The following is a 142,073-nucleotide window of genomic DNA, read 5'->3' as shown; positions in this document are numbered from 1 at the left end:
TTCTGTCTAGTTATCATCGCCATCGCAAGTATCGTTAAGGTATTGGCTGCCATCGTCCTCAGCAGCATCCTCTTCGTTGTGGTGCGTGCCCGTACCAATTATGTCCGCAAGAAAGGCCTCGTCTTCATTACAGCGAAAGGGTTCCATTTCATTTCCTATGTGAATCAACATATGTTTGATATGTAATTTTGTACTAATTAATAATGTATAAAAAAAATTACAAGTGCACCTTCGATAAAGCCGCACAATGCATACATGGACAAAATTTCTAAAATTTTCATCATATACATCTTATATACAATGTGCCCTGGAATTTTATAAAATGTGCCCTGAATTTTCTAAGATTTTCTACTAATTACACCTGTTTATAGTATAGCAAACTAAAATTTACAAAGAAAATTAGAAGTTCAATAGATAAAGTTGTACAAGACAAAATTTACATCATATACATTTCATAACATACACAATTCAAAAATGCCAAATAAAACAATAAATGTGAAGCTCGTAAAGACATGAAGTTTTCTACAATATATAATATTTTTGTACAATATCCATAATTACTACAAGATATAAAGACATACTTCTCTACAATATTCCTAAGCAATAATTTTATAAAATGTCCCGTAGAATTTTATAAAATGTGCCCTGAATTTTCTAAGATTTTCAACTATTTTTGTACTATTTTTTCTATTATTTTCACCAATTTCTAAGATTTTCTACTATTTTTTACTAATTTCACCTGTTTATAATATAGCAACCTAAAATTTACAAAGAAAATTACAAATTCAATTGATAAAGCTGTACAAGACAAAATTTACATCATATACATTTCATAAAATACACAATTCAACAATACCAAATAAAACAATAAATGTGAAGCCCGTAAAGACATGAAGTTTTCTACTAATATACAAGATTTTTATACAATATCCATAAATACTACAAGATATAAAGACATAGTTCTCTACAATATACCTAAGCAATAATTTTCTATTTTCTATAATTTTTCTACAACCATAATACTATTTTCAGCTATATTTATAATTCTCTACATTTTCCATAATTTTCATATACATTTTCAGCTATTTTCATAATTTCCATAATTTTGCCTGTAAAAAAAAGTGCCATGGAACCTTTTACATTTTGATAACCAATTTCTAAGATTTTCTACTATTTTTCTACTATTTTCATAATTTTTCGCATGAATTTTTCTCCCATTTATAGAATTACTAAAGGTTTCTAAGTTTTTCTAACATTTTCATCAAATTTTCTAACAAAACCAATTTTTCTACCATTTATAGAATTACTAAAGCTTTCCAAGATTTTCTACCATTTCTCTAAGTTTTTTATACTATTTTTTCTAAATTTTTCTACAATTTTATAGAAATACCTAAAAAATAAAAAAAGGTGACGTCAGCACCCGGATGTGCTGACGTCACCTGATTCCAGGGCTTACGGCCGGTGATATGTCCGGCGTGGCGGCGGCCGGCTGCGCGGATCTAGGCGGAGGTGGAGGAGGAGGGCGCAGCGGCCGGGCGGTGGTGCGGATGTCGAGGCGGAGGCGCGCGAAGGAGGAGGACGTGGTGGCCGGGCCGACGGCGACGAGGACGACGGCGGCAGGCCGGCCGGGGGCGAGGACGACAAGGCAGGCGCGCGCGAGCTCGGCGGGGAGAGGCGGCGGATCCGGGGCGCCGAGGCGCGCCTGCACGGGAGGAAGAGGGCGGCGTCGAGGAGGATCTGTGTGCGGGCGTCGGGAGGCCGGGGGGCGGCGGCTCCGGCGGGGCGGAACTACGCGCTGGGAGGAATGTGCGCCATGCTGGGGAGGAGTGGCGTCCTCCGCGGAGGTGGACCCACGGCACCGAGGAGGAGCGGCGCGGAGGAGGACGGACGGCGGTGGCGGCGATGGCGACAGGCGGCGGCGGTTCGGTCTCTCGCTTCCGGGGGGGAGGGGGGATGGCGACGAACGCCAAGTCCCCCTGGTTATATAGAAGAGGCAGTTTAGTACCGGGCCATGGCTGCGCCCGGTACTAAACTGTCTACTGCGATGTTTAGTACCGGCTAGTGGCACCAGCCGGTACTAAACTGCCCCGTTTAGTACCGGGCCGTGGCACCAGCCGGTACTAAACATCTCCAACAGGCGGGAAAATTTTGGGCGGCAGTTTAGTACCGGCTACAACCATGGCCCGGTACTAAACTCCCAAAATGATTCTGTCTTTTTCACTTTTGTAATTGTTTTGTAATTATTTTGTAATTCTTCATAATATGTTTTATGTGCAATAAAATTTAATAAATGATTAAAAATAGATATATGTACTATTTTCACCATGCAATATTATATTATTATTGTTAAACATACCGTAATCCTAATAGTATTAGTCTTTGTACTAAATTCAAAGTATTGACACTAAACATGTTGTTTATTCATAATAAATTAATTATAAATACAAATATATGTTGTTTTTACCATGCAAAATTATATTTCTGTATTATAGGTCACTTTGTTAGATATATTTAATGTGTATCCACTTAATTTATCATATTGAGTCCAAATTTTTTTATATCTGTTTCAATTGTGTTTTCTGTGCAAACTATTATATAAATGCATAAAAAATTTAAATCTCAGTTATTTCATACATGTTAATTAAATAGTTAATTAAATAGATTTTCTATTTTTTGGGTGTTTTATCATATATGTGCATGCACTTAATTAAATAGATTTTCATTTTTAATTATGTTTATCACATTGAGTATGCACTTAATTAATTTATCATATTGAGTCTAAATTTTTTTATATCTGTTTCAATTGTGTTTTCTGTGCAAACTATTATATAATTGCATAAAAAATAAAATATAAGTTATTTCATACACCATATATTACATCAATCACTTGGTTACATGAACACGAAAGTATAACATAATGATTACACATCATTGTTTAATGGAACGTTGACAACCTTTCTTTTTACGAATGCCCCTTGATCATGATCGAGGCGTAAGTAAGGAGCGTCCTCTTTGGACAACAGGATGCTAGGGTCAACATCGACAGAGAATGGAGGACGGTCGTAAAACTGATCAAAGTCTTCTGACTTGTCCGAAATGTCTTCAACTATGTGGTGTTTTGGCTCGTCGTCGGACTTGCCTTGATTTTTCTTAGGTTTGCTTGCCATGTCCTTCACATAGAAAACCTGCGTCACATCCTTGGCGAGGACGAATGGTTCGTCTTTATATCCAATCTTTTTGAAGTCCACTATTGTCATTCCATACTGGTCTATCGTTACACCGCCACCTGCTCGGTTCACCCATTGGCATCGAAACAAAGGAATATTCAAGGGGCCATAGTCAAGCTCCCATATTTCCTCTATGACACCAAAGTAGCTGTCCTTATTTCCATCATGGCCTATTGCATCAATATGCACACCACTATTTTGGTTCGTGCTCTTTTCATCTTTGGCTCTTGTGTAAAACGTATATCCATTGATCTCGTATCCTTGGTATTGCATGATTGTGGCCGATGGTCCCCTAGCAAGCCATTGTAGTTGTACATCAATCGTGCTGTCACCTATGAGTTTTCTTCTCAGCCAAACCGCAAAGCTATCTATGTGATGACGTGTAATCCATGCCTCAGACTTCCCTATGTTTTCATATCGGACAATATTGATGTGCTCATCCATATTTGGGGCCACGAGGGATGAATTCTGTAGAACGGTGAAATTTGCTTTGCGGATTTCTTTTTCAGGGATGTGCATATTAGATTTCTTACCTAGTGTGCCCTTTCCTTCCAATCGCCCATCATAGCGTGACATGGGGACCCCAATCGGACTAAGTTCATCAATGAAATCAACACAAAACTCAATGACCTCCTCTGTTCCATAGCCCTTGGCGATACATCCTTCTGTCCGAGAATGATTCCGAACGTACTTCTTTAAGACTGCCATGTATCTCTCGAAACGGAACATATTGTGTAGGAATACAGGGCCTAAAATGTTTATCTCTTTCACAATATGAACCAGGAGGTGGGTCATAATATTAAAGAACGAAGGTGGAAAGACCATATCAAAACTGACAAGACATTGGACCACATCATTATGTAGCCTTGTGAGCTTATTTAGATCGATTGCCTTCTGCGAAATTTCATTAAGAAAGGCACATAGCTTCACCATTGCTAATCTTACATTTTCTGGTAGAATACCCCTCAATGCGACTGGAAGCAATTGGGTCATCAAAACGTGGCAATCATGAGACTTTAGGTTTGTGAACTTTTTCTCTTTCATATTAATTCTTCCCTGCATATTCGAGGAGTAACCGGACGGTACCTTCATACTGTTCAAGCAATCAAACATGCTTTCCTTCTCCTCTTTGCTGAGAGTGTAGCTAGCAGGACGTAAGTAGTGCTATCCATTTTCTCTCTTCTCAGGACGTAGGTCTTCTCGTTGTTTTGTTTCTTTCAAATCACGTCTTGCTTCTAGTGTATCTTTTGACTGCCCATACGTACCAAGGAATTCTAGCAGGATCACGCAAAGATTCTTTGTCAAGTGCATCACATCGATTGCATTGCGGACCTCCAGGACATCCCAATATGGGAGCTCCCATAGTATGGACTTCTTCTTCCACATTGGGGCATGGCCGTTTTCATCATTCGGAACTTGTTTGCTTCCACGACCCTTTCCAAACACGACATGGACATCCTTCACCATCGAGAAAATATGCTTCCCATTTCGGAATATAGGCTTAGCAAGAGTTTCTGGTTCCCCTTTGAAATGTTTTCCATTTCTTCTTTAGGGGTGGTTGAGGGGAAGGAATCGACGATGACCCATGTACACGACCATCCTACAATTTTTAAGATACAAGCTGTCGGTTTCTTCTAGACAATGAGTGCATGCCTGGTATCCCTTATTGGACTGTCCGGACAGATTGCTAAGTGCAGGCCAATCGTTGATGGTAACAAAAAGCAATGCTCGCAGGTCAAAATTCTACTGTTTGTACTCATCCCAAACACGTACACCTTCCTCCTTCCACAGCAGCAAAAGTTCATCAACCAACGGTCTTAGGTACACGTCAATATCATTGCCTAGTTGTTTTGGGCCTTGGATAAGCACAGGCATCATCATGTACTTCCGCTTCATGCATAGCCAAGAAGGAAGATTGAACATACAGAGGGTCACATGCCATGTACTGTGACTGCTGCACCACTCACCGAATGGATTCATTCCGTCCATAATTAAACCAAACCTTATGTTCATTGGGTCGTTATCAAAATCTGGGAAATCTCTATCCATGTTTCTCCACTGGGACCCATCCGCAGGGTGTCTCAGCATCTAATTTTGCTTACGCTCTTCTTTGTGCCACCGCATCAATTTAGCATTGGATTTATTTCTGAAAAAGCGCTTCAAACGTGGTATTACTGGGAAATACCACATCACCTTAGCGGGAACTTTTTTCTTGACAGGCTCCCCATCGACCTCACCCGGATCATTTTGCCTGATCTTGTACCGTTTTACATCACAGACAGGACAAGCATCCAGTTTCTCATATTCTTCGCCTCGATAGAGAATACAATCGTTAGGACATGCGTGAATTTTCTGTACCTCCAATCCAAGAGGGCAAACAACCTTCTTTGCTTCGTATGTTGTAGAGGGTAGTTCATTTCCCTCTGGAATCATGTTCTTTACGATTCCAAGTAGCTCCTCAAATCCCTTATCGGTGACACCATTAGCTGCCTTCCACTGCAATATTTCAAATGTGGTACCCAACTTTTTAAGCCCCTGCTTGCAATCTGGATACAATAATTTTTTTGTGATCCTCTAACATCTTCTCAAACTTCTTTGACTCCTTTAAAGTTTCACAGTCTCTTTGTGAATCCACTAGAACCTGACCTAATTCATCAGGTGGTTGGTCTTCTGCTGCATTTTCTCCAGCCTCGTCCATTTCTTCAACATCGTCCATGGGTTCATCTTCAAAGGCTCCCGCTTCATATAGATGAGCCTAGTCTGCAATATTATGATCATCATCTTCTTCACCATCTTGCATCACAACTCCAAGTTCACCGTGCTTGGTCCAAAGAGTATAGTTATCCATGAAACCCTTTTCATAAATGTGGGCGTGTAGAGTGCTCCTCTTAGAGTATTCTTTTTTTATTTTGGCAAACGCGGCACGGACAACACATAAAACCTTTTCGATGACTTGTGGGCCTCCGCCGCATCGAGAAAAGACTTTAGACCATTAATCCACGCCATGGTGCACTGGTCGCCGTACATCCATTGTCGGTCCATCGATCTACATTTTTGAATTAAGTAACAACATTATTTTACTTGTATTCATATCATTTAAATTGGCACATAACATAATGAAATACAAAAGCCATTTATGCGAATTTAACATTGAAATACAAAATTAATAGAAGTCCAAATTAACAGATACATTACACTACATGAATTATAGAATATGATATATAGAAGTCCAAATTAATATATACATTACACTACATGCTAGCTACCTAATACAAACTACTCATCATTAGATCTTTGGACCAATGCCTCGTGAACTGCCTCGCGAAGTCTTGACACGGAACGGTCATATTCCGCCAGCCCCGACTCTTTACGTCTTGCATTATATAGAGCCATCAACTCACGATCATCATCAGTGCCATGCAACTCGACATTCGGGGCTAGTGTTGACATCCACGACACAGTGCGGTACAATAGGACCCAGTGAAGGATTTCATTATTGGGACCAAGACCGTACTCCTTCATCGCGTCCTTATATATACCGCACCGCATCGTGGATATCAATGCTAGCCAATAGCAGAGTTTTCACCGAAGGATCAAGGTTAAAGACATATTCATGATCCGAAACATACATTTTTTAAACTTCTCGATGGTTTCAATATGAGCCCCAATAAATACATCATTAGAGTGACAAAATAATGTAACTAAATGCATAACAAATACCAAACTAATTAACCATGCCACTTGAAAAAAATTGAAAAAAATCTGAACAAATTATTAGAATTAAAATGAAAACATAAATTATAAACTATAATTATTTTGACACTCGTCAGTTCAACGCGAACACGTCGTTCCACGCCATAAGGGATGCGCAATCAATGTTTGTGGCTTTGTTTCAGGCTCACTTTCTCTAAAACCATCGAGAAGAAAAAATATTTGTTTCGAAACATGTCTATGTCGTCAACCTTGACCCTGCAATGATAACACTGACATTCGGGGCTACTATTGACATCCACGACACAGTGCGGTACAATAGGACCAGATGAAAGAGTACGGCCTTGGTCCGGATAATTTCATTCTTAACTGGCTCAAAAGGTGTGGATTTCATAATTGAAACCAAGACCGTACTCCTTCATCGCGTCCTCATATATACCGCACCATATCGTGGATATCGATGCTAGCACCGAATAGCAGTGTTTTCACTGCAGGATCAAGGTTAACGACATATTCATGATCCGAAACATATATTTTTTAAACTTCTCAATGGTTTCCATATGAGCCCGAATAAATACATCATTAGAGTGCCAAAATAATGCAACTAAATACATAACAAATACCAAACTAATTAACCATGCCACTTGAATAATACAAAATCACATTAATTCTCAATCAAAAAAACCTGAATAAATTAATTGAGAGAAATCTCTAATTAATTGAAATAAATCTCTATAACTCATAATTATTTTGACACTCTTCAGTTCCTGGAGAACACTCTTTTCAATATCCAGAAACCATCTAGAAGAAAAAAACTTTATTTCGGAAAATGTATATGTCGGTAACCTCGACCCTGCGGTGATGACAATGACTTTCGGGGGGACACGGTGCGGTACAAGGATGTCACCAATCGGCCAGTCGCAGCACCAACATTTCCGGTTAATAGGAACACAGCACTAGGCACAGGCAGCGTGCTCGTTGATATGCTCTCAGTGCAACAACGACCACGCTGACTGCGTCAAATGCTGTCTTCGTATCAATCGGAAGTGCTGGTGATGCGACCAACCGATTCGCGACGTCCATATAGCTCATAGTGTTTCCCCGAAAGGTAGTGTCATCACTATTGGATGGAGATTAACGGCGTATACTTGTTTCGAAATAAAATTTTTTTTAGCTTATAGATAGTTTCAATGTGAGCCTGAATAAATGCATCACTAGAGTGTCAAAATAATCAATTCATAATAAAAAAATCTATTATAATTCTTTCATTAGTTCATTATAAAAAAATTAAATATGTACATTATGGTTATATCTACTACAATCACATGTTTTGTCTACACTCATTCTAAAAATTTCTACTATCCACATGCTCATCTGAATCTAAAAATAAAAAATGTGCTACGATCATTTGTAATATATAGAAAATTATTAAAAAATATGTCTATAAATTTTTACAGTGATCCAGGGCTCTCGTTCTTGATCTCCTCTACTGTGTCGATTAGTCCTTTGGAATCGAGTTCTTGAACCCTACTTTGATTTTCGCTTCATACACATCTGCAATTTCAGATTGTGTGTTTATCCTTTCTTGCTTATGTTCTTCGATTCGCTTGCAGGAAAAGCCTTCTTAGCGAGGTCAATCAAGTTGTGCTTGGTTGATAACCAAAGGAGCGGTGGTGTAACGGTTACAGGCTTTGAATTTGTGTCTGATTAGAAGTCGGATCGCCAACATCACGTACTCCACCAATCGAATCTACCCTACCTCTCGGAAGATCGGGCCTAGTCTACATCAGTGTCTCAGGTATATCTCGTCATCTTTGCTGCACTTGCATCTCAATTATTCTAAATTGATAGATGATGGCCCTCCACCATTTAGGGTTTTAGGAAGGAGGAGCTCAGGGTCGTGTAGATGGAGCCAGATAATGGGACAATGAGTTTGTAATTAGTGAATTGATTGATCCCTCCTCTTCGGATGATGTGGATGATTTTTTTATGGCACGCACATGATCATTGAGGATTGGATAAATCATTCGGGCCGAATAGGTTCTGTTGAGGGACATGACGTACTGCATCGTGATAGACTGCTCTAGCATGGTCTTCTTTAAAGGCTTTTTCTCGGATAATCCTACGTTCCCAGAAAAGATTTTAAGAAGCAGGTTGGCTTGTTTTCTATAAATTGTATATAACTGTTATGTGATGTATAGTAATGATAAATTGAATTCTCACATAGGTTTCGGATGAGGCAACCTGTATTTCTTCGCATCAAGGAAGCTGTTGAGGAACATGACGAGTATTTTGTGCAGAAGAGGAATGCAGCGGGTGAGCTCGGACTATCTTGTATGCAGAAGATCATTGCGGCTTTTCGTATGTTAGCTTATGGAGTACCGGCTGATGCATTGGATGAGTACATTCATATTGGTGAGAGTACTGCTCTAGAAGCTTTGAAAAACTTTGTAGTAGCTGTGGTTGAGGTATTTGGACCCGAGTACTTGAGGATGCCTAGTGAATAGGATACCACTAGAATACTTGCAATTGGAGCGAGCAGAGGCTTTCCTGGTATGCTTGGGTCCATTGATTATATGCATTGGAGTTGGAAAAATTGTCCTGCTGCATGGCATGGGATGTACAGGGGTTACTGGAAGCTATTGCATCTAAAGATCTATGGAAATGGCATGCTTTCTTTGGCATGCCTGGTTCACACAATGACATAAATGTGCTTCAAAGATCTCCTAGATTTGCAAGCCTTCCTAAGGGGGAAAGTCCACAAGTTAATTATAACATCAATGGGCATGATTATTCATTGGGTTATTATCTAACAGATGACATATATCCGTCATGGACAACCTTTGTTAAGACCATTCCACAACCACAAGGTAATAAGAACAAATATTTTGCAAAGGCACAAGAAGCGTGTCGAAAGGATGTTGAAAGTGTTAGATTTAATATGGGCTTGGCTCATATTTTATTTAATTAAATCAAACAAATTCTAAAATCCATATTAAATGTTGCGCTTTGAGAATGCTAATTACGGCCGGAAATAACGTGTGTGGTGCATGATGCATGGGATTGATTTTGACACACTAATTGCCGCTGGGAGGTAACGTGTGTGGTGCATGATGCATGGGATTGATTTTGACACACTAATTGCTGCTGGGAGTAAATATTTTGTGCGCTGAGCCGATGCAGTGTGTGCATGTCATGGCATGACTGAAACTCAATGCTATTAACATTGGTTGGAAGATGTTTCATCTTCTAATGAGCCAAGTTAAATGCTAGCTAATGGAGAGCTAATAGAGGAGGTTACAGGAGTCTCTTCCATGCATGCACAACTTACTCTCACGTGAGTTATATGAGAATCAAATGTGACTAATGGAGGGAGTTACAGAATTGATGAAAGGGTTTTGTGCTCTTCGTAAGGCTCAAGAGTTAACTCCTCCACCTTGAGCTTTTTACTCCTCACGCTAAGTGGCCTGGCTGTTGGTGTTTTTGCACCTATTCGTTTCCTGAGCTGCAAATAAATAGCAAGACCAGAACGCGCACTCATCTCCATACTTTTGCTGCATCAAAGTATCTCCGTTCTAGTAAGTCTGGGCGCACAGACTTGCTGGAAGAGCAGGCCTCTGAAACTCCGTCCTCTTCGAGACTCTGCACCGAGTTGAGGGCGATCAAGTTTTTGGGGAGTGCATCGGCGCGACTGCTCGCTACGAACGACTACCTCGTCTACTTCCTGGCGTCGCCTCTGCACGGCTACATCGAACAGGCTCGACTAGCGATGTCGGTAACGGCGCATCTGGTTCCTTCGGAACCGGCCCCACCTCTGGGTACTTTCTGAACTTCATGTTCATGTTTATTATTTTCGTTACAAGCACGTTGGATCATACTCTTATTCTTATCTATAGATATGTCATGATTTATACTCTTATTTTTGGAATTAAAATGAACCGTAATTGGCCTCTAATTCCAACAATCCAAAAACTTGATAGGCAATTTTCGGTTGCTGGTTTTGCTACGCAACTTAAACCAAATGAGTTTGATGGAACAAATTACAAGAGATGGGTAGGCAAGCTTGAGCTGTGGCTCACGGCTATGAGTGTTTGGCATATCACTGAGGGTCCTTCTCTTGGACCACGCACTCTCGATGAGGAGAAGGCGTTTAAGACTGCTGACAGTCTATTCAGAGGTGTCATGATCAGTGTTCTTGGAGAGAACATTGTTGATACGTACCTACGGCTTACCTCTGGAAAAGAAATATGGGATACACTTCAGGCAAACTATGGAGTTTCAGATGCGGGCAGCGAGTGGTATCTCATGGAGCAGTACTATGACTACAAGATGGTTGATGACCATTCTGTAGTTGAACAGGCTCATGAGATACATACGCTTGCTAAGGAACTTGATAATTTCAATTGCTCGTTGCCGGATAAGTTTGTGGCTGGAGGTATCATTGCCAAGTTACCTCCTTCATGGAGAAACTTTGCTACTTCTCTGAAGCATAAGAGGCAAGAGTTCATGGTGGTGAATCTCATTGGTTCTCTTGATGTCGAAGAAAAGGCGAGAGCAAAGGACACACGTGGTCATGGCAATGAGGGAGGTTCTAGCGCCCACGTGGTGCAGAAGAAGAACTTCAAATCCCACAAGAACAAGGGAAAAGGGAAGGCTGAGTTTAAGCCAAAGTCTGTCCAGACTACCAACTTCAAGAAGAAGAAGAACAACGGGAAATGCTATGTGTGCGGTAGTTCTGAGCATTATGCTCAGGACTGCAAGGACTGTAAGGATAAGCAGCAGCACAGGGCAGAAGAAGTCTGCAAATGTTGTTATTGGCGATGCTGAGAAGGGAACATCAGGGTATGGTAATCATGCTACGGTTCTTTCAGTTTGTCATTTACCAAATTGGTGGATAGACACAGGGGCTAATATACATGTATGTGCTGATATTTCTCTGTTTTCTTCTTACTAGGTCACAAGGACCGGATCCGTGTTGATGGGAAACGGCTCGAATGCGGCTGTTTGTGGTGTTGGTACGATCGATCTGATGTTTACTTCAGGAAAGACCGTGCGGCTGAAGAACGTGCAGCATGTCCCCCCAATAAATAAAAATCTCGATCGTGGATCCCTTCTTTGTAAGGATGGTTATAAGTTGGTGTTTGATTCGAACAAATGTGTGCTGTCTAAATATGGTTCCTTTGTTGGCAAAGGATATGAATGTGATGGTTTGTTTCGCCTATCGTTATCAGACTCTTGTAATAAAGTTGTGAATCATGTGTGTAACGATGATGCATCTAATATTTGGCATTCACGGCTTTTGTCATGTGAATTTTGGTTGTACGTTGCGGCTTGTCAGTTTGAGTTTAATTCCGAAATTAACTTTGGTCAAGAATTCTAAATATCAAGTATGTGTGCAATCTAAGCAACCACGCAAGCCTCACAAGGCTGCAGAGGCAAGAAACTTGGCACCTTTAGAACTCATTCCTTCTGATTTATGCGAGATGAATAGTGTGTTGACTACAGGAGGGAAGAAATATTTCATGACTTTGATTGATGATTCAACTAGATATTGCTATGTGTACTTGCTTAAATTCAAAGATGAGGCGTTTCATTTTTTCAAGATCTATAAAGCCGAAGTTGAAAATCAACTTGAGAGGAAAATAAAACGTGTTAGATCAGATTGAGGTGGAGAGTATTTTTCAAATGAATTCAATTTGTTTTGTGAGGAGCATGGCATTATTCATGAGAGAACACCACCATATTCTCCCGAGTCAAATGGAGTGGCCGAGAGGAAGAATCGCACTCTAACTGAGATGGTCAATGCCATGATAGAAACAACAGGACTTCCATGGGAATGGTGGGGTGAAGCCATGTTGACTGCTTGTCATACTGTTAACAGAGTTCCTATGAAAAACAAAGAGAAGACACCATTCGAGGAATGGGAAAATAAAAGACTAACACTCTCATACTTGCGTACTTGGGGCTGCTTAGCAAAGGCTAATGTACCAATTGCTAAGAAACGCAAGCTCGGGTCGATAACAGTTGATTGTGTTTTCCTAGGCTATGCTTTTCACAGTGTTGGATATAGATTCTTGATAATTAAATCTGGAGTACCGGGCATTCATGTTGGCACAATCATGGAGTCCAGAGATGTTGCGTTCTTTGAGAATATTTTTCCAATGAAAGAAACACCAAGCAGTTCTAGTCATGAATTTGGTGAAACCCCTGAAAACAATGATGAAATAATACACTTTGACCAATCACTTGAGGGAAATAATGAGAAGGATGACAATGAAGTAACTCGAAAGAGCAAGCGACAAAGGACTGCAAAGTCTTTTGGTGATGACTTCATTGTGTACCTTGTAGATGACACTCCAAGAACCATTGCTGAGGCTTATGGATCACCTAATGCTAACTATTGGAAGGAAGCAATCAAATGTGAGATAGATTCCATAATGTCTAATGGTACTTGGGAGGTAGTTGATCGTCCATATGGGTGCAAACCTGTAGGATGCAAGTGGGTGTTTAAGAAAAAGCTTAGGCTTGATGGTACTATTGAAAAGTACAAAGCAAGACTTGTGGCTAAGGGTTATACCCAGAAAGAAGGCAAAGATTTCTTTGACACTTATTCACCTATTGCTAGACTGACTACCATTCGAGTACTACTATCTCTGGCTACCTCGCATGGTCTTCTCGTTCATCAGATGGACGTTAAGACAACTTTTCTTAACGAAGAGTTGGATGAGGAAATTTATATGGATCAGCCTGATGGATACGTAGCAGAAGGTCAGGAAGGCAAAGTGTGTAAGCTATTAAAATCTTTGTATGGCCTGAAACAAGCACCTAAGCAATGGCATGAGAAATTTGATAAAACTCTAACGTCAGCAGGCTTTATTGTGAATGCGGCTGATAAGTGTGTGTACTATCGTTTTGGTGGGGGACAAGGAGTGATCATGTGCTTGTATGTCGATGACATATTGATCTTTGGGACTAACCGCCATGTGATTGAGGAGGTCAAGAACTTTTTGTCTCAAAGTTTTGAGATGAAAGATATGGGAGTGGCTGATGTGATTTTGAACATTAAGCTACTGAGAGAAGGCAATGGTGGGGTTACACTTGTGCAGTCTCACTATGTGGAGAAGATCTTAAATCGCTTTGGATATAGTGACTGCAAATCTGCTCCCACGCCTTACGACCCTAGTGTGATGTGCAGTCTCACAAGAGATCAATTTAGATATTCTCAAATCATTGGCTCGCTAATATATTTAGCTAGCGCCACGAGACCTGACATTTCGTTTGCTATGAGCAAACTCAGCAGGTTTGTCTCAAATCCTGGTGATGAACATTGGAAGGCTTTTGAGAGAGTGATGCGCTATCTAAAAGGCACCATGAGCTATGGAATTCACTATTCTGGGTATCCTAAGGTACTTGAGGGTTATAGTGATTCGAACTGGATATCTGATGCTGATGAGATAAAAGCCACAAGTGGATATGTGTTCACACTTGGAGTGAGCTTAGCCCGCCGCCGCCGTACCTCGCCACGCCGCCCCTTCCGCTGCCTCTCCCCGCCGATTGCCACCGGGGTGAGCTTAGCCCGCCCCTGGAACGTGCTGCGCGCGCTTCCGGCCCCGCCTGGCCGCGTTGCCGTCGCCGCCGCGACGTGCGCGCGTAGGCGCTGCACTCTGGGCGCTCCCTGGTCTGGTCAAGGCTGGCCGCTGGCCTTGACTTGGGCTGGAGTGCCGCTGACACCTTGGGCCCTCATGTCGGCGCTTGGGGTGGTCTCCTTCGTGTGGATCTAGCGTTTCAATGACTTTTTGTTGGTGTAGTAAATTTGTAAAATTAGTGTAAAATCGTATATATCTCCAAAAATTACGAAACTTCTTTCGTTGGGTTCCTCACATTCAGATCTACACAATAAAAATGTTGGATTGCATATTACTTTCATTTAGATTTACTTATGATTTATTATTTTTATAAGTGTATAAAATGCTTAGTAAATCTTGTACTGCTCTAAAAATGTCAACCTAATTTTTGTTAGAATCATTGTGAAATTCTCTTTCCATTAGTGCCACTTTTGTTCATTCACCTTCTTTGTTTAATTGGGTTTTAGTGCGTTTTCTTGTTCTCTGTCTGAAATATTGTTTATTTCATATCTATTTTCTGAAACGTGATAAAATGGTAAAACTGGTTCTGTTAGCTTCATTTTCATGTCTAGTATCTATGGTAATTTTCTGATATTTGTTCAATAAAGATTGCATGTGTTTTCTGATTTAACTTGTTTGGACTAGCTGAAACTTGTAATATTCATAAGTAATTCTAGAAAAAAAATTCACCGCAAATCCAACTCTATTGAGTTCCTTATGATGTCCTCTGTATACTTGAATTATTTCATGATTTATGCTTGCTATATAAATTTATGTTGATTAATTCTTGTATTACTTACTCGTGCATGATTACTATTGTTTGTGTTACATTGTGTGTCATCGCATGTGATGCTTTTCATTCTTCATGACATATCATTTTCATGAACCAACCATAGCATCACACTAATGAATATGTATTTTATTCATGCATTATAGTGACCCAACCGTCGGAGAACAAGCCCGTAAGTTGAGCCCATCGAGTCCGTTGAGCCCGAGCCAGGTGTCGCGTTTGTTGTTGAGCCCGAAGCTAACCAAGGCAAGCAGCTAAGTATGATTTCTTGCACCTAATTAACTTGATTTAATTTAGTTATTTCAATTGGGTATTTATGGGTTATGTATATTATGTTATTTATTGCATTCTTGTACCTATTTTTATGCATTACCCGTCCTTGAGATTATTTTATCCTTGTCCTTGTCACATGTTAGTTAATTGAATACTTAACTTGACTAGATGCTTAGCCATGCTTAGAATATTTTATATCACTTGGTGGAGAAGGAAAGAATGGTTTAGAGTCATCACACGTACTCGGTTATCCTTGATCGCACTTGTACAACCTTGGTTATGGTGGAATAGAAGTATCGAGGTTCGAGCGGAATGGAACCGCCAAATTAAAACTCTAATTAAGTGTAATGACCGTCATTTGAACACATCGGGCGCATTAGCTTAACAGCTTAATTTGGCGATCCTTTCTCAACCCACACCCGATCGAAACAACACCGGTAGTCCCACGCGAAGGTGGGCGCAGATGGTGCGACCTGACAATACTTGAAAATACACGCAAGTGACAACTAGACAACAAAGAGTTTTCCAAACCGAGTTCGAAATACATAATATTATACGAGTGTACCTGCCTTTTATACAAAGTTGATAAACATGAAATCTGCCCACTACCATACATAAGAACGAAAATGAAGTACACACTCAGCCCACGAGTGTGCAAATCCTACACTTCAAAGCTACGCTCCTAGGTCCTCGACGTTCCACCCATCCGCATCCAGTCGGACGAACTTGGCGCAACACGGACAGAAGTCTACGTGTGCGGGTCCTGAAATTATTTTTCCAACAAAAACCCTGAGTATACTAATACTCCGCAAGGCTTACCCGACCAGTGGGTATATCTTAGCCCACATATCTAGACATGCAAGGCTTTTGGGCTGGTGGTTATTTTGCAGAAAAAGCCTCTAAAGTAAATCCTTAATTTTAACTTTTAGCACCATATTCTATATGTTTAAATCATCAACTAGTATTTGCATCTTCTATGCAACCATAACAAACAAAGGATATTAATCCAGGATAAAAATTTCCAAACATCACTTATATTCCATAAAGCATTACTACGATGCGGTGTTGCGATCAAGGTGCTCATATCCGCGAGCTACTGACGGCGAATCGATCCGATATAACCTTTGCAAGGTGGACCTAACCAACACGGCATGCAAAGGCCCTGTCGGACCTCACACACCAACCTTTCCCCTCCCCGCCTCGAACTACAGGAACCAGCCCAACGACATATGGTCAGCTGAGCTCAACGTGAGACCACCAAAAGTAAACATATGCATCCCCAATTCTCCGTGACTACTCGACTCGCCCCAAGAGTTGGGTGCGGGTTCCTGTACTTTCAAAACAAAGCAGTACTCGGCTTACCGGTTTCGACTACCTCCTACTCCCAATATGCGGCTAGTACAATTCAAACATGATCACAGGGTCAAACAACGAACGGTCCTTAACTGACACAGACGGAGCTAACCCCTCCCCGCCCGGTCTTCCAAATTCTTTTCCTTTCCTACATATGCCAATATTCCATATATTCACAATAATGAGATAACCTATATCTCACGAGTGACCAGAAATCACTCGACTTCTACCGAGATCTAGTAAGCATAGCGTGTCTATCGTCCTAGAGAAAAAAATCACGTTAGCATAGTCCGCTTGGACCGATTAATTAAGGACCGTCCGTGGATGATGATGGTTTTGAGCAACTTTTCATGCTACCACATATCCTAAATAATGGTATGGATGAGCCAATTACCTTCTTTGACTTGGTCTTTGATGCACGGTCCTAGATAAGTGGTCAAGAGGCTTTGTAGAGAGGCTTAGGGGTGTCCCTGGTGGACCTATGTGACTCTCCGCGTAAGTTAGGCGTGAAGTTCATCGATTGAGGCTTGTTGGGAATGGTTGATGCGAGTACCCCGTTATCCAACTTGGCCGGTTGGGTGAGCCGCATTGTTCTTGTATTGTGTGGGTAAAGTTGTACGCCCTTGCAAGGTTTAAATCAATTCGAATTGCCGCGCTCTCGGACATGAGCACGCTCACTATCCCATAAACTCTTTGTAGAAAGTTTTGTTTATGTTGGAAATGGTTTATGGCACCTTTATGTTGAATTATTTTATTCTCGTTATAATCTATTAAAACTTGTGGTGGGTTGGGCAAGATTAATTAATTTTGCTAGAGAGCTCGATGTTGGTTAGAAAGCTCATGCTTATGCAATAACAATTTAACCTTAAAGTCTCATTTGAGCCCTCTTGCATACTCCTTGTTTATATAATTGTGTATGTCTTGCGAGTATCTTTTGTACTCATCTTGCTTTTATTTTAAAACTAAGTTGCAGGTGAGCCGGAAGTTTTTTTGGCCACTTCTACTATCCCGGTGCGGAGGAGTAGGTCCTTGTGGTTGCGATGGCGCCCTTGAGCAAGACGATATTGCTTGCGTTTTATTAATTTATCCGCTGCGTACTCGTCTTTTGGAGAGCATGATGAAACACTAAACTTTATTTTCATGTCTCATTTATATAATTCGTGAGCCCAAGACTTGTATGGAGTTGTTGAACCATTTATTTTCATATTTGAACCCTCCCGTGTTGAACTTGTAATATTAGTTGTTGAACCTGGAAAGTGTTTAAAATTGCTCTTTGTGGTTCATTGGTGATGTATTTTTTGTCAACGGTATGTGTGCATGATCTTGGGAATGCGGTGGAGCACATACCGGGACTACCGGATTTGATATTATTTTGGCGAATGACGTGTCGGTTGTTTGTGTCTTTAGATGTGGGATAACACGTGCCATGCTCTTGGGCGAGCGCGCGTTAGCTCTCATCTTTATGATAATGACCGGCAGTTTGCCTAAAATGGTGTCAAATTGAGCGGTTCTTATAGTTCCTTTTTAATTATAGAGTTAAATACGCCAGCGGCCCTCGAACTTGTCCTGAGGTGCCACTTAAGTCCACAAACTTACAAAATCGAAATCTAGCACCCTGAACTTGTTAAATTGTGCCACTTAGGTCCACAACCCTTAATATGGCGCCATGTGGCATGAATATATGCACAAAACCCCTCTAAAATTACTATCTTCTACCTTCAGCCCCCTCCCTCCAGTTCTCTCTCTTTCTCTCTCCCATGCCTCCCCTGCTTCGCCTCGGAGCTCGCTGCCGCCGCCCTGCCTCCTCGCCTTCCACTGGAGCTCGCGGACGCCGCTGCCCCCCGAAGCTCGCGGACGTCGCTGCCCCCTGGAGCTCGTGGACTTCGTGCTCACCGCCGCCCCTGGAGTTCGCGGCCGCCCCCCTGGCTCGCCGGTAGAACTCGCGAGCCATGTGCGGCGGCGACAGAGCTTGCGGGCCTCGCCCGCGCGGCAGCGGAGGAGGTCGTCAAACTCCCCCACTATCTCGCCACTACCTCCGCGCCAACGCAGCCCCTCCTCAGCACGCACGACGGCGGCGGCGTTGCTCGCGGCTCCCGCGCAGGAGGCGGCGGCGGAGCTCGCGACCCCCACGCACGCCGCGGCAGCATGGCTCGCGGCTCCCGCGCAGGCCGCGGCGGCGTGGCTCGCGGCTCTCGCCTCCAGGGAGGGCCGAGTTCGAGGATGGGGAGGGGGAGGGGGAGGCAGGAGGGGGTTGTGCCCCTGCTCGCCGTGAGATAGGGAGGAACGGCGTCGGCGGTGGGCATCGGCCCGCAATCCTCATCCTCGTTGCTGCTGCTGCTGGGCCCGCCATGGACACCGCCGCCATGGGAGAGCGGAGGCCTCCGCCAGCACCGCCGCCATGGGAGGGGGTGGAGGAGGGAGGACCAGGGGGCGACAGATCCACTCGGGTCTCCTACCCCAGCACCACAGTCCTCCCCCGCCGCGGAGCTTGGCCGCCGGCGCCATGGAGCCGCTATGGCCGCTGCCGCCATGGACACACGGAGGAAGGGGCCTGACCGGAGGAGCCAGCGTGGCCGGAGGAGGAGGAGCCCTCGCGTGCTCGCCCTCTCCCCGTGCACTGCAGCTCCTGGCCGGGGGAGGGAAGGAGGAGGGGCGCGCCGGGACGGAGAAGGACAGCCGCGCGCGAGAGGAGAGGCGCGCCGGTGGAGGGAGGAGCGGCGCGCAGGTCGGCGGCTCGCCAGAGGTGGGTGTGCGGCATGGAGGCCGGTGGCTCGCGGCCGCGGGAGGCGCGCTCGCGGCGTGAAGGCCGGTGGCTCGCAGAGGCAGGCGCGCGCTGTGTGCGGCAGCCCTGCCTTCTATCCCTCAAGGATGTGAAGGTAGAAGACGATAAAACTTAAGGGCATTTTTGCATATATTCATGCCCCTTGAAGGGGTATGGACCTAAGTGGCACAACTTAACAAGTTCAAGGAGCCAGATTTCGATTTTGCGAGTTCGTGGACCTAAGTGGCACCTAGGGACAAGTTCGAGGGGCGCTGGTGTATTTAACTCTTAATTATACCTTATTTTTTTTAAAAAATATACTCATCGCTTGAAGAAAAAAATTTGATAAAATCAAAATGTTGAGAGTCATATTAATGGTGTGTTTGGTTGAGCTGTGGCTTTTGAAAAAGTTGTTGTGAGCTGTGGCCTGTGGAAAAGTAGCTGCGAAAAAATAGTTGTGGGAAAAACAGAAGACCCTTAGGTTGAATTGGCTGTGGCATTGAAAATCTGCTTTGCGGACCCCATATGTCATACACAACACTTCTACTCAACTCTCTCCCCCTCTCTCACTGACCAGGGGACCCCACTGGTCAGCTGGTTCTTCCTCCACGAATCACGGCACTCGACCACTGTCGGTACCCCAGGACTGGGGTACCCCCTCTTGCTGTGTCTAGGCAAGGGTCTTTGTAGTTATCCTTGACTACATCCAAACAGCTGGACCCCTGCGGTCCGAAGTCCTGTTCCCCCGACAACAATCCGGAACTGTTCCACGACTGGGGAAGGTCCGGAGACGCCACGTGTCCTGGGAGAGGCAGGCACTCAAACGCAAGTAGCTGGGGCTCCGGACCTCCTGAGGAGTCCGGACCCCCGCGGAGTCCCGGACCCCTCATGGGGTCCTGGACCACCTGTATAGTGACCGGACCCCTCTCTGAGGGAAGAAGTCAACGCCCTGCCTCGGGGCGGTCCGGAGCCGACACGTGTCTACAGGCACAAGGCCGCTTACTAAGCCTCACCCACCGCTGCATTCATTGTGGTAGATGGACGTCCGCATTGTTGTAGCAGAAGGCGAGGCGTTTCATTGACCAGGGGACACTATTGATTGCGTATTACCAAGGTAGTGGAGCCGCTGGCGCCACCCACGCCACGCCTGCCAGTCTGCCATAGCAGATGGATACGACGGCTCGGTTTCGCCCATTATGATGCCTACATAATAGCCTCAGCAGGCCACGCCGCAAGCTACGCTACTCCAACGGGCACCTAGCTGACGGGACAAGGGAAGACCCCCCTGGGTCAGAAGAGCAGCAGTACGCATATCGGAGGAAAAGATTCGTAACCACTGTTGTCTTTTAAGTACTCTGCGCAGTATGCTGCACAGCACGTTGGGCCCACTTGTCGGGGCCCAACGTCCAATGTATCCGCTCCCCCTTGATCTATAAAAGGAGGGGGCGCCGCTAGAAGACCTCAGGCTGGGTGAGTGCCAAGGCCAGTAGAGGATAGGTTCATACACACCACCAAGAACAAAACATCTCCCAGTGGACGTAGGGTATTACGCTCCGGCGGCCCGAACCACTCTAAATCGTGTGTTCTTGAGTCCTTGTCTCAGCATAGATTCAGCCCCATCGCCTAGTACTTCCCCGAGTACTCCCTCACAGGGGAATAGGCGGGTGCGCTCCGCCACCCGGCTGTGGGTACCCCTAGAAACCCCACGACATTTTGGCGCCGTCCGTGGGGAGGAATAGGCGCTGGCTGGATCTTCAGGCTTCTGGGGCCGTGTTCATCCTCGGCAACGACAGACAAGAAGATGAAGAGGGGCATGGTGGCACCCACGCCGCATGCTGTGGCACTGGGGCACCAGCGCCCTCGATCCGACGGTGCACGGCAGCTGCGCCTGCTGTGCGTCGCCACTGCAACGCCTCAGAGCCGGCACGGTGGTGCGCGGGAACGACGCCTGTCGCGTGCTACCCCGCGCCATCCCAGTGTCGGCTCAAGGTTTTCTCTCAAGCAACGGCCATCCTTCCTCTCCGACGGCATAACGTCGGCTCAAGGCTTTCTCTCAACATGGAGCCCGGAGCCGACGGCCATCCCGGAGGAAGTTGGCCGTGTCGTCCGGCCGTCGCCAGCACCGGAGATCCGCCTCAGCGTAGCTCGGTGCTGCTGCAGACAAGGCCCCGTCGCCAGGCGCGGGGACCCCTGGCGCTAGCACCAAGGACAAGCCGGCGAACGACCGCACCTCTCCGCGCTCCACGTCCGGTCCATCTGCTGCGCAAGGGCGTCTGGTTTCCATCGGCAGACGACGACGACGGCTGGGGGCCTCTCCCACTCAAAGCCAAAGAATTTGTCTCATGCCATATAAGCATGTGACAGCTCTTAGGCAAGGAGGGATCCCCGAGCTCCCGAGGTGATGCTGGATGATGCGGTTCAGGCACATCCAGGGCGCCTTCGCCTCCGACGACTATGAAGAATTCGGGAGTGGTCGCACCACTTCCAACCGGAGAAGGACACGCTGTATAGCATGCAGCCGTAGGTTACTCCTAAGAAAAGACTAAGAGAGAGTTCCTCCTTTGTAAAAACGTGGCGCCTACGTGTGTGTCCAGAGCGGTCAAGGTCCGACCTTGTAAACCCGACCTCTGGCCCTATCACACAAACAGGCAAAAGCGGTCCGGAGCGGTGGAGGTCCGACCTCGTAATCCCGACCTCTGATGTATACCGTGACAACCACAATAATAAAGGAGATTTTCTTCCTCAGTTTTACCTAGGCTCCATCCTGATTACATTTATTCGCCTTGGTTTAACTATTCTTTCCTCTTGAACGGAGTTTCCCTTGTTGCTAACAATCCAAGTTAAGTTGCTGGCTTGTGGTCAGGTGAAGACACCCCTTCTAGCTGGAAGGCAGTCCGGACCCCTAAGGACCTGCTCTGGAGAAGTGGTATTTGTATCCTGGGGTAGAGAAGATCCGCGTAGCTTAGCCTGGTAATGTACCCTAAGTTTACGTACTTCGCTACCCTGATACAAGTGCTCTAGTATCCGAGTCTGCTGTCTTTAGGAGTCCCGTGCTCCCTTCTAGTATAAGGCTTGGTTTCTTTGCATCTTACCATGAGGTCCGGTAACTTGCTTCATCGGATCGTCAGCAACGCTCCAAGTCCACTCCGGTGGCCCGCTCCGGCGGAGACCGCTCGCCACGGTCGCTCCAAGTCCACTCCGGTGGCCCGCTCCGGCGGAGACCGCTCGCCACGGTCGCTCCAAGTCCACTCCGGTGGCCCGCTCCGGCAGGAGACCGCTCGCCACGGTCGCTCCAAGTCCACTCCGGTGGCCCGCTCCGGCGGAGACCGCTCGCCACGGTCGCTCCAAGTCCACTCCGGTGGCCCGCTCCGGCGGAGACCGCTCGCCACGGTCGCTCCAAGTCCACTCCGGTGGTCCGCTCCGGCGGAGACCGCTCGCCACGGTCGCTCCAAGTCCACTCCGGTGGCCCGCTCCGGCAGAGACCGCTCGCCATGGTCGCTCCAAGTGCCGGGTCCGGAAAGTGGTGCTTGCTCCCTGAGCGATCCGAGGGCTGTGTAGCCGCTTAGCTTGGTTCCGTACCCTAAGCCTACACCCTCGTCGCCCTGAGGAGAGCGCTCTAGTACCTGAACCTGGCAACAGGTGTACCAACCTCAGGGGTCCGGAGCACCCGCTCTCTGCATGAGCACACCAACGCAATCGAGCTTGCGTGGAAACACATCACGATAGTGGCCCACCCGCGGGTTCGTACCTCTCCCTAGGTGGGCCCGGGGGCCACTGTCGGTACCCCAGGACTGGGGTACCCCCTCTTCCTGTGTCTAGGCAAGGGCCTTTGTAGTTATCCTTGACTACATCCAAACAGCTGGACCCCTGCGGTCCGAAGTCCTGTTCCCCCGACAACAATCCGGAACTATTCCACGACTGGGGAAGGTCCGGAGACGCCACGTGTCCCGGGAGAGGCAGACACTCAAACGCAAGTAGCTGGGGCTCCGGACCTCCTGAGGAGTCCGGACCCCCGCGGAGTCCCGGACCCCTCATGGGGTCCTGGACCACCTGTATAGTGACCGGACCCCTCTCTGAGGGAAGAAGTCGACGCCCTGCCTCGGGGCGGTCCGGAGCCGACACGTGTCTACAGGCACAAGGCCGCTTACTAAGCCTCACCCACCGCTACATTCATTGTGGTAGATGGACGTCCGCATTGTTGTAGCAGAAGGCGAGGCGTTTCATTGACCAGGGGACACTATTGATCGCGTATTACCAAGGTAGTGGAGCCGCTGGCGCCGCCCACGCCACGCCTGCCAGTCTGCCATAGCAGATGGATACGACGGCTCGGTTTCGCCCATTATGATGCCTACATAATAGCCTCAGCAGGCCACGCCGCAAGCTACGCTACTCCAACGGGCACCTAGCTGACGGGACAAGGGAAGACCCCCCTGGGTCAGAAGAGCAGCAGTACGCATATCGGAGGAAAAGATTCGTAACCACTGTTGTCTTTTAAGTACTCTGCGCAGTATGCTGCACAGCACGTTGGGCCCACTTGTCGGGGCCCAACGTCCAATGTATCCGCTCCCCCTTGATCTATAAAAGGAGGGGGCGCCGCTAGAAGACCTCAGGCTGGGTGAGTGCCAAGGCCAGCAGAGGATAGGTTCATACACACCACCAAGAACAAAACATCTCCCAGTGGACGTAGGGTATTACGCTCCGGCGGCCCGAACCACTCTAAATCGTGTGTTCTTGAGTCCTTGTCTCAGCATAGATTCAGCCCCATCGCCTAGTACTTCCCCGAGTACTCCCTCACAGGGGAATAGGCGGGTGCGCTCCGCCACCCGGCTGTGGGTACCCCTAGAAACCCCACGACATTTTGGTGCCGTCCGTGGGGAGGAATAGGCGCTGGCTGGATCTTCAGGCTTCTGGGGCCGTGTTCATCCTCGGCAACGACGGACAAGAAGATGAAGAGGGGCATGGTGGCACCCACGCCGCATGCTGTGGCACTGGGGCACCAGCGCCCTCGGTCCGACGGTGCACGGCAGCTGCGCCTGCTGTGCGTCGCCACTGCGACGCCTCAGAGCCGGCACGGTGGTGCGCGGGAGCGACGCCTGTCGCGTGCTACCCCGCGCCATCCCAGTGTCGGCTCAAGGTTTTCTCTCAAGCAACGGCCATCCTTCCTCTCCGACGGCATAACATCGGCTCAAGGCTTTCTCTCAACATGGAGCCCGGAGCCGACGGCCATCCCGGAGGAAGTTGGCCGTGTCGTCCGGCCGTCGCCAGCACCGGAGATCCGCCTCAGTGTAGCTCGGTGCTGCTGCAGACAAGGCCCCTGTCGCCAGGCGCGGGGACCCCTGGCGCTAGCACCAAGGACAAGCCGGCGAACGACCGCACCTCTCCGCGCTCCACGTCCGGTCCATCTGCTGGGCAAGGGCGTCTGGTTTCCATCGGCAGACGACGACGACGGCTGGGGGCCTCTCCCACTCAAAGCCAAAGAATTTGTCTCATGCCATATAAGCATGTGACAGCTCTTAGGCAAGGAGGGATCCCCCGAGCTCCCGAGGTGATGCTGGATGATGCGGTTCAGGCACATCCAGGGCGTCTTCGCCTCCGACGACTATGAAGAATTCGGGAGTGGTCGCACCACTTCCAACCAGAGAAGGACACGCTGTATAGCATGCAGCCGTAGGTTACTCCTAAGAAAAGACTAAGAGAGAGTTCCTCCTTTGTAAAAACGTGGCGCCTACGTGTGTGTCCAGAGCGGTCAAGGTCCGACCTTGTAAACCCGACCTCTGGCCCTATCACACAAACAGGCAAAAGCGGTCCGGAGCGGTGGAGGTCCGACCTCGTAATCCCGACCTCTGATGTATACCGTGACAACCACAATAATAAAGGAGATTTTCTTCCTCAGTTTTACCTAGGCTCCATCCTGATTACATTTATTCGCCTTGGTTTAACTATTCTTTCCTCTTGAACGGAGTTTCCCTTGTTGCTAACAATCCAAGTTAAGTTGCTGGCTTGTGGTCAGGTGAAGACACCCCTTCTAGCTGGAAGGCAGTCCGGACCCCTAAGGACCTGCTCTGGAGAAGTGGTATTTGTATCCTGGGGTAGAGAAGATCCGCGTAGCTTAGCCTGGTAATGTACCCTAAGTTTACGTACTTCGCTACCCTGATACAAGTGCTCTAGTATCCGAGTCTGCTGTCTTTAGGAGTCCCGTGCTCCCTTCTAGTATAAGGCTTGGTTTCTTTGCATCTTACCATGAGGTCCGGTAACTTGCTTCATCGGATCGTCAGCAACGCTCCAAGTCCACTCCGGTGGCCCGCTCCGGCGGAGACCGCTCGCCACGGTCGCTCCAAGTCCACTCCGGTGGCCCGCTCCGGCGGAGACCGCTCGCCACGGTCGCTCCAAGTCCACTCCGGTGGCCCGCTCCGGCGGAGACCGCTCGCCACGGTCGCTCCAAGTCCACTCCGGTGGCCCGCTCCGGCGGAGACCGCTCGCCACGGTCGCTCCAAGTCCACTCCGGTGGCCCGCTCCGGCGGAGACCGCTCGCCACGGTCGCTCCAAGTCCACTCCGGTGGCCCGCTCCGGCGGAGACCGCTCGCCACGGTCGCTCCAAGTCCACTCCGGTGGCCCGCTCCGGCGGAGACCGCTCGCCACGGTCGCTCCAAGTCCACTCCGGTGGCCCGCTCCGGCGGAGACCGCTCGCCACGGTCGCTCCAAGTCCACTCCGGTGGCCCGCTCCGGCGGAGACCGCTCGCCACGGTCGCTCCAAGTCCACTCCGGTGGTCCGCTCCGGCGGAGACCGCTCGCCACGGTCGCTCCAAGTCCACTCCGGTGGCCCGCTCCGGCAGAGACCGCTCGCCACGGTCGCTCCAAGTGCCGGGTCCGGAAAGTGGTGCTTGCTCCCTGAGCGATCCGAGGGCTGTGTAGCCGCTTAGCTTGGTTCCGTACCCTAAGCCTACACCCTCGTCGCCCTGAGGAGAGCGCTCTAGTACCTGAACCTGGCAACAGGTGTACCAACCTCAGGGGTCCGGAGCACCCGCTCTCTGCATGAGCACACCAACGCAATCGAGCTTGCGTGGAAACACATCACGATAGTGGCCCACCCGCGGGTTCGTACCTCTCCCTAGGTGGGCCCGGGGGCCACTGTCGGTACCCCAGGACTGGGGTACCCCCTCTTGCTGTGTCTAGGCAAGGGCCTTTGTAGTTATCCTTGACTACATCCAAACAGCTGGACCCCTGCGGTCCGAAGTCCTGTTCCCCCGACAACAATCCGGAACTGTTCCACGACTGGGGAAGGTCCGGAGACGCCACGTGTCCCGGGAGAGGCAGACACTCAAACGCAAGTAGCTGGGGCTCCGGACCTCCTGACGGAGTCCGGACCCCCGCGGAGTCCCGGACCCCTCATGGGGTCCTGGACCACCTGTATAGTGACCGGACCCCTCTCTGAGGGAAGAAGTCGACAGCCCTGCCTCGGGGCGGTCCGGAGCCGACACGTGTCTACAGGCACAAGGCCGCTTACTAAGCCTCACCCACCGCTGCATTCATTGTGGTAGATGGACGTCCGCATTGTTGTAGCAGAAGGCGAGGCGTTTCATTGACCAGGGGACACTATTGATCGCGTATTACCAAGGTAGTGGAGCCGCTGGCGCCGCCCACGCCACGCCTGCCAGTCTGCCATAGCAGATGGATACGACGGCTCGGTTTCGCCCATTATGACGCCTACATAATAGCCTCAGCAGGCCACGCCGCAAGCTACGCTACTCCAACGGGCACCTAGCTGACGGGACAAGGGAAGACCCCCCTGGGTCAGAAGAGCAGCAGTACGCATATCGGAGGAAAAGATTCGTAACCACTGTTGTCTTTTAAGTACTCTGCGCAGTATGCTGCACAGCACGTTGGGCCCACTTGTCGGGGCCCAACGTCCAATGTATCCGCTCCCCCTTGATCTATAAAAGGAGGGGGCGCCGCTAGAAGACCTCAGGCTGGGTGAGTGCCAAGGCCAGCAGAGGATAGGTTCATACACACCACCAAGAACAAAACATCTCCCAGTGGACGTAGGGTATTACGCTCCGGCGGCCCGAACCACTCTAAATCGTGTGTTCTTGAGTCCTTGTCTCAGCATAGATTTAGCCCCATCGCCTAGTACTTCCCCGAGTACTCCCTCACAGGGGAATAGGCGGGTGCGCTCCGCCACCCGGCTGTGGGTACCCCTAGAAACCCCACGACAACCACGGAGGCTTGCATTGGCGCTGTCCCTCGCCCGTGGCGGCGCTCCCGCACCCGCGACTGGCGACAGCGGGGCAACCTCACGGCGAGGCAACGGCGACGGGACTACCTCACGGCGAGGCAATCGTGGCGGGCGACCTCACGGCGAGGCAACGGCGGCGGGGCGAGCTAGCGATTGGCAACGGCGGCGGGGCGAGCTAGCGATTGGCAACGGCGGCCGGGCCTCGCCGGCCTCGCATCAGAGGAGCCCGCGGCCTGGCCGCGGCGCGGCGGCCGACCTCGTCAACCTGGCATCGGAGCTCGCGGCGATGCCCGCGCAGGAGGCAGAGCTCGCCCCATGGCGGCGCTCGCCCCTCACGACGGAGCGCGCCCCAAAAAGCGGCGCCCGCCTACCACAGCGGATCTCGCGGCGGCGCTCGCGCACGAGGCGGAGGTCGCCCCCACGACGGCGCTCGCCCTCATGGCGAATCACGCCCCCACATCGGCGCCCACTTCCCATGGCGAAGCTCGCTGCGGCGCCCGCGCAGGAGGCGGAGGTCGCCCCCACGGCGGCGCTCACCCACACGGCGGAGCACGCCCCCACAGGGGCGCCTGCTCCTTACGGCGGAGCTCGCGACGGCGCTCGAGCACGAGGCGGAGCTCGCCCCCCATTGCCCCCCGCGCCGGAGGCCCGCGCCGGCGTGTTGGAGGATCTCGGACTCGACGCCATGGGGGAGGAGGTGGCCTCTGGCCAGGAGGGGGGTCGCCGGCATACAACCCCGGTGCCGCCACCCCTCTGTTTTTTTTGTGCCGAGCCAATACAAGGAGACGATGGGGGAGGAGGAAAGAAATCGAAGGTACATGTGTAACAGATGGCAGGTGGGTAATTTTTTTTTTACCCAAAAGCAAGAAAAAAATATGGGGTAAGGTGCTTCTGGATTTGTATCAGATAAAAGTTAGTTTTGAACAAAAGCAGCTGTGGCTTTTGTGCCGTTTGGTTGAGCTTTTGGCTTGAGCTTTTGGCTTTTAAAAGCAAAAGACACAGCCAAAAGCCCAACCAAACACACTCTAAGAGAATTATTAGTAAGAAAACATTATATCCAGTGGTATCAATGACTAAACAACTTCGATAAACCTACTCCTGCTCTAGCTTCACTGCAAAGAGAAAATTAGCCGCTGGACACCGTTAAAAAGTGTTTTTGCTCTAGGCCACTAAAAAATTATGATTTTGCTGAGACACATTGAAATTCTATGGTAGTTTGCTACCGGACACTATAGTGTATATAATAGTATTTTCTAACCAAATGAGTCACAAAACAATCATATAGGACAAGTATACCCTTGCCGCTGCCATGGCCGGCGCTCTCGCGCACCGCAGCCAGCCCTGACCGCAGCTCGAGCCCATCCGCAGGCGGGGGAGGGCTCGGCTACCACCGGCGCGAGTGAGGAGGACAGGGCCATCCAGAGGAGCTCGCAGCCGACGACGGTGCAGCCGGCCTCGGCGCCGCCGCCGGCGCGATGGACAAGGGACTGGAACAGCGGGTGACCCACGAGCTCCTCGGCGATGAGGTACCGGCGGCGCGACTTGCCGACGTAGACCGGGTGCAGGCCCTTGGGCACCTCGTCCGCGCCGTGGAACGACGCGTCGGGCCCGCGCTCGCCGCCGTCGGCGACCTCCTCCTAACCGAGCGACAACGGCGCGCGCGCGATGCGACTGGACGAGTGCCACCTCCGGATCATGCACCGCAGCTTGCTCAGCCCGCCCTTCGCCATCGATGAATCGATGGATCGGCCGGTAAGACTCCCCCGGCCGCCTCCTCCTCGGATGCACACGCACGCACGGGGCACGGCGCGGCGTCCAGCGACACACGCACGGGCAGTTCACGAATGAAGCGGAGAGGTTTTGGGGAGAGGGGATTGGCCGCTGGAGGTCTGCCCACGACCCTCCATGCGGCGCCCGCTCGAGCTTGCCGTGGCGCTCGATCCCAGCAGTGGGGTTTGCTCCCGGCGGCCGCGGTGCTCGATTCCGGCAGTGGAGCTTGCTCCCGGCGGCCGCGGCGCTCGATTCCTGCAGTGGAGCCTGAACCTGGCGGCTGCGGCCTTCGATTCCGGAGGGGGCTCCTTCAGGCTACCGTCGAATCGGCCGGTGAGAGATGGAATTGAGTCCAGCATTAAGCCCAGGAAGAAGATAGGGAAGGGTAGATGAGTCAGTTCCATTAGCCTTTTATTAAAATTGAATATTATAAGTGATCTAGTGTCCCGTAGCAAATTACCAAAAAAATTTAATGTGTCCCAGCAAAGTCATAATTTTTTAGTGATCTGGAGAAAAAACACCTTTTAGTGTCCAGCGGCCAATTTTCCCCACTGCAAAACGGGGGCAAAATGGAAGGAGCGCCAGCGCCGCACGAGCAGAGCGCGTGCGCGCTGGTGGCCGGTCACGTGCGTCTCCCCTGGCTTTAAAACGGGCAAACCGATATCTCTTCCAATTCAAGTCGCAATCTTCATCTTCGGCGACCCACAACCCCCCAACCCCCCCCCCCCCCCCCCCCCCCACTCCGCCGCGGAAATCCACAAACCCAAGCGCCGGTTGGCCCGGGACCGTTGCAGGTATCCCTCATTTTCTATCGGCTCATAGTGGGGATTATTACGCGTTCGAAATGGGAATTTATTTGTTTCTCTCTGGAATTCCCTTGCGAATCCTTGTGCTGTTTCCAATCTCTCAGGGGTGTTTGCAAATTCTTATGCCGTTCCCAATTTCACATAGGGGCTTTGCGCATTTATTTTCTCACGGTTGCGTGGTGAAATTCCTCGTGTATTTTTTTTTCTGAGACTTGTTCTGTTTCGGGGAATGCTTAGGCTGCTAGCAACTAAAATGTGTAGTCGGCAGCGCTCCGATTTCCCCTCTGGCGAACCAAAGAGAACAAAGGAGGGAAATGGCGCTGCAGGCTATAATCCTGGCTGCATACTGAAGTAGGCATCGGTGTGGTTTGAGTTGATTGACGGGCGCACTCTGGTGAAATTGCATTGGATTTTGGGCATGTTATGGTTGAAAAGTCGAGGCTCTAGGTCTTCTATAAGGGGAGAATATGCAAATATCGACAATTCCAGTCCAGCCAAAAGAAGAAAAAACCTGCAGCTTGGTTGAAATACAAATACTTACATGCAAAAATAACATGATGCTGCCTATATGTTTTTCTTCAAGGAGGATCACATATCTGCAGTTACCATTTTCTGTTAAATTAATTGAATTCGTGCACAGTGTGTACATCTCTTATTTTTCATGGAAAAAGGTTGCATTCATGATGTTTGATTCCGGATTTGTGTGCTGTTCTATACAGGCTAACTATGCTTTGATGAAGCATGGGTCGTTTCGAAGAAGTTACTCAGGAAGGCCCTGGAACCAATCAGCACAATGATGAGCGCTCCATATGCTTGCACGCCTTTTCTGATCTATCGCACGTTCCTCCAGCCACTTTCATTTGTCTCTTAAAAGACTGCTATGTATACGGTAGGCTTACAAATAAATTACATGTTTCTTAGACTTCCATATTTCACTACCTGTATTTCTTCATCTGTTGGAATGTTAGCTGCAGCTGGTTTTATTTCGCTGTAAAGTTTAATTATCACACCAGATCTTCTAAAAGGGCTTGTGAAGCATCCTGTTTTATATGTTGTTAACTACTGATTTGCCTGTATCACTTCCTGTGAAATCTGTAATTGATGAGGTAAATGTTAGGCATAGCAACATGTTTTTTAGGACTACCACAATATCGTATCGAAGGTCTCTGATGGTACACATTCTTGCAGTGTTATGGACTTATGGTTACGCTTATGATACGTCTGGGGTTATGAACTTTTGTTACTTTTTTTAATTCAGGTACCAACAAAGCAACCTCAAAGTTTAAGATCCTTCTGCAGCTGGTAAAAGTGGCATTGCATAATGCGCCACAGCCAGGGCCATTTACATATGCTGTCCAGTGTATGTATATTGTGCCACTGCTGGGGAAAACTTATTCTGAAGGGTTCAGCCATATGTTGACAGCTTCTTTAAAGCACTTGAAATCTGTTGAATCCGTACAGAAAGATTTTTTTGAGGCAAAGTACCTTGCTGCACAACTTGTTCTCGATATCCTTGATTCTGTTGTATCCCATGAGAACCGCATATTGGTTAAGCTTCTTGAGACATTTGAAATTGGGTTGAGAGATATGGCTCATGCTTTGTATGGTTCAGAGTTGGATGATGATCTAGTGAAAGCAAGGAAACATCTAAGACAGTATGTAAAATGTTTTACGGAATCAGAATCCAATGCAACCGCTGTGGCTCTGATAACACGGTTTTCTATCCAATGCTGTGATGAGTCCTTTCTCATAAAATTGATTGAAAGCAATCAATTAGATATTGCTGAGGAGTTTGCTACTTTCATGGGCAAGGAAATGATATCTTTGATCATTCAAAAATTTCTAGATATGAAAATGCTAAAGAGTGCGAACAAGTTGGTGAAAGAACATGACCTTACAGAAGAGTTCCCAGATGTTAGCTATTTGTACAAAGAGAGGTGACTCTCCTGTTGCTCGATGCAAAGTCCCTACAAATATGCTCTTTACCAAACTTTAAGAATTGTGAAAACTTTTTTTTGCAGTTTAGTAAAGAAGTTGGCTGAGAAAGGGTGCTGGGATATTGCTGAAGCGCGGGCCAAGAAGGAAACAAAACTCGTGGAATACCTGGTAACATGTATCCACATTCACAATCTGTGTGTTGGTTAGATATACCCAAAAAAAATGCATTATTTTACTAAAATGGCAGATTCATTTTTGTAAAGGTGTGGAATCTATATGACCTTGCATTTTGTTTTGTTGGATGACGTGACTTGGAGAATTACTCTCTCTCTCTCTCTCTCTCTCTCTCTCTCTCTTGCTTGTTATGCGTTGGCCATGCATAGTAGTTCTTAGAAATCTGATCCCTATCTATATTCTCTTGCTAATAATAATCAACGTCATGAAAAATATAATTTTGCAGATTTTCTTGTGTAGGTATATTTGGCCATGGAAGCTGGTTATATGGAGAAGGTTGATGAGCTTTGCCAGCGGTACTCCCTTGAAGGTTATGTCGATTCTTTGGGTAAGCTAACGCCTAGTAGTTTACGAAGTTATATATCCAGAGACATATTCTGTTAATTTAGTAGCCATTTCTCTTTGTAGTGGTTAACAATAGTTTATGTTGTAGGATCACCCATTTATTCTTGCATTAGCTGTGAAAAAACTTGCATTTCCTTGGGATTGTATAACATCCACAAGAAAAACCAAGTTACATGACTTTCTGGTTAAAACTTCAACTTTAAAACTGGGTTAGCTAATAAAAACAATTATTATGAAGATGTGTATTATAACCCACTCAACATTTAACAGTTCATAGAAGATTTCAGTATTTGCGATCCAATTTCCAAGCCTCTCAAAATGACATTTGACACTACTTCTGCATAGATGACTTAGCACCAGAAATCTGGCTTAAAGATTGACTATTCGAATCATGCTAACTAGTTTAAAAGGTTGTTTCTTGAACTGAAAACATTTAAAAACAAAAGTTTCACTGCTATGGGGAAATATCACCAGTACTGGAAGAGGAGAGAGAAAAAGCAATAGAGTGTGGATGTAAAATTAACATAAATGTTATCAAAAGGAGGTGGTGATGAAGTGTTTGAATTTTACTCATCTTAACTTATTAACATGCTGTTGAATCCCATCAGGATTATCTTGTTTATGAATGAACTGATTCAGTCGACCTAACATTCCAATTATGACTTGTATATTGCATTTTTGTTGGTATCCCCTAGTGTAGTTCACTTTATCTGACCCTAACAATGTTCGCACCCGTTATGAGTTACGAAAGTCGACATTCATATGAATACATGATTTGCTGAAACCTTTTGGTCTATTAATTACATTTGGATGCTTGATGTTATTTAATTATGTACGAGGCAGTTCCAGAGAAGGTATTTTGCGGATCTGATTACTTAGATCTGAAGAAATTGGATGTACAAGAAATTGTCTGGGTCGATGAGATCAATGGGCTGCTTAATGCAACAAGTTGTATTGAAGTTTGTAAAATTATTGGCATGGATTGCGAGTGGAGACCAAATTTTGAGAAAAATAGCAAACCTAGTAAGGTAAGGAACACCTTGGTTTCAATTGGTGTAGGTTTCCATGTTTGTTTAGTTTTTTTCAGGTATAACTCTGATTTGTGTTATACAAGTTATAGCCAAGTGGCATTGTCCTATGGGTGAGTCAAATCCTCGCTAATTAGTTGTTCCTCAAGAAGTATGGCTGAGTAAATTAGGTTAAATGATCGTTTAGGTATATCATGTGTCACTGTAGGTGGTCTAGTTGTTACTCACTTTTCCATTTCATTCTTTTGTTGCTGCTAATTATCTGTAAGCTTTATTCCTTTGGTACCACTGTATATTAGTTCTCTCTTTTGTACATATCTCCCTGCAAATTAGCTCTCCCACTTGCTGATTTTAGCTCTTTGTCAGGTCTCAATCATACAAATTGCATCAGATAAGGTAGCCTTCATATTTGATCTGATTAAGCTGTATGAAGATGACCCAAAAGTATTGGACAGCTGCTTCAGGCGAATTATGTGTTCATCTAATATACTAAAACTGGGTATGTTATATGTACTTTTGTCTTCCCATATGATCTTATTTAGAAAATAGCATTTTCATTTTCTTCTTGGGCACTTTATTGAACAATAACTTACCTTTTTGTACATTGCACACTAAAGGTTTCGACATTCAATGTGATCTCCATCAGTTAGCTCAATCCTATGGTGAATTGGAATGTTTCCAGTCCTATGAAATGCTGCTTGATATGCAGAAGTTGTTTAAAGGGGTTACTGGTGGTCTCTCTGGATTGTCAAAGGTAGATAAAAAATACAATCATCATACAATAAAGTGGTTGTGGTTAACTGTTGTACATCTACTTTTGACATTTTCTTCTTTGGTGGACATGTTTGCTACTACTCCATCTTTATGTATTCCGAACGCTGTCAGGAAATATTAGGAGCTGGTTTGAACAAGACACGGCGAAATAGCAACTGGGAGCAACGGCCACTGAGCCAAAAGCAGGTCTGCTGTCATCATTGTTGAACTCCTTTTCCTTGTTTCCTTAAACAGTCCTGTGATCCATATGAGTGTCACCCAGTTCTAGGTATGAATAACTGGTTCATAGTATTTGTACACTATAATATGTTAGCTTGATGATAAATTCTTCTCATGCTAAGCTTTCCTCATAAGCTTTGCTTGAGGAACCACATAAGCTATTTCTGGCTAAGAAGGAAAAATAATATTGGTAACTATTACCTTGACAAAAAAATCTGGCACTCGTGGATCGCACCCTTGTTCTCATGTGCTAACCGTATTTGCTTTTATTTGATTCTGGGCTATGCATATCTTCATGGGAACTGGGAAGCATTAGTTTAAATTAGGTCCAACCTGCTCTATTTTTTGTTAACACAAAACAGAGCACATATTTGGTAATTTATCCTGTTTTGAAGCTCCATTGCTAAAAATAGATGCCTGCATGCTTCTGTTTTGTAGAAAGAGTATGCTGCTCTTGATGCTGTGGTCCTTGTGCACATATTCCATGAACACATCCGGAGGCAACCACAGTTTGGTGTGTCTGAGGGATGCAAAGCCGAATGGAAGTCTCACGTTGTAAGTTCTCATCCTACACACCTGATGAAAATAATCCTGCTCTTTATTGTGATACTTCTGGGCATCTACTGATACAGCTGTCTCTTGCAGGTTTCCCGAGTGAACAATGCGCGTAGGCCATTGCGTTTCTAGGAGTAGGTTATTCAAGGTGGCTAAGATGCAGCACCTTGTTAGATCAGCTGTGATGTCAGATAACTGTCAGAGGTTAACAACAATTTGGTTCCGAAAGAAGTTTAAGGTACATGCAGCTGTTAGAAGTACTTCACTCTGTTGCCCTTGTATATAGTACCTGCTTGACTGCTTCAGAGTTTTTCCTTTCCTGTTGTGTCCCATTCAGGCTCAGTACAATCGGTACCATTTGAATTTTGATCCATTTTGGTTTTTCGAATTAGTGATACGGTACGGTGACACAATCATGTATGCCTTGTACTGAAGCCTGGGGCGACAAAGTCAGACAGTTCTTTTCACCCTCTGAAGAAATTTGTTTGGCAGGGGCACACATGGGCATTGCAATCACCCAATTCAAATTCTTGCCTGCAAAAGGGTTGGTGGTAACCCTGTCCGGCTAGTTTCCTCAAAAGGGCTGTTGCTTTGGATGAATGACACCTTAATTTGTCTAAAGAAGGAAAGTGATTTCAGCTTACAAAAAAAAGGCAGAATTGTTTAATCAGAGGAGATAGAGACATGTTATTATTGCTGAGTTATTTCATCCCTTGTCAGCTTTCATCCCTCGTGGCATATCTGAAACCAACCACATAAAAGATGCGAATAAGTGGAGCATCATGGAATCGTTAGAAAAAGAGTGATCATTGTTCTTTAACCCTCTTTACATCCAAGAATCCTTTAGTTTTCGCTTCCAACTTTCTTTACCCCTCCTTGCATCCAAGAATCAAAATTATTGTTGTTGCCTGTTGCAATCTTTGCTTATGAAGGTCAAATCCACTCCTTGGTTACACAAGTATCGCTGTGAGTGCTTGTCCGGGGGGGGGGGGGGGGGGGTACGGGTGCAGCAGCCACCAACCAAATAGGAGTCAAGTCTATTTTGCCATGGAAAGAGTCCAAAAGTTTCTAGACGGAAATTTAGCATTTGACAGCGACAATGTCTAAAACATACTCCACTCATAATAGGTGTACATCTTTTATGAGTACGAGATCCATCCAATATAGTAATAGTATTTGCATTTTTTTAACACTCAACATTTATGATCGATAGGATGTGCTAGGCTGTCGCTCGTAATTTTCGTAACTCATCTATAGAACTGTACAAACTCTGTGTAATCATAAAACCTATTACCTCTGGTCATTTAAAGATGATTTCTAAGACAGCTCCAAGCAACTGCATGTAGGCTGAAAAGACATTTATAGTTAGACTTCATGTATAACATGAAATCGCCATTTATTTGTGACAGGGCCGGGCTCTCTGGTCATTGTTAGTAAAGAAAAGGCATGACTGTGCCCCGACCCAGCGGCAGCAGATTGTAACCCATCTCTGATAGTGTAGGATCCATTCCTTGATCCGAAAAAAAAAAGAAATCCAAATTGCTTCTTATCCTCTCGCCTCCCGGAGTCATCGGTTCGGATCACGGAGGAATGACCGAATGAGACGTTCATTTTCCTCCGCGCCGTGGTCCCGGGGGGCCATCTCTACCGCCCACTTAATTCCACTCCAGCTTGAACGGCCCATGATCCACCACGCCAGCCCGGTAAGCGGCGACCAGACATCGCCGTGGGCCCTGCCTCCCGAGTACTCCGTAGCTATTAGCTGCTGCGACGACGGGAACGAAGCGGCGACGGAGAAGCGAGGCGAGCGAGCTTACAAATACAACGCCGCCCATCCCCCCCAATGCCCGCCCCGCCCGCCATAGATCCCAAACCCTAACCCTAGGCGGCCGTCCAGGGGCCCTTAACCGCCGGAAGCCGGTGGCCGGCGGGCGACGCGATCGGGCGCCGACGGCCGACCGACGCGGGAGCAGCGCCGAGGCGCCGTCAGGAAGAAGAGGAAAAGGCGGGGAGCCCGAACCCCCTACCCGTGCGGCCGAGGCGCGGATCGGGGAAGGGAGTGGAGGGGTAAGGAAGGTTGAGGTGAGCGAAGCGAGATGCCGGGCGACGCTGCGACCTCACCGGCGCCGCCGCCTTCGTCAGCGTCCTCGTCCTCGCACTCGCAGCACCACCACCATCACGGCCCCGCATCCGCCCGCGGGCTCCTGTGTCACGCCGTCGCCGGCGCCTCCGCTGGTAACCTTGACGCTGGGACTCTTCTTCATTTCGGGTGGGGGTTCGGGACATTTGATGTGATTTGTGGCTTGGGCGCAGGTGTGGTGGCGGCGACGTTCGTGTGCCCGCTCGATGTCATCAAGACGAGGTTCCAGGTGCACGGCTGTCCCAAGCTAGCCACAGGCACAATTGGAGGTGTGTATTTCCTCAGAGAAATCCGTGCTTCAATTCGTTGCTCTACAGTTAGAACGCACAAGGACCTTTTTAGAACAGCGAGTTGATACTGGACATGTTGAGCAATGCTAAGGATGGAGGAGAATTGGCACAGGGTGTGTACGCAGGGGAGAATGGATTGTCTGCATGGGAGAGTTGGGGGACATCATAGTACTCCTCTGAATTTTGTGCTCTGATTGGTCTGGGATATCCATTAGTTTTGTCGTCTTGTTGACCGCTTGAGATTCAAGAGGAAGTCTGTTTAGTAATGGAAGACTGCTTAGTTTCCGCTTGTGGTGTCTGATGACCTTAACTGACCGAGATTGGCAGAATTGTTCCGTAACAGATCTACATTTGGATTTTGTAAAGGTTCAAATAGCTTGTTTGGACGGATATGTTATCCTTAGGTTCTGTTGGTTGGTTTTGTACCTGTATAACGGTCATTTGTTAGCATCCTGCATGAGTCAAAGCGTAAGGGTTTCCATGTGTATGGGACAAGGGAGGCATCACATTTGTGCTGCCAAAACCATGCATATTGAGAGTAGGAAAGGCATGCAAGCACTCACAGCATTGTGAGTTTACGAAAAACCATGCATATTGAGAGTGGAAAGGCATGCAAGCACTCACGCACAGCGGTTGTACTTTTTCGCCCATGCACGTGAAAGACTCAGAGAACAGGCAAACATTTGAAAAATGTGTGCAAAACTAGAAGTTTGTCTCTGTGTGTGAGCATTATGTGTCTATTATTTGCTTTACATGATGCTATGTCTTGTTTGCCTTATATGGAATTAGATCTTTGATTGTGTATATGGGTCAAACAGAGCATAATATATTGGAGTTTCGCTGATATTATATTAAATAAATCTGAGGCCTAACAGGCATTCCGTGAATGCAAAAATGTTTAGACTTGAGAATGCAACCATAAGTGCTGTGATCAGAAATGTTCTCATGCTGGCAGATGATCCTGGGTTAATGATTGATGTGGTCTTGATTGTTACTACCGAATTTGTATCTCTGGGACTGGAATTTTGATGCTTAGCACATTATTTACACTACATCTTTATTCTGGACTAGAATTTTTCTTTTTGTTGTACAGGAAAATGCTTCTAGATTACACTTGATATTAGCTCCGAATGCTAAGGTTATATTGTCCTGTCAATCATTACTAGGTAGTGTAATTATTGGGACCTTACAACAGATTGCGCAACGGGAAGGTTTTCGGGGAATGTATCGTGGCCTCTCCCCGACTATTCTGGCGCTATTGCCAAACTGGGCGGTGAGTATTTACCTCTATACTGGCTAGTTTACGCACATTATACACATGTAAAGTTTCTGAACAACAGAGTACAAATAAGAATCAGATCTTTTATTGGATTTTGTTCGGCATGCATTTTTCATGGTAGCAACTAGTACCTGTGGACAGGAAGTAAATCACATGCCTATGTGCTTCTATTGATTTACAGTTTTCTCTTGGGTGCAGGTCTATTTTACTGTATATGAGCAACTCAAAAGCCTACTTTCTTCCAATGGTTAGTTCTTTACCCTACATATGGTTTCTTAGTTTTTACCAGCATTGTTTCTAAGTGGTACCTTTATTGGTTTGGTAGATGGAAGTCACCAACTCTCTTTAGGGGCGAATGTTGTTGCTGCATCATGTGCAGGAGCTGCAACAAGTATTGCAACAAATCCACTTTGGGTTGTGAAGACAAGATTTCAGGTAACTTATTCTCTTGTAGAAAATTGTTTTGGCATGAAAATTTGGATAATTGGTTATTTATTAGGTATTCCAAAATCTCTTGTGGTTCTATTCACCTTATGATGTTCTGATGGGTTCAACAATCCCCTAATAAATCCAGTTTGAAATTTAACAACCAGTAGCTAAGATGCTCCTAAGATGTGGCTTGTGGCCTGCTGGTTCATGCTGTTTTGTTTACCTTTAATGAGAAGATGTCAGTTCATAAAAAAGAGGATGTATCAGGTGCACAAGAACACATTGGTTCTGGTGCACATATGCATATAGTCAATCCAACCCACTGGTTCCAATCTAAATAGCCCAAATGAGAGGTGGAAATCCCCTCATCCTCTTGTCCATTTTTTAATTGGTCTGAAGCAATTTGGGGCTAAATCAGCTCAAGAGGGATGAGATGTTTTCCATTTCCCACTTCTCATATGGGCCTCTTGTGCAGCTGATACTTCATGAAAAAATACGTATAGCTGGGTGAACCTCCATATTTTGTTAAAAGACTGAAAGGAGACAAAAAAAAGTCTCTTAGATATTTAAGATATAAAGATTAATGTGTAAACATATACTATCCACTGGTATAATTTTAAATGTAGCATGGCATATTGTGGATGCACCATGAGGGGTTCATTTTAGAGTAAAGAAATTTTTCTGCCTTTCCTGTACCTAGTCTATTGTGAGGCATCCATACTTGCATGTCATATGTAGGAGTAGATGATATTTGTTGGCGCATCAATATGTTTGTTCCTTTTTATAGACCCAAGGAATAAGAGCCGGGCCAATCCTGTATAAAGGTACTCTTGCTGCCTTGAGAAGAATAGCACATGAGGAGGGCATACGTGGACTATACAGGTCGGTCACATGGAAGTTTGGTTTTCTGAAGAAACTATACTTTATAATTGTTGATTCTGTGTTCTGATATGCTTGCTAATATTTTCTTTCCCAAAGTGGTCTGGTCCCTGCCTTGGTTGGTGTCAGTCATGTTGCTATTCAGTTCCCGGCATATGAGAAGATTAAAGCTTATCTGGCGGAGCGAGGTATTATTCTTAATCCATTTTCTTTCCGTAAGCTTAAACACTTCGGTTGTGTTTGTGTCGACCAGATCAAGTGGCTTAGTTTGACCAGTGATTGTTGAATGCTTTAACAGATAATACAACTGTTGAAGCATTGAGTTTTGGTGATGTTGCTGTTGCTTCATCTCTGGCTAAAGTAGCTGCATCAACTATGACATATCCTCACGAGGTATTAAGTCAGTCTACAAAATTGATCCCCGATAAATTAATATACAGGTCCAAGCCAGATAAATGTTCTGTGTGTATGCTTATCATTATATCTAGGAGTTCATCACTCTGATAATCATTACAGGTTGTTCGTTCAAGGCTGCAAGACCAGGGAGCACACTCGGATGCTAGATACAAAGGTGTAATAGACTGCATCAGAAAGGTTTATTACAAAGAGGGTGTGGCTGGCTTCTACCGTGGATGTGCCACAAATCTGTTCCGGACAACCCCTGCTGCAGTGATAACTTTCACCAGCTTTGAGATGATCCACAGGTTCCTCCTTGATCTACTCCCTCCTGCACCTGGACCGCACATCCAGCCACTGAAGCATTGACCATACAATAACTGTACCCTGTCCATGCTGCCAATGGAAATTAGGAAGCCAGCCCAGTAAGTAACCATCCAGCAATGCTGTTCACCAAGCCCTCTTGCTCGTGTAAAAGAGAGAATTCTTTTTCCCGGATATGCAATAGGTAGCTGCCATTCAAAAGTTGAAACTTATAGTGTAGGCGGGGATTAGCATCTTTGTATGTAATAGATTCGTTAGCATGCATTTGGGAGGTATATGTGGTGATATGGGTATGTTGTCTTGATGATGATGAAAAAGAAAAGAATTTTTCCTTCTGATCAATGAATAATTACTTATTCTCTTTCACTTATGGCTGAGTCTTGGTCCTCTCATCTGGTTGCTCATGTTGATTTGTCAGAGTTTGTGTTAGATTTGGTGGTTACCCCTTGAAGTGGCACCCCTCAATCAGTTGTAGAACTGCTAGCAGTATTGCCTGGTGCATAACTGGTAGCAAGCGCCGCGAACAGTAAGGAGGCATGTCTTCTCATAATCCCAAGCAACATAATCAGTACTGCCTTTTTATGGCCGATTATTTTTTTAGTATCTCCTCTTATCACATGGGTAAAAAACCCTCTGCACTGCTGTTTGGTCCCCATGTATTTCACATATGAATATGATCAATCAAGTGATTTACTCTACTTATCGGCGCATACCAAAGTCCCTTGGCAACCATCCCTCCAAATTCTCGTGCTCCTCCCGCCACCACGCCACACTCGCCAACAATTACAGTATCCATTAAATTTTCTTGAGGGAAATACTTGTGTCGAGTACGGGTACACCCTCGCCGACCGTAGAACAAAGCCATCTGTGTTCCCGGGCATCATCATTCAGCTACGCCCTGCCCGAAAGAGGTAGACAACACAGGCAACTAAATTAAACAGCCACAACTCAGTAAGATTCTGCGTGCCTACAGCCTGGTTAAAGGAAATCTAAATAATCAAATTCAAACGCATTCGTATTCCCTTAATTTTGCTTTAGCCTTAGCCTGCATACAATTCAGTGAAGGCCTCTTTTTTTTTGAGTAAAATCAGTGAAGGCCTCTTTCCATCGAAATGCAACGTTTTATGAAAGACCGGCCTGGACCGGTTTACTAGTCAATCTAAAGTTCTAAACCGGGGAGTTTTTTTCCGAAGAGGAAAAGAAATGTGAAACCGTTGGGTACATATCACATCGAAAGTGACAGGAAGGAAACGCGCTGCTAACGAATTTCCTTCCGAGACCAAACCTGCCCCGTTCTTCACGGCCTTCTTTACTCCACTCACCGCGTGGACTAAGGTCCTGCGGCAGATCACAACCTGAAAATCCCGTAAACGCAAAAAAACATCACATCGAATGTTTGGATATATGCATAGAGTACTAAATGAAGTTTATTTATAAAACTTTTTGCATAGATGGACTGTAAATCGCGAGACGAATCTAATAAGCCTACTAAATCCATGATTTGCAACAGTGATGCTACAGTGTCATCTGCTAATTATTGATTCATCATGGATTAATTAGCATCATTAGATTCGTCTCGCGATTTACAACCCATTTGTACAAAAAGTTTTATAAATAGACTTCATTTAGTACTTCAAATTAGTAAGATTCCTTTGAAAAAAAATTACAACGGAACTAAACACGGCCTAAACACGCCCTAATTTTGAACGCTTGTTTGTCTGCCATTGTTGACGTCAACTGGGTGTTCAGTGTAAGACGACGCCCTTGATCAACTGAATTAATTAGGCGCCAGCACATTTGGGCAGAGAGGAAAAGGTACTCTAAACGAATCGAACGCTTTCAGCAGGTAGTAATATCATTACAACGATGACATTTGTACATCTAAAAAGCAAAACCAAGAACAGAGCAAGTAAACGACAGACGACAACCAGTTTGACTGACGCCGCGTCGCCGCGTCGGTGGTCTCAACTCGGAAGAAGAATAGTTCGGTAAATTGTTAGGCAATTTTGAACAGGGCCACTCTCCCCCGTTTCTATAGTAGTTTATAATAATGCTACTTCTCGAAGACGAAGCTTTAACTCCTTAACCCAAGAACACGTAAGAGACCTTAAGCTTATTAAGCCTAGCTCCAAGGACAGCATCAGCAGCATACAGCATCCATGGCTTCCGTCGTCCTCCTCCACGCAAAGCTTGCAGCTTTCGTCTTCTCCCTGACCCTCCTCCTCTCCTCCGCGCTCGGTAACCACCATGGCCGTATTGGTAACCACCATGGCATGCAAGGTTTCTGATGGCTGGCTGTTGATCGAATCGAACTCCCTGGCAGGGGCGAGGGCGGCCGTGGTGTGCGAGCAGCTGACGGCGGAGCTGTGCGCGTTCGCCGTGTCGTCGGCGTCGCGGCGGTGCGTGCTGGAGAACACGCACCGCGCGGGGCGGCCGACGGTGTACCAGTGCCGGACGTCGGAGGTGGTGGTCGAGGACGCGCGGCTGGCGGGCCTGGTGGAGACGGACCGCTGCGTGCGCGCGTGCGGCGTCGACCGCGCCACCGTCGGCATCTCCTCCGACTCCCTCCTCGACCCGCGCGTCGCCAGCGCCATCTGCTCGCCGGCGTGCCTCCAGGGGTGCCCCAACATCGTCGACCTCTACTCCAACCTCGCCGCCGGAGAGGGTACGTAAGCGCGCGCTCGATCCTCACAATTGGGATGCTATATCTTCTATGCGGTGGGCTTTTTGGAATTTGGTAAATGGATAATGCATATATATATATATATATATATATATATATATATATATATATATATATATATATATATATATATATATAATTTTTCATGTTGGTTGGGTGCTCAAAGTAAAACGGCCTTATTTTTTATTTCAAAAATTATCTAGGCCACCTGTTTGCTCTACTGGTAATACTAGTTCTTTTTTAACAAAAATTAGTAACATTAGATTGACTAGGCTTATATTCATTTTTAAATTTATATTGGTTGAAGTCACACGGATCCCAAACTACTAGAACCATGTAGCTTACATTCATTTGGTTATTATCCTAGTGGCAGATTATGCCTAGCCAAATTAAACCGAGCCCTTGACTCAACATGTGCGCTCACCTTTATTTCCTCTGCAATTAAATTCGAGTAGGAGGATACAGTACACCCAATCCACTCATCACTCACAAAGTGTGCTCATCAACTGTAGCACGACACGACACTTATCTCTCGGAACTGAAGAAACACCATCACGCAACAGAGTTTGTTCGAGGTAGCAGGCATTATCGATGACCAATCCATCCTCACCATGAGCCCTAGCTAGCCAACTTTGGGGACCTTTGCCACGATGCCGGCCGGGTTGACGAAGACGCGGACGCGCTTGATGTCGTAATCAGTGGTCACGACGGAGTCGACGGGCAGGACGATAACGTTCAAGCCCGGCCGGTCCGCCAGGATCTTGCGCTTCGCCAGCTCGCCCGGCAGCCCCTCCACCTCCGGCCACGACGTCTTGGTGCGGTCGCCCATTCTTCCCGACCCGAACCTGCAGATCGACCAAGATGGCAGCAGTTTCAGAGAGAGGAGCTGAGCACGGTTTGGTATGTGCCTGCTGGAGCTTGGTGCTTAATTTATAGGCCAGGTAGCTAGACGTAGATCGATGGGATCATGGCAGCTGGGACGGGGACTTGCAGGCATCTTTCACTTCGCATCGGAGGCTGCTTCAACCATGCGGGCGTTAGTTTACGTCGTCGTCATTTGGTTTGAAGCTGACATTTGGTGCAAAGAGGGAAACCCCCTTCGATCTCTTGCTTTCTCCGGGTTTCTGTATGCTAGCTCCTTGCGGGTTGTCGGACGCGGCCGTCTGCTTCTGCTTGGGCCATGTCTTTGTGGCCGGCCGGCTCTGCGAATCGAGAGCACAGCTCCACAATTAGCTTGTAGAAAAGAACGATTCTTTGGCCCTGTGTTTAGTTTTTTTTTACATGTAAACGCAAAAAAGCCGTAAACACATTAAAGTGAAAAAGAATCTTACTAATTTGAAGTACTAAATAAAGTCTATTTACAAAACTTTTTGCATGGTTGGGCTGTAAATCGCGAGACGAATCTAATGAACCTACTCAATCCATGATTTGCAACAGTGATGCTACAGTAACCATCCGCTAATTATTGATTAATGGATTAATTAGTATCATTAGATTCGTCTCGCGATTTACAACCCATCTATGCAAAAAAGTTTTACAAATAGACTTCATTTAGTACTTCAAATGTCCTGTTTATATTTTTACACATTTTTACAAAATGAACTAAACACACCCTTTGTAAGATTGGTAGGCATGGACATTGGGGAACACGGTCTCGTACGTGTCTGACCTAGACAGACCTGGTGTGCTTGTTTGTCTTTTAATGAAGTTACTGCTTGCTTGCTTGGAAGCCTGCTTCATGTTTTGCTCACGAGAGTGGGGATCGTCGTTCTCATTCTCTGTTCCGGTCACAGCGCAGGGTAGCCATCACACCGTATAAACATGCTTTTAAATGCTAAAACATACTAGACCAATGAATATTGAAATGTTAACTGTAGTATCTGTTATTGAAAAACATTATGCGAAAGCATCCGTTTTTCAGAAGAATATGCCAATTGTTGTTTGTTGAGTATTCCCTCTGCTCCGCCCCTGTAACTTTATCCTAAAAAAAAAGGCACTCAGCACTCTATATTTGGGCCTTGTTTAGATGCGAAAAGTTTTGGGTGTAAAGTAATGTAGCACTTTCGTTTGTATTTGATAATTATTGTCCCGTCATATGTTAACTAGGCTCAAAAGATTCGTCTCGCAAATTATAGTCAAACTGTGTAATTAGTTATTTTATTTAGTTACATTTAATACTTCATGCATGCGTTCAAAGATTCGATGTGATGGGAAATCTTGTAAAGTTTTGGAATTTTGAGTGCATCTAAAAAGGCGTTGACCACTTTTTTTGAAAATATAAACAAATGCATCATCAAAACATGACTTATGATCCATTTATCAATGGAACTAATTGGATGTCCTAATTGTTGGTGATTTTCTATATACATGATCAAAGTTAGAGAAATTTGATTTATGCCAAAGTTAATAATGTGAACTATAATTTGGAACAAAGGGAGTACTGTAGTGTATATATTAGGTTAAGAAAATCGGCATGATTTTATAGATCTGGAATAAATGCTAATCCAGTGGAGAGTTTCATTTCACAGTTTTCAAAAGTGCCACATTATTAACTAAGGAGTTTTGGCCTGATGAAAGGAACGACTTCTCTAATGCACAGTTTCATTTCCGATTTTATATGCATGACATAGCATTTAAGTTTTGCATATGAAATAATTTGTTCACGATGGGATTTCGTTTCAGTTTCCAATGCATATGATGAAACAATTTGATCACAGTGGGGGTTTTATTTCATCTAGATAAAAATTAATCCTTCTCTCTAATGAAACTCTAATGAAACCACTCTGGAAACAGCCTAACCGAAACTAGAAGTTAGCTTATGTGACATCTTATCTTGTGAGATTGCAACTCCAATGAAACCACACCCCTAGGAATGGCCTAACCGAAACTAGAAGTTATTTATAGTTATAATGTTACTTGATTCGTAATACTGCATATATTGTTAGGGTACATGCTGAACTAATTGAATCATAGTTGTTATATTTGAAATGGCAGGTGTAGCTTTCTCAGAATTGTGTGAGGTACACCGTGCGAACCCGCGCCGTGCCATGGCACAGCTCCAGAGCTCCGGTGATGCACATGGCGTGCGGTTGGATGCTGCTGCTCCTCCACCAGCTGCGCCTCCTTCAGAGTCAGCTTAATCTCTAGATACATGCATGATATTAATTCATAGATAAATTTATTACACCATAGCTCTCGCTGTTTGGAGACCTGATGTATCATTTTTACGTGAACATGTATAATTGTAATAGCTTAAAGACTACTTTCTCGCCTCTCAGATCTTGCTGCTTCCGCTTGCTTATTGATTTTGTTGACGTGTTGGCTGGTTGAAAAGCAATTGATTTTGTATGAGGCCTTTGGATAGCCTTTCCATTTTCTTTCCCTTCATGTTCATTGCTTTTCATGAAATTTGCACTTTTTGCATGAAAATCATGTGATTTAATCAACCGTGCGCACAATATGCATGGATAGTTAGGTCTGTATTACTTGTCACTGAAACATGCAGAAAACAATCTTCTAATCTGTTGAACATGGTGATTGACGGAAGCAAGCTAAGGCCTCGTTTGTTTCGGAATCCAATTATGTATTTCTAGCTTATGACGTACTAGCATAGCGCCCCTGCATTGTACGGGATTTTATTTGATCTGCATGAGACCACAAATTTTATGCTCTGTCATTCTGTGTACAAGCTATGCCGTGACCGCGCGAGGTATTAATTGTCCGGTTCCTAGTAGGATTCAGATCGATTTAACTGGATTCCAAGTGACGGACTCAGGAAGGTCCACAAAACAAAATGGGCCTGAGTCCAAAACGGACCAAAAAAACAATTCTTGCTTTGGAAATAGATAAATATAAGTTGAAACAATCAGACCTAAGACTACAACCAGGTTGTTATGATTGGCATGGTAGATTGTATAATCAGATCTAAGCTGGAGATGGAAAATAAATAGGGCCTAAGATTCTTATACATGCACGCGCACCCTAACTATGAGCACCTCTGAGAGTTTGAGTGGACTGTGCTGGCCTTGATATTAATGAAGTCACTAGCTAGGGACGCCTATATCTATTAATGGATGCATCACCTGCCACTAAAATAATGACACCATTAGGCCAGTCCCAGTACAAGTTTCATAGAGGTTTCATGCACATCAAGGGCTTGTTTGATATGGCTCCAGAGCTCAACTCCACCAACTCCAACCAATTTTGCAGCCAAACACCCCAACTCCAGAACTCCATGGAGCAGCCCAAACTCTGGAGCTGTAGTGCAAATGGGCTTAGAGTTTTGGAGCACCTCTTCCGCACAGCTCCAGACCTTCTCGTTTTGAACCTGGATGTGGAGTTGAAAGGTAATTACCCGCTTTTGCCACTCGTTACACAATACCGGTTCGTTTTTTCTTTCCCCATCCCCCACTCCCCTCCCCTCGAGCGCCTGTGCAGGAGCTAGGAGCCCCTCCGCTCCTCCCGACCAGCGGCGACAGGGCGCGCCGCCGCCAGCGGAGACAAGGGGTGCCGCCGCGAGTAGGCCTCCTCCTCCTCGCCTTCCCCTCCAGCGCCCTCTCCAGCTCGCGTTCCCCTTCTTCCAGAGGCGCGCCTCCCTCTGCTCGGGCCTCCCTCCACTCCTCCACAGGCGAGGTCGCCCCGACGGCGTCGCTAGAGGAGACGGGCCGCGCCGCCGCCGATAGGCCTCCTCCTCCTCGCCTTCCCCTCCAGCGCCCTCTCCAACCCTTGTTCCCCTTCTTCTCCACATCATTTCCCATGGCCCCCTAACCCTAGATCCACCTGCAGTGGATTCAATCCGGGAAAGCTGCCACCCTCACCGCCTCCTTTCGCCGTGGAGCAGGACCCGCCCTCCAGGACGCCGCCGGAGCTGCCTCTGACCTGCGTGGACTAGCGGCCACCCTCCAGGAAGCAGACAAGGTACGTTCTTTCCCTCTCTGCCTTTTTCTTATTCTATGCATCAAAATAGCTTGTAGTAAAATTGTAGTAAATTGTATATGTTAGTTGGTATAGATGCCGAAAATTGATTGGAACAATGAGAACACCTGGATTTTGTGTAAATTGTTTGCCGAACAAGTTGAGAGGGGAAATCGACCAAGCACATACCTGAATCCACTTGGTTATGCTGAGGTTGAGAAAGGGTTCAAAGACAGGACATGTCTTGACATTAGCAAGAGTCAGCTAAAGAAAAAGTGGGACAAGTTAAAAGAAGATTACAAGGCATGGAAAAAGCTTCTGATGAAGGAAACAGGAACAGATTGGGACCCTGAAAAGAGGACATTTGCTATGGATGATGAATGGTGGAAGAAAGCTAGAACTGTAAGTGTATCTTGGTAATGTTTTTACTTGTTTTTGTTCTTCTTTGTTCTAATTTGTGCTTTTCTTTGCCAGCTATCCTAACCGCCTGGGTTACCTAGCTCCGTACAAGGGTGAGAGGTATCACTTACCTGAGTGGCATCGAGGTATGGAACCAAATACTCCAAAAGAGAAGTTCAACCGGATACATTCATCTGTTCGTAATGTTATTGAGCGCTCATTTGGAGTATTGAAGATAAAATGGCAAATCCTATATAAGATTCCTCGCTTTTCAATGCTAACACAAAAAAAGATTGTTGTTGCTACCATGGTTCTTCATAATTTCATAAGTGAACATGCAAGTGATGATGATGATTTTTCTAATTTTGATCGAGATCCAAACTTTGTGCCTATTATCCCTGAAAGATATAACAAATGGGCTGTGTCTCAGCATGCCTCCGATGCAGATACTGATGAACCAAGCTTCGTGACTATGGACACATTCCGTGACAATATGGCTACATCTGTTGCAATTGCATGGAATTAGTGTAATAAATTTTATTATTATGAACATGTTATTAGGAATATTTGGGTGCGGCATATTTGGTTGGAGACATTTTATTTTGGATCTATTATATATTTGTATTCTATTTAATGTAATATTTGGTTGGAGATATTTTTTTGTATGTACGGCAAAATTTGTTGTGGTCATTTCTATCATTATTGATACATTCAAACAAACCTAGGGCAAAAAAGACAATGCACCATCAGAACCCCTTTTCTGGAGCTGAGGGCACCCTCCATGCCAAACACATCTTTCAGCCAGCTCCAACTCCACCCCGAGCTAGCTCCAACTGGAGTTTTGGAGCAGAGCTGCTCCAGGCAGAGTTAGAGCCATGCCAAACAGGCCCTAAATGAGGTGCTACATAGGAAAAAATGATGACATGGCAAGAAATTTATAAAGAGAGAGAAAAAATTAGTTTCATCTAGATGAAACTTGGGTTACATTGTTTCCAAGACTATGAACATCTCATCTGATTTCACCGAATCACGTTCATAGTAATTGAATGCAATGGCTCGCCTATGAAATCGTGAAATGAAACTATGCATTGGGAGGCTCCATTTCATCCATAGTTTCAAAAACCTTTTGATGATATATCACTCTTGGTGATCGTGTATTGAAATGTACTGGGATTAGTCTTATTTTTAGTTTAGTTCTTGCTTTCAATATTTTCAACGAAAGTGGACGGAGAAGTAATAATAATTAACATTAATTTTTACCATTCCTTTTGTTTGTGTGCTCCTTTGTCTTAGTTTGCTGGTCATTGATTGTGCTAGGAATATTGTTAAGACTTGGTTGTATGTGTTGAAGAGGTCGGAGATAATTTTTTTGTCTAAAAAATAATTTATGATATTGAAAAATATGAACACATGCACCGAGTCAGATGAGCAGGTTCAACTATTAGGAACCTAACCAAGGGGTGGGGAAAGAGAAGGGTCCGCTACAACCACCGTTTAACAATGGTGGCACTCCGGTATACATTCAATTTATTCTTAAGTTCTGATTCACAATATATAAAAGCTAATTCAACATCTTGTATAAGAAAATTCAACATTGCACATGTGAATATGGATAAGTATATTAAAAATGTTGAACTAGCTTAGTTAAAATGTTGATTTAATAAAACTACAAATATGTCAATGTTAGATCTTATTATATAGGATTAACTCTCAGCAATACAGTGGCTAAAGCCGATTTAGAAAAGAATTCACCGTGTGAGAGGAAAAAATCACTACTACATAACAGGCCTTTGATCCAGCCCATTTGTCCCGGCTGCCTTTGGGCCCGGGACCAAATGTGGCTTTGTTCCGGGTCCAACGGCTAGCCGATCTTTTGTCCCGGTTGGTGGCTCCACTCGGGATTAAGTGTCCGAGTGGAGCCACCAACCAGGACCCTTTTGTCCTGGTTGGTGGCTCCAACCCGGACCAAAGGAGTTTTTTGTCCCGGTTGGTGGCTCCAACTGGAAATAAAGAGTTGTTTACGGGTTAGTTTAAAAGGAAGACATCCCATCTAAAGCCACATGTGTTGTGTAGGTGAGGTGGCAAGAAAGCATTTTGCGAGTCAAAAGGTCACGGGTTCGAATTCTGTTGGATGCAAAGTAATTTTTTTTGCAGTGTGTACCCTTTGGTCCCGGTTGTGGGAACCGGGACAAAAGGATGTTTGTGTAGTAGTGATATTTGAAGCTCTAAAACCAAAAGTTGTCCCCCTCTACACCCCCACAATCCCACATCACACCCAGTCAACACAAGCGTGACACATGCCCCGCTGCCCCCTCTTATGGTGGGTATGGACTTTTTCTTGTTGCTCTCAACCAGCCCATGAGGAGCCAACACGTGTTCGTGGGATACGTAAATAGTTTTTCTTTTCAAAATTTTGATCTGATTGGTTTGCTACCAATTTTCAACCAGGAATGATCAGCCGCCGCTGATGGCTTATTTGCCATGGTAGTTACGGTATTTTGTCTGGGGAAAAGGAATCAGCGCCAGCCGTTGGGCTGGCTTTTTTCCCAGCCAAACAGGGTCTTTTACCATACAAAAGTCAAGGTATGATAATAAGATTTAGCTATCAATTGGTTTGTGTGTTTGTATCTAAGAATTGGTCATTTTGACTAAAATCATAGTAGATTACTAGAAACTTTTTAAACCTTATAAGAGAAAAAATTATTGATCGGCACCAAAGGAAACGAATATCTATTTTTTTTGGCAACAATTTGGTATGCCCTAATTTGGGCAAGCTAAGATATTGGCTTGCTTTGATATCGGCAACAATTGGTAGCAAACCAATCACACTTTTAGAATTGGCGTTTGTAGCACCAGAATTAGAGGTGTAAATTGGTAATCCTTATATGCACCTCCAGCTTTTTTTAGTTCAAAATTTTGTATTAGCTTAGTGTAAAATTTTAAACTAAAGAGGGTTGGAGGTGCATTGAGAATCACCCCTAGCTAGAATTCACTGGACAAAATTTCAAGGCCGTCACTTTAAATGGATTGGCCCATTATCACACTGTTACGGCCCATGCAAACATAGAGCCTGAGTGCCTGGCTGATACGGGCACATTTTTTTTATAGAAAAAATCAAATTCCATTCTGTCCCATGTACCTTTCGCAGTTTCGCGAGTCCAGCCGCCGTCGCTCACCTCAGTCAGCAGTCACCTCCTCTTCCCACTCCGGCGCCGGCCGCCCTTCTCCTGGCTCCACCATCCATCCCCCCACCCTCCTTGTGAATCTAGGATCCAATGAGCAGCCACGAGTGACGCCCGCTCCACCGGAGTAAGATGGCTTCGCCGGCGGGCCTCCGCCCCGCCACGCCGCCGGCGATACCCGGCGCCGCTGCGGTGGCGGCGTGCACCGCCATGGCCGTGTCCTACGTCGCTGTCCTCTACGCCCCGACGGTCATCCTCCGCTTCCCGCCCCCGACCTCGCTTCGTTCCTTCCTCCACCGCCGCTTCGCCTGCGCCGCCGTCGCCTCGACCGCCTCCGCGCTCGCCACCGCGGCGCTCCTACGCGTAAGCGCCCCTCCTCTGCTCCCGTCCAAACCCCTCTGAAAGCCCTGGCTTTGGATCCCCGGACCGAATCTCAAATCCCCATCTTTTCGTCTTCCTCCCCTTTTGCCTCCCAGGTCTGGAGCCTAAGCGACTTCGCTGATATGCTCGCGGTGTTCGGCATTAGGAAGGATCACTTGGTAAGCGAGCTTTCTTTAGCAAATAAGTTGCAGTTTGGTAGCTCTAGCTCGCTCACCAATGTTGAGCTTCTAATGCTTGTTTCTTGAACTGAAACACTGTTTTTTCTGTAGCTTCAGGCAGTGGTGATTCCACTTCTCCTTACATCCCTAGTGTATGCTGGGTCGTTCATCAACAGACTGTGGCTTCTTGCGAGCTTGCGGGGCGGAAATGGTGATGAGGTGGGGATTGGCTGCACCCAGAGGCTTGTGCTCCGGATCCAAGCTGCCATTGATGATGTAATGGTTTGGCGGAATTATGTAGTGGTCTGTTCCTCTTTCCCTTCTCACTATTGTTCTGTACTTCTTATAAGATCCTGTAAACCAGTGACTGAAGATTTCCGAGTGCATGGCCAAAGATTGGTGCGGCAAACTAGCAATGAATGGAGAATTGTTGACTTGAGTGTAGGACTATAATTACCAGCTAACAGTTACTACTGATAAACACTTTGATTCCCTCCTTTATAGCAGCGATGTTGTTCAGTGATGGTATTTTGATCAGGCACCATTTACCGAGGAGCTGGTTTTTAGGGCGTGCATGATACCACTTCTTCTGTGTGGTGGATTCAAAATGTCGACAATTATTTTTCTGAGTCCAGTCTTCTTCAGTCTAGGTAAATTTCTATATATTTCTGTAATATCATACTAATTTTGTGTTCTGAAGGGACCAACCTTACATGTGTCATATTTAACCTGCTGTTGATGTTGTTGGATTCCTTTACATTAAGTAACTGAACTTTTGTGTTGACAGCACACTTAAACCATTTGTTTGAACTGCAACAGCAGGGATGCAATTTTATGAGATCGCTACTGATTGTAGGTATTTTTCTTTACACATTTTTTCCTTTACTACCTTCCTGCATTGATATGAGAATAAAACTTTTGAGCTACATTAGCTTTGTGTTGGTTTCAGAATCTCAAAACAGACTTTTGGACCTATATTGAACTAATTTTGTTGCTGCTGAAATCAAAGAGAACTATAGCATATTAGTTTAATTTGTTTCTCTTCTGCGATACAAGTTTACCTTCAAATTAATTGCACTATGGTCTCAAATTTTCACGACCACTATACTGCATGCCTCAAGAGTGAAGAGTCATGTTGTTTGCAATATGCAATGGATTACCATGGCATTAAGCCTATGCAGGGACCGAGCTAGAAAAGATTCATAGAGGGGGCCAGCTAAGGGCATCCTTCCAACAAAAGAGGGTGGATATAAGTTTCCAACAAATTGTAAATGCATATGTAGAGGGTGTAGGTGAGCCCCACGCACGCGCAGAGGGGGGGGGGGCATGGCTCCCCCTAGCCCCCCTATTGGCTACGTCCCTGAGCCTATGATATTAATGTTTCCATCTTCATTCTTCTTGCTATAACCTCATGCTTATTTCATAAATGTTAATTTTTCACAGATTGTGTCTAAAGCAGGAACCTGCACTTTGACCTTTTAGTATGCTAGACACGCAAATTGGCAACTCCCAACACATCTCTATATTTGATTTCCGCACCAAAAGAAGGCCTCCCAGCGTGGCCACGTCACCGGCCGTTCCTGGCCGTCCGATCGGCCGGGCGGACGGCCCAGATCGTGCGTTTCTCAGTCATTTTGCAAAACAGTCCTTGGACTTTAGAGAAATAAACCCGTGGAAATAAACCCGTGGTCCGGCCTCCTCTTAGAAAATTTAGCGAAAAAGCCCTCAAATTTTCTCAAAATCAACCTGCAGTCCAACAGTTCAGGTTTAAGGAAATTTGCAAAGAAAATCTTAATCTTTCATAAAATCAACCCACCGTCCTCGTCCTCTCTTAGTATTTTTTAGAAAAACCCTCGGATTTTAATTAAATCAAACCACATTCCGTTTCATCTGTTACTTCTACACGAGCAGCATTATACGTGCAATTTGAATACCAAAACGCGTCGGAATCAAAAGTTGCTCAACATAGAATTTGATCAAGAATTCAGAAACTACAACTTTATTACTGAGTGAATTTTAAAATTCAAAACACTTGCGCAATTCATTTGCACAAACACTTGCATGCGACCCATTGAACGCACAATTCGGACACCAAAACATCTTCAAATCAAAAAATAATCAATACAAAAGTTGCCTAGAATTTCAAAATCTACAACTTTACTATGTACCAAAGTTTTTTAAATTCAAAATGTTTTCGTAATTGGTTCAACATAACATCTTAATTTGCTAAAAATACAATATTGTACCACCATTCTTCTATGGCTTCTCATACTACCTCCACAATAACGCGTCATATTTTAATATAACCACTACTTTCTTAAAAAAATAACACATCTATTAATTGCAATATGATTTTGCAAACATTAAGTATCCGACTTATTGTGCTCACCCCCCCTAATAAATTATCTTACCCCTTCTTTCCCCACAATTGTTTTCGCAATTCATTCAACATAACATCTTATTTTGTTAAAAAACATAATATTGTACTACCATTTTTCTATGGCTTGTCTACGACCTCCACAATAACGCGGCATATTTTAATATATCCACTGCTTTCTTAAAAAACATCACGTCTATTAATTACCTCATGACTTCGCAACTACATTAAGTATCCAACTAATTGCGGAGCCTCCGCCCTCCCTAATAAATTATTTTACCCCTTCTTTCACCACAATAAATACAGTACTTAAATAATAGTGTCACTACAATAGAATGCCCAAAATATACCAAGTGCAATAGCGGGCTGTAGACCATGACACCTATGCAAAAATAACGAAACAATAGATTTATCATATAACTACGTTGCTTAAAAGATTATAAATTTGCATGTACACAACAACTACTACATGCATGAACTAAAATATGCATCAATGACCATACTACAACGTGGGATATGGGCCCCACGCGGCAAAGCCACGGGCCTTTCTAGTTAGTCTTTAGTCCTTCAAATCTTTTCTCAAACCTTGTCAACAAGTTTTTTACAGTTACTTCTGTTTGGTCAGTTGTAGACACCTATTTTCTGCACTTTCTGAGCTTGATTTAACTTCTTACCTTCCCGTCTCAGGTGTCCAGTTAGGCTACACTGTAATCTTTGGGTGGTATGCAGCATTTTTGTTCATTCGGACAGGTCCGGCTCATTCCTTTTTGTGTTTTCAAAGATGGACGATTGGTCATTCCTATGTTGTTAGCTATGTTATCAACTTGCTATCGTTTCTTTAGTTGCTTTTTCCAATTGCAGATATGAAGTTCCATGTTTTATCATAGACATTTTGTTCTTGGTCCATCCTAGTTCATGCTGGATCAATTATTGAACAATCATATTTGCACTGTACTTGCCATGATTACCAGTTATGTTTTAGATTTTAGTATGATCTTCCAAATTCCAGAAGCTTAAAAACCAACACCTGTATAACACTAAAATACTAATTCATCATTGTTTTCCCAACCATATTTTTGTACATTTAAATAAGCTTGTGGATCGTAACCTGAGAAGTTGTTTGATTATCCCAGTTGTGCTTGTAATCCAATTTTGATTTGGTTTTATGGCGTGATGGATGTTTTAACTACAGACATCTGACTGTAAGTTTAATATGGGCCTGAAAACAAGTTTCAGTGTTAATTAACTTTCATCTTTTCAAAAAACAAACTACAGGGAATCTGTTATCTCCCATTGTTGCTCACGTCTTTTGCAATATGATGGGTTTGCCTGCTTTCTCATCGCCACAAACAAAAGGTGTGTATAGTATATATTATTTGTTTTCTTTTAATAAAATAAAAAAATGTTAAGGTTTGTAATGTTATGCTCAACTTCTTTGAATGCCTGGTTGTTTTTCTGTCACAGGAGTGGCATCGGTAGCATTTTTGGCTGGTTCAATATGTTTTTTTTGTCTCCTTTTCCCTGCAACAAGTCCTGAACTGTACAACACTAGATTAGATCGCTGCAGATGCTGGCATGGATTTTGCAATTGGAAATAGTGCAGAACTCGATGGAGAGCAGTGGATCCTGAACCTAACTTGAAGCTACTAGCCAGTGAAACCCTCGGCTGGCTTCAGCCACTTCGTTTATTTTTCATTTCAGAATTCCATATTGGTGTTCAACGTTTTTGTAGATATATTGTTCCCTTTTTGGTGGCTAAGAGCTTAGACTTGTGAAAAATTGCATCTCATTAGTGTTAAGTATGTATTGACCAGGAAGTTGCCGAGTCGACCTTGTTTCAGAGTGGAAATTCACCTTGTTGAGCTGCTTTCATTTCTTTATCGCTTGCTACTGCAGCACCTTGAGTATGTAGATGCTTCTATTTCATTGTGTGAGTAATTTGACCAATCGGTTGTTTTACCACCAGCGCCATGATCAAAAATAGGAGGACTGGGTTGCGACCTTGCTTGAGATGGGGCCAACGGGCTGGTATTTGGGTCATTCGTAGATTTTATCACCGGTTGGAACTCCAAACGTAGTTATGTTTAGGATAAATTTTAAACCCTTAAGGGTTGTATTCTGAGTTAGTGAGTATTACAGAGGCATCTCTTGATTGGCAGGATTGCACATTCACAGTTCCTCCTCCCTCGTTATGATGACCTGCCTTAATCGATAGTTCATGAATCGGATGAGCTGCCATCAATGATTTTCATGTCCCTTATTTCTCTTTTTTCTCAGTATTTTTAAGTTCCGCGTCTTGGTCAGAACCCATATTTCATTGGCAATTTGGTGACCTCGGCGCTTCACTCCATTTGGTCCATTCTTGTTCCAAGAAAATTTTAAGATAGTAAAAATATGCGCTACTTGTAATTTCTGAGTTGTCCAACATGCAACGATAATAGATTTAGTTAAATTACCATACGTTGTACTACTGCTATTCTCCAAATTATCAATCCATTTAATTTCCCAAACCTTGAATTCCTGAATGTCTCTACATACTCTCTGTCCCATAAAAGGCGAAATTTTAGTTTCTTCAGACATTAGTGGGATGGTCAAATAATCTTGGTACCCTTATCTGTACCATGAGGTTCAAAGCACAAATCCTCGTGTTTCTTTTAGGGCATAAGGTTAGAGAGGATCCTAGACCTATTGTTTTACAATGGCTTAATTTATTTTTGTATCCTGTCCCCCCTCTTTTTTCTGCTTTGTAAGTATTTCTAAACCTTATAAATATCCGTTGCTTTTTTTAATACAAATGCTGTGGGGATCTCCTCCCCCACAGTTTCAGTTAAAAAAAATCAATCTTGGTACCCTTATTAGTTATGCGAGTCCACCTATTTATGCGTGATGCTTTACTTTTTTTGCGAGCATAAAAATCACAACACGCAACATAATAAGTGCATATCCAGTAATGACCCCCCCTAAATTACAGCCCTCATATAACCGTTGGGGGCTGGTCCCTATTTCACCGCCTCCAAATAATGCATCCAAGTCTAGCAAGAGCCCCCATATTTCAGCGCTCATGCATTTTCTTTTCAATTTCCTTAAGAACAAAATTCAAATTAAAAATAAAAATTCTTGTCTTTCTCCTTGTGCGACCTGCTCCTCGTCTTTCCTCTAGTGTCACCGCTGCTCCGACAGCAGCAGTGGCGGATCTGGCCGAGCAAGGGAAGCGGCCGCGGTGCGCCTCGACGAGGCTGGTGGTGGAAGAACGAAGTAGGTAGAGGCGGTGGTGCGCCTCGACGGGGCCAACAGTAGAAGCGAGCGGCGCGCGGCACAAGCTCGGCTCACACGGCGCTGGCGGGCAGAGGCCGGCCGGAGCTCAGTTCATGCGGCCGGGTGCGCGGCGCGGCGAGCGAAGGGCAACCGTGCGTGGCATGGCGAGGCGGAGGGCAGCGAGGCAGCACAACGACCGTGCAACAGAAGGGGAGCAAAGCACATGCTTGGGAGGGAGAAAGAAGAGGCAGTTGAGTGGGGCCTATAGATGGAGGGCTCCTTAGAGACTTTCTAGGTCTAGGGGGTGGAATAGGAGATTTGGAGGTCTCCCTAGTTTGAGGACTTAAGTATAGGGTCTGTTGGAGGGTTTTTTTTAACTCCACCCTTTAAATTTGGGGTAGGAGATTTGATAGAGAGTTTGTTGGAGTCGCTCTACGGCTGTCAAATCTGATTGATCACTTAATTAGGCATATAAGTTAATTTAGTGGGTCGTATTTGTGGTCCAATTTTTATTCTTGCACTTTTTATCAGTTTCTTGCACTTTTTAGCAGATTTTTTATCAGATTCTTGCACTTTTTATCAAATTTTTTATCAGTATTTTTTGGAATTGCAGTTTTATGGAACGGAAGGAATACTCTAGACTCTAATAAAAATAACCTCTGACTTTGCTATTTCCTTCGTTCATCAGACATTCCATCATCAGTGCTTGAGGAATTCAACTTAGGGGGAAAATTGGTTCTCTAGCATTCAAAGAACACGACTTCCGGAAAATATCACCAAAAGACTTCCGTTACGTAAAATGCCATCAAAAGATAAAATGTTAGCTGGATCTTGCATTGTGTCACGTTTGGGCGTTAATAGCAACGATTGACATCTGCCGTAAGGCACCTCCCTCCTCGCCGTGCTCACCGTGGCCAACTGGCCATGCCGCGCGGTTCCTTCATCTCCAGGCCACCTCTGCACCCACTGCGCGCTAGCATGGTTCCTGCTTCTTCTGGCTTCCCACTCGGCTCTCTTCTCATCAAACTGCAGCATGTGTACGTTTTCCGCCTCCCGCTCGGCTTTTCTCGTCGAACTGCCATGTCCATGAGATTATTTCCAATTTTTTGTAGCGCTTGAGGACGTGTAGCAGGCTAGCAGCAGCCTGGTTGGCTTGGCCACGACTTGAACATCTGAATTGTTATTGTTCTTGCCTACTTGGAAGACCCTGCAGGTTCTTCGTTTTTCCTTGACGAGCTGAGGCTGAGGTCCCGCAGGGCATGGCAAGTCCAGGCATCGAGACAATCTGCAACCTCCCCAAGCCGTCCGAGCACATGTGGAAGCTTCTTGCGCGGTGGGTGAGGGATCCAGCTGATTTCTAATTTTCTGGAGATACCAAGGAAATCAATCAGAAGATTCTGGTACCCGAGAATGCAGTACAGTTCGAGAGGAGAATGTGAATTTTTTGCGAGAAGATGCTACCTTACGGTGCTGATGAGTGATGACGATCGTAGCGCGCTCCTCCGATTCATAGCCTCCAGGAATGACAGAGCAACACGGTTAGTGGGGTAAGCAAGAAAGGCGAACAGATCCGAGGCCCTAGAGGAGGCAGCGTACACACCGGGGCGGTGGAGAGTGGAGACTGAGGAGGAAGACCAGCGGGAGTAGGATGGAGCGGACGACAAGCGTCGGCACGGCGGCGGCGAGGGCGGTGAAGCGGCGTTTATTGGGCAGCAGCAGCAGGGGAGAGGAATGCTGCTGCTGCTGGTGCCCCTTCACGATAGCGTAGTGAGCGTCAGCACCTCCTCTTCTCCGCTGCTCTACTCTGCTGCCGCATGTGCTCTGCTCTGCCTCCGCTCCCAGCGCCGCCTGCTGCAGCTCGGTGGGAGGGGCTGTTAGCAGTGGAGGGCGCCCGAGCCATGCGAGGGCGTCGGGGATGTCCATGACGGCACAGTGCGGTGATGGCTAGAAGAAACAGGAACCATGCCAGCGCGCCGCGCGTGCAGAGGTGGCCCGGAGATGAAGGAGCCGCGCGGCACGGCCACGGTGAGCACGGCGAGGAGGGAGACGGCAGATGTCAATCGTTGCCAATTCACGGCGGTAACGTCCAAATGTCACAGAATGCTAGATCCAGCTAATGTTTTATCTTACGATGGTATTTTACGTAACGGAAGTTTTTTGATGGTATTTTCCGCAAGTCGTGTTCTTCGAACGCTAGAGAACCAATTTTTCCTCCACCTAGTTACGATGCTGATCTTCTGCAGGCTGCAGCGGTGCTTTGTTGAGACATGGCGGAAAAGAAAGGGCAAAATGTACTGGTGGCTAGGTGTAACGAACTCAATATTTTTAGCCCACAATTTTTTATTTTCTAGACAGCCGGTTCCCTTCAGCTGCGGCAGTCAACAAGCAAAATCCACTGTAGTTATTGCTTGCTGGGTGCTCCAGAGCTGCACTAAGCACAAACGAACACAGCGTAGAGTCGTAGACTACCCAAAGGTTGGAGAAGTGATCAGCAAATCCTACATCCTCCTCCTTTATTTAGAGAAAGCTGACCAGTTTCTCCTCCTAAAGTTGGTCCCGTGTAGGATGAAGTTTTTTTTTTGTTTGGTCATCAAGTCCTAGAGTATTACATATCGTAAATATTGGTGTTGTCCTTCTATGACAAATGGTACTTCCTCCATTCCCCAAAAAAAGTTAACTTTACAAATTTTAGGACATATTAATAAGGAGGTCTTTATCTAAAAAAATATTAACAAAGAGGTAAATGATCTTACTTGCACAGTTGCACCCTATGCGTTAGTCATATTTGGTGCTAGTTGTCTGCCGCATGCACATGCACAAACAAATAGGTTAACAAAGACTTGTTTTTGGGACAAATCTTGAATTTCAGAATGTATCTCCTTTGGATTAAATTTTAGGTTGAAACAAATAAGCGGTTCAGCACAGATAGCCACATCAGCATATCACCTCACCTCCACCCCTACCTCAGCTCCTTTAAACACACAGGGCCTTGGTTACGCCACTGCACAGGGCATGCTCATGGTGACACCTTGAGGAAAGTGAGCAATACCCCGATAAGATTTGAACATATTCTCAATAACTACATATTGGCCCATTGATTGATATGATCAAATGGGGAATCGACTAGGATGATTCATACACATTGGTATTACCCTTACAAAATATAAAAATTAGCAGCGTCATCATTGTAATCCATACACATTGATATGATCAAATGGGGAATCGACTAGGATGATTCATACACAGGGCCTGGCAGCTCGAGCTCCTGCCATTCTTCGCATCTCTCCGCAAGTCCATCATTACCTTCGAGCATCCTCACCACCTCCGACATCTGAGGTCGGTCCATTGGGGAGCCCTGTGTGCAAAGGAGTGCAACCTGGATCAGGGATTGAACCTCAGATTCTATGTAGTTGTAGTCCATCCCTATATCTGGATCAATGAGCACCTCCAGACTCTTCTTCTTTAGTAGTCCCTTGATCTGCACAAAATCACATAAACTCAGTACTAGGCCGATCAAAACAGGCGTTTTATCCAAGGATACAATTAAATGAAAACTTCCTGTGCGCAAAAATTCAAGGAGTTGAAAAAATAGAACATGCTGCGTATGCTAAGTTTAGCTTGGACCAATTCAGAAGTAATATCTTCCTACTGAATCTCTATTAGCTAAAGGATGAAGTGATTAAAATTGTTTTGACAATTGTATAGAAAAAATGAGCATCCAGTCCCAATGCAGTATCATTGTATCAAGCCATAAAAAAACATGAATCGCTAGATTGCAATTTGAATCGAGAAAATGGCATTACTAAATTACCCAGTCAAGTAGCATGACATCATCATCATTGGCAAGGCGAGCAAGATCAAAGGCACGCTGTCCTGTAATAAGCTCCAATAGCATCATTCCGTAAGCGAACACATCGCTTTTCTGAGAGCATTTTCCTGTCGAAAGATATTCTGGCGCAATGTGCTCAATTGTTCCACGAAAAGCAGTGGTTACATTTGTATCCTTGTGATCCATTAGTTTGGCCAAATTGAAGTGTCCCACTGCAGCTTCAAAGTCTTCATCTAATAAAATATTCGTAGCTTTGATGTTACGATGTATAATCTTTGGACCACACTGGTCATGTAAACAGGACAGGCCCCTAGCAGAACCTAATGCAATCCTCAACCTCGTTTGCCAATTTAAAGGAGGTTCAAATGGTTCCCGTTCTACAAAATAAACCAAAGCAATAAATGTTTCACAATTGATTATTGTTGTTGAGAAAGTAAAACAAGCTGAAAAGAAAAAACAATATAAAGGCTGGATGACGACTGGAGTAAATAAGACAGTACCTCTTAAACGTGATGCAACACTCCCATTAGCCATATAAGGATATACAAGCAACGCTTCTGTTGATGTCATACAGAATCCAAGAAGACGCAAAAGATTTCTGTGTACAACGACCATACCGCTCATCTCGATTTCTGTTTGAAACTGTAGTTCCATACCAGGTGTCCTCTCCTCCTTTAGTCTCTTAACAGCTACTAACGAACCATCTGCCAGTCTTCCTTTGTAGACATCGCTTAATCCACCTCTTCCAACAATGTTCTTAGTGCTGAAGCTATCTGTTGCAACTATTAGTTCCCATAGAGAGAATCTCTTAAGCTGGCCAAGCTTGGCGGCCACAACTAGTTTGTTGTCCTCAGCTTGCACATCAAAGAAATGCTCTTGTGATTTCCTGCATCGACACCATGCACAACATATTGCAGGAACAGCCAATAGCAAGGTGGCACCAGCAACCACTCCACTACCAATTGCTCCTATACAAGAGGAACAACTTCCTGCATGAAATAAAAAATCAGCAGCAACTCCACTAAACTACTGTGTACCCAAAAGAATATGGACAGGTAGGTACTGAGTTAGTGCATCTTCACACCAATTGGACAATGTCTCAACTTCGATGTCACTTGGATAAAGGAGCCAAGTGGAATGTAGTGGTTTTTGGTCTACTAGTGACTAGTAGTGGTGTCAATCAGTCGTAGTCACAACTCACATGGGATAGGAAGGACAGCAGCTATGGAAATGGAAAGGCCATAGCCAGGTCAGAGAGCACATGAGGGAGTGGGCCGGTGCCATGAAAGCTTTGGGGAAAGGGGGAATTAAACCTTTACTTTTCTACTTGATTCAGGACGGGTACAGGAAACCTCTTTACATGGAGGATACTCTATATTACAGCTGTAAGATAGATGGACTTACAGTTTTCAAAAAAAAAGATAGATGGACTTTTAAAGTCTTCAGTCTTCCAAACTTAATGGCTAATAAACAATGATATGGAAGGGTGTGTAGGCTATGTTGGATTGACCTAACCGGGCTGCACGGTTACTGTACTTATGAACAATCCAGCCTAAATGTAACGCTCTCCGTTTCTGGGCCATGTTATAATATAAGCTCTATTGAACTCAAAAGCAGATTGAAATGACTTAAGGATGTGAACAAATCACCTGGTGATTGCACAGTCGGTGGACAAAAGTGGGAGGCACCAGAGCTAGGTTTCGTGGTGCCAGGTCCACATATGTTAGGGTTGTTGGCAAAACTGCAAAGATAGACAAGTGTTAATAGCAGAAATGTCAAGACCGGGAATTGGTGAAGCTAACATTATAAATTCTAGTTTTACCTGATAGGGGTGGACAATGAAAGTGAACCAGTTGATGGAACTTGTCCAGACAAATCGTTATTTGACAGATCCCTAAAATTCAGTATAAATATTTAATTTGCACTGACAAATTACTAATCAGTATATAGGAATAGCATGTACAAGATCCAGCAAGTGTATTAATCTGATTAATCATCTGGGGCTCTAGGCCCAAAAATATACGTGTACCCGTGTGGCAAATGTTAGAATATATGTGTTGTGTGCGTGATGGGCCTGGTGTCCAGGCCCATGGCCGGCTCTCTGCCGTGCCTAGTTGATTATCCCTTGATTGGTTGTGATTCTATAAACCTCTCTCAGGGCTGCCTATATATGTACATGTATTGTATACCCTAATCAATCTATTATTCCACGCAATCTCAATTGCTCTCAGTGAATATACACAAAAGCTCGTATGCACTGGCCAAATACAAAGGAGGAAAATAGGCTATGCTTATCAAAGAGGATTCTGATGCAAATGGAGTCCTGGTGACAGACATTTAGCACCTGTCAAAATTCTAAGATGGGATGAAACAGCGGTCCTAATGCTGCGGAAACCTTGGGGATGGTGTCAACCGGAGTGGAGCATGGTTTGCAATCTGAGATGCCTGCACGAGCCAGAATATCCACCATATACTGTCGCTGGGGAGAGAAGCAAGCTGGAGCCATGACGCTAAACACGCATCCCAAGGAAGTGATGGAGTTCCCCAAGATCCTTCATCGAAAACTCATGCTGCAATGCCAAGATGGTGCGCCGAAGGAGGTCCGATGATGATGCTATGAGAACAATATCGTCGACATAGAGGAGCAGGTAGACAGACTCTGTTCCTCTTTGTGCAAATTCTTGAACTCATGCTGCAAGTTCTTTTTTTTTTGGAATGCTGCACTTAATAGGTGTTGGACAGCTGATCGCTCGGCTAGAAAAGGTCTTCCCTGTTGCCCAGTAGAACACAAATCAAGGGTAAATGCCCTACTCACCAACTAAAGTGCTAAAGCAAAAGCTCTATTTGACTACCAAGAAAACATCAACTTGGAAGCCAAGGCAATCCTAAACTGCATAAAGTAAGATACAAGCAATAGGCTTAATTGCTATCAATCTTCCCCTAAGCCTAGTGCTAAGTGATCTGCTTGAGTCCGATCTCTTCCTCATCTCCTGGAACTTAGTCTTGCCTAGTGACTTGGTGAGAATGTCGACCAGCTGATCAGTAGCCGAAATGTGGTCGGCCTTGATGCTCCCGTCCTCCAAGCATTCCCTGATGAAGTGGTACTTGATCCAGATGTGCTTGCTCCTGCCATGGAAGACTGGATTCTTGGCCAGAGCTAGAGCGGACTTGCTGTCCACCTTAAGCTCCACCACATCCACCTTGCTGCCCTGCAGCTCCCCGAGCAGCCTGGACAGCCACAATGCTTGTGTAGCGGCAGAGGCGGCGGCGATGTACTCTGCCTCGCAGCTCGAGAACGCCACCACCTTCTGTTTGGTCGATTGCCAGGAGACCAAGCAGCCACCCAGGAAGAACATGGTCCCGCTGGTGCTCTTGCTTGAGTCAATGTCGCCGGCGAGATCGCTGTCGCAGTAGCCGATGAAGTGCACCGTGCCGGAAGCCCGCTTGTAGTGCAGACCGTAGTCCAGCGTCCCGGCCACGTAGCGGAGGATGCGCTTGATAGCCTGCAAGTGCTCCGCCGTGGGCCGCTCCATGAATCGGCTCACATACCCGACCGCAAACGCCAGGTCCGGCCGGGTGTACACCAAGTACCGGAGGCTGCCCACCAGCCAACGGTAGTGCGTGGGGTCGACCTCCTCTGCCTTGCTCTCGCGACTTAGCTTGGGTTTCTCCTCTATCGGCGTGTGGGCGGGATTGCAGCCTGCCATGTTGCCGAGCTCGAGAATCCGCTTGGCGTAGTGAGCTTGGCGGAGGGTCATGCCGCTGGCGTCCTGGCGCACCTCGATGCCGAGGTAGAAGCTTAGTAGCCCGAGGTCGCTCATGTCGAACATCTGCTTCATGGCCGCCTTGAACTTCTCCACCTCCTCTGCATCAGCGCCGACGATGATGAGGTCGTCGACGTAGACCCCGACCAGCAGGACAGCTTGCCCGCTGCCCCGCCGGTACATCGCCGCCTCGTGCGCGCTCTGTTGGAAACCCATCTCCTTGAGCGTGGCATCCAACTTCGCGTTCCAGGCCCGCGACGCCTGCCTGAGCCCGTACAGCGCCTTGCGCAAGCGGTAGACCTTGCCTTCTTCTCCGACGATGGCGAAGCCAGGCGGCTACCGCACGTACACCTCCTCCTTGAGGTCGCCATTGAGGAAGGCGGACTTCACATCCATGTGGTGCACGCGCCACCCCTCTTGGGCTGCCAGCGCGAGGAGGACGCTCATTGTAGAGTTGTTCTCCAACACCGTGTCGACGAGGTCATTGGAGACCATGCCGTAGATCCTATTAGAGATATGTATAGCTGACTTGTCTTGTACTTTAAGTCTGATACTCTTACTTGTTTATATATGAAAAGTCACCCCTCGAATAGGGTGTGCTGTATTCCCCAATCTTCTATCTCTCTACATGGTATCACGAGTCCGGGCCCTAGTCTCCTGGTTCTCATCTCTTCCGCTGCCCTAACTCCCGTGCGCCGCCACCCGGCCCGCACGTCCACCGCCCCTCCAGGCCGCGCCGCCCCCTCGGCCGCGCCGCCCCGCGCCGCCACCAGTCGTGATCTGTTCAGATCATGGCCACCACCGGAAGCACCTCGTTGGCGACGTCAGCGGCCTTCAGCGCTCCGTTTTCTCCTACCACGGCGGACGCCACCACTGCGCCGATCTTCGTCAACCCGTATGCCTCCGTCTCCGTTCATCAGCACGTGCCGATCAACCTCAGCTTGGAGCGCCCAAACTACTCCAAGTGGAAGGCGTTCTTCACCGCCATGTGCGCCAAGTTCGGCCTCCTCGGCCACATTGATAGCATTGTCCCTGCGCGCCCTACTGATCCCACCTTGTCGCAGCCGGATGCCTGCGTCCGCAGCTGGATCTACGGCTGCGTCGACGACACCGTCCTCGACCTCGCCATGGAGCCGGATCAAACTGCACGTGCTCTTTGTTGAAATTGAAAATCTGTTTCAGGCCAACAGAGTCCCGTGCTGTTATCCTTGAACAGGAGTTCCGCTCCCTGTTACAAGGCGATCTCTCCGTCGACGCCTACACCCAGCAGATGAAGCAGACCGCCCATACCCTCCGGGAGGTCGGCCATGGCATCTCCGGCCCATAGCTCGTGCTGAACCTTCTCCGCGGCCTCAACCCTCGCTTCACCAACACCGCCGACATCATCGCCAATTCAGCGGTCCTTCCGGACTTCAAGGCGGGGACAGACATGCTCCGCCTGAAGGAAATCCGCCTCACCAACGAGGGCAAAGTCTCCTCCGACACTGCCCTCGCCGCCTCGACGATGTCAGCCTGCTCCTCGTCCTCATGTCGCTCCTCCTCGTCCAAACCACGGAGGGGGTGGCGGCAAGGGCAAGGGCGGCAACGGCGGCCGCGGTGGCAGCGGCAACGGCGGAGGCCGCAACCAGCAGCAGCAGTCGGCGCCTTCCCAGGCTCCACAGCCGACTGGCCCATGGGTTTGCTTCAACCCGTGGGCCGCTCCCTCTGGGTGGGGATTCCAGCAGTAGTGGCGCCCGCGCATGGCGCCCCTGCAGCAGGCTCACACGGCCTTCACGCCGACCTAGGTTTCCCAACCTGTGGCCGGACCTCCAGCGTACGGCGCTACGGGCGGGTAGGACCAGGCGGGTCTCATTGCCGGCCTCAACCAGATGGTTGTTCAGGGCGCCAGCCCCTGGGCCCTCGACACTGGAGTGACATCCCATATGTCCTCCAATGACGGTATACTCCTTTCCCGTCTTCCCCATTCGCCATCGTTCATCACAGTTAGCAATGGGAACTCTATTCCAATTTCCTGTCGTGGCACTTCCACCATACCTATAGCTGATCATAATTTTCAACTCAATTATGTTCTTGTCGCTCCTCATCTTGTACGTAACCTGTTATTTGTTCGACAGCTTACTCGCAACAATAACTGTTCTATTGAGTTTGACGCTTTTGGCTTCTCTATAAAGGATCTCAAGACCAGGACCCCAGTGCAATAGTGATGGGGATCTCTACCACCCTTCCACACTTGCCACCATCAGCTGCCTACCACGTCGTCATCTCCTCAGCACTTTGGCACTCCCGTCTTGGTCATCCCGCGCCTGCAGCATTAGCTTCTTTAAATAATATATCAGCTATATCATGTAATAAAGCAGCTCGTGGGCTTTGTCATGCATGTCAACTTGGCAAGCACACGCGTCTGCCATTTACAAACTCATCGTCTAGCACTTCAGTTCCTTTCGAACTCATTCATTGTGATGTCTCGACATCTCCTGTGCTTAGCATTTCTGGGTTTAAATATTATCTTGTCATAGTTGATGACTTTACCCATTATTGCTGGACGTTCCCACTTAGGCATAAACCGAGGTTCACAGACATATCACTGACTTTGTTGCCTATGCTCACACCCAGTTCAGTTTGCCTGTCCGCTGTTTTCAGGCTGATAATGGCACGAGTTCATCAACAATGCCACTGCCACCTTCCTCACTGGCTGCGGCATATTGCTTCGCACCTCGTGCCCTTACACCTCTGCCCAGAATGGCAAAGCTGAGCGGATGCTGCGCACTCTCAACAACATGGTCCGCACCTTGCTGATTCACGCCTCCATGCCGCCTGGTTATTGGGCGGAAGCCCTGGCTACTGTCGTCTTCCTCCTCAACTGGCGCCCCTCCTCATCATCGCCAATGGGTTTCCCTACCATGCTCTGTTCCAGAAGATGCCAGACTATTGCCTGCTTCGAGTCTTCGGCTGCTTGTGCTATCCGAACCACAGTGCCACGACATCTCACAAATTGGCCTCACGCTCGTCTGCCTGCGTGTTCCTTGGTCACCCTCCTTCCCAAAAGGGTTACCGCTGTCTCGATCTCTACACCCGTTGAGTGATCGTCTCGCAGCACGTTATTTTTTATGAAGCTTACTAAGCTTACTATCCGTTTGCGACTGCAAAGCTGTCTCCGAATTCACTTGATTTCCTCTTGCAGGATCGTCTCCCCGCGCCAGCTCCGTCCCCGGACGTCAAGCGCACGCAGGCCTCCTCTGCCGCCTTGCCGGACCTGGCTGATCTTGACCCTGCCATCATCTGGCAAGGTCCGATCCTCCAGGCCCCTCCGGCACCTGGTGGTCAACAACCGGCAGCCGCCGGCCCCTACCGGCCCTCTGCCGTCACCTGCCGGCCCTGCCCTAGCGCCTGCTGGTCCTCCACCGGCACCCACCGGCCTCCCGCCAACACCCGTCGGTCACCAGCTGGCCTCTGTCAGCATGTAGCAGCTCCTAGCTAGCGACAAGCCCATACGCGTCTACGTTCGGCGTCCTCGGGACTCCACAACGACGCGTGCGCCCACCCTCTCTCGGCCGGTGACCCGGTCCCAAACCGGGTCCCTACCACCACCGTCGGATCGCTTGGGGCATTCGGCGAGCTCGGCAACTCATGCCTCGCCTCTTCCAGCAAACTGTCGCAGCGCCCTCGCCGACCCTAATTGGCGCGCTTCGATGGTTGATGAGTACAAGGCGCTCGTTGACAACGGCACATGGCGTCTTGTTCCTCGACCGCCTCGTGCCAACGTTGTCTCCGGCAAGTGGATCTTCAAGCACAAGTACCACTCCGACGGCTCCCTCGCCCGACACAAGGCTCGGTGGGTTGTTCGTGGGTTCTCGCAACAGCACGGCATCGACTACGACATCTTTAGTCCGGTTGTGAAGCTGGCAATGATACGGGTCGTCCTCAGCCTCGCTGCTTCTCGCGCCTGGCCAATTCATCAGCTAGACATGAAGAACACCTTTCTTCACGGTCACCTGGAGGAGACGGTTTACTGCCAGCAGCCGCCTAGTTTCGTCGACCCTACTGCACCCGATCACGTCTGCCTGCTGCAGAAGCCCTTGTATGGGCTCAAGCAGGCGCCACAGGCGTGGTACTAGCGCTTCGCCACCTACATCCGCACTCTGGGCTTCGTCGCCTCGGCCTCGGACACCTCCCTCTGTCTACAAAGATGGCGGCGGTGTTGCCTACCTGCTGCTCTACGTCGACGACTTCGTCCTCACGGCGTCTTCGACTGATCTTCTTCGCCGTATCACCGACCGCTTGCACTCGGAGTTCGCCATGACAGATCTTGGGGACCTTCATCACTTCCTCGGGATCTCCGTTACCCGTTCCCCTGACGGCCTCTTCCTATCTCAGCGACAGTACGTGGTGGATCTCCTTCAGCACGTCGGCATGGCCGAGTGCCACTCTACAGCGACTCCTGTGGACACTCGCGCCAAGTTGTCCGCCACCGACAGTGCTCCTATTGAGGACGCCACTCAGTATCGGAGTCTTGCCGGCACTCTTCAGTACCTCACGCTGACTCGTCCCGACATCGCCTACGCTGTTCAGCAGGTGTGTCTCTTCATGGATGATCCTCGTGAGCCTCACCTAGCAATGCTCAAGCGGATCTTGCGCTATGTGAAGGGCACGCTGTCTACTGGTCTCCACATCAGCACTGGACCAGTCGACAGCCTCACAACTTATTCTGATGAGGATTGGGCCGGCTGTCCTGATTCTCAGCGGTCTACCTCTGGCTACTGCGTCTTCCTCGGCGACAATCTGGTGTTTTGGTCCTCCAAACGCCAGACTACAGTCTCTCGTTCGAGCGCGGAGGCTGAGTACCGTGCTGTGGCACATGCCGTGGCTGAGACATGTTGGCATCGTCAGCTTCTCCAGGAGCTTCATGTGCCCCTCTCTTAGGCAACGATCGTCTACTGTGACAATGTCAGTACTGTGTACATGACGGCTAATCCAGTTCATCATCGCCGCACGAAGCATATAGAGATTGACATTCACTTCTTCCGCGACAAGGTTGCTCTAGGATAGGTTCGGGTGCTCCATGTTCCGTCCACTCATCAGTTCGCGGACATCATGACGAAAGGCTTGCCTGTACAGTTGTTCACTGATTTTAGGTCTAGTATTTGTGTCTGAGATCCTCCCGCTTCGACTGTGGGCGGGTATTAGAGATATGTATAGCTGAGTTGTCTTGTACTCTAAGCCTGATAGACTCTTACTTATACATCAAGCCGTCCCGGTTATATATATGAAAGGTCAACCCCCCACCCCGAATAGGGTGTGCGGTGTTTCCCCAATCTTCTATCTCTATAGATCCAAGACCGAACGACGCAGTCCATGCGTGCCTAGGGACCTATGCGTGCCCAGTCGGGAAGAGCTAGAGCGGCTTAGTCGAGGAGGACGTGATGCTGGAGGGAGTATTTGCCGAGGGTGATGAGGAATTGCTCACTCCACCGTGTGCAATTACCAGAGTTGAGGTTGAGGATGACGGGGACGAGGCTCCGAATGTTCTAAATGGAACAGCCTAGACATGCAGGTTCAGAACAGTAGAAGGGTGTCAGAGAGATCCTGCTAGTCGTGATTGCTCTTGAGGTCATCATCGTCGTCCAGGGCCTTGGCGACGGTGGCGCATGGGCCACAGTGTCACGTGCCGTGGTCGCAGCGACGTCGTGCTCATGCGCGGCATCAGCCGCCTCCTTCTCTGCAGCCGTTGCGTGAAGAAGGGCAGCCTTCTCACATGCCCTTGGCGGCACGAGAGCGCTCCTGGCATGTGGCTTCTTCGATGGTAACGTGCTCCTTGGCAGCGGCAGCAGCCAGCAGCGCTAGGGGAGAGAGGAGGGGTCCCAACCATGGGAGCTTGTGCAGCCAAGGATTGCGCGCTAGGGTAGCGGAAGGGGAATCAGGGTGAGAACCCGGGCTCGTGATACCATGAAAGCAATATGTGAAAGTGAATCTAGACCCACTAGTGGGTTTTGGTGGTTGAATGACAACACAAAAATAAAGCAATAATGAGTTTGATGAGCTCTACATAGGTCCCATTTAAGAGTATCAAAACTATAATATCTCAAATTGAAGAAAGTGTCAGCAAATTGAAAAGGCAAAAGAGCTAAAGTTGCAATGGCTATTATTTGGTCTCAATGATGGTTTGCTTGTATGAATGAGTGAATATTGATAATGCATTGGTATTTTGATTAAGGAAGAAATGTGAACAAGAGCTTAATATTTCAATAGAAGTGAAGATTCTTAGTTGCTTGATCACAAAGAATCTTGCTTGCATAATCACAAAGAATCTTATTACATTCTTCTTGCTTGATCAAGAAGAAAGAAATGTGGTCAAGAGCTTAATATTTCAATAGAAGTGAAGATACTTGGTTGCTTGATCACAAAGATGGTATATGGATCAATTTGTCGAACAAATGGAATTCAATGAGTATATATTGTGGTGCAAGGCTACATGTGATTTAAGATGGCAAGATGGTTACGGGTTAGTAAGAACTTGGCTACGAGACACTAAGCGAGGGAGAAGGGCAAGCAAAGGGCTTGGCACCAATGAACCCATGCTAGGGTGAAGAATTAAGTTAGTGCTAGCATTTATGGACCAATCAAGGCTATAGATAGTCACAAGTTGCTAAGCATCAATCATTGCTATCATATGGATTTAGGTGTCTTGAGAATAACAAGTTGAAAGTTGATCATATATGATGAGGAATCTCAAGGCACTAGCTCAAGAAGGATAATGCTCAAGAAAGAGATAAAGGAAGTGTTTGCAAACCCTCAAAGTGTGATATTGAAGAAAAGCGGCATGATAAATATATTCAATCTCAAGAGGATGATATTGTGTTCATTATTTGATCTTAAGTATAGATAATGATGTACTATTAAGAGAGATGTGACGTTAATAGCCTTGTTTATGTCTCGGTGCTCAAATCTAGCCTTTCAAATGCTAACATGAGAGAAACACTTGTCGCAACACTTGCACCGGGTGGTCTTGGACATTGTTTTTCAGTTGGAGTGGATAGTCTTCTGATTAAGATTTCGGAGTAAAAAAAAATATGGCATTTTCTCTAAGGTTATCTAAGCTGTCTAGCGGACCTGCGGAAATTCTAGAGATTTTTGCGGAAACTCCGTAATTCACAGAGTTTCTGGACAATTTTGATGAGATTCTGTGCATTTCTGAGAGAAGGAAAATGCTAAACTTTGTCCGGAGACTCCGAAGATTTTAGCGGAGTCTCCGGACCTGTTTTGAACCTAATGGCTAGTTTTTAGGTCTGGAGTTTCCGGAGATTCCGGAACTTAACAATCGAAAGGCTAGTTTTGGAGGGATGGGTAGTTATACCCCTCATCCCCTCCCTTTTGGTGCTGCTGAGTTACTCCACGAAAGACACATATCCACAGCCCTAAGAAGCTCTCCTTCTCTAGATTTGGAAGAGATTTCAGAAGAGAAGTGAGTTGGGGTTGAGAGAGAGATTGAGAAGGAAGATTGAATGAAAGTAAGCAAATCCATTCTTGAGCATCCGAGTTCATAGCGAGAAATTTTCGTAGAGTTTGTTACTCTTGGAGGTCAAGCCTCCTATACGGCTAGGCGTCGCCTGATGAGCACTCAAACTTGTGGTGTGCCGTGGGAAGTTTGTAAAGGCTTCGATTTCGCCTCCGCAAGGGAAAAAATCAAGAAGTGAAGTGAGGAAAGGGTTGAGAGCAACCCGGCTTCTTTCGAACCACCCAACGGAGACGTAGGAACCCGTGAAGGGATCCAAACTTCGGTAAACAAATCCTTGTGTCACTTGTTATTGATTTGTTAATTTCACTATTGTTACTTGTGCTAGCTCCTTTCTAGGTTCATCTCGATCTACTTTTTGATAAGGTTTGAGCTGCAAGTATCTAGTGAAATAGCTTGAAAACAACTCACTGTTTTATGGTAATTCGGCGATCTACTTTTGATTGTGGTTTTCATTTGGGGGGGGGGGGTCGCGGTGTGGCACGGATAAGGGTCTATGCGGCCGGCCACCCATGGCCCACCAGCCTAATACAATCACCATGCTAACTGGCAGGCATAAACGATATGCAGAGATACTAGGAGATATTGAGGAATAATAATAAGAAAGCCATATATTCTCTTTATTTTAGGCAGATACATACCCAGTATCATGTTGTTTGCTTGTGGCTTCCGCTGAGCCCATTTCTTGTATTTCTTGTTGTTCATCTGACGATTCCAACAACACAGTAATCCTAGTGGCAGCAACCATTAAGCAATCATAAGTCATATGGAGATATTGAAGAATAATAAGAAGAAAGCCGCCCATATGTTTTCTTTATTTGAGACAAATACATACCCAGTACCATGTTTGCTTGTGGTTTCCACTGAGCCCATTTCTTGTATTTCCTGTTGCTTAACTGAAGACTCTAACAACACAGTAATCCTAGTAGCAGCAACCATTCAGCACTTGCAGGTCATATGGTCAGACTAAAGGATATGGAACGAGCAATGATATTGAAGAATAATAAAAAGGAAGCCATGTTCTCTTTATTTGAGACAAACACTTACCCAGTACCACGTTGTTTGTTTGTGGCTTCCACTGAGCCCATTCCTTGTACTTTCTGTTGTTCTTCTGAGGATTCCAACGACACAGTAATCCTAGTGGCAGCAACATTTAGTACTCAGAACTCATATGGGCAGAATAAAGTGTAAGGAATGAGCAATGATATTGAAGAATAATAAGAAGGAAGGCAATATGTTCTCTTTATTTGAGACAAATACGTTGTTAGAATGGGTTAGTGGGCCTAGAGGGCCAGCCCGTGTGGGCTTTATGGTATTGATTGTAGATTAGGCAAGGATCCCATGATTGGTGCTGTTTCTATAAATCATCCCTAGGGTTCCTTGCCTATATAATGTACACCCATGTATCTCAATCAATCAATCCAGTTTTGCCTCCCATTATTCTTCCTATCATGGTATCATGAGTCCGGGTACCGGATTCCTCTTCCGCTGCCTAGCGCGCCTCATCGGCTGCACCCGCGCGCCCTCCCGGCTACACACGTCCCTCCCCTCACGCCGGCCCCTGCAGCACTGCGATGACTGGGACACCACCCCCCTCTCCCACATCGGCCGCCGCCGCCGATGCCAAGGTAAAGGCAGCTGCCGATGCCAAGGCCAAGGCAGCGGCCGAAGCCCGCGCTGCCATCCTCAATCGCGAGGCTGCGGAGAAGCGCGCTCGTGACGCCCTCGCTCGCACCGCCCAGGAGCGCGCCGCCACCGACGCGCCTGACGGCGACGCTGATCCCCTCTCCGACGAGGAGACCTCCGACGTCTCTGATCCGCGCGATCTTCGTCAGGCCCTCCTCCTCCACGAAGCGGCGGCCATCGCCAACCTCCACGCCCAGGCGGTGGCTGTCCAGAACATCCGGGCTCTCATCCCGGTTGTTCTCGACCTCAACGCCGGCAACTACACCAGCTGGCACGACCAACTCCTCACCGTCGTCAAGTATTCTCTGCAGGCTCATGTCTTGCAGGACGACCCGGCGCCCACCTTCCCCAACTAGCAGCGCATGGATGGCGTTGTCAAGTCATGGATCATCGGCACCATCACCGATGATCTTGCCGCCACCATCTCCGCGCGGGACTCCACTGCCCGCGATGCTTGGGTTGCTGTGGAATCCCAATTCCTCAACAACCGCAAGACGCGCGCCCTGCTCCTCGATGCCAAGTTTCGCAACTTCGCGCAGGGCGATCTGTCCATCGCTGAGTACTGCAAGGAGATGAAGCGCATGGCCGACATGCTTGCGGACCTGGGCGAGGTCGTCAGCGACCGCACCCTCGTCCTCGATGTCATCCGCGGCCTGAGCGAGCGGTTCAAGACCGTTGGCATGCACCTCCGTCATGGGTGCCCCTTCCCCACCTTCGCCGACGCCTAGGCCGACCTCTTCCTTGAGCAGCTCACGATGGAGCATCAGACGTCGCAGGCGGCGGCGCTAGCAGCCTCCACCACCTCCACCCATGCGCCCACCTCTCAGCCTCCCGCTAGCCGTTCAGGCTCCGGGGGCGGCTCGAGCGCCAAGGGAGGCGCGACCTCCGGAGGCGCCTCTGCGCCGGCCTCCAAGAGTCGCCGCAGCAAGTGCGGTGGCAAGTCCTCCGGCGGACAGGGCACCCAAGCTGGTCAGGGTGCACAGGACGGCGACACGCAAGCCCGGACCACCTCCTGGCCCTCCTTCTACAACCCGTGGACCAGCACCATTCAGATGTGGCCCGGTCCGCGGCCTGCACTGGCACCCCTGCCTGCGCGCCCTCCATAGCAGGCTCCCCACCAGCAGGCCTTCCTGGTGCAGCAACCTCCCCAACATCCGGCGACGCCCTGCGCGCCCACATAGTCTGCCGCACAGTGGACTGCACCGCCTCCCGGGTACTATAACCCACTTACTGGCATTTCATCCCGGGACGAGCAATCCCTGGCGTCGACAATCAGCACCATGACGCTGAACCAGCCTCAACAGACCAATGAGTGGTACTTCGATTCAGGTGCTACCTCCCACATGTCTTCTAATTCCAGTACACTTTCACATGATGTTCCCTCGTGGTATCCTACTCCTTGTTCAATTGTTGTCGGTAACGGTTCCTTGCTTCCTGTTACATCCACTGGTAACGCTGATCTGGCTTCCAATCTCCATCTTAATAATGTGTTGGTCTCACCACAACTTATTAAAAATTTAATTTCTGTTCGTTAGTTTACCATCGATAATAATTGTTGTGTCGAGTTTGACCTGTATGGTTGTTCTGTGAAGGACCTATTGTCTCGGAGACTGATCGTCAGGTGCAATAGCTCTGGGCTGTTGTACCCTCTCCGTTTGCCAGTCGCTCACTCCCTGGTCGCCACCACTGAGTCTACACTTTGGCATCGCTGCCTCGGTCACCTTGGGCACGAGGCTCTTTCCCAGCTTGCGTCGTCTGGGCTCCCAGCTTGTCGCCATGACACCAGTTCTTCGCTTTGTCATGCATGTCAGTTAGGTCGCCTCGTGCGCCTTCCATTTCTTGTATCGTCATCCAGAGCTACCAATATTTTTGATATTATACACTGTGATCTGTAGACGTTCCCTGTTCTCAGTGTTTTGGGCTTCAAATATTATTTTGTTATTCTCGATGACTGCTCACATTATTTATGGACGTTTCCTTTGAAACTTAAATCTGACAGTTTCTCGACGATCGCTCACTTTTTTGCTTGTGTCACTCAGTTCGACCGTACAGTGAAGGCAGTCTAGTGCGATAACGAAAAAGAGTTTGACAACTCTACCTCCCGCACGTTCTTCCTCACTCATGGCGTCCACCTCCGCATGTCATGCCCCAACACCTCCTCCCAGAACGATAAGGCTGAGCGCATCATCCGTTCCACTAACAACATCGTGCGCTCCCTTCTGTTCCAGGCTTCCCTTCCGCCATCCTACTGGGTCGAAGCCTTGCAGACAGCCACTCACTTGCTTAACATTTTGCCCACCAAAACGCTACAATCTGGGACGCCGCACGCTGCCCTTTTCAGCACTGCACCCTCCTATGATCACCTCCGCGTATTTGGTTGCAAATGTTACCCTTACCTGTCTGCCACTGCTCCCCATAGGCTGTCCCCTCGGTCTGCCCTATGTGTCTTCCTGGACTATTCCGCTCATCACAAAGGATACCGCTGCCTTTATCTCTCTTCCAACAGTTACCATCTCCCGGCACGTTTTTCGACGAGTCGGCCCTTTGCCGAGCGTTGTTCCCCTCCCTCACTGGCAGAATTTGATTTCTTGAACGTCACTGACTATGCACCAGCTCCAATCGGACCTGTGTACAAGTTTCTGCCTATAGGTCCTGATGCTCCACCCTCCGCACAGCCACGTGCGGCTGCGCACGGCGCACCTCCGGCTGGTCGAGTAGCGCTTGATACGCTCCCAACCGGCTCCACGACGCCCGACGCGCCCCAGGCTTCCCCGGTGGACTCATCGTCGACCGCACTGCCACGTGCGGCCCCTACGACCTCCGCGCGTCCACGCGGGGCTCGTGGCCCTCCACCCGGCTTTCTCGAACTGCCGCCCCGGGCCAGCACACCCCCCTCGCCGCCGGCTGTCTCGGCGGCCGCAGTCGCGGCTGCCTCAGTAGCCGCGGCGCGCCCAGCACCGTCTTCTCTAGCGGCCGTGGAGCATCCCGCTCGACTGTTCCAGCAGGTCTACAGCCGCCGAGCACGCTCCACCTCCCCGGCTCGGCGCAGTTGCTGTTCCGCCAGTCAGCAACCAGCACCCCATGGCGACACATGGAAAGAGTGGCTTCCGGGTGCCTGCTCTGTTCAACACCGCACCACTGTCTCCCGTGCCCAAGACCTTCCGTAGCGCGCTTGCTGATCCCCTCTGGCGCGCAGCTATGGAGGAAGAACATGCTGCTCTTCAGAAGAGCCACACATGGGACCTCGTGCCGCGCCCGCCTCAGGCCAACGTGGTCACAGGGAAGTGGATTTTCAAGCACAAGTTCAATGCTGACGGGTCGCTTGAGCGGTACAAGGCTCGCTGGGTCCCCGTGGCTTCACCCAGCGACCTGGTGTGGATTTCTCAGAGACCTTCAGTCCGGTGGTCAAGCCTACCACAGTCCGCACTGTGCTCTCCCTGGCTCTCTCCCGCCGCTGGCCGGTACACCATCTTGATGTGAAGAATGCCTTTCTACATGGCACTCTGGCAGAGATTGTCTACTGTGTGCAGCCTGCCGGATTCGAGGACTCTACCCATCCAGACTTTGTTTGCCGCCTCAACAAGTCTTTGTATGGGTTGAAACAAGCTCCCCGGGCCTAGTACAGTCGCTTCGCCACATATTTGCTGTCTATTGGATTTGTTGAAGCCAAGTCAGACTCGTCTCTCTTCGTCTTTCAGCATGGATCAGATACAGTCTATCTGCTGCTGTATGTTGATGATATTGTCCGCACCGCCTCCTCCACTGAGCTTCTTCGTCGGATTATCGAGGCTTTACAGCGTGAATTCTCCATGAAGGACCTCGGTGAGCTGCATCACTTTCTGGGTATGCAGGTTCAGCACTCTGGTGATGGCATGCTTCTCTCTCAGCGGCAGTACATGATGGATATTCTGGATCGTGCTGGCATGACCGACTGCAAGCCGTGTTCTACTCCGGTTGATACAAACCCGAAGATGGCGGCTGATGGCGACCCTGTTGCGGATGCATCTGATTTCAAGAGCCTTACGGGCGCTCTACAGTATTTGACCTTCACTCGGCCAGATATTGCTTACGCAGTTCAGCAAGTCTGTCTTCATATGCACGATCCCCGGGAGCCTCACCTGCTGGCCTTGAAGCGCATTCTTCGCTACATCAAAGGCACTCTCCATCTAGGCCTTCTACTGCGACCATCGTCTACACCGGATTTTGTTGTCTACACTGATGCTGATTGGGCTGGGTGTCCCGACACACGCAAATCCACCTCGGGCTATGCTGTATTCCTCGGTGATAACCTCATCTCCTGGTCCTCAAAGTGCCAGAACACCGTCTCCAGATCCAGTGCTGAAGCTGAGTATCGTGCAGTGGCGAATGGCGTTTCCGAGGCATCCTGGCTGTGCCAACTCCTGTCTAAGCTCCACGCTCCCCTTCGCCGCGCTACGTTGATCTACTGCGACAACATCAGCGTTGTGTACATGTCCTCCAACCCAGTGCAGCATCAGCGCACGAAGCACATCGAGATTGATCTCCACTTCGTCCGAGAGCGTGTCGCCATTGGTGATGTTCGTGTCCTGCATGTCCCGACTTCATCCCAGTATGCAGACATCTTCACCAAAGGTCTCCCCACTTCGGTCTTCACGGTGTTCAGGTCTGGTCTGAACGTGCAGAGTGGCTGACGTTCCGACTGCGGGGGCGTGTTAGAATGGGTTAGTGGGCCTAGAGGGCCAGCCCATGTGGGTTTTATGGTATTGATTGTAGATTAGGCAAGGATCCCATGATTGGTGCTGTTTCTATAAACCATCCCTAGGATTCCTTGCCTATAAAATGTACACCCATGTATCTCAATCAATCAATCCAGTTTTGCCTCCCATTATTCTTCCTTTCATACGTACCCACTACCACGTTGTTTGCTCGTGGCTTCCACTAAGCCCATTTCTTGTATTTCCTGTTGTTCATCTGAGGACTCCAACGACATAGTAATCCTAGTGGAAGCAACCATTTACCACTCAAATTCATATGGGCAGAATAAAGGTAAGGAACGAGCAATGATATTAAAAATAATAAGAAGCAAGACATATATTCTCTTTATTTGAGACAAATACATACCCAGTCTCATGTTGTTTGCTTGTGGCTTCTGCTGATCCCATTTCTTGTATTTCTTGTTGTTCCTGAAAGGACTCCAACGACACAGTAATCCTAGTGGCAGCAACCATTTGGCAATTAGAGCTCATATGGGCACAATAAAGGGTACGGAAGGAGCAGTGATAAGAGGAGGCTAGAGTAAAGTCTGCACCTGTTATCAGATCGTTTGTTTGTACCTTGCTTTGCTCCCTTTTCTCCAATTCCATATCGTTCATCTGAGCCTTCTTTTGTGATCACATCTGGAATTGGATTGCTATTTTCTAAAGTCTGGTGTTTTTCCTTTTGGGCTGCTGTACTCCTTTCTTTTTCACCATAAAAGGTCCAATCCACCAATTTTATGTTGACCCTATGAGGGCTAAAGGCAGCCTCCAATGCAGACTGTGCAGCCATTCTACTGGATTCATTAGCACCAACATTTCCTATTTTTGCAGAGATCTCTTCGAGGCCTGTCAAGTGTTCGAAGCCAGCATCTGCTGGATTGTGTTGTACCAACGTGTTAGCATTGAAACCTAGTTTGAGCCTTCGAATATTGGGCATTGCTCCTTTCACAAAGGCTATGCAAAGTGCAGAGCAGATGAACTTGAAGTGTTTGAGAACTGGGAATCCCTCCTTATCAAAATGGATCCTTTCTGTCGAGGCAGTCCGGACATACAGCAAGAGAGCAGAGAGGGCAGGAAGTCCCTCAAGGATACCAACATCATTACCCGATAGGCCCATGACTTGAATCTTTAAAATGGCTAGTAGGCGTAGTTTTCCGATCCACTCCGGAAGGATGGAAAAGACGCAAATCTGCGGCAACAACTCAAGCTTCTGGAGAAGAGCTGGAGGAGAGGACACACTGTTCAAGCTATCACAGGAAATATTAATGCTTGAAGCACTGGCCCTCAGAGTAGCATTTGAGGAGCCTCCAGGTAACATGGTTAAAGACTTGAGATTGCTGAGTTTCGAAAGAATTAAACCCAAGCACTGCAACTTCTTCTCAAGATTATCAGAAGGCATTGTAGAACAGATGAGACGAAGATCTTGTAGATTGGTCAGCTCGCCTAGGTTCAGCACATTGTCTGCTGAATTGTTACTGAGATCAAAGCACCCTAATGCATGTAGAGATGTCAATTGGCTAATACCATTTGGCAGGTTTGTGTCACCAGGAAGACTGAGGTACCGCAGGCCTGATAAATGAACAATATCCAGTGGAACCTCACTTATTCTAGAATCTATTATAAGTGTCTCCAAGTGTTGTAGACCTTGCATCTTGGTTTGCAGATCCAAAGTGACATTACATACTATCTCCAAATATCTCAGTCGAAACAATTGGCAGACAGTGGTAAGGTCGAAACTTCTGTTATTCTGGTCACCCCAAAGATGAAGGATCATAACATGAAGGAGCCGAAACTCTGCTATAGAAGGCAAAGACTTGAAGAGTCCAAAAAAGGCAAGTGACTGAACATGCATCAGTCTTAATCTTGTGGGTTGTGCTGCATCTTCTGCATTGCCAAATTGGAGAGACAGTCGACGAACCTTATCAGCAAGTCTTACGTTGGCCTGAGAATGATCAATAGCAGCTACGAAATTCTCCTCTATGGACTTGTACCTAATAAGATTGTGTATTATGTAGTGCACTGTACATGATAGCACCTCACCATTGCAATTGATGTCTACAGGTTGGATCATTCCCCGATTAACAAGCTCATCAAAATAGGTACTTGCAACTTCCTCCTTGCCTTTCCCTTCTTGTGCACAGATAAATCCTTCAGCTATCCACTGCTTTACCAAATAATCTTTCCAGATTACATGGTCCTCTTTGTATATACTAAGATATAGCATGCAAGATTTTAAACGACCAGGAAGATTGTTGTAACAAAGGCTAAGTACTTCTTTCATCCATTCAATAGTTCGATGTGTCCTTAAATTTGAGCTCAGTGATCTCCTTATGCAGTTACATTGCTCTATCCAATTCTGTTGTCTTGCTAAAAGGCTTGCTGTAGTAATAATTGCTAGTGGAGAACCACCACATTTTCTTATAATTTCAGATAAAACTTCGTACAACTGTTCATTACTTTTAGATTGATTGCCGGGAAACCTTCTAAAAAATAATTTTTTTGACTCATTGTCGCTAAGAGGTTCCATCTTAAAAATACGATTAGAGTTATGACCAGAACATATCTGAGCTACACCATCACTTTCCGTTGTAACCAGTACTCTGCTGCAACATTTATCATCTGGAAAAGCACGACTGACAACATCCCACATTGAAGAAGCCCACAAATCATCAATTATAATGAAGTAACTGCAAAAAAACATACATTCTTTAATGGAAGAATAACCATCTTCATAAGATCTGGTATTGAAATGTTTGGAATTAATGGACCCGATCAAAGTTCAGGGGTTATTACTTGGGAGTAAAGGAGATTTCCTTTAATCCTTTAGAAAATAATCAGCATGTCATGCACAATTCAAGTATATGATATTTTATTCTTGAAATGATGTTATATATCAAATAACATAGACAGTACGAGAGACATATGGTGATCATGAATGATCTTCATTCTCCCATAACCATATTAAAAATGTGTATCCTTAGTATTCAAGCATGCATATCGGTAAACCCTAAATTTGGTCACCGTCCTTGTTCATATGGAAGAACTATTATTTCTTCTGCATCATATAGTGTTTCAGGCGCAAATTCCTTTGTGATGCCAAGGGTCGATAATGTTTCCAATTTCTGGTGCTTGGGAGTTGGGAGAGTTCCCAATTTTAATACAAAATGCTAAATGTCAATAATAGATGCACTGAAATTTTTGTTACTTTTCAGACACTTCTCTTCACCACTTAATCACCAAATCAAAAGTATAGTACTTAAACTATAAACTAAGTAGCTGCAGTCATGGCTGCAGTTTAGGTAAACAAAAGGAACTTTGAGGCAATTGAAAATCAGCAAAGCGGTTATAATTGTATCTCTGTGTAGTGAAGTACCCAGAATTTTCTAGAAAACCATATGGTTCTTTATAAGCCTAACTGAGCAACTACTCTGAGTAAAAGATTTTGCCAATATGTTCATAGAAACTTACTTCTTATCTTGCAGGTGTGCCCTGATCGTGCCAATGAGATTACCCAGCTCTGCATCATCGGGCAACTGTTGTCGACGAACTTGTAAGAGTATGCTGGTGAGAAGCCTTCTCATGTCAGGCTTCTGGGATGACCGCGCAAAAGCCCGACACTGGAATCGCCTTCCGAGCTTGCAGTACAGCTCATTTGCAAGAGCTGTCTTGCCAACTCCCCCAGGTCCAACAATGGACATTACTCTTAATTGCTGCTCTCCATCTCCAGTCAACCAATCACCAAGCTTTTCCATGGAGCTGTCGATACCAACAAGGCGCATCGCCTTCAATCCGTACAGCGGTGGTATTGGGAATTCATCCGAATCAATCCTGGTTGCCCGGCTCTGGTGCATGTCAAGATTGTACCTCTTGTGCCGCTGAATCGCCTCCTCCAATCGGGCCCTGAATCGTGCCGTCTCGTGGGCAACCCACCGGCTCCGACTCAGGCCCTCCCGGAGCTTAGCGACCCTGCCACGGAGGTTCTTCTGGGCGGCGGCCGAGTGGAGCCCGTGGGCGAGCTCATCAAGAAAATTGTCGATGTCGTACGACAGCTCGCGCACCTCCTTCACCCAGCACCTGGCCGTCGAGGCCGGGGCCACCACATTCGACGGCTCCACCAGGTACTTGTCCATCAGTTCCTGGAGGCGGTCCTTGAGGAGGCGAATCTTGTTCTTCTCCCCCTCGCGGAGGCGCCATTGGTCGGCCTCCGGCGACAGCAAACGCTCGAGCTTGGCAGGGAGGGAGCGGACTACCCCGAGCGAAACAGTCACCGGAGCCTCTATCATTTCTCAGAATGGATCAGAGAAAGTCCTTCGTTAACTGATGAAGGGATGCCTTGAAGAACGCTGGGTTTTTTTTAAGCATATCCAAAGACTATGTATATTTAATGGGTTAACTAAAAAAACATCCTACAAAAATGGATCCAACGGGCTAGCTATTTCTCTTCCCTCGCTATCCCAATTGGTATCCCACGCTCCACGCTCCACGCTCACGAGAGATGCTGAGGCACCCCGCCTCGGTATCGCTCTTCCCGCGCGTGCTCCGGGCATGCGACTCCCGGCGGAGGAGGGCAGATGGCGAGGTCCCGGCGGAGGGTGGCTCCCAGCGAAGGGTGAGGTCCCGGCGGAGGGCGGAGGGCGAGGTCCCGGCTGGAGGGTGGCGGCGGCGCTGGAGGCAGCGGTGGCGGCCCTGGAGGCGGCGGCGGGGGCGAATCGGCGGACGCGGCGGCGGTGGCGAATCGGCAGCAGCGGAGGAGGAGGAATCGGCGAAGTCGGCGGCAGCGCTGGAGGCGGCAGCGGCGCTGGAGGCGAAGGCGGCAAATCGGCGGCGGCGGCGCTGGAGGCGTCGGGCGGCGGAGGGGAGGTGCAGGACGGCGGGGTTCAATTTCGGGCGTTCGGCCATGGATGGGGAGCAGAATAATTATAAATTATTGATAGTATAAATAATTATATAGTAGTATTGATATGAAATTTTGGATAATTTTTGTAGTCTTTATAATTATATTAGTATAAATAATTATAATCTTTATAATCTTTGTAGTGTTCGCTAAAATTCGCCAAAATAATTATATAGTCTTGTGGGCAAGTGATAAGTGATAGAGACATCCTCGGACGCGGTTTACCTTCTTAAAGGCATCATTCTTCCCCTCCCTTGTCACTCCACGATGATATATAATTTGTGTACCACAACTCAGTTCGACAATATGTAACAATCGAGCTAGGAATTACTTTCTCCAAAAAAACAAATCATCTTAGGATTTAAAATTTAAGAGTTGGAATCTGACCAAATATATAGAGAAAAGTTTAGCTAAATGGCTAGCTAAATAAGAATTTAGATAGTCTAATTTAGCTATGCTTTTGGAGATACTCTTACATGGTGATCTTTAACCACCAATACTTTAAAACAAGAATGATCTAGATATTGATCAGCAGATATCAAAATGTAACATTATTTGGAGGGGGATTTATACATGTTAGATTTATAATTAGTGCAATGGAGTGCGTCTGACCTGAGACTACTCGTAAAGAATTTAAGGTGTGCCTGCCATGCATGAGCTTCATTGTACTCTCTCCATTCGCAAATGATAGTCTTATTTGAAATAGACACAAAAACCAAGACAAAAAATACTGCTTATCAATCCTACTTATCTAGTCATTATTTTATCTAGTGAAAAAAGCATTCTTTAATGCTTAAACCTCGTGAAAACAAACAGCCTTTAACGTCTCTTCTGCATGCAGCCGGTTTTTATCCACAACACGCGAAATGAAAATATTGCGTCATTTTTCAAGGCACGAATTTACTCCTACGCAGTTAACAGGCGTTGGGCCCGAGAGGGTGGGCTCAAATAAGACTATCAATCTTAAAAATTTTAGATTTTGAAATAGACTATCATCTGTGAATGGAGGGAGTATGTCATTATATCCAAATGACATGATAACATGGAGAAAGTGATAAAAACCAACGCACTAGAACCAACTTATGTTTATATCAAACTAATTTGTATGCACATTGTTTCCTAATTTTCTTGGAAAATTTTCATGGAGTACTCCCTCTATCTCTATATTTAGTTGTGTCCTAAATCTAACATTTTTTCAATTAATAATATCTCTTAATTTAACTTAAATAAAAGAAATTACATGTTATGATGATTTGTTTCCCAATGAATCTACTAGTATCATTTTCTAAAACTGTTTACTTCATACAAAACTGAAATCCTACCCAGGATGCAGTTCGGACCAGACTTTATTTGTGGATGGGACTTTACAACATAGTATGAAGTTCTTGGCAAATATCTAAGGTTGGAGTTGGCTGTATATCCACAGGGTAGATGTAGAGGCCGGTTTAATCCTTTATGTAATAAAATCTCAAAACTGGAGTGGCTTCTGATGGTATTGATTCAATTTTCACATTGCAAATGGACCGCATGGAGACATAAGCTCATATCAAAAAGTGGCTTCTGATGGTGTTGATTCAATTTTCACATTGCTAATGGACCGCATGGAGACCATGCAAAAAGGTGCACCACATGTCCAACTGCATATCCTAAGGCTCCCTACTTTATCTTGGCTGGAGGCCCTTAAAGTCAAAAGTGGCTATCTATTTTACGTTGGTCGCCAACTTTTTAGGCACAATCCAACCGAAGATCAATACATACCAGCAATGCATAATTCTTGGGGCTTTGTTTGGCGAGATAAACTCGTAACAAAGATCTAGAGACATAAATATTAGAGGGGAAAGAAATAGAGCATATTTTCAGGCTATTGCCAATCAAAGAAAAAGAAAAAAAAAGGAAGAGTATCTCTCGGGCCCTGATAAGAAAGTTACAGAAACTAAAGACATGCTATTGATAACAACTAACTTTTACAAAAAAAAAACTCTTTGGTTATAAAGAAAAGTTAGATATTCACTTGAGTGAATACTTTTGGGAGGTAGGAGTGCTGGTTGAATCAGCCAAAATTAGCCAGCTTTTCCAGCGGATTTTCTCTCATAGAATACTATTGAATCAGCCAAAATTAGTCAGCTTTTCCACCAGCCGAACAGAAAGTGCTCCATTTTTAGAAGAATTCATCAGGCAAGCTATTTTTTGTTCCTACGCTGATGGGGTTCGAGGATCAGATGGCTTCCCTTTTCTATTTTACCTAAAATTGTGGGACTTAATTAAGAAAGACTTTATAGCTATGGTTAGGGCTTTTGAAAGAAATGAGTTGGACATTGCTAGAGTGAACTATGTAATGTTGACTTTTATCCCAAAAGAAAACAATGTCACAATGATGAAAAAATTCAGACCTATAGCTTTATTTAATCGTAGCTTCAAAATTTTTAGCAAAGCTTTGAACAATATATTGATCACTATCATTGATAGATTGATCTCACCAAATCTGATAGTCTTTAGAAGTTGCTATCCCAAGAGAGCGTGGTTGCAACTCATGAGATTATTCATGAAGTTGCTAGGAAAAAGGAAACTGGCATCATTTTGAAGTTGGACTATGAAAAGGAGGATAGGGTTGATTGGGACCTCCTTGAGGAAGTTCTCAAATCTAGAGATTTTAGTGGCGCCTGGATAAACTAGATTACTAAGATGAGAAGAGGAGTTTCGATTTGTTCTAGACTTAATGATGAAAATTGTAGCTATTTACCACCTGGGAAGGGACTGCGATGATGAGACCACATATCTTCTCTTCTTTTCAATTTTGTGGTTAATGTTTTTACAAAAAAAAATCTTAGTAGATCGGCAGGCAGGGCTGATTCAAGGTCTTCTGACAGATATGTGTGAATGTGGTATTGTCAGTCTGCAATACGCGGAACACACTTTTATTTTCCTTAAAAATGATATGATCCAATCTGCAATGGCTCTTGGCTTGTTTTGGAAACTTGTAGGGCATGAGAATTAATTACAATAAAAATGATCTCATTACTGATATGGGGTTAACAAGGACAGCTTTATTGATAGAACTTGCCAAGGATATCTCCTCGTTCTCCCTCCTAAAGAGGCTCTGAACTTGGAGATAAATTCCTTGTTACAAACTCCAAGACTTACCGGCTTATATACTGCCGGCTACCAACAAACTCTAACAAACCAAACCTGATAAGATTAACTCCAACTAATGCTAACCTCCCTGCTGATTCTCTGACTCAACTATCTAGCCGGAGCCTGTGCTTGCCTAGCATGACGCCTACAGGTATGCCCAACAAATGCATCCGCAACACTCTACCCCCCTGTGGCGTCTCACCCCGAATTAATCCGGCTCAAGTACGCTAACCAGTACCCAGAGGGTAATCCCGGCTAAAATGCACTTCAAATGGAGTAATCCGAAGCTGACGTCGGGTAACCTCCCGATTAAACCACTGGAACTTGGATCGAAATAACACAACAAATACTCGCACAAAGGCGAGCCTAGAGTTACAACATCTCGCACAACTTTTACATCACAGAGTTCAAACTTAAACAGTTATTACGAACCAGTTTAAAAGAAGGTACTTGAGTTCAACAACTTAAACATAAATTCAGAGTTTACTTGCAGCGGAAAGTTTTTAACAAAAGCAGCGGAAACTAAACGACGATAGATAGAGTGGTTCGCGATGAAGCCCGTACGCGAACTCACTTCGCGGCATCACCATCAGCAGGAGATGAGTGCCACTCGACTGACCACCCGGGCAGCAAAGTGCAAGGCCAGGTTAACCCAGCAATCTGCTCTTCAAACATACCTATACAAAAATTATCCACAAACAAGGCTGAGCATACTAATACTCAGCAAGTCTTACCCAACTCATGGGTATACTTAGCCCACTTAACAAGACATGCAAGGTTTTTGGCTTGAGGGGTTTGTTTTGCCCAAAAAGACGACTAAGAGTAGATCCTTACTTTCAACTTTTAGCTTTCAGATTCAAATACAGCTTAACCATTCTAGGTTAACACCTAGCTAAACATCCATGGTGGTACAAACAATTATTCTCATCATCCAACAGATTCATCATCATCATCTTCCACTTCTTACTCTATGTGGCAAAAGTGTTAAGCAGTCTCATTGACCGTGAGCGGCGGCTGATTCGAATCGAGTTCTTAACCTTGCAAGGCAAACCTAACTCACACGACACGTGGTTACTCAAAGAGTCACATGTGCAACACTTCCTCTTTCTTCCCGGTCCGTGGATCAGGGCCACCGCCCCTCAGTGACAGCAGTCCCACGCTTGGTCGACGCCGAGTCGTGACCACTCCTGAAACCGCATGGGGCCAGCATGGGAACTATGTTCAAGTGACGGTGGGAGGTATGTCCACTCACCGGTCGGATTAGGTACTTATGCTTACCGATTACCATATTTCTCGGCATGTGGCTAGTACGTTCAAACGCTTAACAACCACTACCACACACTGCGGCCTTAATCATTTTCTCTAAACAGACGGGGCATCTACAAGTATATCTCCCCGTCCGTAGACCTTATGATTGCAGTATGCGGTAAACAAGTAACTCCTATAATGCTCGCGAGTGACAGGAAATCACTCGACTTCTACCGAGAAATAAGCTTAGCCATCTAGCGTAACAGACATCTAGTAAGCATTACAAATGGGAAGCTAGGATTATGCAACTAAGTTTTCATCCAAGCCTAACGTAATGCACAACCAATAATAAATATAAATTGCATAACGTAATAATTAGAAATTATTGGTCATGCCCCGGGGCTTGCCTTCTTGCTTGGGCTCGGGGGCGGAAACTTCTGGACGTTGGCCCGGGTCTTCGGTAGCCTCGGTCCAAGCAACTTGGGCGTCGCGGTTCTCCTCTTCGCTGGCCGGCACTAGCTCGTAGTCTCCATCAGCGAGTCCGGTCGGTTCTACATGAATGCAGATGTGGGAGTTATTGCGACGTCTTGTTATTTATCTTTTCATAAAAAAATGTATGGCATATATTTGAGTGATGTCATTTCTTTCTCTTGCTGAGAAATCATTTATAGGGTATATTTAAACTGATTTTAACTCAAAAAATGAGCTGGGTTGGTTTTATAAAAACTCTTTAAATAAAACATATAGGTCATTATTGACTTTTATTATTTTGATTTGGTTAACTGTGCAACTTGACCTCAGCATCTTTTCTGATCATGAAAATTTAGCACAAGGTGCCTTACTTAAACATGGATTTACTGTAAAAATTTTAACCCATTTGGTACAGTATACTAATTATGAAAAATAAAACAAACTGCAGCATATTAAAACAATCTAAAATTATACAGAGAGTTTGGCTTAAGTACTGGCCTTGAAAATTTTACTAGAGGTGTGAAAATGTGTGCTCAGACTACAGTAAAAGTTTCAGCATTAAAGGACTTTCCTAATGGGCATGAAAAATTACACAACTCCTTTAAGCATATAGGTAAACTAATTTCCACAGGAAGTTAGGGTGAGTTTCAGTAGTTCAAATTTTTCCAGTATGTTCCTACCCTTGAGTACAGTTTCCAGAAATAAATTCACATTTTTATAAGTGCTTAAACTATCTATTTTTATTTTGTATGATTGTCCAAGCTCAAAATTAGTTGGACCAGTTTTACTTAACCAAAAATTACCAAACTTTTTCTGTAGCCTAAATGTATCAAATTAGACATGCAGTAAAATTTAAATTTAAATTATATAAGTACAGTATTAACAAAGATATAAATAGATCTACCAATATTAAGCATAAACAAGAGCTAAATAAAACCTATAGCTAGAAAGCAGTACTGATCCTCAAATTTTTACAGGAAACTTAACTTTAGATGTGTAACCCACTGGTAAAATGTGAAGGCCGGCAAAAGCCTAGAACTTGAGATCTAAATAAACAAACATTTAACTTGTATTTAATCTAGAGCAAGATACAGAGATCGAATGAAAAACTTTATGTAACAAAAGTTATAGATCTATTTGGATTTGTATTTTTCCGATTTTTCTGTGATTTTACATCGATTATTCAAGTTCACTATTTTTGAAAACAAAAAGGAAAAACGAGATCTCGCAGACAGAGCCCTGGAAATTTGCATCAGGGACCTCGGATCTTTTCAAATCATTGCAATGTGGCCCTCCCCCGCGAACAGAGCAGGGGCGGCGAGTCTCGGCCGGATTCTGGCGAGGGAAGGCTCGCCGGCGGCGGGGCTCTAGCCTAACTGGTTCATGGCTTTGAGATCTACCTTCTGGTGGTCGGGGCTCGAGCTGAGGTGGCCTGTAGCGGCAGGTCGACGGCGGACAGGGACGGCGACCAGGTTGCTACGGTGGCGGCAGTGCTCCAGCGACGTTCGGCGGGGACGGCCGGGCCTGAAAGTTACAGTGAGGTGTGGTAAAGCTGTGTGCATGCTCGGATTGAGAATGGAAGGGCCGGAGGAAACTCGGCCACGGAGCAGTGCGGCGGCCGTGTCTAGCGCCGGCTACGGCGTGCACGTTCCGGCGTATACACCGGCGAACATGGGCAAGCAAGGTACGCATGATTATCTATAGGTCAGAGGAAGACAACTTCTATACCTTGGGTGGGATGGTGGAGGTCGGAGGAGGCTGTCCACGGCGAGCTGCTAGCGGCGGCGAGGCAGGGCGAACGGCGGTGACGTTCTAGCCTCTGGGCGAGATTGGGCGGGCAATGCCAGGGCCGGTGAGCTGTGTGGGGGCTAGGGAAGTGTTGCTTCGGGGTTGTCTTGGCTCGGGGAAGGTCGGAGAGGAGAGCTCCACGGCGCGGAGGGACGCCGGGGTTGTGGTGGGCAAGCGGCGGTGCTCGGGATGCCCGGCACTCGCGTGCAGGGCTCTGGGCATGGACGGGGGTGTTAGGCGCTGCGAGTGGAGGCCGGGGAAAGCGAATGTGGGAGTGGAAGTGTACTGGTGGCCGGGCGGTGGTTAAGGGCCGAGCGGAGCGGCGCTGGGCGCGGGCCGGCATCGTGACAGACACACGCGTGGCGAGGCCGCTGTGGGTGCGGGGCATGTTGGGCACGCGTCCACGCTGATGGGACTAGGTGAGGCGGGGCTCAGCTAGCGGTGGCGGAGGCCGAGGCGAGCGGTGGCGTGCGCGCGCGCGGTGCGGCTGTGCAGGTGATGATGGCGTTGGCGATGGGATGGAGCAGAGCGGCCGCGGCGGTCGACGGGGTCATGATGGGCGCGTCTTTACATGCGGGCGAGGCCGGGCCACAGCGGCAATTAGTACGGTGGCGCGGCCGAGGGCGTGGCCGCCGCGGCACCGGCGTCGTGGTTGGGCGCCTGGGCGGTGCGCGGGGCGTCGGCGGGGCGTGCGGTCTGAGCGAGGACGGGGATTGGGCGCCGAGGATTTGCTCGGGGGAAGAGAGCTTCGCGCGGCTGCGGGTTGGGCGAGGCGCGGGGCAGAGGTCTCGGCCAGTGCATCGCTGGCAGGCGTTGACGGCAGCGTGGCGAGGTCGGAGCGGCGGTCGAGACAGCGGCCAGGCGCGGGTGGAGCGTGGGCGCGGCCATTGGGCGGCGGGGCAGTGGCTCGGTGCACGGCGCGGCAGCTGGGCTTGCTCGGGGCGCGGCTCGCCGGGCAGGGAAGCCCCGCCGCGTGGCGCGAGCGTGCTGCCGGCCGGAACAGGGAGCCGAGCGGGAGAGAGAGGGAAAGGGGGAGGAGAGAGGAGAGAAATTACAGATTTGCCCCCCGGTTTGACTTGTCTTTTGCTCCAAATTTTCAATGGAAACTCGAAAATTTTGAATATGAAAGTTGTTCCTTGTGTCAAGATCTACAACTTTGGTTTCAGGCACTTTCCCATTTGAGGCTCGGTTTGAAAGTTAGACTTTCAAAATCAAGCTTAAATGATATTACCCTAAACTTGCCGTTTTTAGAATGTTTCTCAAATTTTTATGTAGTAACTTGAAAAACTCTGAACACGAAAGTTGTTTGCCTTGCACAACTCTACTCCTTTTGTTTTGGGCAAGAGTTTATTTGAGCTAAGTTGTGAGAGTTGACTTTTTGTCCATTTAAACGTATTTTCTGCTTTTAATTAAGGATTTGAATTTCGGATGGGTTTAACTTGTCATCTCATGTGCATAACTTCACCTTCTCTCCACGCTTTTGTTACGACTTAGTTTTTCCATAAATTTTGTGGTATGTTTGGAAAGTTCCACCTGGGTTTGAGTTAAAGTTTGAATTTAACCCATTTTCCAGACTTAGGTTTATAACTCTAAAATAGGGACTGTCACCCCCCCCCCCCCCCCCGCGCGCCGCGAGCTCATCCTTGAGCTGAAAATCTGGATACTCATGCTTGAAGGCGTCGAGCATTTCCTAAAATAGCATCAGCTACAGAACACGCCCATGCTTGGTGGGAGGCAATTGCACGATGTCGACCGGTGGTTCACCGACAAACTTCTTCAAGAACACCATGTGGAAGACGAAGTAAATACGCACCCGAGGCGGCAGCACCAGACAATAGGCGAGCGGCTTGACACATTCCTCCACCTTGAACTTGCCCGCCCACTTGTTGGTGATGGCTGCGGCGAGGCGCTGGTACAGGCGAAGCCACACCCAATCCCCCCCCCCCACCAACTCAACGGCGCGGTGCTTGTCGTTGTACTGAGTCTTCATGATCTCCTGGGTGTGCAGCATGTCCCGGATGTCGACACGAACTCGTCGCGATCCTAAAGCTGATGATCCACTGCCAGCACCTTGGCGACCCCTAGTTGGTACGGCAGGTCGCGGCCGTACACCACTTTGAACGGTGTCATCTTGAGTGTTGTCGGAAAAAAAGGTATTGTAGCAATATTCGTCCCACAGCAGCCAACTCTTGGGATGGTCACCGGCGAGACAGCGCAAGTACACGCCGATGATCTGATTTGTCACCTCCAGCACCAAACCAATCGCCAGCACCACCTTCTAATCCACCGCCACCACCAAGTCCTCCTCCTCCACCGCTTCCAAGTCCCGAACCATCACCAACTTCGCACCAGCTCCTATTTCAAAAGCAGCATCACCACCCACACAGAATCCTCTGACGGCTCCTACTCCCCCGCTGCCACCAAATCCGCCGCCGCCGCCAGCTCTAACACCGTATCCGCCTCCAAGCTCGCTGCCATCACCAAGACCACGTCTACCACTTGCTCCTGCACCTAACCCGCCTCCGCATACGAGTCCTCCCGCCACCACCAAGACCTCCGGTGGTTGTCGGTCAAGAAGGGAGAGAAAGAGAGAAGACAAGAGGTTGGTAATGATAGGAGGGTACCACATGTGAGAGAAAGGAAAGCTAAATTAGACGGGAACGTATCTAGTGCAAACCACGGTCTTCGTGAAAACTAGTGTAAACTACAGCAAACAAAGTCGTATAAATTCACCAAAAAAATCAAACATGTAGATGATATGATGATAAACAGTCTTGTAAAATATCTTGTCCAAACTCGACTTCGTTTGTGAGATATAAAAATAACAAATTTCTAACAAATCATCTGGACAACTTTCTGGCATGAAATTTGTTATTTTTATATCTCACAAACAAAGTTGAGTTTGAAAAAGATATTTTACAAGATTGTATATCATCATATCATCTACATGTGTGATTTTTTTGGTGAATTTAAACGACTTTTTATCATGGTTTGCACGGGTTTTCATGAAGTTGTGGTTTGCACCAGATATGTTCCCAAATTAGACAAACCACTTCATAAACCATTTTAAGTCATTCTAGGGGTAATTTATCCGGTTTTGTAACTTAAAGGATGTAATTATCTAATTTTTGAGTTCAGGTGGATTTTCAAACTCCATCATCTTACCTTTCATCTCTAGAGCGAGCCTCGGACGGAGTTGCATAGGGCAGCACCAGCAGGCCAGAAGGGAGCCTCGGACGGAGTTGGAGAGGATAACAGGCCGGAAGCGGGAGCGATCGGCCTCTGTAGAAACTTAGCCAGGCCGCCATGTCAATGGCTGGAAGGTGAGAGAGGATGATGGTGTGGAGCTCAATTGAGGCAGGGATGGTGGCGGGAACATTACCTTGAGTAGGCACAAGCTCGGACACAGATGTTGGTATGGAGCTCGAGGAGGCGCAGAGAAACAATGGTCAAACTATACGACAGCTGGATAATACGCAATGATGTGGATTTGGTACAAGAGGATCAATAGCACGAACCGGCGACATAAATTCTGTGGTAATTTCGTCAATTTTGAAGATTTGCCAGCTCAGTCTTTGAAGATGCTTATAGAGATAGAGTTTGCATACGTGCATCCATAAGACATAAGTGTCGTGGTGTGCAATCCCACAGCCGGGTGGCGTAGTGCACCCGGCTAAACCCAGAGGGTGAGTACTCGTGGTTTAGCTAGGGTTAGCCCAATCTCGGTGGAAGAACGCGATGAACACAATAGGTTAGAGTGGTTCGGGCCGCCGGAGTGTAATACCCTACGTCCACTGTGTGTTGTATTGCTTGCGCTCTCAAGAGATTGAGAAACGGGATTGTTCGGAGTGAATCCGAGCTTGTGTTGTGTCTGGCTTGGAGTGTCCTCGAGCTGAGTCTCTAGTGTGCAGCGAGTGCCTCCCTTTTATATCTCAAGGAAGACGCGTACATGGCCGTTGAATCCCCGACAGGTGGGCCCAATGATGTAGTATAAAACAACATACTGTACAGACATTATGGTGTTGCAGGCGACGGAGATCTCATTCCTATATTTCCTTGCTCTACCCGTGGGAATCTTCCGTCCGGCATAGCCATGTCCTGTCTTGTCGAAACGGCGCCAGGGTGTAGCTTGCGGCGTTGCCTGCAGCGTAGCTCAACGGGTCGTGTAGCTTGCGGAGTAGGTGGTGTGATGAAAAGGTGCCGTGCCCTCGTATCCATTTAATGCGGCAGACGGGCTCTGCGCGGATGCGGCGCATGCGGCTGCACTGTGTACCTCGGTAATATGCGATCTACAGTGAGGCCTGACAAAGGCTGCCCCGTGTGACACGGCGGCAGAGCACCCGCATTGAATGCAGTGGATGGGCGATTCTTCCAGCGAAAGACTCGCGCCTGCGCCTGCGCCTGTGGGACGCGTGGCACCCCCGGACCCCGGCCCGGCGGTATATTGGTTCTAAGCGCGTGGGAGGTTCAGACGGACGCGGGGAGGTCCCGGACCCCTATGAGGGGTCCGAGCCCTCGGCTGTTGGCGCGGAACTTCCACTCCTCAGGGACACGTGGCGTCACCGGACCCGTCCCATAGCGGGAGCGGGTCCGGGGCCATTGGCCCGGTGAGGTAAGAGCCTGACCCGTGGGGCCCGGCTGCTCCACCCCTTATGGCGTAGTTACGGATGACTACCGACAGTGACCCCCGGGCCCATCTCGGGAGAGGCGACGAACCGCAGGTGGGGCCACTACTGTCATTTGGCTCTGCATAACTTGAAGTCTCTAGCGTTAGACTATGCACACTGCAGGAGTCTTATCCGGCTTTGACCATCCATCGGGTTTTTCGCTGCCTCGTCACATCGCAACGGCTTACTGACTTGTGGCCCCCACATACAGTGGTACACCTAGTCACGCGAGCGATGCTCGGCATTGTTGCGGCCGGAGTAAATGGAATTTGTACCTCCAGCGCAGTTCCCGAAAAGTCTGGTCATGCCAGCGCTTTGTGCGCGCACGTCAGCTCAGCTTCCGCCTCGCTTCGCGTGCGGGCGACGGTTCAGATCCCGCCTTTTCACACCTTTGTTTGTTACCCGCCCTCCCTGACAGGCGGGCCTGGGCCCCCTTATCATGGACTGGGCGGCTAACACCAGGCGTGAGCGTTGCTTGGCTTCCAGCGACGGTTCCGGGGCGCGCCGGATGGGTCAGGCTTCATAAAGGGCCGAACCGCATACCGCGGTTACTTTTCTGCATTCGCCTTCTTCCTTCCAAACATTTGCGTCCCTTTGCCTTCGAGCCTCCTCGCCCCTTGCTCTTCTGCTCAGATTGTTCCTCGCGTCCATAGCAAGATGGCGTCCCTCGTTCGTCCCCATCGTTTCCAAACCGAGGAGGAACTGAACAAGGTGTGCCGCCTGCTTGGGTGGAGTCCACAGGAGACTGCCTGGGGGATTCGAGCAGGCTCGGTTCCCCTCGGCGATCTGCGCGCCGGGGAATTTGTGCTGTTTATTTCGCACATTTCCACCGGCTTGGGGCTGCCTATCTCTTCGTTCTTCCTGCTACTGCTGGAGGATTTCGGCCTCCAGCTCCAGCATCTCACGCCCCACTCCATCCTCCTGACATCAATCTTCGTCCACTTATGCGAGATGTTCATGGGGGTGTGGCCCTGCGTCATTCTCTTCCGCCACTTCTTCGTCCTGGTGAAGTCCGGGAAGGGCAAGGATGAATTGGGGGCGTACTACTTCCAGACGAGGAGCGATTTGCGGATGCCCTACATCCCCGGGCTTACTGGCGGGAAGCCGGAGGATTGGCACAAGGAGTGGGTGATCGCTACCACCGAAGCCAACGAGCGCCTTGTCATGCCGACCGGGGGACCCGCCTCCGACCGCCAGTCCTGGAGGGCCAAGCCGTCCCTGCCGTCGGAGTTTGACCCCGTGCTGAGCAAGATCAGGGCGGTGGTGGAGAGCGGCCTCACCTCGCTGCACGTGCTCGGGGACTTCCTGAAGCGCCGGATCGCCCCTCTGAAGCAGCGGCCGCGTCCTGCCTGGAGTTTCACCGGACTCCAAGACTGCAGCAGGACCCACCGCGGGGAGGGCAGCGATCTGACCCAGGAAGCCCTGGAGGTCTTGGAGCGGGCGGTGACGGGGGAGATCTTCATCCCGGAGCACCTGATCCTTCCTCGGGGTGTCGTTCCTCTTTGCGAGGACTCACGCCTGAGGAATGTGGTGCTGGCCACTCTGCCGACCCTCGACGACGGTGGGCTAGCAGCGCGCCAAACTGGGGGTGACCTGGACCGTGGGATCCGGATCCCTGGTGCGTCCGGGGAACTGGCCGTGCCGAGCGCCGCGGGGTCTGGCCCTTCTGCCAAGGGCAAGCAGGCCGTGGCTGGTAGCTCCGCCGCGAGCGGTCCCAGCTAGGACCGAAGCAGTTCCGGCACATCGCCGGAGGAAGCGAGCCGGCGCAGGTTGCACCGCAGCGACGGGACCCCAGTTATGGAGCCCGCCGCAAAGCGTCAGAGGACCGCTGAATACGCGGGCCAGGGTAACTCCCGAACTTCCGGCTCACGCGGGACCCCTGGAGTAGCCGCGCCGCCACCACCACCGCCGGGAGGTCCCTCCCCTCGGCAGTAACAGCAGCAGCAACAACCACGAGGTGCGCCTCCGCCGCCACCACGACAGCCACCACCACCACTGGGAGGTGCCTCTCCCTGGCAGCGGCAGTAGTAGACATGAGGTGCGCCTCCGCCGCCGCCTCGGGAGAAGCAGCAGCCGCAGCAGTCGCCTCCACCACCACCGCCACCACCAGGGCAGCAGCAGCAGCCACGAGGTGTGCCTCCGCCGCCGCCTCGGGAGGAGTAGCAGCAGCAGCAGCCCCCACCACAACCGCCACCACCAGGGCAGCAGCAGCAGCCACGAGGTTCGCCTCCACCGCTGCCACGGCAGCAGCAGTCGCCCAGCCTCCGTGGATGCTGGAGACCCGGCACTTCGGGGTAAGTGTTCTTCCGTTCACTCCCCTTATTCCTGGTTCTTCGCTTTTTGCTGAAGAGCATCTTCTCTTTATTTGCCAGGGCCTCTCGCCTAGGCAGCTCTTCCACCGCCGCTGGCTCGTCAGCCGGGGTCCAGGCGACCGGCGCCTCGGCGGCATCGGCAGAAGCGACGGCGGATGTGGGGAGCTCGGGTGCGGCGACCTCCGCTAACCCGATGGCGCCCAACGCGGTGGTGGTGGATGCGCCAGTGCCAGGCGCAGCAACGCCCGACGCGGTGCCCCCCGAGGCCCCGGCATGGTGGCAGTTGCGCCGACACCGGGCTTGGCGACAGCGAGCACAGCGGCAGCCGGCGCGGCAACGGCGAGCACCTCGGTACCCGAGGTCCCGACGTCTGTGCCGGACATCCCCCCAGCTCCCAACCTGCAGCAGAGGAAGAGCTGGAGTTGGTCTCTGGTAGGCGGCTCTTGCAGGGTCCCCCAGAGGAGGATGCGGTTCCCTTCCCCCAGGTGTTGCTCTGGGTCCGGGGGACGATAGAAGAGGCGACCTCTACCGCCGATGCGGCATTCCGGCGGGAGTGGGCAGCTCTAGAGAGCGAGCGTCAGCACCTCGGCGACTGGTATATCCGCCTGGAGGAGCGCACAAAGGCCGAAGCCTCCCGTGCCGCCGCTGCCCGGTCCGAGCTTGAGACCGACCTTGAGTCCTACAGGAAAGGGCTCCGGAAGGTGTTCGACCAGGAGTTCACGGCGTCGAGACGGGAGAAAGCCCTAGCGCTGCGGGAGGAGGCTATTGCCAAGGAGGAGGCTAGCCGCACGGCCCAGCGATCCGAGTTCGAGTCTCACAGCCAGGGGCTCGAGGTCCGCAAGCTGGAGCTCGACAGACTCTCCGAGTCGCTGCATCAATGGTGCCAGGAGCTGCAGGAGACCGCCAGCCAGCAGGCTGTTGCCGAGATAGAGCTCGAGGGGGAGAGGAAGTCCCTTGCCCGGCGGAAATCCCTCACCACCGGCATGGAGCAGGCCCTTGCGTGCCAGCGCGAGAGTCCTAAGACCTTGAAGGAGTCAGCGGCGCGGAAAGAGGCCTCGCTCCAGGAGAAGGCCCGCCAGCTGGAGGCGGCTAAGGCGGCACTGGATGCCCAGGTGCAGGAGGCGGTCCAGGAGGCAGTCCGGAAGCTGCAGGAGGACCAGCGCATGGGGGCCCAGCGAATCATCGACTGGGCGAGCGAAGCAAGCTCGGCTTTGGTGCCACTTTGAATGAGTCCAATCCAAGTGGCGGACCCGCCAGCTTCAATTGCTTACGCCCTCCTAGTGCTGAACTCTGCTTCAGATAGACTCCGGTGCCTGGAGCCGATCCTTGCTGGCCACCTTGAAGCCGAGGGCCGCGAGCTATGCCGGATGGTGGCGGAGTACATTTTGACCTACCTCCGGAGCCACGACCCTACCATCTCACTAGCCCCCGTCGTCGATGGTCCAGTGGCGGAGACGGAGGCCTCCGCTCGGGAAAGCGTGCAGGATGTCGTCGACTTCATAGCTGCTTATTTCAAGCGGGAGCCTGCAGATTCCTGAGCTGGACCATCACAGCAGGTGAACTTTTGTTTTTTGTGTTATGTAAAAACATTGTACTTGTTGAAATTTTAAGAAAATTTCAACTTAGCTGTTTGTCAGTTGCTCTGGTTTGCGGTATGCAGCACCCCGGCGCCCTGGCCCCCTGGTAGATAGGTTCAGTTGTTAGAACCTATCTGCCATTCGAGCCAAGAAGATGCTCCGAACCCCCGTATGAGGTTGAGCAAGTGTCCTTGGGCATAGGTGTAGCATAGATTGCAAGTCAAACGAGCAACTTATTCCCTGTATAGCAGAAAAAACTACAGAGAGGAAAATCAAACTCGCTGGGATAGTAGTAATGATACTGCAACTTAGCTGTTTGACGCATGCAGAATCGATCCTTGGTGTCTGGCTCAAAGCGAACGCTCCGGGCCCCCTGGGAGACAGGCTCAGTTGTTTTGAGTCTGTCTACCACTAAGACGGGACCTCAATCTGCATGAAGCCTTAAAGCGGATGCCGGGACCCCCTGGTAGGTAGGCTCAATGGTTTGAGGTTAGCTACCACCAGTCAAGGCCTAATATGCATACCACTCAAAGCCAAAGCTTAGTAGCAGGCCCGCGGGACATATTTTGGACCGGCCCCCAAGCTATTACGAGGTCCGGGGCTCCGGATACGAAGGTCCAGGCAGCTCAATGCTTGTTACAGAGTGGTGGAGTGTGTAGACTTATGGTACGGAACCAGGCTAAGGCGCTACACAGGGCACCGGACCACTCCAGGAAATAATCACGACTTTACCGGACCTGGCTCCGACGTTCCGGACCCCTCCCGAGCATGGGTGAGGCCATTCTGTTGTACTCGATCCTTTGAGATATGGAGCTGGAACTGCCGTGTAGGACTTAGGAATCCAACCCTTGAGCTAGAACGAGGTCCGGGCCCCTAATTACCCAGCTCTGGGTACTAGAGCACTCGTTACAGGGTGGTGGAGCGTGTAGGCTTTGGGTACGGACCGGCTAAGCGGCTACACAGGACTCCGGACCACCCCAGGAAACAAGCACCCCCTCTCTAGAGCAGGTCCCTAGGGGTCCAGACCCCTCTCCCAGTAGCAAGGGGGTCCGGACCTGTATGGTAGTCCGGCAACTCAATACAGATCTCAGCTGTAGCGACAAGAGTGAAAGTCCGCATGGGGGTTAGAAAGGAAAAAGCTCGAGAATCGAAATGCGAAATAAAATTTTGACACAAAGACAGAACTGGGAGCAAATCTTTTCTTTGCAACTTGATATACATGGCTTGCACGATGGATGCTAGAGACCGGGTTTATGAGGGCGGACCTCTACTGCTCTGGGCCGCGCATTAATGTTAGCCGATGGTGCGATGGATGCCAGAGGCCGGGTTTACGAGGACGGACCCCCACAGCTCTGGACCGCACGCTAATTCTATCTCATTACAAAGGAAAAATTCATTTTCCCGTTCTGTCTAAGTGTAAAACTTACGCAGATGCTCTATGTTCCATGGGTTGGGTAGCGGCACCCCTTCTTCTGTGGCAAGGCGAGCGCATCCGGGCCGGCATACTTCTGTAACCATGAAGGGACCCTCCCAGCTGGGGGAGAGTTTGTGGAGCCCTGCTCGGTTCAGAATCCGCCTTACCGACGGTGGCTGCTCCACGGGCACGGTTGCCCCTGGCGTAGGAAGGCAAGAGGCGTGTGGCGCGGATGACGCCACAGCCTCCGTCATCTCCACGTCGTCGTCGTGGTGGGAGTGCTCAGCCACCCGAACCGTGGAGATGAGCAAGAGATGAACTAAGACCAGCTAAAACCCCTACCTGGCGCGCCAAATGTCGTGGTGTGCAAACCCATAGCCGGGTGGCGTAGTGCACCCGCCTAAACTCAGAGGGTGAGTACTCGGGGGTTAGCTAGGGTTAGCCCAATCTCGGTGGAAGAACGCGATGAACACAGCTGGTTTAGAGTGGTTCGGGCCGCCAGAGCGTAATACCCTACGTCCACTGTGTGTTGTATTGCTTGCGCTCTCAAGAGGTTGAGAACGGGATTGTTCGGAGTGAATCCGAGCTTGTGTTGTGTCTGGCTTGATGTGTCCTCGAGCTGAGCCTCCAGTGTGCAGCGAGCGCCTCCCTTTTATATCTCAAGGAAGGCGTGTACATGGCCGTTGAGTCCCCGACAGGTGGGCCCAACGATGTAGTATAAAACAACATACTGTACAGACATTATGGCGTTGCAGGCGACGGAGATCTCATTCCTGGATTTCCTTGCTCTGCTCGTGGGAATCTTCCGTCCGGAATAGCCATGCCCTGTCTTGTCGAAACGGCGCCAGGGTGTACCTTGCGGCGTTGCCTGCAGCGTAGCTGAACAGGCCGTGTAGCTTGCGGCCAAGGCGGTATGATGAAAAGGTGTCGTGCCGTCGTATCCATATAATGCGTCAGACAGGCTCTGCGCGGATGCGGCGCATGCGGCTGCACTGTGTACCTCGGTAATATGCGGTCTACATTGAGGATTGACAAAGGCTGCCCCGCGTGCCGCGCTGGCAGAGCACACCTCAACCACCCGCATTGAATGCGGTGGGTGGGCGAGTCTTCCAGCGGAAGACTCGCGCCCGCGCCTGTACCTGTGGACGAGTGGCGCCCCCGGACCCCGCCCCGGCGGTATATTGGTTCTAAGCGCGAGGGAGGTACGGACGGACGCGGGGAGGTCCCGGACCCTATGAGGGGTCCGAGCCCTCGGCTGTTGTCGCGGAGCTTCCCCTCCTCAAGGACACGTGGCGTCACCAGACCCGTCCCATAGCGGGGAGCGGGTCCGGGGCCGTTGGCCCGGTGAGGTAAGAGCCTGACCCGTGGGGCCCGGCTGCTCCGCCCCTTATGGCGTAGTTACGGATGACTACGCGAGTCCTGCCTTGCTGCAGTAGGAGTGGGTATCCCTGCTACAGGGTTCCGACAATAAGCGTGAGTGTGCGTGCATTATAAGTGTCTGAATTGTACTGTATAATTGTAAAAAAAATACTAGAAAATATTTACAATACACTTCAATATTCACCTTCAGGGATCTTAAACGTTGAAATAGGAATAAACTGCAATAACATTATTTAATAACTCCTATCAGGATTGAAAGTAACGACCAATGTTACAGCATATTGAATTGTTCTCCCTCCATCCTAAAATAAAATAAGTATTTATTTAGAAAATTTCAGACACATTACTAGTAGTGAGTAATAATCATGTTACCACTAAGAGCAAGTATTATAGGTGGCTGGGAGCTGGCCGAGTCTAACGTGGTAGAGAGAAAAAGTAGAAGAGAGAAGAAAGTGAACCATCGCCAGACGCTGATAAAAAGCGGGTGGATGCGCGCGGGGGAGGTTCTATTCACTATGCTGCTTCGCCGCTTGCCGCTGATTGGTCGCGGCCGCTGCACCGCTCGCATCTACTGCCGCTGCAGCATTAAATAGTTGCCACGCTGGCTTTATTTCCGCCCGCCGCGCCGCATCTATTAGCCATGCTCTAATTAGCTATATCAGTTGTGATTGAAAATCGTGTTATTTATTTGGTCTCCTAGATCCTCAATAAATGCAAATATATTGGAACCACAAAAGTACTTCCTTCGTTCCAAATTATATAGGTTGTTTGACATTTTTAACCCTAAGTTTGACTACTTATTTTATTCAAAAAATTTATGCAAATATAATTAAATTTAAGTTATTTTTAAAAAAAACTTGTAGTGATAAAACAAGCCACAACAAAAGAAGTAATATTTTGTACAAATTTTTAAATAAGACGAGTGGTCAAATTTAAGATAAAAAAGTCAAACGATCTATAATATGAAACGGAGCGAGTAACATCTATTAAACATTTGATTGGCTCTAAACTTTTTTTATGTAATTTTTTCTTAGTATTTAATATTGCTTTAATTACATAGATTTCTCCTAAATCTAAAAAAATACTATTTGTGTGATAAAATTTGAATGCTAAATAAACACTTATTTACGTATTTTGGGACGGAGGGATTACATAGCAACGCATTCAATCTAAATTTTTAAATTGAGAAGGAAATATGGATAATTAGTTAGCATGGACATGTCTCAGGTGACAAATTGAGAATTTTTTTCTCCACCTACTACTGAATAATAAATATATACACTCGGATAAGAGTGGCAGACTCGCAGACTCAGTAGTCAATACCTCAGTGCACTAGAAAGAAAATTAGTCGTCGACGTCGTGTCCTCTCGCTGATCCGTGCCAATAGTCCCCTTCTCCAGATACATCACAGATGTTCTTGAGCTATCTGTAAAAGAAGTCTCACTGACCATGGTGCTACCACTGGAGCAAGCGGCGGCGGCCGCTGTCTTGAACAACGTCATGGGGAGGCTCTTCGAAGCTCTCGGCTTGGGGCAGGCATACAAGATGCTGAAGGACCTCGAGCCCGAGAGCGAGTCCCTGCTGCAGGACCTCCGCATGCTCGCCGCCGCTGTGGACGACGAGCTCACCGGCTCGAGGGGCGCCCGCCGCACCGCCGTTGCACGGGCCTACAGCAGGGAGATGCGCGCCCTGACGCACGACGTGGAGGACTGCATCGAGCGGTTCGTGCACCGCGTCACCGGCGGCAGGCTGGAGGGCGCGTCGTGGCTCCGCCGCGCCGCGCGCAGGGTGTGCACGCTCCGCACCTGCTACCGGTTCGCGGGGGAGATCAAGAGGCTCAAGAAGCGCGTGCAGGAGGCGAGCGCCCGGGTGCTCAAGCCTCCTGAGGGCCAGATCCCCGGGTCCAGGCGGCGTGCCGCCGACCACGCCGCGCGCCGCCCCGTGGGCATGGACAAGCCTATGGAGGAGATCCTCGCGCTCCTGGACCTGGACCAAGTGGAGGGCCAACCGAGGGTTATCGCCGTCGTTGGATTTGGTGGCGTGGGGAAAACTACTCTCGCCGGGGCAGTCTATCACGCCGCCCCTGTCGTCGATGCATTCCCTTATCGCGCTTGGGTTGCCGTGCGCTCGCCGGAGGACGGCGATGCCGCCGGGATTCTGGAGAATATACACCAGCTGCTTCTCCCGGGGCAGCAATACTCTGAATCTTCGCTCACCAAATACCTCAAGGATAAGAGGTATTTTTCTGGGCGTTTATCTTTCTTGGCGCTGTCAAAATAATATACCCATTTCATTGCTCTATCCCCCCTTTATGTAATCGTGGGCGAGGTGATAGTAATAGTATCATGACCCAAAGAATTAGTGCGTGCATATATACTACTAGATGTGTGATGAAGATGTTTCAATTCAATCTTCCTTGCCTTCAAGTAAACATTAGCCCCCAACCCCAACTATGTTTAGTCTGCAATCATGAGTTCATGACAAGTCTTCGTACAACCGAGAATATGCATTATATTAAGATTCGCTATTTGGAAAGGTAAAAGCATATTGTGTCTGCAAAAACATCATTCCTTGAAGGCCAATAATACGCTCCGAAAACATCATATTTATGTGGTTTTCAGTGCACTAGTTGGGTTGCAGCGCTCTTGTAAACTAAAGTCGCAGAACTAACGATTTTCTTTTGCTAGGTATTTGATTGTTATTGATGATGTTGACAACATCGAGGAGGAGCAATGGGATACTATAATATCAGCCTTTGAAGAAAATAGACAAGGTAGCAGAATTGTAGTGACCACAACCTTTCGTGCCACAGCTAATAGACGCAGCAATGCTAACGGTTGTGTGTACAAAATGAGAACTCTTGGAATGAGAGACTCTATGACAATTGCTCTTGGCGGAAGATGTACAGCTGAGTTGGTGCAGGGTTCGGAAACACTACTGAAGAAATGTGGCGGTCTTCCACTTGCTCTTGTCAGTGTGGCCAGACAGTTAAGTGGTGAAGATGAACCTACAGGGCAATTCTGCTCAGAATTATGTAGCAAGCTGGGTTCTTATCTTGAACGAGAAGATGGTGAGCCCAACTTCGCAAGGCTCCGTGATGTGCTTATGGATAGTTACACCAGTCTGTCTGACCTCACTGTCAGGACCTGTTTGCTATATCTTGGTATATTCCCTAATGATCGTCCTCTTAGAAAGAATGTCATAATCAGGCGGTGGCTAGCTGAAGGATATGCACGAAGCGAAGACATTACACTGAGTGAACAGAGTGTTGCAAATGAAAATTTCAAAACTCTCATCGACCGGAATATAGTCCTGCCTTTCAAAACAAGGAAAAATGCAGAAGTTAAGATGTGTAAAACCCATGGCATCATGCATGAGTTCCTGCTGCACAGGGCCATGTGTGAGAAATTCATCATGTGCTCTCACGCTCCAAGTAACCAAATAGTTCGTCACCTCTTTGTCCATGGTGATGCTAATGACACAAAGTCCACAATGACCTTGAAGACGGACTTATCTCGTGTTCGGTCTCTGACAGTTCGTGGGAATGCAGGTAGTGCTATTTCTGATTTTGCCAAGTATAAACTGATAAGGGTCTTGGATCTTGAAGAATGCACTGACGTGAATGATAGTCATGTCAGGAAAATATGCAAGCTGTGGAATCTGAGATACCTGAGCCTCAGTTGCAATGTAAAAAATCTTCCGAAGGAAATTGCAAAGCTCAAATTGTTGGAGACACTCGTTCTGAGCAAAACGGTGGTAAATGTGCTTCCAGTGGAAGTCATCGGGCTTCCTTGTTTAACTAATCTGATTGGAAAGTTTAAGCTTTCGGATCAAGACTGGACATCAAGTAGTAATCTGGAGAGACAGTCTAAAAATGGAGGACTTGAGGACCTGTTCAGAAAAAGCAAACTGGAGACACTAGCAGGATTTGTTGGCGATGGGAGCCACAGTCAAGGATTTCTGCAACTCATGGTGCATATGAAGAACCTGAAAAAGGTGAAGATATGGTGCCAGTCCACTGCAGATGTTGGAGACAATAACCACTTGAATGCTGAACTGGTTAAGGCCATTGGGCAGTACATCAAAACTCCCATGGGTGCCGGAGATGCTCGCTCCCTGTCAATTGATTTTCAAGGAGTGCCCGGAGGATCACTGAATGCACTGCAAGACCTGTGTCCTCATAACACATTTTTACAGGAAACATATTACCTCAGCTCACTGAAACTGCATGGCAGCTTATCAACATATCCTGGATTTGTTGGCATGCTTTCAGGACTCACTGAACTGTGCCTTTCGTCTGCCACTATTTCTGTGGATCTTTTGTTTATGATTAGTGCAATGCCATTCTTGCTTTATCTCAAACTGATTGCCGATGAGATTGTTGGTTTTGTTATTAAAGGTGGGACATACCAAAGCCTGCGACGCCTGTGTTTTCTTGTGCGAAATCAGAACCCTGTCCTCCCTGAAGTTGAAGAGGGAGCTCTGCCAGAACTTGTCTCACTCCAGCTGCTATGTAAACACCTATCTGGTTCTTCAGGCATCGAAATTAAACACCTCAGAAAGCTCCAGGAAATCGAACTTCATCCTGAAATCAGTGAGCCAGCAAGACAAGAGTGGGAAGAAGCGGCACGGAACCATCCTAACAGGCCGATCATTTTGCCTTTCATAACTGTAAACGATCTGGTGGGCAATGAGACTAAAAAGAACCCAGATGCCTCAGCAGAGGAATCAGGGCATGAGGATGTTGTCATCCAAGGGCAGCTAGGTGATGAGGCACCCGGACATTCTTATGTACAACATATGCCTGTTTCCACTTGTAACAATTCTGGACTCAGCAATGAAATGGATGCTGCTGCACACCATGAGCCCATGAAGAGTCCAGCTGGAACAGAGGAAGCAACTCTTGAAATCGCTGTTGATGAGCATCTGCTGATTGAGGAGTCATGGAAACACACTCCTGTGCATAGACATGAAAATAGTACAATCCAACCAAGAACAGCTGCCATACTAGGTTCTACTTCTGATCATTCAAGGCTTAAGGTCAAAGGGGTGGTTCGAGGAACAGCAAGCCACAAGGGAAACATGTTGTTCTTCAGGAATCAACATATGAGAATGGAATCCAGGGGTGTTCAGCCGAGGAGGCAATAAGATTCTCTCTTGTGCTGACCGATCAAACAGGAAATTATACTTCAAGGGATATGCTCAATATAGCAAGGGCACCCTTCAATTCCACGCAAACAAGATGTGAATGATCTGAGGCAAATCTCTTGCATATAATGAAAAAGGGAGACAGAAGTAGCATCCATTTCTATTGTCAGCATGAATGTGATCTTTCATCTTTGTGTACAAATGGCAAGACCTGTTGGCTTGTATTTATTGAGAAAACTGACTTGTATTTATTGAGAAAGCAATTATTTTCTGTTAGCAAGGGTTATTGGGCCAGCCTTTGGGCCATGGCGTGCCAGCCTGTTGGCTGTGCTGCTTGTACGGGGTTATTGTAGTTGATTCTCTAATAGGAAAGGATCACCGTTGATTGGGTATTGCTCTAAAAGCCCTAGGTCATCCTTGCCTATATATGTGTACATGGGCGCTACCCTCCATTCAATCAATCTACCAATTTCCGAGCCACATATTCTTTCATGGTATCACGAGTCAGGTTTCTCAACCTGATTCCCCTTCCGCTGCCCTAGAGCGCCGCCGTTCTCGCGCCAGTCCTTGCTGTGCCGCGATGACTGGCACCCCCCCTCCTTCCCCAACCGTCGCTGCTGCTGGCGTCCCTAACCCCGAAGCCAAGGCGAAGGCGGCTGCCAACGTCTCGCGCGCCGCCGCCGCTGAAAAGGAGGCCCTGACTGTTGCTTAGGAGCGCGAGGCCGCCGCGGCTCGCGAGCGATGCCCTTGCTCGTGCTGAGAAGGAACGCACGGCCGCCGGTCCTCCCGGCGCCGAGGACAGTCCCTCCGATGAGGATGCCCCCTCGGATCACGACTCTGAGGTCTCCGACCACCGCGATCTTTACCAGGCCCTCTTCCTCCATGAGGCTGCAGCAATCGCCAACCTCCACGCCCAAGCCATCGCCGTCCAGAACATTCGGGCCTTGGTCCCGGCCGTCCTCGACTTCAACGCCGGCAACTACAACCGGTGGCGTGATCAACTCCTCCTCACCATTGGGAAGTACTCCCTGCAGGATCATATTCTGCGGGACACTCCGGCGCCCTCCTTCCCGGATTGGCAACGCATGGACTGTGTTGTCAAGTCCTGGATCCTCGGCACCATCACCGACGACCTTGCCGAAACGATTTCGGCCCGGAACTCCACTGCACGCGATGCCTGGCTCGCTAGTTCTTCAACAACCGTGAAACCCGCGCCCTGCTCCTTGAAGCCAAGTTGCAGAACTTTGTACAAGGTGATCTGTCCATCGCCGAGTACACCAAGGAGCTCAAGCGCATGGCGGACATGCTTGCTGACTTGGGTGAGGTTATTAATGATCGCACCCTGGTCCTTCACCTCATCCGCAGGTTGAACGAGCGCTTCAAGAACGTCGGGATGCTTCTTCGCCGCGGCCGCCCCTTTCTCTCCTTCGCCGACACCAAGGCCGACCTCCTCCTCGAGGAACTCATGATGGAGTCTCATGCGGCGTCTTCACCGACGGCCCTTGTCGCCTCCACCGCTGCATCGGCTACATCAGCTCCGCGCCCCGCCCCGACTACGCACCCTGCCTCCGGGGGCTCTGGACAGCAGTAGGGCCCCGGGGGCGCGCCCTCCTCTTCATCCAAGAGCCGCCGCAGCAAGCGTGGCGGCAAGCGCGATGGCTCCGGACAACAGCAAGGGGGCACGCCTACGTCGACCGGTGGCCAGAATAGCGGCTCGTCCAAGGCCGCCTCTCCTTCCGGGGGCACTCAGTGGCTCTCCTTCTACAACCCATGGACCGGGACCATACAGATGTGGCCCCGGCCCCAACTTGCGCCCCTCCCGGCGCGCCCGCAGCAGCAGCCTCTCCTCGCCCAGCCCCCTGCGCAGCAACTGGCACCTGCTGCAGCAGCCCCTGCGCATGCTGGACAGTGGGTGGCGCCCCCACCAGGCTTCTACAACCCGATTGCTAGGCTCCCTTCCTGGGATCAGCAGTCCTTGGCTTCGGCATTCAGCACCATGTCCCTACAACAGCCCTAGAACAACAACGAATGGTACTTCGATTCAGGTGCTACTTTTCACATGTCCTCCCGTTCCGATCTCTTTTCACATTTTTCTTCGCAGTATCCTACTCCTTCGTCCATTGTTGTCAGTAATGGATCCTTACTTCCCGTTATAGCTACTGGTAATATAGTCATCCGTCCTTCCTTACACCTTAATAATGTTCTGGTTTCACCACAGCTTATTAAGAATTTGATTTCTGTACGCCAGTTTACCATCGATAACAATTGCTCTATCAAGTTTGACCCCGCTGGTTGTTGTGTGAAGGATCTTCCATCTTGGAACGTGATCGTCAGGTGCAATAGCTCTGGTCCTCTATACCCTCTCCGTCTCCCAGCTGCACAGTCCTTGGTCGCCACAGACGGGTCTACACTTTGGCATCGCCGCCTCGGCCATTCCGGACATGAGGTCCTCTCCAAGCTTGCGTCATCCGGTCTCCCTAGTTGTCGTCATGATTCTAGCTCTTCACTTTGTCATGCTTGTCAGCTAGGGCGCCACGTGCGTCTTCTCTTTCATGTGTCAGCATTACGAGCATCCAATAAATTTGATCTTATACATTGTGACTTGTGGACATCACTTGTTCTTAGTGTTTCGGGCTATACATATTATTTGGTCATTCTCGATGATTGCTCTCACTATTTATGGATGTTCCCTTTAAAACTTAAATCTGATGCTTTTTCGACGCTCGCTCACTTCTTTGCCTTTGTGTCTACCCAGTTTGACACCACCATCAAGGCAGTCCAGTGCGACAATGGGCGTGAGTTCGACAACTCCACCTCCCGCATGTTCTTCCTTACCCATGGTGTCCATCTCTGCATGTCGTGCCCCTACACCTCCCCCCAGAATGATAGGGCTGAACACATCATTTGTTCCATTAATAACATTGTGTGTTCCCTACTTTTTCAGGCATCCCTTCCGCCCTCATTCTGGGTTGAAGCCCTTCACTCCGCCACCACCCTCATCAACATATTGCCCACCAAAACACTGAAGTCGTACACTCCGCATTTTGCCTTGTACGGCATTGTGCCTTCATATGACCACCTTCGCGTTTTTGGGTGCAAATGTTACCTCCAACCTTTCAGCCACAGCCACACACAAATTATCTCCCCGCTCTACCCAGTGTGTCTTCTTGGGTTATTCCGCTCACCATAAAGGATACTGCTGCCTTGATCTCGCTTCCAATCGTGTGATCATCTGTCATCATGTTATCTTTGACGAGACAGCTTTTCCTTATGCCGAGCGCGGTTCACCCTCCTCACTAGCCGACCTCAATTTTTTGGATGTGGCTGACTACATGCTAGCTCCTGTTGGACCTGTGCATGTTCTCCCTGCAGGTTTTGGTGATCCCACGCTCGCACAGCCACGTGCGGCTACGCCAGGCGCCGATCCAGTTGGTTTTGCAGCACTTGATGTGCTCCCAACCGGGCCTCAGCTCTCCGACACGCCCCCTGCTACACCCGGTGTGGACTCCTCGCCCACACTACCACATGCGACGCCTGCTTCCACTTCGGCAACCCCTTCAAGAGCGCGTGCTGAGGGGCCTCCACCAGGCTTCCCGCCGTTGGGCTCCGGAGTGCTCCCACTTGCGGCACCAAGTCCTCCGGGCACCCACTGGGAGCCTCCGGCGAGGGCTATCACTCAGGTGTACACTCGCCGTCCTCGTGAGGATGCTCCACCGCCCCTGCCCCAAGGAGTCATGGCCGTGCCTCTGGTCACCAACCAGCATCCTATGACGACGCATGCCAAGAGTGGTTTTCGTGTTCTGACACTTCCACGCTGCTCCGCTGTCTTCAGTGCCCAAGACCTTCCGCAGTGCCCTTGCCGATCCTTCCTGGAGGGCTGCTATGGAAGAGGAACATCATGCCTTGTTGTAGAACCACACCTGGGATCTCGTTCCACGTCCGCCAGGCGCCAACGTGGTCACCAGGAAGTGGATCTTCAAACACAAGTTCAATGCTGATGGATCTCTTGAGCGGTACAAGGCGCGTTGGGTTCTCCGTAGCTTCACCCAATGCCCCGGTGTGGACTTTGCCGAGACTTTCAGTCCAGTCGTCAAGCCGGCCACCGTCCGTACTGTGCTCTCACTAGCACTCTCTCGTCGATGGCCGATTCATCAGCTCGACTCTCTCGTCGATGGCCGATTCATCAGCTCGACATGAAGAATGCTTTCCTCCATGGCACTCTAACTGAGACAGTCTACTTTATGCAGGCTTCTGGTTTCGAGGATTCCACCCATCCCGACTTTGTTTGCAGGCTCAACAAGTCACTCCATGGGTTGAAGGAGGCTACTCGTGCTTGGTACAGTCAGTTTGCTACACATCTGGTTTCTCTGGGTTTTGTTGAGGCCAAGTCAGACACTTCACTGTTCGTATATCAGCACGGATCGGATATAGCTTACTTGCTTCTGTATGTTGATGACATCGTCCTCACTGCTTCGTCGCCTGGTTTTCTTCGATGGATTATTTTAGCCTTACAGCGTGAGTTCTCTATGAAGGATCTTGGTGAATTGCATCACTTCTTGGGTATGCATGTTCAGCGTCATGGTGATGGCCTTCTTCTGTCTCAGAAGCAATACATGCTGGATATTCTGGATCGTGCTGGTATGTCTGATTGCAAGCCTTGTTCGACTCCTGTTGACACCAACCCGAAGGTTGCTGCTGCAGATGGAGCGCCTGTTGCTGATCCTACGGAGTTTCGCAGTCTCGCTGGCGTCCTGCAGTACTTGACCTTCACTCGCCCTGACATTGCATATGCAATTCAGCAAGTGTGTCTCCATATGCATGATCCCCGAGCGCCTCATCCGGCTACGCTCAAGCACATTCTTCGCTACGTTCAGGGCACACTTCATCTGGGTCTTCTGCTGCGACGTTCTTCGTCAACTTGATCTTATGGTCTATACTGATGCTGATTGGGCTGGTTGTCCAGATACACGCAAGTCCACATCGGGCTATGCTGTGTTTCTTGGTGACAACCTCATCTCTTGGTCCTCAAAGCGTCAGAACACTGTCTCTCGGTCAAGTGATGAAGCTGAGTATCACGCAGTGGCTAATGGAGTTGCTGAGGCTACATGGTTACGCCAGCTCGTTCAGGAGCTTCACGCTCCCCTTCGCCGCACCAAACTGGTTTATTGTGATAACATCAGTGCTATCTACATGTCCTCCGATCCGGTTCAGCATCAGCGTACCAAGCACATCGAGATTGATCTCCACTTTGTTCGAGAGTGCGTGGCTATTGGTGATCTTCGTGTCCTTCACGTACCGACTTCGACTCGGTATGCGGACATCTTCACCAAGGGACTTCTATCTTCGCTCTTTACAGAGTTCAGGTCCAGTCTGAACGTATGCGGTGGCTGATGATCTGACTGCGGAGGCGTGTTAGCAAGGGTTATTGGGCTGGCCTTTGAGCCATGGCGCGCCAGCCTGTTGGCTGTGCTGCTTGTATGGGGTTATGGTAGTTGATTCTCTAATAGGCAAGGATCACCGTTGATTGGGTATTGCTCTATAAGCCCTAAGTCATCCTTGCCTATATATGTGTACATGGGCGCTGCCCTCCATTCAATCAATCTACCAATTCCCGAGCCACATATTCTTTTATTTTCACAAGACTGTTGTTGCTTGACATTCCTTCACTTCAAATTATTAGTTCAAATCCAATGATAAAAACAATAAAAAGGCGCCTACTAAAAGGTACTTAGCAAGACTATGGCTATCAATTATTCCGGTGTGGAAGACCACCCTGAAAATTCACAAAATTTTGCATGTATGGGCATCCATCTGTCACTCTTAGTCCACAAGTGTCTGCACATATTGGTAGCCATTTTTGTATTACTATTGTATTATGTAGCGCGTACATGTGCACTAAAGGTGATAAATAGATGCTCATATGTGCAAACACCTATGCACTAAGAATGACATATTGTGATATAGATGAATGCTATATGCAAGTTTTTTTTGGAATTTTCAGGGTGGTTCCTGTAAGTTATTACTTCAAATCCAATGATAAAAAAATATAAAAGATACCTATTAAAAGGTACTTAGCTCGTTGGCCAGTACCATAAAATATAAAATGCTAGACCAAGTAGCAATTAGAAAAGTAATTTGGACAGTTTGATGTAGTTCTGTTTTGGAGAAAATAGCCTGACCCAGGTCAATGCCAATGAGGTATTTCAAGTTTATGTTTTCAATACAGCCACATAAAGTAGTACTATGCAAAAAAAAAACTATCATCTCCAATGCATTGTTTTATAGCATGTGGACAACATGGTGATTGGGAACATGATTAAATGAATGAAACCCCATACCTACAATGGAGGATAGAGGGATTTCCAAAAATGAGAGTGTGCACCGGCAGTTTCATCTAGATGAAACTAGTTTCTTCTCTTTCTTCATTAGATTGGTGTCAAGTCACCACGCTTGCTCACTCCCTCTGCACAGAGATATAACCATTCCTGGATTTGTCCTAGGCCAAACTTTGTTAAAGTTGACTATAAATAGCAAAAAAAAAGTCATAAAGAGTTAAAGACTACTACCTCCGATCGCTTCTAGACAATATTTTAAACAGAAAAATCAACTACATGCATGTTAAATTAGCTGTCTAAACATCATATATATGTGATTGCAGGAGAACTAAAGTAAAAAATAATGTTACTAGATTCATCGCCAAACCAACTATCATAATATGTAACTCTTGTTATTTGAAAAAAATATTTTTATAAATATTATCGGTCAAAGTAGCATATTATTTTTAGCGACCGTACCTTAGCACGTATTTCATTAAGAAGAAAACAGGGCTTGGCCAACACATGAATACAAAGGACTAAAGAAAGAGAAACACTGAAGAAAGGTATAACCAACACATAGCCGGTAGCGACAGAAGCCACAACCACAACAACAACAAGAAGAAGCAGCATGAAGGGAAGGGAGGACACACCCAACCCAATCACCCTTACAAGGCTACTTAAGAACTGAAGCTGCAAAAGGGGATACACCATCGCCAAAGATGCCTGGAGAGAGCAAGCTCGAACCATTGCAGCAAGGCATCTAGAGTAGAAGAAACAGCGGCAAAGCACCCGCCGGAACCAGTGGTGGCAAAGTATCCACCCAAATAACAATATGGCGGCAAAGCATCCACCCAAGAAAACGGTGGCAAAGCATCCACCTATACCATGAATGGTAGCAAAGCATCCACCCAATGACAACATCGTAGGTGGCGAAGCATCCGCCAGGGCAAGCACCAAACAGCACAACCATGGCGGCAAAGCATCCGCTAAAAGACAGCAATCCAAGGAACCAAGGCGACGATAGACAATTAAAGCGAAGGCAGGAAGCAAAGTAGCATATTAAAGACTGTTGATATCCTAAATGCGTATGTTTAGGTACTGAGGGAGTATTTTTTTTTAGATAAAGGAGAATCCCGGCCTCGGCCACTCGTAGGTGAGCGCCTGCAGCCACACGAATAGAACACACATTACTTAGACTGCCCAACAAAAAGCTTAATAGAACACGACCCAATGCTAAACAAACCCTCTACCAGCTTCAGCCACTACCCTGCAACCTCCTTCTGAAATTCCAAGCACCTTTTTGCATTGAGTTCCAGCATCACTCCCTCCGGACGCTGGCAACTCTTCTTTAGATAATCTTCCGCTTTCTCTTTAGATAGCAGCGACCAATGTCGAGCCCAGAACATCCCCCTGAAAAGCACATGCAAGTACGAGTTAGGCATGGTCTTGCTGAATACCGCATCATTTCTAGTAAACCAAATAGCCCAGCAGCAAGCAACAACACCAACTAACATTGGTTTTCTAAGGTTTGGAGTGAATCCTGCAAGCCATGAACCCAACAAGTGTGCAACATTGACAGGAGGTTGAATGCCAAAAGTGAAAAACAGTGCAAACCACACAAATTTATAGCCACATGACAATCAAAGAAAATATCACTACTACACATATCTTAACCGAGGCGGTCACAAACTATTAAACGAGGCGGGCAATCCCAATCGCCTCGGAGCGAAGGTCACGGTAAATGACCTATTTTTCGAGGCGGTTTTGTTGCCCTCATCGGTTAATCAAATAAAAAAAATAGAAAGCCCGTGGACAGGCCCACCAAGCCCATCCACGGGCCCGCCGAGCCCATCCACAGGCAACCGTCCCGTGCCCGGTGCGCCGCCGTGCCCCGCAGACGCCGTGCCGTGGAGCCCGCCGAACCGGCGTGGCCACCCTGCCGCCAGATATGCGCCGCGGCCACCGGATCTAGCCTCCCCCCGCCGGATCCGGCCTCACTAGCCCCGGATCCGCCGCCCTCCACGTCGGCCCAGGCCGACGCCAGGGGCCGCATGCCTCCATGCCGTCCCGCACCGCCGCTAGAGGGCCGCGCGCCCCCCATGCCGCCACCAGGGGTTCCGCGCTCCCCACGCCGTCCCGCGCCGCCGTCAGGGGCCGCGCGGCCCCCCCCCCCCACGCCGTCCAGCGCCGCTACCAGAGGGCCTGCGGAGAAGGTGGAGGAGGGTGGCGACACGGAGAAGGCAGAGGAGGGCGGCGATGTGGAGGAGGGCGAGGAGGCGGAGGAGATGAGGCAGAGGCTGAGGATGGCGAGGGCCGCCAGAGGCAAGATCGCTTGGGAAGGAGAGAGAGGGGATGTGGCAGAACCGCCTAAATTATCCCGGCTCAAGTGCGTAAACCATCACCATAAAGGCAACATTAGCTTAAACGCACTTCAAACGGAACAATTTTTGGTCTGTCGGGTAACGTCCCGATACAACCACCGATTCTTGGATCGAACAAGCATACCCCGCACGAAGGCGAGTCCAGAGATATTACAACCAAAATTTTTACAACACAGGCATAGTAATGATTACAAACCAGTTGAAAACCTTATTACAAAGCCAACTTAAGTAAAGCAGTTATACAAGCCATGATTATAAGTTCAGAGTCTAAACAGCGGAAGATGAAACACGATCTCTACAACACGTCGCCAAAAGTATACCAAGCTAGCCCAAGCCTAGTATCACTCGTCATAGTCATTGCCGGCCGAAGACGTATCCCATTCTACGGACCAGCCAGGAGGCAACGAGCAAGGATAGGTCAGGCTAGCGACCTGATCCTCAAAAGTCATACCTGAAAAAGGGTTTCAACAGCAAGGCTGAGTATTCTAATACTCAGCAAGACTTAACCGACAACGGGTATAAGTAGCCCACCTTAGCTAGACTATGCAAGGCTTTGTAAGGCTCTGGTTTTCCTTTGCTGAAAAGCAATAAAGAGTAGGTCCTTACTTTCAAGTTTTAGCTGCAAGATTCTAGTTGATTAACCATTCTATGTAAGCATCTACTAACCATTCATGGTGGAACTTCTAAGCAAACATCAAGATTAATAAGAATATTGTTGCTCTTATTACTCTGTGTGGCAAAGAGATCAAGCAGTCTCATTTCATCGTGAGAGGCGGACGATTCTGAATCGAAATTCAACCTTGCAAGGAAAACCCAACACACACGTTTGGAATACCGTCGGGTCATTTCCAAACAACCGTTTGCCTTTCTTTCCGGCTCGTGGATAGGAACACTCTCCCCGACTACAGGGCTCCAAGGTCCACCCGTGCCCGGTCCACCCTTGTCCCTAGAAGTCGTAGTGTTGTGCAACATAAAATAAACCTATCTCTAAGAGAGAGTGTCAGGTATATCCACTCCCCGGTCCAATCGGTTACTAGGCTTACCGCGTACCATATTTACGGCATGTGGCTAGTACGTTCAAAAACTTAACCAACACTACCACACACCGCGACCTTAGCAAGTTCATCAACACAGACGGGGTCTCACATAGGACATGATATCGAACACAACCCCGTCCGTCGTCCTTATATTGATAACAGAAAGTAAACAAGCAATTCCTATAAAGCTCGCGAGTGACAGGCAATCACTCGACTTTTACCGTTCCTATAAGCTTAGCAGATAGTCGAACTCAGGTCTAGTGTTCAGTACATAGGTTCCTAGGATCATGCATCTAGGGTTTCAATTCAAATCCTAAGAACTGTAAATGCACAAGTAAGTAATAATAGTAAATGATAATAATTTGAAATATGGGTTATGTCCGGGGCTTGCCTTCTCGGTAGTTGCTAACTATTTCAGCGCTAGGCTCTTCCGAACTTTGGTTCGGGGCTTCAGTTAGTTCCGCAGTGTTCACTTGAGCTTCGAGATCACCTCCGTCAGACTCCGGAATCAACTCGTACGTCCCGTCTGACAAAGTAGTCGTATCTATATGTAATGCAAGAACAACATTATAAACAAACATGAGCAATCGTTTATAGAGTAGTTAAATAACAAATTTAACTACACAAGGCATCATGATCAACAGCACAAAAGAAGTTAACTAACTTCATAAAATGAGTGGTGGTGATTTCCTATACAATTAAGTCATGGTTTGTAAATAAATCAACAACTCAAAGTACAAATAGTAATAAAATCTACCAAAATTACACTAAACAGAACATGAACAAAGTAATCTACCCTACAAAAATCATATGAAGACATGTAACCATTTAATCACAATAAATCATTTATGCAGGCAACACCTAGCACAAGCTTGAATTATACAGACTAAAATATAGCAAAGTAGAAGCTCAAAAATTAACAGGAGATCTACACAGGTAAGATCTATCTACTGTGAATTTTTCATGATTTTATCTACACCGAAATAATTCTGAGAAAATAAATAAAACAGACAACAGATTAGCAAGATTTATATTTTAGCCCCTGATCTAGCCATGAACTAAGGCTCAAACTTACTGGACAAGCTAACACACTCCAGAAGAAGACTCAGGAATATTTTCATGATTTATTAAGAACAGAAACTATTTACCATGAATAAAGTCTATTAAACAAAGATTAAATCAAATAAATAGCTACAACAAAGAACTGATCATGAAATTTTTATAGTAAAGCTAGTGTAACAATAGTAAACTACCACCAAAATTTCAAAGCAATACAAGCTTTAAAGCATCAGATAAGAAAAAGATTAAAGAACTAGTATTTATTTAACTAGTGACACAAAATCATTTGCACAGCAAAAACTTGCAACAAACACCTACCATATTATGGTTCTACTGCAAAGAGCTTTACACAAGGATTCCAAAACATCAAGATTTGCTATTTTATGAATTTCCTACGATTTTCTATGGAATTTCAAAAATCACTGCTAGAAATTACAAGGAGGTCCTTGAAGCACTATTCCTCTGAGTCTAGAGCTTCGCAGACAGCCCCCTGGGCTTTTCCCAATTCTAACTCGGGGTCCCTGGCCGTGGGGAAAAGAACAGAGAGAGGATGGCCGGCCCAAATCCGGCGAAAGGAGTCGCCGGCGGCGGGGTTGGGGTTGGGGGAAACGACGAGCAGGCCAACGCGGACCTCTGGGCACCCTTGGCTGGTGAGGAGGTGGTCGGAGGACGTCGGTCCACGGCGAGCGGCGGCAGTGAGGGCTCGGAGCACGGCGGCGGGGTGGTTCCCGTGGGGTTTGGGCGAGGAAAAGCGGTCGAGCAGCTGCACGGGCTCACGTCGGAGCTCGTTAGGGGGTTAGCGCGGGCGGAGGAGCTGCGGAGGCGCGGTTCGACGGCGAGGGTGAGCTCGTCGGCGTGGATATGGGCGGCAGCAGCGTTCCGAGCTCTGGGAGTGGGGAATTGGCAAAAGAACGAGGGATGAAGCTCTCTGGGGTACTTGTATTGCGGCTGCGCACGAGAAATCGAGCTCTGGGGGTGTGTCTTGGCCGGGCCACGGCGACGGCGAGGTGGCGACTGCGAGATGGTTCTGGGCGGCGTGGCGAAGGGAGGGAGCTCCAGCGCGCGGGGTAAGTGGGTCCAGGGGTCAAGGGGTGACGCGTGGGGCGGCGGCGAAACTGGAGTTGGCCTCCGGCCGGCCCAGAGCGGCGGCGGGCGGCGTGGCACCGTCGGTCGGCGCGGGAAGCAGAGCAGGCAGGCTGGGGAAGAAGACAGGGACCTAAACAGAATTTCCAAAATTTCAGGGACCTAACTGTAAAACATTGATAACTATTAATCTAGGGCTTAATTGAAAAAGTGCCCAACATGAAAGTTGTTCAACTTTTCAAGATCTACAACTTTGATGTTGTGCAAAAATTTATTTGACCAAAGATTCAAGAGCTAATTTTTAAAACATAGAAGGGAATTTGAGTTCTAGGAATTTTGTCTTTTTCAAGCAATTTCACTTCAAATATGGGCTGATTTGAAAAGTTTCTTGCCAAGCAATAAATGCACTGAATTTTGCAAAAACACCCTCCACAAAGCTATAATAGCACACCCTATTCTATATAACTACAGAAAGGACCTTGCATAAAATCATAATTACACACATAACCTTTTATAATTACAAAAAGATCCTTTTTCAAGCAATTCAAGCACATGATGCATGATTTGGTTCTAATTACCCTAAATTGGCTATTTAAAAACCTGGGTCGTTACAGGGGAGAGGGAGTGAAACCCTAAAATCCCATATATATACTCGGAGCGACTAATCGGGCTGATATGTGCTTTTCTAAATTGGACTGGGCTACGCCACATTAGCGGAGGCGGGTTCCTTAAGCTGCCCGCCTCCAAAAATAGCCCAATTTTCCTAGGCGGGCCTCTTATAATGCCCACCTCGGTTAGTGGATTTTAGGAGGCGGTTATTTTTTAACCGCCTCCGTAAATCTATTTTGCGAGGTGGTTTTTTTGACCGCCTCGGTTAATGAAAAAAGACCGCCTCGGTTAATCCGAGGTATTAACCGTCATTAACCGAGGCGGTTGTAATTGCTGCCCGCCTCCGAGGCTATTTTAAAAGGTCGTGGTAAATACTTTTTTGTAGTAGTGTATGTTGAATGGTTTCAACAGAACTGCAAAAACAACTTCCATCTCCCTTCCGGTTCTGTTTTATCAAATTGTCCTTAGTGAGGGTGACTCCTCTTTTGTGGTACCACAAAAAGACTTTAATCTTAAGTGGCAGCCTCAGTTTCCAGAAGGAAGAAACTTCATGCTCATATTCAGCTAGCATCAGGTCATTGGCTCATTGCACATGGCTTTGACAAAAAAAGACAGAGTTACTATCTGGTTTCCACTCCCAAATATCCCCTGCATCTGTCAAATTCACATTGACCAGCAAGACTACCACTTCTAACCACATTCTAAGTTTGCCTCCTACCAAAGCTCTTCTAAAGGAGATGTTAAGTGGGGTTTGAGCTTACCACACTGGCCACAGTTTGATTTTTCTTTCTTGCAATGTTGTACAATGTTGGGAACTGATTCATCAGAGGTTCAGTGACCAGCCACCAATCCTCCCAAAACCTTATTTGTTCTCCATTTTTCACCTTGAATTCCCCTCTTGGAAGAAGATGATCTTTGGGCTCCATTAGTCCTGACCAGAACTGGGAGTCACCTGGCCTCATAACAGTCTGAGCAAGGGTAGAATTTTTAAGGTACTTTCTCTTGAGCAGTTGCTGCCAGATGCCATCCTCACTAAGCAGTCTAAAAATCCACTTGCTTAGGAGACAAATATTGAGCATGTAAGTTTGTGATTCCCAAACCTCCAGCACTCTGGTTTTGTTGTAGTGAAGTGAACAACGCCAGAATTAGGGGGAGAAATGTTAGTTAACTCAGGCGTGTTCTGCTCTTGATCTTGTACAGCTAGGAGTAGCAGGTCGTTTTTTCCTTTGTTGAACCAGAGCCTGACTTGGGCGCATCTAGAGCTTGTTCGATGGGCACTCAGTTCGCGCGGGAACGAGTTGCTGAGTCCGAGCTCCGCGGCATGTTCCGGAGTGGTGGGATGGCGCCACTCGCGGAGGAACATCATGGCGTGCTATGCGCGTCGTGGCCGCGGCCATTGTTTGCGTTTCCCCATAAATAGAAGATCAGAAAAGCGGGCAAGTGAAGCCGCACCAAAAATTCCAGTTCGTGTTCGCGTGTGTGCGTTCTGCGGCACTTGAGTTGTCTTCCCCAACTCGGGCGACCTCCAACCCCGGCGTGGGTTGGAACACTTTAAACCCCACATCACAAATACTTCTCTAACACCTAGCAACATTTTAGCTGCAAATAAACACTCTGGGGCTAGTGGGGTGTGGCACATCATAGTCACCATGAGATTTAATCAGTCTATGTATTATAGATACACAATGGTTCACTCAAGAACCAGCTCACAAGGCTAAACATCTTGCTCTCTCACTCTCTCAAGAGCTAACCTAGCACTAACACTCACAAAGCTTGTGCTAAGGACTAAAAATTTGATCACTGAGCACTTGGATGGCTCGGAGGTGTTCTTCAATGTGTATGGGGTCTCCCTAAACTCTAGCAACTCCAAAATGACTGGGGGAAGCCATATATATAGGCCACCAGGTCGAGCTAGCCGTTTGTAGCTGTTGTCCAATTTCTGCGTAGGGCATCGGTTAAATCGGTGGGGGCATCGGTTAAACCGGTGTAAGCATCTAGGCCCTCAAGGTATGTTTCGGTGATTAATGACAACCATTATTGTGACTAATGAGTTTGTGCAGCTTAATAGATCATTATCGCTCATTTGGTCATATGTCAAAAGAGGCCCCTCAATTTCATTATTCAAAAAGGCGATCTCGGTATTCAACTCAATTTTATGTCAAGACTAAGGATCTTTCTAGTCCTAAGTGTCATAAGGTTGAGAAGGACACTTAGGTTAGTATAGGTTTTATAGTTTTGTAGTGATCGCACTATTAAGAGGGGTTAAGGCTAAGTAACTTGAGCATGGACATGATCATTTGAAAATGGATGCACACTATGGTCACTCAGGTTTCTAGAAGTTCAAATAAGTGGTTCTCAAACTATATCTCAAGAATATTTGGATTTCATTCAAGACTCAAATCAGAAAAGACAAAATCAGAAAAAGTCTATACACCGGTTTAACCGACGCTCTCAATTTTCTATACGTCGGTTAAACGAAGTCAGCAGAGTCTGGACAAATTCACTCTCTTTATTCAAGCATTTTCTTTCTTGCAATTTACTCATGTGCTTGACTTAGAGATCATAACTTAGCTCTACCTTGCTAGGCTTTACTTTGTTTTTATCTCTCTTAGCTTGTGTAGGTAGCTTAGTTATCCGGTTGGTGAATTGGTGCCCTACTAGCTTTGCATAGGTTAAGGTTGCTTTACTTTGTTTTAGAAATTGAAAAAGGCCCAATTCACCCCCCTCTTGGTCCATCGATCCTTACAACCGGTCACTCTGAGCCTCAATAGTAGCCGTTGGAAATCTGACATAGCCCTGCTGCTGACGGGGCTATCATCGGTTAAACTGATGCTAGGGTACCGGTTTAACTGGTCACACTGAACATGTCACATAGCCGTTGAACTTCATCTTCTTCTGCTGATGTCATTGAACCAACGCGATGCACTGATGCCCACCGGAGTAACCAGTGCTGAAGATCTTGCTCCTCGCAGCTTGACATGCTCTCTGGACAATAGTCTGGTGAATGCAGCAACACCTCTAATTCCAAGCGTCGGTTTAACCAGTCGCACTGGGTTTTCTTCACTTGGTTTTCCCTTGCACGGTCCAATGCACCGACGCACTGCCGTCGGTCTATCCGATGACCGCCGGTTTATCCGATGACTGGGCATCGGTTTAACCGGTGCAACTAATTCTGCTGATACTTGTCCAATTCATCTCTGCTTTTTCACTATGATTTGAGTGTCTTGACGGTAGATTGGACACATTTGATTATATCCATGGGACCTAAAAATTCTACAAACTTGATCTCACAATTATATTAGTCTCATTGCTTATGTTATCACACAATCTCCAAAATCACAAACAATGGCCTAATAGGGCCATGTTCCTTACAAAGGTGCACTCCTTAATTTGCAGTGCTGTGCACAGATAGTCATTGCTAATAGTCTAATACTAGCAAGCTAAGGGTTTTAGCATGAAAAGCTGAGCTGGCTATGAAAGCTTTTGCTTGAATTTGTAAAGGCCAATCAATCCGACCATCACAAAAGATGAAGTTGATTCCTAGACCCGCCGGATTGTAATTGCTCCAGATGCGTCTGTCCTCCACACACAACTTGATATGGGTGTAACATTTCTACACACAACTTGATATGGGTGTAACATTTCTACTTTGCACAGGTGGCCGGATATGATTAGTAGTAAAAGATAAATTTTCCTCGATACTATATATATAAGCCTCATATTGTGCAACTTGAGAGAAGCTTTAGCCTGGTGAATGACTTACAACCTTGTTTATTTCGAAACCTGAAAATTTTCTGTCTTTTCAGATAAAAAACAAGAGCTACGGATAAGGTTGGGTTTTAAACCAATATGAGACGCAAACCAAATAGCTTGAGCGTTAGATTCGTTGACCATTCTTCAAGTTAGGCCTGAGATAAGAGCTTCATTAAGGGGAAAAAAATGTATGATTGCACACCTGCTTGGCCATCTCCAAGGCATGGTGAAAAAATAAAATCAATTTATATACAGTCACAGGGCACCGCACCCAAGAAACGAAAGGAATCCGTCTCGGATGCGGAATCAGATCCTCTAACTTCACCCGAAACGATGACAGAGTGCAGTCACGTGAATCCGCCGTCCACCCATGATCGAACGCCTGTGCTTGTAGCATGCAGGTCCGGCTGCCGGGCTCCTCTACTATCTGGGCCTCAGGCCAGTAACAACTCCATCGCCGTTGCTCGGAGCCTGCAGGTCCCGTTTTGGCGCCGTATTTTTCCTTTTGGCGCGAGTTTCTCCCACGAGCGATGGTGAGACGTCAATGTCTACGTCGGCGATCGACTTTTCCCTTGAGCGCGCGGTTGAGCCATTAGCGATCGGCTGTTGGAAAATCAGGGAAAATAGATAAAGCAGTAACATGTTTGCAGGTTTGCACTCCGTCTCTCCATGTGTGTTTAGATTGCACCAATATTCTTCTAATTTGTTTGTCATCCTCTCCTACATCAGCTCGTGTTGGAATTGATTAAAGAAACATAAATTTGCGATTCATCAAAAAGATAGAATCACCATATATGAGATGGAAGAAAAGAGGTACGTAACCCATGTTTGTTTCTTTCTCCCCATGCACGGGCAGAAGATATTGTAACATCCCAGTTTTCATCACTATTAAGGGGAGTGTTGAAATATACAATACAAACTTCTAGAAGATTCTATAAAAATAAGGATAAACCATGATATAATTTTGTTCACCATGACAAGGTTCTAAAATGCTCCACAAAGAATCATAAGAAGACATGAAGCTTGAATATTTTCTTGTCACGGTAAAATTTAGAATTTTCTAGAAATAGATATTTGTATAGAACCTCCTAGAGTGTGACATGTGTCACTCATCCAAGAGGGTATGGGTGCCTATATAAGGAGGGTGCCACCCCTTGCCATGCCATACTACTCCACTCCATCCCACACACATCCAAGGGCATGGTAGAAGTGAGCATAGGTAGAGTGTGTTAGGTTAGCCACCACAAGGTGTGTGTTCCTTTATAACTTTGTTGCTCCAATAAGGTAAGTGTCTTTATAAGTGTTAGTCTCCCGGTTAAGCTTAGTATTTAGTGTATAAGTTGTGATCCATCGAAGGTTGGCTCTGTCACCCGGGATTACAAAAGGGTCTGGGCTTCATCGAAGGTTGGCTCTGCCACCCGAAAGCCAGCTTCATATGTTGGTAGGCTCTGCCTCCCGGAAGCAAAAGACGGCTCTGCCGTCAAAAAGGACCCGGTACACTAAGTAACTAGAAGCTGACCGACTCTGAAGTGAGTTGGTGTAGATCCTCAACTTAGTAGGGCCACCTCAATTTCCAACAATCACTAAAATAAAACTTATGTTGCAATTAAACTAGTAACGTAAAATAATACTAACGTCATATGAGGTATTACATAATTACTAGGCAAACTATTTTATACTCTTGCCTTGCGTTAGTACATTCGTTCCCTTCAGTAACCAGCATACGCATGCTTGCGCCTACAAAAATCATCTCGTCTCTTTCCATAGAAGCCTCTCGAGTCACCGTACCATGCCATAATTCCCAGACAATCATGACAGCGCCTACCTCCTTCGCCATAACTTCATCATCCCCTGGAAGCCACAGAGTACCCACACCATTGACCTTGAAATGACCCGTCATGGCAGCACTCACTCCATTTCCTGGAAGCCGGCAAGAGTGCTCACAATATTAAATAACCCGTCATGCAAATATGGCGGCACCAACCTCGCCATAAATCGGGGTCGTCGCGCACAGTGCCGTTTTTTTTCTCCGCCGCGCGAACCACCTCACCTTGTCTATAAAAGAAGCCGACGCCCCTCCCTGCCGTCCCCACCTGCGCTCGCTCTCGCTCACGCACGCGCGACACGCCGGCCCCGCGACGGGACCGCGCACTATCGCCGGCACCACGCCGTGCTGCCCACCTCCGCGTCCCCACCTCGCCCACGCCGCTCCAGCGTCCTCGCCGGCTTTGCTGCCTCGACGCTCGCGCCTTCAACGCTGCCACTGTTCGCGTTGACGACGAGCTGCCGCAGCCCACGCCGTCGCCCGTCCCTGCGCGACGCCGCTGCTGCTCTCCTCGCCTATAAAAGGAGTGAGGCCGTGACGAGCCCCGTCACCAGCCCAAGCACACTGAGCCGCTTCGCTCCGCTAGCTGAACCACTCCTCACGAATCCAGCTCACTCACAAGACGAAGCTCCAACAGTTGACCCTCTTCCTCGAGCTGTTCCGCGCCAAGGTGAGATGGCAGGCAGCTCCCCGACCATTAACTCCACAACACTAATAAAGGCCCAAAACACCCACCAGGCCGTGAGCACTTAATCCAAATCATTCTATTATCGGAATTAAATACCGACCAATACTGTAAACTCAATATCTACTTCATATCAACTCTTTTACACGTAACTCTTTTCCTAAACTCTCCTCAAATCATATACTATCTATTCCTCCCATTTTCATCTCCATTTGAGCTTATTGCTTGCTTGTGTTTGTTTGCCGGTTGTGCCGTTTTCACTCGTAGATCACGGAGTGATCGAGGAGGAGCCTGCCAAGAAGCCAGAAGACCCGTACCGCGAGCAGGAAGCCGCCGCCGATGCGTACGAAAGCAAAGGCAAGTTTCATCGACCCCTACGTGAGCAGTTGCATCCATGTGAGGACGTCTAGTTGTAGCCCTGGTTTAGGATCGATTACATATACCGGTACTTGAGTGATTGAGTGTGCTCATAGATGCATGAGTAGTTATGCATATCCAGAGTTGAGACTAGGATATGAAGGGATTTGGCTGAGGCTAGGGCAGCTGGGTATGCTGGAGCCAGGCGCTACCGTGGTGGTAGACTGGCAGGTGAGTGCTACCGTGGTGGTAGGCTCGAGTTGACATGTTGAGGGATGGTTGCTGCCCTGGTGAACCATAAGGACCGAGTTGTTTTGACATCTCACCTAGCTTACTTTAGTACAACCACAGGTTCCGGTATGGGCCGGACTTAGCCTAATCCCACTGGTTAGCCTGACGGTCGCAGGGATGGTTTACGGGTATAGACCATTGGGGTCAGGGCCCGAGGGTTTGTGCGGCCGGGCTGGGGCGAGACCACGGCTGGGTGTCGGCTATGTCGGTTGTCCGTTCGGGCAGTCGAGCGTGTGGGTACAGCGTACGACCTCTGCAGAGTGTATAATCCATTCGAATGGTCCGTGTCCACGGTATGGACAGGCTACGGTGTGGTCCTGACAACTAGTGAGCTACCTACTGTGGGTTGTGTCGGGAAGGGTTGCATACCATTAGTTGCATTGCTATTGCATTGTGCTTAATGTGTGTCGTGCATGTCATTCCCCTCCCGTAGGGTGAGGTGGAACTTGCTGAGTACTTTTGTACTCAACCCTTGTTGATTTTTCTCTAGAGGATCCTGACTTTGTGCCAGAAGACTACTAGTAGATCGTGTCCGCACCCAAGCTGATCGAGTGGAGCCGTGATGGATGAAGAGCTAGTCCTCCATGTCGTCATGCTAGTCGTTATCCTATGGTTGTTCTGTGTAGCTCTGTGTTGTCACTTTACCCCTCGTGTACATGTTGAATAAAGCTCTGTATGACTCTGGACTCCACTTGATGCAACATGTATTATGCCGGAGACCTTATTCGGTAATTAATACATGGTTTAGCCTTGATCTTTGGGTCGGGGCGCTTCAGGTGGTATCAGAGCCATGCTTGTCTGTAGGACACGCACCGGTAGTAACGATGACCGTAGGAGCCATAGGATGGTCAATCCTTGAAACCCTATCACTCCTTAAAACTTTATCCTTATTATGCTAACCCTACCTTTGTAAGTCAGATGGCGGATGACTGGACCACCACCTACTGCATCAACGAAGATGGATTCCCCAGGGTGCTTTATGCTGCCATGGTACGACTTGGTATTCCGGAACGACCGGAGTACGTGGGTCGCGAGTTCATGGAGCATGGCACCGAAAGCTGTGAGGTCACCATCCATATTGGCGCCAGTGATAAGTACTTGAAGATGCAACCCTGGAGCATCACCGCCACTGGAGCCCGTATGCCTGACACCATTCAACTTGCAGCTCGCAAGGCACTGCGGTACCTGTGCTAGATATTTGGATGGCACTTGGGTTCCACCCCCATGAAGTACCTTCCCCCACCGGATCGTAACCGTCCTGCTTGGGCGGCGAGGATCCGCAACCTGGAGAGCCCCGCAGGGATAGAGAAGAACCCCACAGTTGTCGCTATGTCTGGCTATTTGCTTAGCCTCGACGATTTGTGTAACCAACTGCACCAGCGTATGAGAGATTTAATCCATCGTGCTGAGGGAGCAGAGTCCCGTTGGCGTAGGGCTAAACTGGCCGTAGCCCAGGCAGAAGCCCGAGCAGCCGAAGCTGAAAGCCGCCTTGCCGTGGCCGAAGAGAACCTTAGGGAGCAGGCAGATTGCCACAGTCAGCTCCTTAGGGGTGTCTACTTAGTGGACCGTGCCAAGCGCAAGGAATGCCATCCCAGGACTGCCGCGGAGCCGCCAATCTCAAAGGGAATTCCGCTATATCCCTTGTCCCAACCACGCAGGGGGATTGGTGAATCAGTGCCACCCACACCTCCCGCGTCTCCCTGAGATCCCGGAAACAGTGACCCCGAAGATCGTGTTGTAGGGTTCAGTAGTCGAGTCATCCCGGCCGACCCTTAAAGGTCGAGCCGCGTTATTGTAATCCGTCGTGTCATGTATCCCTGCTTGTTTGAATGAATGCTTGTGTGAGGCTTGAATGATTTGCTTGTGTGCATCGTGCAGTACAAAATATTTTATATACATACAAATCTACCCCAGCAATATACTAGGGGAGTCACCTAATCTTGCCCTCATTGACCGTAGATGTCTCGTCGTTCGAGCCGAGTCCAAGGACTCCATGCTCAGGAAGACGGTGACGAGGTCAACCCGAGAAACCAAGCCCCTCTGAATGTAGCCCGAGAAGCACCAGAAAATGGACACCTGCCGCCGCCACCTCCCCGTGCCCCAGCACCCATTGATCTGGCAGCCATACTGCAGCAGCAGAACCAACTCCTTCAAGTTCTTGTGACCACTCTCACAGCTCAAGCTCAAGGCAATCTTGGCAACAATAGACCTGCAATGCATCATAATGGCAATGGCAGCAGAATTGCAGATTTCAACCGCTTGCAGCCACCTAAGTTTGGAGGATCTGATAACCCTATTGAGGCAGATGATTGGCTGCGAGAGATTGAAATGAAGCTCGAAGTGGTCCATGCAGATGATAGAGACAAAGTTTTGCTTGCAGTACAGTAGTTAAGGGGACCAGCCCTTGCTTGGTGGCAGAGTTACCGGGAAATAAATGAAAACGCCAACGAGATGGTATGGGCTGACTTTGTCAAGATCTTCAGAGAACATCACATTCCCAGCAGTGTTATGAAGCTCAAGAGGGATGAGTTCAGAAAGCTTCGTCAAGGTGGTATGACTGTGACAGAGTATCTTCATAAGTTCACAGAGCAGTCTCGTTATGCACCAGAAGATATCAATGATGACGAGAAGAAGCAAGAAGCTTTTCTTGGTGAGCTTAACCCTGAAATCAGGAACTTGGTTGAAGTCACCACCCATAGTGATTTTAATGCTATGGTCAACAGGGCTATCACCACTGAGAGAAACAGGAAGGCGGAACTCAGTGAGCGCAAACGTCGGTTTGAAAGTAAGAAACCCCAGCAGTTGGAGAAGTTTCAGAGGACTCAGTATCCGGCTCACTCAGGCCCGAGGAGCCAGGGTGCCTTTTCATTCAAAGCGCACCCCGGTTCTTTCCAGAAGCCAGCCCAATCAGCTCCTGTTATGAAGACCCAGAATGTCTTACACACACAACCGTCGGGTGGAAGTCAAGTGACCAATGTGGAGACCTGTTTCCACTGCCGCGAAGCCGGACACTACAAGGCCAACTGTCCGTATCTCAATCAGCCCACCCCTTCTGTTTTCTCCAACTCTGTTCAAGGACCAAAGCAGCCAACTGGAGCCAACCGTGCAACACCAGCTAAGAGCCAGCAATAGTCCTTCGGCAAGGCAAAAGTGAACCATGTGAATGCTGAAGAAGCAGAGGATGCACCCGGAGTGATTTTCGGTAAGTTTCTGGTCCAATCCGCTCTAGCCTCGGTGCTTTTTGATTCTGGAGCATCACATTCCTTTATATCCTCCCACTTTGTGGAAAAGCATGATATACCTACTATAGCCCTTAAGAGGCCACTAATGACCCGTTCCCCTGGAGGTCATATACCCTGCCACTTAGGTGTCTTAGATATCCCTATAAACCTAAGTAGGGTAGTATTCCTTGCCAACGTAGTAGTCCTTACTTCCAAAGGGATAGATGTCATACTCGGTATGGACTGGCTCACCAAGCACCGCGGAAACATAGCCTGTGCTGAGAGAGCAGTGACAGTCACCAACCACCAAGGGATTACAATCACATGCCTAATCCAGCCTAGCCTGTCAGACTCTATGGTGAACCACATCCAGACAGAATCCCCAGAAGATGTGCCAGTAGTTCGAGAGTTCGCAGATGTGTTTCCAGATGAATTACTCGGTATGCCTCCAGAAAGAGATGTAGAGTTCACTATTGACTTAGTCCCTTGAACCAAGCATATAGCAAAGAATGCCTATCGGTTAGCAGCCCCAGAGCTTGTCGAGTTGAAGAAGCAGCTTGAGGAGCTTCAACAAAAGGGATTTATTAGACATGCGGCATCTCCGTGGGGAGCCCCAGTGCTCTTTGTGAAGAAGAAAGATGGAAGCATGAGACTTTGTGTGGACTACCATGATCTGAATGCAGTCACCATCAAGAACAAGTACCCTCTGCCTCGGATTGATGACCTGTTTGATCAGCTGAAGGGAGCTAAGTTCTTCTCCAAGATAGATCTAAGGTCAGGTTATCATCAGCTCAGAGTGCGACAAGAGGACATCTCTAAGACAGCCTTCAGGACCCGTTATGGCCAGTATGAGTTCACAGTGATGCCTTTTGGTCTGACCAATGGCCCTGTCTTTTTTATGACCCTCATGAATAAGGTGTTTATGGAGGAGTTAGATCGGTTTATCGTGGTATTCATAGACGACATACTAGTCTACTCTAAGAGTGCTGAGGAGCATGGACAACATCTCAGAGTTGTGCTGGGAAAGCTCAGAAAACACCAGTTGTATGCCAAGTTTAGTAAGTGTGAATTCTGGTTGCAGAGAGTCAGTTTCCTGGGTCATGTCTTAACAGCTGAAGGTGTTGAAGTGGACCTAGAAAAGGTCAAGGCAGTATCAGAATGGAAGCAACCAACCTCAGCCTCGGAGATCAGGAGTTTCTTGGGATTAGCCGAATATTACCGGAGATTCATCGAAGGTTTCTCTAAGATAGCCCGGCCTATGACTGAGTTGCTCCGGAAGGACACGAAGTTTGTCTGGTCTGAAGCATGCGAGCGAAGCTTTCAAGAATTGAAGAGGCGACTAACTTCTGCCCAGTGCTAGTCTTGCCAGATAATCAGAAGAGCTTTGTCGTTTATTGCGACGCATCCCGACAAGGATTGGGTTGTGTGCTTATGCAAGAAGGAAGAGTTGTAGCTTATGCCTCAAGACAGTTGAGAACACATGAGCAGAACTACCCCACCCATGACTTGGAATTAGCCGCAGTGGTGCATTCCCTCAAGATTTGGAGGCATTATCTGATCGGGAACATGTGTGAAATCTACACGGATCACAAGAGCCTGAAGTACATTTTCACCCAGTCAGACCTCAACCTTAGACAGAGAAGATGGTTGGGGTTGATCAAAGACTATGATTTGGAAATTCATTACCACCCTGGAAAGGCTAATGTGGTGGCTGATGCGCTCAGTCGTAAAGCATATTGCCATCACTTAGTCACACAAGCCCCGGAGCTGAGTGAAGAAATGAGGAAGTTGAACCTAAGGGTTGTACGCCGCTCTTGCAACTATAACCTTAGTGTCCATCCCGTCCTGGATGACCAGATAAGGGAAGTTCAGATGGAGGATAAAAGATTGGTATGGATTAAAGGTCGCAACAGTGAAGGCAAAGCCCCAGATTTCAAAGTAGATAAAGATGGAGTCTTGTGGTTCAAGAAGAGATTATGTGTGCCTAAGCAAGGTCATTTCCGCAGGACCATCTTGGATGAAGCCCATAACTCAGCCTATTCCATTCACCCCGGCACTATGAAAATGTACCTGGACCTTAAGGAGAAGTATTGGTGTAATGGTATGAAGGGGGGTATCGCTCGATTCGTCGCTCATTGTGATGTGTGCAAAAGGGTCAAGATAGAGCATCAGAAGCCTAGTGGGTTACTCCAGCCGTTGTCGATCCCAGTATGAAAGTGGGATGAAGTTAGTATGGATTTTATCACCGGTCTACCAAGAACCCAGAGTGGTCATGACTCAGTTTGGGTGATTGTTGACCGACTCACTAAAGTGGCACACTTCATCCCAGTGCGTACCACTTATGGAGGTGATAAATTAGCCAAGTTATATATTGAGCGTATTGTGAAGTTGCATGGAGTACCTAAGAGGATTGTGTTAGATAGAGGCACCCAGTTTACTTTGAGATTCTGGAGCAGGTTACATGAAGCACTTGGTACAAAGTTGGACTTCAGTTCAGCCTATCATCCTCAGACTGATGGCCAGACCGAAAGAATTAATCAGATCTTGGAAGACATGCTAAGAGCTTGTGTTCTTACTTATGGTAAAAATTGGGAAGACAGTTTGCCATATGCAGAGTTCTCTTACAACAACAGCTACCAGACAAGCTTAAAGATGTCAACGTTTGAAGCCCTCTACGGGAGGAAGTGTCGCACACCTCTCATGTGGACCGAAGTCGGTGACCGCATTATTGAGGGCCCAGATTTTATTAAAGAAGCAGAAGACAAGATAGCAGAAATCAGAGAGAATCTAAAGGCAGCTCAATCCCGCCAGAAAAGTTATGCCGATAAAAGAAGACGTACTCTCAGCTTCGAAGTTGGAGACTATGTGTACCTTAAAGTTTCCCCAATTCACGGCACACGCAAATTCCAGGTACGAGGAAAGTTGGCTCCACATTACATTGGACCTTTCCCAATTATCAAGAAAGTGGGAGCGGTAGCCTATAAGCTTCAGTTGCCAGCAGAGATGTCAGATGTGCACGATGTATTCCAAGTGTCCCAACTCAGAAAGTGTCTGCGAGTACCTGAAGAACAAGTGGCCCTAGAGACAATCGACCTGCAGGATGATCTCAGATATCAAGAGGTACCAGTAAAAATTCTGGACACTGTGACGCGAAGAACCCGCAACTAAGAAGTCAGGATTTGCCGAGTTCAGTGGAGCAGGCATTCGGAAGCAGAAGCAACTTGGGAGAGAGAAGACGCGCTCCGAGCCGAGTTCTCCAGTCTCTTTAGTAGTGAAGCTGAATCTCGGGGACGAGATTCAACCTAAGTGGGGTAGGTTTGTAACATCTCAGTATTCATCACTATTAAGGGGGAGTGTTGAAATATACAATGCAAACTTCTAGAAGGTTCTATAAAAATAAGGATAAATCATGGCATAATTTTGTTCACCATGACAAGGTTCTAGAATGCTCCACAAAGAATCATAAGAAGACATGAAGCTTGGATATTTTCTTGTCATGGTAAAATTTAGAATTTTCTAGAAATAGATATTTGTAGGGAACCTCCTAGAGTGTGACATGTGTCACTCATCCAAGAGGGTATGTGTGCCTATATAAGGAGGGTGCCACCCCTTGCCATGCCATACTACTCCACTCCATCCCACACACATCCAAGGGCATGGTAGAAGTGAGCATAGGTAGAGTGTGCTAGGTTAGCCACCACAAGATGTGTGTTCCTTTATAACTTTGTTGCTCCAATAAGGTAAGTGTCTTTATAAGTGTTAGTCCCCCGGTTAAGCTTAGTACTTAGTGTATAAGTTGTGATCCATCGAAGGTTGGCTCTGTCACCCGGGATCACAAAAGGGTCTGGGCTTCATCGAAGGTTGGCTCTGCCACCTGGAAGCCAGCTTCATCTGTTGGTAGGCTCTGCCTCCCGGAAGCAAAAGACGGCTCTGCCGTCAAAAAGGACCCGGTACGCTAAGTAACTAGAAGCTGACCGACTCTGAAGTGGGTTGGTGTAGATCCTCAACTTAGTAGGGCCACCTCAATTTCCAACAATCACTAAAATAAAACTTATGTTGCAATTAAACTAGTAACGTAAAATAATACTAACGTCATATGAGATATTACATAATTACTAGGCAAACTATTTTATACTCTTGCCTTGCGTTAGTACATTCGTTCCCTTCAGTAACCATCATACGCATGCTTCCACCTACAAAAATCATCTCGTCTCTTTCCATAGAAGCCTCTCGAGTCACCGTACCACGCCATAATTCCCAGACAATCATGACAGCGCCTACCTCCTTCGCCATAACTTCATCATCCCCTGGAAGCCACAGAGTACCCACACCATTGACCTTGAAATGACCTATCATGGCAGCACTCACTCCATTTCCTGGAAGCCTGCAAGAGTGCTCACAATATTAAATAATCCGTCATGCAAATATGGCGGCACCAACCTCGCCATAAATTGGGGTCGTCGCGCACAGTGCCGGCCGAGATTTTTTATCTCCGCCGCGCGAACCGCCTCACCTTGTCTATAAAAGAAGCCGACGCCCCTCCCTGCCGTCCCCACCCGCGCTCGCTCTCGCTCACGCACACGCGACACGCAGGCCCCACGACGAGACCGCGCATTGCCGCCGGCACCATGCCGTGCCGCCCACCTCCGCGTCCCCACCTCGCCCACGCCGCTGCAGCGTCCTCGCCGGTTTTGCTGCCTCGACGCTCGCGCCTTCAGCGCTGCCACTGTTCGCATTGACGACGAGCTGCTGCTGCCCACGCCGTCGCCCGTCCCTGCACGACGCCGCTGCTGCTCTCCTCGCCAATAAAAGGAGCGAGGCCGTGACGAGCCCCGCCACCAGCCCAAGCACACCAAGCCTCTTCGCTCTGCTAGCTGAACCACTCCTCACGAACCCAGCTCACTCACGAGACGAAGCTCGAACAGTTGACCCTCTTCCTCGAGCTGTTCCGCGCCAAGGTGAGATGGCACGCAGCTCCCCGACCATTAACTCCACAACACTAATAAAGGCCCAAAACTCCCACCAGGCCGTGAGCACTTAATCCAAATCATTCTATTATCGGAATTAAATACCGACCAATACTGTAAACTCAATATCTCCTTCATATCAACTCCTTTAAACGTAACTCTTTTCCTAAACTCTCCTCAAATCATATACTATCTATTCCTCCCATTTTCATCTCCATTTGAGCTTATTGCTTGCTTGTGTTTGTTTGCCGGTTGTGCCGTTTTCACTCATAGATCACGGAGTGACCGTTGAGGAGCCTGCCAAGGAGCTAGAAGACCCGTACCGCAAGCAGGAAGCCGCCGCCGCCGACGCGTACGAAAGCGAAGGCAAGTTTCATCGACCCCTACGTGAGCGGTTGCATCCATGTGAGGACGTCTAGTTGTAGCCCTGGTTTAGGATCGATTACATATACCGGTACTTGAGTGATTGAGTGTGCTCATAGATGCATGAGTAGTTATGCATATCCAGAGTTGAGACTATGATATGAAGGGATTTGGCTGAGGCTAGGGCAGCTGGGTATGCTGGAGCCGGCGCTACCGTGGTGGTAGACTGGCAGGTGAGTGCTACCGTGGTGGTAGGCTCGAGTTGACATGTTGAGGGATGGTTGCTGCCCTGGTGAACCATAAGGACCGAGTTGTTTTGACATCTAGCCTACCTTACTTTAGTACGACCACAGGTTCCGGTATGGACCAGACTTAGCCTAATCCCACTGGTTAGCCTGACGGTCGCAGGGATGGTTTACGGGTATAGACCATTGGGGTCAGGGCCCGAGGGTTTGTGCGGCCGGGCTAGGGCGAGACCACGGCTGGGTGTCGAATATGTCGGTTGTCCGTTCGGGCAGTCGAGCATGTGGGTACAGTGTACGACCTCTGCAGAGTGTATAATCCATTCGAATGGTCCGTGTCCACGGTATGGACAGGCTACGGTGTGGTCCTGACAACTAGTGAGCTACCTACTGTGGGTTGTGTCGGGAAGGGTTGCATACCATTAGTTGCATTGCTATTGCATTGTGCTTAATGTGTGTCGTGCATGTCATTCCCCTCCCGTAGGATGAGGTGGAACTTGCTGAGTACTTTTGTACTCAACCCTTTGTTGATTTTTCTCCAGAGGATCCTGACTTTGTGCCAGAAGACTACGAGTAGATCGTGTCCGCACCCAAGCTGATCGAGTGGAGCCGCGATGGATAAAGAGCTAGTCCTCCATGTCGTCATGCTAGTCGTTATCCTATGGTTGTTCTGTGTAGCTCTGTGTTGTCGCTTTACCCCTCGTGTACATGTTGAATAAAGCACTGTATGACTCTGGACTCCACTTGATGTAACATGTATTATGCCGGAGACCTTATTCGGTAATTAATACATGGTTTAGCCTTGATCTTTGGGTCGGGGCGCTTCATATATGCAGAAGGTGGGCGACGTGGAATTATAGTTGGCCATCCGGGCCGAGGACCATGGGCCGGCCCCTGGCCCAGCACGAGCCCGGCCCGACATAAAGTTAATTGGGCTCGGGCTGGCCTGGCACAGGCGTCATGCCATGCCTGGGCCGACACCTTGGCATGTGGCCCAGCCCGGCACATTTAACGTTCGGCCCGACCATGCACGATGGACCTGCCCAATTAACCTCCTCAATCATAGTCTCCTCATAAGCACAACACGCCTATTGGTGGGCAGAATACCCGAAACCTGTACCCGAAAAACATAAGTCTGAACCTGAAAAACGCAAACTTGAAAAACCCGAACTCTAATTCGGCTTCCAACCCACGGTACCCGAAATTATTACGGGTAATTCGGGTATCAGACCACGGTACCCGAACTATTCGAACAACCCGAAAAACAGCCCAGCCCAAATATGTTTATTCATTGCAGCCCAGCCCGCGAAGCCCCTTAACACTAACCCTAGGCAGCCGCCCCGCCCCACACCTACACGCCACGCCACGCACCCCAGTACCCACCCCATCCGCTAGCCGGCCAGCCCCACTGCCCACTCGAGCAACGCGCCACCGCCCGCCGCGGTGCCTCATCGCCTCCCGACGGCCCTCGCCCCCGCCCCCGCCCCAGCCCCCGCCGGTGCAGTCGGCGCCGCTGCCCGCCGATGCCCCCGCCCCCACCGGTCTCTGTGCCGCGGCACCTCATCGCCCCCCAACGGCCCCCACCCCCGCCCCCGCCCCCGCTGGTGCAGTCGGCGCCGCCGCCCACCAATGACCCCGCCCCCGCCAGTGCAGTCGGCGCCGTCGCGCCGCCGACACCCTGCCCCCGCCGGTCTCTGCGTCGCTGGCCGAGCCGCCGCTACGGGGCACCCTGGCCGAGCCGGTCTCCTGCCGTGGGGTGCCCTGGCCAAGCTGCCGCCGCCTCTCTGCTGCAGGCTGCAACGCTGCCGCTTTGAATCTGTTGAAATCAGGTAGTTCGGGGTTACCCGAACCCGAACACGAATTTTCGGGTACCCGAAATGTCGGGTTTTCATTATTTTCGGGCAAATGTCGGGTATTAATTCTCACAACCCGAAATTTCAAAAACCCGAAAGAGCCGACCCCAAATTTTTGGGTTACCCGAATGCCCACCCATAAGCACGCCTCCTCTGCCTCCCCTCCACAACTCCACTCTCCTGCCTCCCTGTGCTACCGCCCCATCCTCCTTTCCTCCCAGCACCACGCCCCTCCCTCCAACACCACGGCCGGCAGGGACTCCTCTCCTCCTACCCTCCAAGCACCACGGCCGGCCTCCTTCTCCCCTCCCCTCCCCTCCCAGCGGCCAGCATCACGCCTCCTCCTCCACTCCTAGCACAACAGCCGGCGGAGCCCCCCTCCTCCCCTCCCGGCACCACGGCCGGCGCCGCGCCTCCTCCTCCCCTCACCTCACCTCCCAGCAGCCAACGCCGCGACTCCTCCTAGCGCCGCAGCCGGCGGAGCCCCCTCCTCCCCTCCCCGCACTGGGGCCGACACCGGCCTCCCCTCCCAACGCCATGGCCGGTGCTGCGCCCTCCTCCCCTCGCCACGAGCGGTGCTGCCCCTACGAACACTGCGGTGCCGCCATCTCCTCTGTTGCCTACGGGCTTAATGGGCCAATCGGGCCGATGGGCCGGCTCGGCACGGAAAACAGGCCCTCGTGTCGTGCCTAGGCCAAGGCCTCGCCACGTCGGCTGGCCCGACCCAGCATGAATAAGTAATCGGGCAAATCGGGCCGGACCTAATCGTGCCGGGCCGAGTCGGGCTAGGGCCATGCCGTACCAGGCGGCCCGAATGAGCAACTATATGTGGAATGGTGTAGGCCGGCAGCTTCCAGAACGACGAAGGCACGATGCTCAGCGAGGGACAGTCGTGTCGTGGCGCAGTGCTCGGCAAAGAATGGCCACTCAGCGAGGACGGCGATGGAGCAGTGCTCGCCGAGGACGGCGCGCATGACGATTGGCGAGGATGGCGACGAGACGGTTGAATGGCGACGGTGATGGAGCGGTGCTCGGCGAGGATGGTGCGGCGTGGCGCTCGGTGAGGACGCGGATGCATGGGACAATCGGACGGCGATGGCGATGGCGATGGCGATGGTGCGACAGGCGATGCGGCTCTCAAGTGGAACTTCCAAAGACGGCAGCGGCGATTTTCCCTATCCATGGAAGCTCTCAGCACCGGCAGGACCTGTGTGGGCTACGATGGGCCTTAGTATTGTGTAGCCCATGTCACTTAGGCGGAACTATCATGGGATCGGCATCCGACGGCACAGATAGCACGACTGCATTCTGCAGTCGTTTGATGTGAAGTCAGACAATCTGGTTCCCTCGAAGGCATGGCCAAATGCTACCTTGCTACTTGTTCAGCTGAGGGCACCCGCAACACACTAATAATAGCTCTCTACAAGCAAACCACGTCACATTTCGTTCTACGTGGAGGGGAGAGAAACTAGGAGAGATAAAAGCATGTCACTGAACTTGGCGACAGTTGCTACACACCTTTCCACGAATAAGCAGGGCCCAGCATGCCTCCTTCACGGCTCACTGCTTCTGCCTCGCTGCCGAACTGGAATAGAGTAATCGGTTGTGTGTATTTTCTTTTCCCTTGGAGATTGTGCTAGAAGATGGCTTGGTGGACATGTTGTCATTTTGCATTGACTATTGCTGACATGTACCGTATTATAGAGAGCACACTCTCTTTACCACTACGGGTGCCCTGAGAGCCTGTGACTGCATGATTGAATACTGGTATCAACTTTCGACCTTTGAGCCCCTTCCGTTCGTGCATTGGATGCGCAGTTGTCCGCCCACTACCACAAAAGCCGAGCAAGGCCTATGCCATTTTTGGCATCCCATCCGGCCAGCGGAACCGGACAACGGCCGATACCATCCAGTCGGAGCCAGCTCGGCGCTTCTCCTTTCACCCCATTACGGCCTGGTGTCTTCTCCTTCTCGAGCAAGTACCTGCTCGCACCAGGTGCAATAATGACGCAGCGCGGGTCCTTTTTCTCAAGCTTTTTGTTCTTGGTGTCCCTTGAGTAGCGTGCATGATTTATAGTTTTAGGAATATGATATTTGCGAAAGAGGGGGAAATAAATTGTTTGTGTATTTACAGTTTTTTTAGGAATATGGCATTTGCCCCACGCTGACTCAGCACTGCCATGTGTGTTTTGCCACCAGGCCTCAGTCCTGTCCGCGATATGTATTTATAGTTGCACGCGGTATCTGGCAATCAAAGAACCTCCCCATGTGACCTTCACTTCATCGTAGCATAGTGCTTTTCATTTGAATATTGCCTACCACTACTGCTTCATGGTGTAGCACAGTGTTTAATCTGCAGTAATTGTGCGTGTCCTCAAAATTCGGTGATTATATGCAGCAGAAGGTCAAGATCCCTGCAGAGGATCCCAAGCCGTGTCTGTGCATAGATGCGTATGGAAAGAGAAAGAGCACAAGGAACACTTGAAACATCATGGCCACGTAACTTCAAATTTGACAATATTGTAATGTGATTTCAAAAATATTATAACAGCATTCTCGCAGATGATGACCATAGCTCTTGTTCCATTTCAATAATATACAACTTGCAGCATGACTGCTCCAAAAACCTTACATTTGAATCGGGAGGCCATGCAATGGAATCAACTTGTTCTCCCAAACTGGAATCTGTAAGATTAGAAATTGCATCTTCTTAACAAAACATGCTGAAGTCATTCAACTCCCAATTGGCATACTATACTGGAATCACATTTCTGTGCATGATGGGGTCTCGAGCCAAACATCAAAAGATGGCAAAATGTAGAAGGTCCCGGCATACCAGGTGGTGAAGGGGTAGAGGCGGCTAGAGTGGGCGGGGATGTGACGGCGTTGGAGAGGCGAGGAGGACGGGAAAGGAGGGAAGGGTGGCATTGGTGCACCTAGAGGGAGGGGTGGTAATCCGGGACGGATCTAATAGGGGGCTGGGGGCGGGCTCATGCCCCCCTACCTACACAAGATCAATGGATACACCCTACGCCCCCCCCCTCCCCCTCCATTTTTGGAAAGAAAAAATGATGAAGAAGGGGGGAGTATCTTCATACATTGGTTGGATTCTCCACTGCCGGTAATAGAAGCGATGGAGCGCCTACCATGGATGGTGGACAAGACAGAGCGGGTCTCTAGGTTGGCTACTTCAAGGGGGTGTTTCATATGGGCACCGGCCCGGTGGCGATGGTGGCTACTCTGGTGTCGACTTCTAGGCGCTTCCGTGTTCTTCTCAATTGCCGTCGGTAATTCTGATGCCATCGCCGTTGTCATCAACCCTATGTTTGTTCAGTTTAATGTCATGTTGTGTGATGTCAGTCTCTATGGGAGCATGCACAAGGCATGATGAGGGTCTGGCGACCAAGTTGTGGACTTTAGTGTTTGTGTAACTGTTAGAGTTTCGCGTCGAATACTTAAACTTCATGATGTGGTTTAATGGACCACTAATCACCAACTACTTACTCTCGGTTTGTCATGCCTTTGCGGGTGGTTTCACTTGTAATCCCTATTTTATGATCAATAAAATTGCAGCAGGAAGGTTATGTGTGTTATTCTAGATGAGCAATGCTAGTTTCTTTTCTTGGCACCTCATCCCCCCCTCTCTTTTCTAGGTCTTGATCGAACATCTTACAACTCACTTCTGGCCTATTTGTTCACTGCACGTTCCGGCTCTAGTCACCATAGCAGAATCAGAGAAAGAGCGC

At 48.1% G+C, this 142,073-nt stretch overlaps 6 protein-coding genes, 1 long non-coding RNA gene and 1 pseudogene across 14 annotated transcripts; 5 read left to right on the top strand and 3 right to left on the bottom strand.

The window, feature by feature from the left end:
- Nucleotides 1–29,065: 29,065 nt before the first annotated feature.
- LOC120667757 lies at nt 29,066–30,011 on the bottom strand (annotated as a pseudogene).
- A 415-nt stretch (nt 30,012–30,426) lies between these two features.
- LOC120665768 (exonuclease mut-7 homolog) lies at nt 30,427–36,368 on the top strand. 3 transcript variants are annotated; one of them, XR_005671325.1, is made up of 12 exons: nt 30,427–30,537; nt 31,269–31,438; nt 31,808–32,486; nt 32,571–32,655; nt 32,962–33,049; nt 33,910–34,094; nt 34,461–34,593; nt 34,712–34,848; nt 34,980–35,054; nt 35,526–35,642; nt 35,733–35,880; nt 36,135–36,368. XR_005671325.1 is itself a non-coding variant. In XM_039945439.1 (11 exons), the coding sequence occupies exons 2-11, from the start codon at nt 31,291–31,293 to the stop codon at nt 35,772–35,774; spliced, it is 1,689 nt and encodes a 562-aa protein (XP_039801373.1). In that variant the 5' UTR covers nt 30,427–30,537; nt 31,269–31,290; the 3' UTR covers nt 35,775–36,109. The 3 variants fall into 3 exon arrangements, 2 of the variants coding, with proteins under 2 accessions (XP_039801373.1, XP_039801374.1); XM_039945439.1 differs by lacking the exon at nt 36,135–36,368 and having other exon boundaries at nt 35,733–36,109; XM_039945440.1 differs by lacking the exons at nt 30,427–30,537; nt 31,269–31,438; nt 36,135–36,368 and having other exon boundaries at nt 32,287–32,486; nt 32,576–32,655; nt 35,733–36,109.
- Nucleotides 36,369–37,418: 1,050 nt separating this feature from the next.
- On the top strand, nt 37,419–41,749 carry LOC120665767 (nicotinamide adenine dinucleotide transporter 1, chloroplastic-like). Its single transcript, XM_039945437.1, has 9 exons — nt 37,419–37,877; nt 37,956–38,051; nt 39,239–39,345; nt 39,550–39,598; nt 39,677–39,786; nt 40,568–40,662; nt 40,759–40,847; nt 40,958–41,052; nt 41,176–41,749. The coding sequence occupies exons 1-9, from the start codon at nt 37,739–37,741 to the stop codon at nt 41,422–41,424; spliced, it is 1,029 nt and encodes a 342-aa protein (XP_039801371.1). The 5' UTR covers nt 37,419–37,738; the 3' UTR covers nt 41,425–41,749.
- Nucleotides 41,750–43,075: 1,326 nt separating this feature from the next.
- Nucleotides 43,076–47,428, top strand: LOC120665766. The gene is made up of 3 exons (XM_039945436.1): nt 43,076–43,617; nt 43,703–44,044; nt 47,057–47,428. The coding sequence occupies exons 1-3, from the start codon at nt 43,539–43,541 to the stop codon at nt 47,200–47,202; spliced, it is 567 nt and encodes a 188-aa protein (XP_039801370.1). The 5' UTR covers nt 43,076–43,538; the 3' UTR covers nt 47,203–47,428.
- Nucleotides 47,429–52,503: 5,075 nt separating this feature from the next.
- Nucleotides 52,504–57,349, top strand: LOC120665765 (CAAX prenyl protease 2-like). The gene is made up of 8 exons (XM_039945435.1): nt 52,504–52,920; nt 53,034–53,096; nt 53,208–53,399; nt 53,635–53,746; nt 53,884–53,952; nt 56,161–56,223; nt 56,749–56,829; nt 56,938–57,349. Exons 1-8 carry the CDS (start codon nt 52,690–52,692, stop codon nt 57,069–57,071), a joined length of 945 nt encoding a protein of 314 aa, XP_039801369.1. The 5' UTR covers nt 52,504–52,689; the 3' UTR covers nt 57,072–57,349.
- Nucleotides 57,350–59,499: 2,150 nt separating this feature from the next.
- On the bottom strand, nt 59,500–61,472 carry LOC120665764. Of its 2 annotated transcripts, XR_005671324.1 has the most exons (3): nt 60,329–61,472; nt 60,190–60,242; nt 59,500–60,093 (listed from the first exon to the last, which is right to left on the bottom strand). It is a non-coding gene; the product is annotated as an uncharacterized LOC120665764 (long non-coding RNA). The 2 variants fall into 2 exon arrangements; XR_005671323.1 differs by having other exon boundaries at nt 60,190–61,472.
- A 119-nt stretch (nt 61,473–61,591) lies between these two features.
- On the bottom strand, nt 61,592–85,142 carry LOC120665763 (LRR receptor kinase BAK1-like). Of its 5 annotated transcripts, XM_039945429.1 has the most exons (12): nt 83,722–85,142; nt 80,805–82,940; nt 80,618–80,707; nt 80,404–80,493; nt 74,879–74,968; nt 74,667–74,753; nt 74,473–74,562; nt 64,380–64,451; nt 64,207–64,298; nt 63,058–63,546; nt 62,540–62,934; nt 61,592–62,206 (listed from the first exon to the last, which is right to left on the bottom strand). In XM_039945429.1, exons 1-12 carry the CDS (start codon nt 84,534–84,536, stop codon nt 61,955–61,957), a joined length of 4,698 nt encoding a protein of 1,565 aa, XP_039801363.1. In that variant the 5' UTR covers nt 84,537–85,142; the 3' UTR covers nt 61,592–61,954. The 5 variants fall into 5 exon arrangements, with proteins under 5 accessions (XP_039801363.1, XP_039801365.1, XP_039801368.1 ...); XM_039945431.1 differs by lacking the exon at nt 80,404–80,493 and having other exon boundaries at nt 61,768–62,206; XM_039945434.1 differs by lacking the exons at nt 80,404–80,493; nt 80,618–80,707; nt 80,805–82,940 and having other exon boundaries at nt 61,768–62,206; nt 83,722–84,883.
- A 19,288-nt stretch (nt 85,143–104,430) lies between these two features.
- Nucleotides 104,431–108,761, top strand: LOC120665762 (disease resistance protein RGA4-like). Its single transcript, XM_039945428.1, has 2 exons — nt 104,431–105,373; nt 105,824–108,761. The coding sequence occupies exons 1-2, from the start codon at nt 104,586–104,588 to the stop codon at nt 108,282–108,284; spliced, it is 3,249 nt and encodes a 1,082-aa protein (XP_039801362.1). The 5' UTR covers nt 104,431–104,585; the 3' UTR covers nt 108,285–108,761.
- Nucleotides 108,762–142,073: the final 33,312 nt, after the last annotated feature.

The sequence above is a fragment of the Panicum virgatum genome, chromosome 3N (genome assembly GCF_016808335.1).
Source record: "Panicum virgatum strain AP13 chromosome 3N, P.virgatum_v5, whole genome shotgun sequence".
Classification (NCBI taxonomy): Eukaryota; Viridiplantae; Streptophyta; class Magnoliopsida; order Poales; family Poaceae; genus Panicum; species Panicum virgatum.
Note: the sequence above shows the minus strand (reverse complement) of the source record. Positions and strands in the feature narration are given on the sequence as shown.

Excerpts from the sequence above, each read along its gene's own strand:
- LOC120665768 (XM_039945439.1), top strand. The coding sequence starts at position 31,291 with ATGGGTCGTTTCGAAGAAGTTACTCAGGAAGGCCCTGGAACCAATCAG. Across the intron at positions 34,095-34,460 it reads AAAATAGCAAACCTAGTAAG|GTCTCAATCATACAAATTGC; the intron begins GTAAGGAACACC and ends GCTCTTTGTCAG. Across the intron at positions 34,849-34,979 it reads GTCTCTCTGGATTGTCAAAG|GAAATATTAGGAGCTGGTTT; the intron begins GTAGATAAAAAA and ends GAACGCTGTCAG.
- LOC120665767 (XM_039945437.1), top strand. The coding sequence starts at position 37,739 with ATGCCGGGCGACGCTGCGACCTCACCGGCGCCGCCGCCTTCGTCAGCG. Across the intron at positions 37,878-37,955 it reads CGTCGCCGGCGCCTCCGCTG|GTGTGGTGGCGGCGACGTTC; the intron begins GTAACCTTGACG and ends GCTTGGGCGCAG. Across the intron at positions 40,663-40,758 it reads GGCATACGTGGACTATACAG|TGGTCTGGTCCCTGCCTTGG; the intron begins GTCGGTCACATG and ends TCTTTCCCAAAG.
- LOC120665766 (XM_039945436.1), top strand. The coding sequence starts at position 43,539 with ATGGCTTCCGTCGTCCTCCTCCACGCAAAGCTTGCAGCTTTCGTCTTC. Across the intron at positions 43,618-43,702 it reads CCTCCTCTCCTCCGCGCTCG|GGGCGAGGGCGGCCGTGGTG; the intron begins GTAACCACCATG and ends ACTCCCTGGCAG. Across the intron at positions 44,045-47,056 it reads CAACCTCGCCGCCGGAGAGG|GTGTAGCTTTCTCAGAATTG; the intron begins GTACGTAAGCGC and ends TTGAAATGGCAG.
- LOC120665765 (XM_039945435.1), top strand. The coding sequence starts at position 52,690 with ATGGCTTCGCCGGCGGGCCTCCGCCCCGCCACGCCGCCGGCGATACCC. Across the intron at positions 52,921-53,033 it reads CCACCGCGGCGCTCCTACGC|GTCTGGAGCCTAAGCGACTT; the intron begins GTAAGCGCCCCT and ends TTTGCCTCCCAG. Across the intron at positions 53,097-53,207 it reads GCATTAGGAAGGATCACTTG|CTTCAGGCAGTGGTGATTCC; the intron begins GTAAGCGAGCTT and ends TTTTTTCTGTAG.
- LOC120665763 (XM_039945429.1), bottom strand. The coding sequence starts at position 84,536 with ATGATAGAGGCTCCGGTGACTGTTTCGCTCGGGGTAGTCCGCTCCCTC. Across the intron at positions 74,969-80,403 it reads AGCAAACAACGTGGTAGTGG|GATTACTGTGTCGTTGGAAT; the intron begins GTACGTATGAAA and ends TGCTGCCACTAG. Across the intron at positions 64,452-74,472 it reads AGCAAACAACATGATACTGG|GGATCTGTCAAATAACGATT; the intron begins GTATGTATCTGC and ends ACTGAATTTTAG.
- LOC120665762 (XM_039945428.1), top strand. The coding sequence starts at position 104,586 with ATGGTGCTACCACTGGAGCAAGCGGCGGCGGCCGCTGTCTTGAACAAC. Across the intron at positions 105,374-105,823 it reads AAATACCTCAAGGATAAGAG|GTATTTGATTGTTATTGATG; the intron begins GTATTTTTCTGG and ends TTCTTTTGCTAG.